The sequence below is a fragment of the Oncorhynchus mykiss genome, chromosome 26 (genome assembly GCF_013265735.2).
Source record: "Oncorhynchus mykiss isolate Arlee chromosome 26, USDA_OmykA_1.1, whole genome shotgun sequence".
Classification (NCBI taxonomy): Eukaryota; Metazoa; Chordata; class Actinopteri; order Salmoniformes; family Salmonidae; genus Oncorhynchus; species Oncorhynchus mykiss.
Window position 1 is genome coordinate 39,112,347 of NC_048590.1, and position 123,550 is coordinate 39,235,896.

Sequence of the window (123,550 nt, forward strand, 5' to 3'; positions counted from 1 at the left end):
CAGCAAAGACCTAGGATTAGCACATTTTTTTATATATATATTTTTATACCTCAAGGGGTCTTAAAATTAAAAATCAAATAGCAAAATTATCCATGGTATGACCATCTTAAAACAATTCCATATAGCTTAGTAACCCCCCCAGCTTAGACAGGGCTCACTCCTTGATCACACCGACAGCTGTCCTTGCATTTTGGTACACCAGAAGTACATTCATTTCCAATGGAACGCTGTGTTTGCCTTGCAGCACTGCCCAGCAGAGGTAGTTGCAGTGCATTCTGTGTGGTGCATTTGTTGGATTTATCGAACATATGCATTAAACTGTATGTGTAGACGGCTTGACAGAAATGGTAGCAGAAGGTGAATATTGAAATGTTGTGGCACACATATCCAGATGATGCTGCGTACTCTTTTTTTACGCTGTCGGTGTGATCGAGGCGTTAGACTGTTAAGTGCCAAAAATAAGGGGTCAAATATATGTCAACAAAAATAACAAATGTTTCCTGAGCTTTCTTATATCTCTCAGAAATAGGACAGACACTTCAGAACAAACTTCCTTTTGATTTTTTGGGGGGGACTATGTGTTGTTCCATGTCGTGAATCTGTTATTCAATGATTTTGTATGGGCTAATAGCAGTAAGTTCAAATAAAATGTTTCATCAAATAATGTGTATATATATATTTTTTATACTTCAAGGGGTCTTAAAATTCAAAACCACATAGCAAAATGATCCTTGGTATGACCTTCTTAAAACAATTCCATATAGCTTAGTAGAACATAGACAGGGTTCAGACACTTACGGGTTAAACAAAACTTGGTTGAAACATGAGTCTTTCATTAATGATAGGCCTAATTGATAAGTTATATCATTGAGAGGGCTTCCCAATACTCAGGGGGCTGTTGTTTAGCCTAATATATTCATCTCCTACAGCTACATGCATTCCACATGTGTTGATAGCCTATTCTGTCTTAATCCCAATAATCAATTGATTAAAAAGAATCTGCGATCCCATCCACCCCTCTACTTATTATAAGCGCACACTGAGATAACGGTTAAGCAGGTAGGGCAGGTACATACTGTTATGTCAACCATTTCCAGCGGCTTCTCCTAGTGGTCTAGTGGCCCACCTGCTCAAGACTACCAAGAGCAGACTGCACTAGAAATTACACACCACCTGAGGGAGCCAACAGCCTATTGTCTGGTTATGCAATCTTAATAGTAGGCCTAGTCTATGCAATAAATTAGACTCCCCGGATGAGATCAATTATAGGCATATTAGTCTATAATAAGTTACATGATCATTGTTTTCCCTTACCTCAGTGGTTACTGTTGGCAATTATGGACATTGCATATTCCCTAGGTTTTTCAAAGGTTGAATCTAGAAAAATATGACTATTACATTCTCTCTATTATGAAACAGTCTACGATTAACACCTCTCGCTCGCCAACCTCCTTTCCAGCCGCTCTCCTCGAGCGCGTCATGCACTCATTTGCATACGGTGCGATTTGAAATACAATGTAAACAGCTCTTGAACTGAGCAGCTCATCGAAACAGGTCGAGCAGTCCTTGCTGGCTATTCGTATCATTGGTGGTGTAGTCTGACTGGCATTATTTCAGCTGATGGGCATGGCCCTCCATTCTGATGGAAACGTGGGAGATTCGAAATGACTATTCGTCACATTGCTCCCGCGGAGAACCAACCTGTGGTTTCACACAGAAATGTAGCCAATTTCCTCGGCTTTGACTGTCGCGCAGACACGTCATTCAGAGACTAGTCCGTGACCCGCCCAGCAGCATTTGACTGAAGAGAGCAATGAAGAGATTGGAGGTATGATAACAGTTTAACTGGACCTCAGCAGCAGGCTAACATTTTATCACACTGAGTGAGTGATACAGTATACATTCTTTGATTGCCCAGCCGTTGAGCATTCAGTGCGATATCACATCTGGGCTACCGGAAATACAATGCTCAACCACCGCTGTAGATTGACATTGCTGCTATCCAGGTGTTGGACCAAAGAGGAGGGACGTTTTTGATGTGACATTACATCTATGCTGTGTGCAGTTTTTTGTGGTCCCATTCACAGACATAGAGCAAGAAGATGCTGAGCCGTTTCATGAGTGGCAGCATCAGGAATCTGGAACGAGAATACAACTGTACCGTGAGGCTGCTGGATGACTCGGAGTACACCTGCACGATCCAGGTCAGTTCCTGTTTAGCAAGCAGGGAACCTATTATATTTATACTGTTGCTGTCACCGTTGGTTGCCCCACTGTGGGTCATGTCTCTTTCGCCTGAGTATCTGCTACTTGTGCGCATCACATGACAGCTTGATGAAAATAGAGAAAACCGTAATCTGCATTGCGTATTAAATGTGTAAAGATCTAATGTATCTCATCGGATATTTGATCTCATTCTGCTGGCTGGATTTTGGAAGCATGGCTTCAGTGCACTGCAACTGTCCTGAATCGTTCATCATACAATATTGATCATCTATGGATCATCTATTGATCAATGACACTTTTCATATGTTCTATGTTTGTCTTGGTCTTAGACTGGCATTGGCCAAGGTAAAGAGTGATAATCAGCATCAATAACAGTGTCTCCTAACCTGGACGCTTAGAGATGTGACAGTTCTCCTCACCATCATATTAGTAATGACAATATGTAGAGACCTTCACCATCCACAACATCTCTGGGATCTGACAACAAAGGAAAACTATAGCCTACTTTCCAATGTGACTGAAACACTGAATTGAAAGGAAATGGCAGGATTTAACACCAACCATGTAAAGTCTGTAAACAAATGCTGATACCTTATCAGAGAAGAGGTCAGAAGAGGTCAGTCAATCAATCAGCCATCTGCAATCAATCTGCAATCAATCAACATGACCATTTTGTATCAGAACCTCTGACTTTCTGAGTATTGTAATGACCCTGGCTTTCCTTTTGCTGATCCATACCTGATCAGGCCCTTGCATCTGCTCTAAGAGAGAGACAAAGTATTGAAACACAACACATCTCCAGGACACACATTTTAAGGCTTGTCACAAGTCACATTTGAATCACTCTCAGACTGTTGTTGATGATCTGCAATTCTCTCACAGAGAGAGGGAAGGGGAGGTAGATGGATAGATGGATAGCTAGAAAGACGGACGGACAGACAGACAGACAGACACATTGGAAGAGAACATGTGAGAGAGTGTATGGGAGAAAGAGAGCTTCAGTTCTTTATATACTGCATTTGGGCATTATTAGTCTGTGTACCTCAACGCTTTAGGGCTGCACTGCTCACAGCCGTACTCAGCTTATAATGTGCTCTCTGGTTCTATTCTGAATGCATCTCTGGATCTTCTGCTCTCTATTGTTACAGGGTGGTTTGCAACAGGACATTTTCAAACCCTTTATGATACTGATTACAGTCAAATGGCCAAAGTGCCATCTAGTGGCCTCATGGGTGGAATGTTATTAATTTGTCATAATTTCATTAATCAACATTGTTAAAAAAAATCTGAAAATCCTGTTTTATATGTTAAACAGTTTTGTTATAGTTCTGCCTTCTGTGATGTATACAATGTGTAACATTTGGAGGCAAACTCAAAATAATCTGAAATGGTACAGGTATCTTCTTTTTTGTAAGCCTGTGTGTGTTTCAAAATAGATTTGTTTTAGACTACCAAGAAACACTCTGTTTGCCACTGCAGTAATTAAATAAATGTTTTAAAAAAGGAGGGAACTCAAGATTTTGAGATGCACTGACTTTGTGGTAAGATGAACATTTTAACTTCTGATGGTGTTTGGTCTTGCTCACCCTGAAGGAAACTGGAATCACTCCTAGCCAAGTCTTGAAATGTACTGTATTTTCCCCAAAGCTCTTCTAGTCTTAACGGCACATTGGTATTCCTTACTTTTACCCTCTTCAATTCACCTGGAATTCATACAAGTTTAAAACAAAAACAAGTACATTTATTAGTGACTTTAGACAGGAGCTTGAATTAAATATGTCTCTGTCTTTCATAGAACGTTATTGATCCAGAGAAGTCCTCTCCTCCTCATCAGTATGGGTGACTGAGGCACTGGCACAGAGTTGGTGCTTGTGTCCCAAATGGTACCCTATGTAGTGGGGATGTGGGGACTATATTGGACCAGGGTTCATAGGAGTCTTGTTACGGTTTTCTTCCGTCAAAGGAGAGGAGGACCAAAATGCAGCGTGGTTATTTCGATTCATGTTTAATAAAAAAAGATAAACACGAACAATACAAACAATAAACGTGAAACCATAAACAGCCTATTCTGGTGCAAACTAACACAGAGACAGGAACAATCACCCACGAAACACTCAAAGAATATGGCTGCCAAAATATGGTTCCCAATCAGAGACAACGATAAACACCTGCCTCTGATTGAGAACCACACCAGGCAGCCATAGACTATTCTAGACAACCCCACTAACCACTATCCCATTACCTACAACAAACCCTTAGACAAAACACACCACATAAAACAACCCATGTCACACCCTGGCCTGATCAAAATAATAAAGAAAACACAAAATACTAAGACCAGGGCGTGACAAGTCTGGTCAAAAGTAGGGTTCCATTTGGGACGTCCACAGTCTACAGGTCTCAGTCAAGATGCTGCATTCTGTGGTGCACTAATGAAATCACCACCGTTCCCTGGAAGTCTAATGCAGGACTTGGATGGAGTTCTGATTTTATCTTGTAAATGCATTATTGAAATAGACTTCCGCTGCTTTCGTCTAAGTGGGCGTTGTTAAGTTATGATGTTTACTGCCTGGCGTGTTGCCTGGTAATGTTGGGGTTTGTTAAACTTTTACTGCAGTGGGCTAAATCAGGCTCACACAGAGAGATTCTTGGTAAGTCTTAAACACATCTACTTTGAAACAATAGTATACACTTCACACACATGGTTATGGGCTTAAAAAAATAAGACACCTGTGCCATGTCAGATATAGAGTTGAAATGTATTACATTTTGAGTTTTCTACCCAATATTACACTTTATATACATTACAAAAGATGAAAATATAATAAAACAGTTTGAGTTAGAAACACCAGATTTCGGGTCAGGTTTTTAAAAATAATCTTTAATGATTAAATTAGGAAAAATATGAGTAACATTTCACCCATGAGGCCAAAGAGGGTGCTTTTGGTCATAGACTGCAGGAAAGGGCTTGGCAGCTTTGTTTTTGTTTTTGGAGCCGACATTCAGATAGAAAAGCCTATTGTAGATGTCAAGTTCGCTTTTCTTTCTTCTCATGCCTATACCATACATATATGTCCTTATTGTCAAAATACAAGCAGACCGTTGAAATTTAACAGAGATTATCTAAACAAAGATGATCTAAAATTATCGAAGCATTTTCTTCATTATTATACAATACTCGTCTTTGATCATATCAGCACATTTAATTGTTGAGTCCCACTTTAAATGAAGTACGACTTTAAGGTTTTTAATAGCATACATAAAGGCTTTGTAAGCACTGCAAAAATGCTTCACAAATAATCTATAAGCGTATATCATGCTTTATGAAGGTTGACACTGACATTCCCATTCCCACTGTAAGGTCAATTGCCAAATGTGGCACAACGCACTGTATGTTTATCCACCATTTATAGAGTATGACATACACTTATAGATTCTTCGTGAAGCATTTATGTTGTGCTTATGAAGTATGCTATATAAAGCCTTTATTAATTGTACTTTGGTTAAAGTTGGAGTGTCATAAGTGCATTTGTTACTGTACATGAACATGTTATTACCAAAAGGACTTCTTAAAACTGCATGTGGGTTAATCCCCAATCATTCCCAGTCAAAATAATCTCTCCTAGATGCAATACCAAATAAATCCTGAAACTGAAATTCCACCTAGAGTGAACATTACAGGAGAGAGAGAGGGTTCCAAGTGGGATCATTTCACCCCATGATAATCCTGAGACTGGGATTGCTGTTCCCCTATTTATATGTATTTCTAACTGCTGGCTCAGGCTTAATAGAAGCTAGAATAGCAGGACGATGTGATTTAGACAGCCACAGCTCTGTTTATCAGTCCCTCTAGCTACAGGCCTACTCTACGCCACCAGGCCTGAGTTCAAATAGTATTTGTTGTCTTTCAAATACTTCAGCTGTGCTTAGTTGAATATGCCTGCTGCAGTAGAACTAATCATACAATAAAGGCAAACAGACTCAAGCAAACGCTCACAAATACTATTTGAACCAGTCCTGACGCCACAGAGCTGAATCTACACAACGCATGTCACTTTGATTCGAAGGCACCCTGCAACAACATGGTTAATCCAGAATGTAGAGGAATAGTGAGATAAATCCTCCAAGGCTTTGGTGCTCTCTCAGATTAGGATGCTTTGCAGTCATGACAGTAATAACCATGATACTAATGATGTCACTGGATACATCCAAATGTCACCATATTCCCTATTTAGTGCCCTACTTTTGATCAAGGCTCTATGGGGCTATGGTCAAAAGCAGTGCACTTCATAGGGAATAGGGTGCCGTTTAGGATGCAGACACTGACTGCTTCAGCTTGTCCCTTTGATTGCTGCTCTTTCAGCAATTAAAAAAAAATCACTGACAGCTTGAAATGGTGCTGATTTTTACTTCTACGACGTGGACAGACCGGTAGGATTGTCGAGCGTCTGCCGGCGAGACTACTTACCACCTCTGAACAGAGTGGTGGATGTAATTTGCAAACCAAGTGCAAAGCGATTCTACATGTAGAAACGGGTGAAAATGATGGTCATTATGGTCAGTCGCAACAGTGGGTGGTCCCTATATCTCACCGCTCTGACAGCAAGCGAACGGTGGAGGAGCAGCCCTGTACTGTGCACACCGACAATTGGTCTGGTGAGTTTTCTCCTTTACTTTTACTAACTACTCACCATGACAACTGATAAACCCAACATGCATCTCTCTAATACTTGGTTAAGCTGCATGCATGTGAGCTGCTGTGTCCTAACCCATTCCTGGAGGCAGTGCTGTACAGCTGTTAAGATACGGTATACTCCATAGCAGTTTGGAAGAACAAAACAACTCTGGTTGAGTGCCAACTTCAGGCAGGCATTGCATGAAACCTTACACCTCCATATTTAGCCAGCAGCACCAGAAGTGGACCTTTAACCACACCAGTCCCAGGTGACCTGTAGAGTGTCAGATAAGAAGCACAGAAATATTTTGATATGGTATTTACGTCCATGGTAGAATTGCAGTTACACACTAATAGCCTATGAATAGTTTGTTTATTTGGGTCGTTAATTAGTTACTAGTTGTTTTGAATTATACTAAGTCATTACCAGACAATACTCATTAATACCATGTCATGTCCTATTAAATATCAGGAACATACCAGAGCACACATTACTGGTTATAAAGTAGAATGCTCAGCCTTACTGGAATATAAGCACAGTTCTGTTGCTTACAAACCTTGATAGATAAACACCTTTCTCTGTAGCTTAGTGAATATGAACCTAGTCGCTGTCAGACAGACATTCGAGTCACAGAGTGCCTGCCTGCAGAGCGGACTGACAGGCAGTGAGGCAGTGATGACGGAGCTGTCTCTGACTGTCTGTTTAGGGTTTAAGCGGCTCTACTGTTGCTGTGCCGACCCACAACAATAAATAATACAAATGTGTGCCAGGAGTGAATATTTCATGGAGCGTTTCACCTCTACCTCAGACTGCTATGATTGCAGGCATCACAGCACACATGTTTTTGGGGCTGTTTATACACAAACACACACAGACGCTAACACAGATCCACACACCACGATAGCAACAGACATGTTGCTGCTAGTAGTGATTTTTCATTTCATTGTGGTGCAGGCAGGAAGCAAAAATATAATATTTTAGCTCACTTTGCAACCGCTGCATGCTCCCTCTCTCCTCACCCAGTGATGATGTCACTGGGATAGCTCAGGACTCTGCAGCAGTGCCTGTAGGATCCACAGTCAGCACAGGAGCAATGAAGATTCCCACTGTAGTCACTCTCAGTATAGAGTATATTCTCTGTGTACATATTCATCCTATATGGAGGAGTATTAGGATGCCCTAATCTGTCCAGAGAAATTAAGAGATACAGATGGATTTATCATGAATTACTTTAAATTAATAACGTCCCTCAAGAAAGATTAGATAGAGAATAATGTAAACAAGATACGTAAAATGTAATATCTTGGCATAGGATAATTAAGCAATAAGGCACGAGGGGGTGTGGTATATGTCCAATATACCACGGGTAAGGACTGTTCTTATGCACAACGCAATGTGGAGTTCTAGGACACAGCCCTTAGCCGTGGTATATTGGCCATATATCACAAACCCCCGAGGTGACTTATTGCTATTATCTACTGGTTACCAACTTAATTAGAGCAGTAAAAATACATGTTTTGTCATACCCGTAGTATACGGTCTGATATTTGAAAATTAAAGAGAGCTGTACACTCTAGGAGCTCAGATGCAAAAATTAAATTACCAACGTTTCGACAGCCAAGCTGTCTTCATCAGGGTATAATCACAAACACTGCGGGATGACTCGTTTATGTAGTGTCAAAAGACACAGTGCAATCATGGCTAAGAGTGGCCTAATATCATTGGTTAATTATCAAATATTAAAATGGCATACAAAGAACAGCATACAAACAACAAATGGATAGCATACGATCATCAATTCATTTGACTACAAAAGCTTACAAACAATTACAATGGCAAAGTCACAATAATCACAAGAATGGCTTCAGATCAAAGTCTACGTTGAGTTAAAGATCCAGGCAGCCTCTCGTTTTAACAATAAATGATCAAGGTCACCCCCTCTCCTAGGGAGGGTGACACGTTCGATGCCAATATAACGCAGAGACGAAATCGAGTGGCCTGCCTCCAAGAAGTGGGCCGCAACTGGGTAAGTAAAGTGCTTTTACGCATTGTGAAGAGCTGCTGGCAAACGCAGTAAAGTGCTGTTTGAATGAATGCTTACGAGCCTGCTGCTGTCTACCACCGCTCAGTCAGACTGCTCTATCAAATCATAGACTTAATTATAATATAATAACACACAGAAATACGAGCCTTAGGTCATTAATATGGTCAAATCCGGAAACTATAATTTCGAAAAACAAAACGTTTATTCTTTCAGTGAAATACGGAACCGTTCCGTATTTTATCTAACGGGTGGCATCCATTAGTCTAAATATTCCTGTTACATTGCACAACCTTCAATGTTATGTCATAATTACGTAAAATTCTGGCAAATCATGCGGCCCAAACTGTTGCATATACACTGACTCTGCGTGCAATGAGTGCAAGAGAAGTGACACAATTTCCCCTGGTTAATATTGCCTGCTAACCTGGGTTTATTTTAGCTAAATATGCAGGTTTAAAAATATATACTTCTGTGTATTGATTTTAAGAAAGGCATTGATGTTTATGGTTCGGTACACATTGGAGCAACAATACGCACCGCATCGATTATATATAGCAGGACATGCTAGATAAACTAGTAATATCATCAACCATGTGTAGTTAACTAGTGATTATGATTGATTTTTTATTTATTTTACCTTTATTTAACTAGGCAAGTCAGTTAAGAACACATTCTTATTTTCAATGACGGCCTAGGAACAGTGGGTTAACTGCCTTGTTCAGGGGCAGATTGATTGTTTTTTATAAGATACGTTTAATGCTAGCTAGCAACTTATATTGGCTTACTGCATTCGCGTAACAGGCAGCCTCCTCGTGGAGTGCAATGAGGCAGGTGGTTAGAGCGTTGGACTAGTTAACTGTAAGGTTGCAAGATTGAATTCCCCGAGCTGACAAGGTAAAAATCTGTCGTTCTGCCCCTGAACGAGGCAGTTAACCCACTGTTCCTAGGCCGTCATTGAAAATAGAATGTGTTCTTAACTGACTTGCCTAGTTAAATAAAGGTGTAAAAAATAAAAAATAAGAAAATTGGCCAAATCGGTGTCCAAAAATACAGATTTTCGATTTTTATGAAAACTTGAAATCGGCCCTAATTAATCGGCCATTCCGAGTAATCGGTCGACCTCTAACGCACACCACACACACATACACACCACACACAGGTGGTCGAGTTGTGCCAAGCCAAAAAGTTCACACGTGAACCAAAGCAAACTGAACTGAGCAGTAGTAATGAATCTGACTGAGGAGTGCATGCAGAGTTGAGCGGAGGTCTATCAGTGTAATCAATACAGTTTAATGATCCAATATCCCAGCTTTTATGCACCGCCTCGTGTGTATCCTGCTCCCTGCACATTACATTAACCCGTTTAAATGTTATTGCTGAAAAGTAATTCTCAGCCTTTGTCGTACTGGGAATCAAGCAGGAGATTATGAAGTTTGTTTTGTCTCCTGGATTACAGAACCAATGCATGTCTGTCTGTGAAACTGTGAAACTGAGAAATGAATGTGGCCTAATGTTGTTATGAATTTCTTCTAGATGTCTCTCTCTCTCCTTCAGACATCTATCACTTTCATCTGTCCCTTCTCGTCTTCATTTGGCAATGAGCAACAGCTAGGCAGCTCTTCATTGATTTGTCTGGACAGTTCAGATCATCTACCTAGACAGATGTAGGATCTTCATTTGAGCCAGTTTGCTACAGCTGGGAAATAATCCTGCAGCAACAGGAAATGTGAATTATTATGTGGATTAGAATGAATTGAGATTTTTTTGTAGGGGTTGATACATTTTTCATTAAGTCTGACATTTTAAGTGGAAATTCCAAACTTTAGATTCCATTTTTAACCTCGAATACACCACAAGTTAGCATTTCCTGCTGTTTCTAAGTCAGTTATTTTGTCAGAATTTCCCATATTCCAAAGAGATGACTGCCTGAGTCATAGTTTTTTGTATGAAGGAAGAGCAACCACTGACTATAAACCTACACCATGTGATCAAGGCATTGAAGAGGCAGATCAAACCAGACAGAATTCCACAAGTGTTAATCCACCGTGTGTAGCAGTGCACCTCTAGAGAATACATCAGTACAGCCTCTCAAGATGGGTTTATAGCTGGAGGAGAAGATGCTTTCGTTGTGCAGGCTAGCTGCTTGTCTATGCATTGGGGAACCTAAACAAGTTTTCTGAATATGATAGAGGCACCATATTCCCTATATAGTGTATAACTTTTGACCAGAACCCTATGGTAGTGCACTATAAAGGGAATAGGGTGCCATTTGAGGCGCAGACCAGAGCCTGTGAGCGGAGTTGAGCGGTTGGTAATCCCCCTCATTGCTCATGGAGCATCCAGGGCTCATCATCCTTTCCCACAGCTCCGCTAAAAAACGCTCTGCACTCATAGGAAAAAAACTGCCGCTCCAAATTCGCTCCATTCATTAAAATCACAATTTAACCAACACCAATCTATTTTGTAACTATCTGGACCTACCAATTGGTTCTGAAGTATTGAAACCAAACCATATGGATTTAAATTAAATGTATGAAAGGTGAATGTAAGAAGCGCTCATAATTTCAAATAGGCTACATGTCATAGTAAATAGCATATAAACACTCTAAATAGGTCAGGAGCCAGACAGGGAGCCAGGGAAGGAATGCAAATTAATTATTTAGGCTATAGTATTTCAATTATTTTAAGGCTATAGCCTACAAAGAAATACATTGTGAAACATTTGCGAGTGCTCAGCATTTAAACAACATTTTTTGTTATTAAGTCTGTGTAGTCTATAAATTGTGCATATAGGCTATGACTTACTTAGAATTATATACAAATTAAATGAAATATGACTTATTAGCGCCTTTTGAATTCCTTTTTAGAATTCATTTTTCAGAAACACGAGTTTGGCCAGTCTGTGCCTTCAGGCTCACACGATGGTGCCTGGAGAGCAGGCCAGCATCGCAAAATATCCTCTCCACACTTGCAGAGCCACTGGAGATGCTAAACACCCTTTTGGCCACTGATGCCAGGCTGGGCAAAGATGCAGAGTTGTTTTTTAAAATGATTCTATAGGTAGACCTAAACGTTTTTAGGCAAAATAACCCAATCAAAACGGAAAGCTCCTTGAACGTGGGAATATGCCAGGTCTATTGGGCCAAATTCTATAGATAATAGAACAAACATGAATGAAACGTTTAAGAGATCAGATTTTTTGTTTATAAATACTTTGCCACAATGACACACGTAGTTATCTATCCACCTCGTTGCCTTTTTTAGCATGTGCAATGTAGTTAGTAAAGTACACCATCATGCTTTTCAGATTCCACAATGATTCTTTAGTTATGGACACTACTATGGACACTACTATGGACACTCTCTTGCTCTTGGTCCTCATCTTTGTAAGTCACCTTGACACCTTGAAAATATTTAGCGAACTCCATGACAGTAGCTAAATCAAGGGGCTATAGCAGCACACATGTACACTACAAATGCATGCTGGGCCGGGCATGTCCTGAGATCGAAGTGAGCGCTACTGGAGAAAAATTGGAGCATTTGGGAATCTCGCTCCACGCTCCAGTCAAATTGGGCACGCTCCGCGCCAGCTCCGCTCCTCGCGCCAGCTCCGCTCCTCACGCCAGCTCCGCTCCTCGCGCCAGCTCCGCTCCTCGCGCCAGCTCCGCTCCAGCTCCGCTCCTCGCTCCAGCTCCGCTCCTCGCTCCAGCTCCGCTCCTCGCTCCAGCTCCGCTCCTCGCTCCAGCTCCGCTCCATCTCTGCTCCAGCTCCGCTCCATCTCTGCTCCAGCTCCGCTCCTCACGCCAGCTCCGCTCCTCGTGCCAGCTCCGCTCCAGCTCCGCTCCTCGTGCCAGCTCCGCTCCACTCACTACTCTGGCTCAGACATAGAGTATGCTATTCTTCTTCTTTCATGATGAACTTGAAAGGAGTGACAACGCTTATTTAAGAGTGCTGCAGTTCTCCTGCTGTAGAGGACATCATCTTTGAAATGGGAGGGAGGGAGGGGGATTCTGTTCAGACAGATGATTGTGTCAAAAGCAGTGAACTTGAACATTGTTTTGTTGCAGTTTGCTGCAATTCATGGAATCCCATTAAGTCTTCTCTTCCTTTTGATATTCAATCTGCATATTAATGATGTTGTTACTGAGGTGCTCATACTTGTTATGGTGTGTATTTGTGCGTACTTGTGTGTGTGCAGCACCGTACCTGTATATGTGTGGTGTGTGTGTGTGTGGTTATTTGTGTATCTGTGTGTTTCTCTGGATGTTTGTGTGTGTGTGTGTGGTTATTTGTGTATCTGTGTGTTTCTCTGGATGTTTGTGTGTGTGTGTCCAAGGGTGTTTGCGTGTGTTCAGTCACTCTGAATGATAATAAATATATAATAATAGATGCCATTTATAAAACACTTTTATCCAAAGTGACTTAGTCATGCATGCATACATTTTAAATATGGGTGGTCCCGGGAATCACTCCCACTACCCTGGCGTTACAAGCGTAATGCTCCACCAACTGAGCTACAACGGAATTATGTGTTTCGTCCTGTAAAGGAAAGAGAGAGAGGATCAGTATGATTGCTGTGATGCCCTATAGAGGTGCACGCTCTGCACATTAGCTCTGCACATTACTATCATCTTACTATCATCTCATCCTCTCAGTGGGCTTGGTGCTATAGGAAGTTGAATACAGCATAAGGAGGGAGAGAGAGAGGAAAGATACAGATTGAGGGATGGAGAGGGGGCTATAATAGAGAGAGAGAGGGGGGAGAATGAGAGAGAGAAGACGGCCTGTACATGTTAGCTGTACTGATTATGCCAATGTTGACTGGCACTGGCCCCTTCCTCTTGGCATCCCTGTATAGGATGCATGTCTGTGTCCTGTAGTCAGTGTGGAAGGCTGGCCAGGTTAGTCTGGTGTGAATCCCAAATAGCACTCTATTCCCTACGGGCCCAGGTCAAAACATAGGGAATAGAGAGGTATTTGGGATGCAGCCCAGGACTCTGGAGGATACCCAACAACCCAATATCCCACGGGTCTCTCCTCTGACTGTCCTCTCCACAGCCTATCAGGGCTTAGGGCCTAAGCTACTGGTGGGGGAGGTGAAAAACACACAGGCTGCATGTAGACTAAGGCATGGGGGATAGTGCGGCGTGATAGAGGCCAGGGGTACTCAAGTACTATTTGAGAAGGCCCGGTTACACACATTTCCTAGGTGGCAGTCCCAGGTCCAGTTGGATAATGTAATTTTTCAGCGTAGAAACAAACCCCCACCTCGCAACCCATGCGACCTCAAACTGTTCACACCCCTCTTGTTGGCGGATAGACAATTTGCAGTTTTAAAGCTAATTTCCTGCAAATCTATGTATCATCCATGTCTTGTGTGTTTATGGTACCAAGGGTCGAAGCCCGACGAGTAAAAAATAAGTCTAATTATTCTATTTTTGGGGGAGGGGGGCTATGGTCCATGTTGACCCCGTTCTGGGTCCGAATCCGGTCCGCGATCCGCCAGTTGAATATGTAGGATATAGGCTAATGTACTGAGGGTGTTTCCACACAATCACGCTAATTACATGTGGTACAGTGCCTCTGCTATTGATGATGGGAGATAGTGTTACTATAAGCACAGACGTGTGATATAGTTATGTTAATGTTATGGGAAATAAGGGAACCACATTCTCCTTTTCCTCACCAATTAATGTTGTGTGCCTAAGAGCGTATCTGTGTGTGTATTTGTGTTGATATTGTTGTTGTCCTCTCTTGTCTCTTGGGGATCTTGTGCCTGCCTGGCTGGCTGCCTGGCTGGCTGCCTGGCTGACTGCCTGGCTGCATTGTAATGGGGACTAGGGCTGTGCTGAGATTCAGACACTCTGCTAGGGCCAACATCTGCTCAGCAGCCAATAGCATAGCCTCCCTGCCTGACAAATACCCTCAGCAATATATACAGTTGAAGTAGTATTTGGTAGCATTGCCTATAAATTGTTTAACTTGGGTCAAATGTTTCGGGTAGCTTTCCACAAGCTTCCCACAATAAGTTGAATTTTGGCCCAATCCTCCTGACAGAGCTTTGTAGGCCTCCTTGCACGCACACACTTTTTCACTTCTGCCCACAAATTTATTATAGGATTGAGGTCAGGGCTTTGTGATGGCCACTCCAATACCTTGGTTTTGTTGTCCTTAAGCCATTTTGCCACAACTTTGGAAGTATGCTTGGGGTCATTGTTCATTTGGAAGACCCATTTGCGACCAAGCTTTAACTTCCTGACTGATGTCTTGACATGTTGCTTCAATATATCCATAATTTTCCATCCACATAATTTTCCATCCTCATGATGCCATCTATTTTGTGAAGTGCACCAGTCCCTCCTGCAGCAAAGCACCCCCACAACATGATGCTGACACCCCGTGCTTCACGATTGGGATGGTGTTCTTCGGTTTGCAAGCCTCCCCCTTTTTCCTCCAAATATAACGATGGTCATTATGGCCAAACAGTTCTATTTTTGTTTCATCAGACCAGAGACAGACCAGAGACATTTCTCCAAAAAGTATGATCTTTGTCCCCATGTGCAGTTGCAAACCGTAGTCTGGCTTTTTTATGGCGGTTTTGGAGCAGTGGCTTGTTCCTTGCTGAGAGGCCTTTCAGTTTATGTCGATATAGGACTCGTTTTACTGTGGATACTTTTGTACCTGTTTCCTCCAGCATCTTCACAAGGTCCTTTGCTGTTGTTCTGGGATTGATTTGCACTTTTCGCACCAAAGTACGTTCATCTCTAGGAGACAGATGGCGTCTCCTTCCTGAGTGGTATGATGGCTGCGTGGTCCCATGGTGTTTATACTTGCATACTATTGTTTGTACAGATGAACGTGGTACCTTCAGGCATTTGGAAATTGCTCCCAAGGTTGAGCCAGACTTTTGGAGGTCTTCAATTTATTTTCTGAGGGCTTGGCTGATTCTTTTTTATTTTCCCATGATGTCAAGCAAAGAGGCACTGAGTTTGAAGGTAGGCCTTGAAATACATCCACAGGTACACCTCCAATTGACTCAAATTATCATTTAGCTTATCAGAATCTTCGAAAGCTATGACATCGTTTTCGGGAATTTTCCAAGCTATTTAAAGGCATGACCCACTGGAATTGTGAAACAGTGAATTATAGGTGAAATAATCTGTCTGTAAACAATTGTTGGAATAATTACTTGTGTCTTGCACAAAGTAGATGTCCTAACCGATTTGCCAAAACTATAGTTTGTTAACAAGTAATTTGAGGAGTGGCTGAAACTAGTTTTAATGACTCCAACCTTGGTGTATGTAAACTTCCGACTTCAACTATATATATATATATATATAAATGTCCTCCCAGAATGTTGATGTTTGGTTACTACTAGTTTGACTTTTGTTACAAAGCCTACTACTGTTATATTCCCCTCAAGGAATAACTGAATGTTGTGAAATCTTGATGTAAATGCTACGTGTATGTAATGTCACAGAGATAGAGGCTGTTCTTTAAAATGGACTGGCTTCATGTCCTTTTAGATCTGGCCTAGAGGATGTATCTCCAAAGTCTCCCCCATCTTCAAGGTACACCAGCGTTGCCGACTGAGGTCTCTAAAGAAAGTACAGGCTTAAAGAGATACTTCGGATTTAAAGCCGACTGAGGTCTCTAAAGACAGTATAGGCTTAAAGAGATACTTCAGATTTAAAGCCGACTGAGGTCTCTAAAGAAAGTATAGGCTTAAAGAGATACTTCGGATTTAAAGCCGACTGAGGTCTCTAAAGAAAGTATAGGCTTAAAGAGATACTTCGGATTTAAAGCCGACTGAGGTCTCTAAAGAAAGTATAGGCTTAAAGAGATACTTCGGATTTAAAGCCGACTGAGGTCTCTAAAGAAAGTATAGGCTTAAAGAGATACTTCGGATTTAAAGCCGACTGAGGTCTCTAAAGAAAGTATAGGCTTAAAGAGATACTTCGCATTTTGGCAATGAAGTCCTTTATCTACTCCCCCAGAGTCAGATGAACTCGTGGATATCTTTTGTATCTCTACGTGCAGTTTGAAGTATGTTGCTAAGTACTGTAGCATTAGCGCAATTGCTAACTAGCGTTAGCACAATTAATGGACATCTATGGCATGCTAGCTGTTACCATAGACGTCCAGTCATTGTGCTAACCCTAGTAAGCTTTGACTTGCGAATCTACCTCTAACTTCCTTCATACTGGACGCAGAGACATACAAATATAAACTACAAGTTCATCTGACTCCGGGGAAGTAGATAAAGGGCATTTCCCTGAAGTATCCCTTTAAAGCATTGTTAGAAGCCACTGTCAATCATTTTAGTTTCCACACTGTTGTTGTTATATAAAATAATGAGTGGTAGACTTCAGGAAAAACGTCTCATCTGGTCTGTAGCGTCATCATGCTGTATTTTCACATCCTTCTTTTATATTGTGTTTCTACCTTGTCAGCTGGAGCGCCTCCTGCTAGCTCAATCTAGACTGAAGTGACGAGAGAGTGCCATAGGGAAGCAAAGGCACAATAACCACCTGGGAGTTTCCTGAAAAGAAGCTAAAACTCTGCTCTGCATTCTGTTCAGCTCGCTATGGAGAGAGAGAGAGAGAGAGAGGGAGAGAGAAGCTCGCTGTTGAAAGGGGGAAAAGGGAGATAGAGAAAGTGCTAAATAGAAGCTAAAAGGCTGCTCTTCAACTGTTCAGCTCTCTGTGTGGGGATTTAACAGAGCTCTGCTGGAAATAGCTGAAAGTCAGTTTGCCATCTGGATTCAAATAAATTGCACACTGAATCAAAGTTTTTACACAGCGCTGTAGCTAGGGAAAACGTGTTGAACTGCTTGAGTGCTTTTGTTGAATCATGGACAATAGTATTTGACCCAGGTGGGTGGAAATGCATGAGTTTGAAATGAAGAAAAGCACTGCAGGCATAGAAAGTTGTAATGCTTTGTTTTGGGTAGTCTTAATGTTACAAATTCTGTCTTTGGCTTTTATACCTCAACAGTAAGTGACAAAATGTATGTGATCATCACATTACTACACTCAGTACACATCACAAAGTACTATAGATATACTGTGCATTCGTTCTTGACTCCAAAACTGCTCTATTCTCCCACAAATGGGATTCATTAGTAAGCCAGCAATGTCTGTTCTGACATTTAACACATATACAGTGGGGAGAACAAGTATTTGATACACTGCCGATTTTGCAGATTTTCCTACTTACAAAGCATGTAGAGGTCTGTAATTTTTATCATAGGTACACTTCAACTGTGAGAGACGAAATCTAAAACAAAAATCCAGAAAATCACATTGTATGATTTTTAAGTAATTAATTGGCATTTTATTGCATGACATAAGTATTTGATACATCAGAAAAGCAGAACTTAATATTTGGTACAGAATCCTTTGTTTGCAATTAGAGATCATACGTTTCCTGTAGTTCTTGACCAGGTTTGCACACACTGCAGCAGGGATTTTGGCCCACTCCTCCATACAGACCTTCTCCATAGCCTTCAGGTTTCAGGGCTGTCGCTGGGCAATACAGACTTTCAGCTCCCTCCAAGATTTTCTATTGGGTTCAGGTCTGGAGACTGGCTAGGCTACTCCAGGACCTTGAGATGCTTCTTACGGAGCCACTTCTTAGTTGCCCTGGCTGTGTGTTTCAGGTCGTTGTCATGCTGGAAGACCCAGCCACGACCAATCTTCAATGTTCTTACTGAGGGAAGGAGGCTATTGGCCATGATCTCGAGATACATGGCCACATCCAACCTCCCCTCAATACGGTGCAGTCGTCCTGTCCCCTTTGTAGAAAAGCATCCCCAAAGAATGATGTTTCCACCTCCGTGCTTCACGGTTGGGATGGTGTTCTTGGGGTTGTACTCATCATTCTTCTTCCTCCAAACACGGCGAGTGGAGTTTAGACCAAAAAGCTCTATTTTTGTCTCATCAGACCACATGACCTTCTCCCATTCCTCCTCTGGATCATCAGATGGTCAGTGGCAAACTTCAGATGGGCCTAAACATGTGCTGGCTTGAGCAGGGGGACCTTGCGTGTGCTGCAGGATTTTAATCCATGACGACGTAGTGTTACTAATGGTTTTCTTTGAGACTGTAGTTCTGGGCTGATCCCTCACCTTCCTCATGATCATTGATGCCCCACGAAGTGAGATCTTGCATGGAGCCCCAGACCGAGGGTGATTGACCGTCATCTTGAACTTCTTCCATTTTCGAATAATTGCGCCAACAGTTGTTGCCTTCTCACCAAGCTGCTTGCCTATTGTCCTGTAACCCATCTCAGCCTTGTGCGGGTCTACAATTTTATCCCTGATGTCCATACACAGCTCTCTGGTCTTGGCCATTGTGGAGAGGTTGGAGTCTGTTTGATTGAGTGTGTGGACAGGTGTCTTTTATACAGGTAACGAGTTCAAACATGTGCAGTTAATACAGGTAATGAGTGGAGAACAGGAGGGCAGATCTGTGAGAGCCGGAATTCTTACTGGTTGGTAGGTGATCAAATACTTTTGTCATGCAATAAAATGCAAATTAATTACTTAAAAATCATACAATGTGATTTTCTGGATTTTTAGATTCCGTCTCTCACAGTTGAAGTGTACCTATGATAAAAATGACAGACCTCTACATACTTTGTAAGTAGGAAAACCTGCAAAATCGGCAGTGTATCAAATACTTGTTCTCCCCACTGTAGGTATTTGTATTTGTCTTTCGGCTGGCCATTTTGCACCCTTCCGGTACTCTCCATACATTTTTTTCTGTTATCTTGTTTTTTCTCTCAGGCCTCGCGTTTTGTTTGGCTGCCTGGTTCAGTTCTATTTTGACCTTTTCTTTTTTATCTCAGCCAGTGTGTGTCGCATATTAAACCTCTCCTCTGCCTCTCTCTCTCTCTGTGTCTTTTTCCTCTCCCTTCTCCTCTCCTCTCACCAGCCATAACTTCCCCCATCATCAGATCACTTCCATACACACATCACGATACACTTCCGTCAAGTGCTAACCAAAGTTCCCATTCCTCTTCCTGTTTAATCTCTTGTGGACAGACTACACAAACAGAGAGAGAGAGGGAGATCCTTTGTAATCCTAAAGTGTCTTGTTGAGAGGGAGTTTACCAACACAGAACACGCTCAGACTCTTGTCTCGTGGGCTGTATTTGAGATGAAAGAGACAGTGTTAGTCTGCCTTCGCTTGAGGGAGCTCTCCTCTCCTTTCCTCGTCTCTTTTCTACACCCCCTCTCTGTCTCTCTCTTCTCTCTTCTCTCAGCTCAGAGACAGGTGATTGGACAGCAGCAGAATGACTCAGTCAGAGAGAAAGTTATCTGGGCTATATTCATCCATATTGGCGTTTTTTCAGTTGTATGTATAAATGTACAGTATATGGATTAAACTATAGTAGTTCTAACAAAATTGTGTTTCTTTAAAGAGCTGTCCCCTAACTTTAGAAACACACTTTGTACCTCATGGATTGATGTCAGTGGAAGATTCACACAAAGGTTTGAGATACTTCAAATACTATCAAATCAAATCACATGTTATTTGTCAAATGTGCCAAATACAACAGGTATTACAATGAACACCTTACAGTGAAATGCTTAGTAACAAGCCCTTTAACCAACAATGAACACCTTACAGTGAAATGCTTAGTAACAAGCCCTTTAACCAACAATGAACACCTTACAGTGAAATGCTTAGTAACAAGCCCTTTAACCAACAATGAACACCTTACAGTGAAATGCTTAGTAACAAGCCCTTTAACCAACAATGAACACCTTACAGTGAAATGCTTAGTAACAAGCCCTTTAACCAACAATGAACACCTTACAGTGAAATGCTTACTAACAAGCCCTTTAACCAACAATGAACACCTTACAGTGAAATGCTTAGTAACAAGCCCTTTAACCAACAATGAACACCTTACAGTGAAATGCTTAGTAACAAGCCCTTTAACCAACAATGAACACCTTACAGTGAAATGCTTAGTAACAAGCCCTTTAACCAACAATGAACACCTTACAGTGAAATGCTTAGTAACAAGCCCTTTAACCAACAATGAACACCTCACAGTGAAATGCTTAGTAACAAGCCCTTTAACCAACAATGAACACCTTACAGTGAAATGCTTAGTAACAAGCCCTTTAACCAACAATGAACACCTTACAGTGAAATGCTTAGTAACAAGCCCTTTAACCAACAATGAACACCTTACAGTGAAATGCTTAGTAACAAGCCCTTTAACCAACAATGAACACCTTACAGTGAAATGCTTACTAACAAGCCCTTTAACCAACAATGAACACCTTACAGTGAAATGCTTACTAACAAGCCCTTTAACCAACAATGAACACCTTACAGTGAAATGCTTAGTAACAAGCCCTTTAACCAACAATGAACACCTTACAGTGAAATGCTTAGTAACAAGCCCTTTAACCAACAATGAACACCTTACAGTGAAATGCTTAGTAACAAGCCCTTTAACCAACAATGAACACCTTACAGTGAAATGCTTAGTAACAAGCCCTTTAACCAACAATGAACACCTTACAGTGAAATGCTTAGTAACAAGCCCTTTAACCAACAATGAACACCTCACAGTGAAATGCTTAGTAACAAGCCCTTTAACCAACAATGAACACCTTACAGTGAAATGCTTAGTAACAAGCCCTTTAACCAACAATGAACACCTTACAGTGAAATGCTTAGTAACAAGCCCTTTAACCAACAATGAACACCTTACAGTGAAATGCTTAGTAACAAGCCCTTTAACCAACAATGAACACCTTACAGTGAAATGCTTAGTAACAAGCCCTTTAACCAACAATGAACACCTTACAGTGAAATGCTTAGTAACAAGCCCTTTAACCAACAATGAACACCTTACAGTGAAATGCTTAGTAACAAGCCCTTTAACCAACAATGAACACCTCACAGTGAAATGCTTAGTAACAAGCCCTTTAACCAACAATGAACACCTTACAGTGAAATGCTTAGTAACAAGCCCTTTAACCAACAATGAACACCTTACAGTGAAATGCTTAGTAACAAGCCCTTTAACCAACAATGAACACCTCACAGTGAAATGCTTAGTAACAAGCCCTTTAACCAACAATGAACACCTTACAGTGAAATGCTTAGTAACAAGCCCTTTAACCAACAATGTAGTTCAAGAAATGGAGTTAAGAAAATATTTACTAAATAAACGGTGCGGGGGTACAGGTTAATTATGGTCATTTGTAAAGTGACTATGCATAGATAATAACAACTAGTAGCAAAGGGGGGTCAATGTAAATAGTCCGGGTGGCCATTTGATTTTGGGTAGAAGCTGTTAAGGAGCCTTGTGACTTTACCGTCAGGTTCGGTCCTATGTTAGTTCATGGCAGAGCAGAATTTTGCATGCTAACTAAATGAGCACAACTTTCAGAACATTTATTGGTCACTCCTGTTAGAAAAGCAAACCTGTGTTGTTTAACTATGTAATGTTGACCTCTGCTAGCAAACATATTTCATACTACTGAGACTTCGTTTAGGGATGCCAGTGGTATGGGAATTTCAGGAATGATTTGTTTAAAGGAATTGTCACATTTTGATGGAATATTTAAATAAAACAGTATAAACTTCTTGAAGTTTCATGATTTGTTTGTGTGTGTGCGAGCGTGTATGTGTGTGTGTGCACGCGCACGCACGCATGTATGTATGTATGTGCGTGTCTGTGTGCCCACTGCCCATTTCCAGTGGCACGTTTCCGCATCACTCCTGCCTGTCTCGTCCTCATGCAGACAGACGGACGGACGGACGGGCGGACAGACAGACAGACAGACAGACACAGCATAGCTCTCCTATCTTTATCCCAGTAGACAGACAGACAGAGACACAGCATAGCTCTCCTATCTTTATCCCAGTAGACAGACAGACAGACAGAGACACAGCATAGCTCTCCTATCTTTATCCCAGTAGACAGACAGAGACACAGCATAGCTCTCCTATCTTTATCCCAGTAGACAGACAGACAGACAGCATAGCTCTCCTATCTTTATCCCAGTAGACAGACAGACAGCATAGCTCTCCTATCTTTATCCCAGTAGACAGACAGACAGCATAGATCTCCTATCTTTATCCCAGTAGACAGACAGACAGCATAGCTCTCCTATCTTTATCCCAGTAGACAGGCAGAGACACAGCATAGCTCTCCTATCTTTATCCCAGTAGACAGACAGACAGACAGACAGCATAGCTCTCCTATCTTTATCCCAGTAGACAGACAGACAGCATAGCTCTCCTATCTTTATCCCAGTAGACGGACAGACAGACAGAGACACAGCATAGCTCTCCTATCTTTATCCCAGTAGACAGACAGACAGAGACACAGCATAGCTCTCCTATCTTTATCCCAGTAGACAGACAGACAGACAGCATAGCTCTCCTATCTTTATCCCAGAAGACAGACAGACAGAGACACAGCATAGCTCTCCTATCTTTATCCCAGTAGACAGACAGACAGAGACACAGCATAGCTCTCCTATCTTTATCCCAGTAGACAGACAGACAGACAGCATAGCTCTCCTATCTTTATCCCAGAAGACAGACAGACAGAGAGACACAGCATAGCTCTCCTATCTTTATCCCAGTAGACAGACAGACAGACAGACAGCATAGCTCTCCTATCTTTATCCCAGTAGACAGACAGACAGAGACACAGCATAGCTCTCCTATCTTTATCCCAGTAGACAGACAGACAACATAGCTCTCCTATCTTTATCCCAGTAGACAGACAGCATAGCTCTCCTATCTTTATCCCAGTAGACAGACAGAGACACAGCATAGCTCTCCTATCTTTATCCCAGTAGACAGACAGAGACACAGCATAGCTCTCCTATCTTTATCCCAGTAGACAGACAGACAGCATAGCTCTCCTATCTTTATCCCAGTAGACAGACAGACAGCATAGCTCTCCTATCTTTATCCCAGTAGGCAGACAGACAGACAGAGACACAGCATAGCTCTCCTATCTTTATCCCAGTAGACAGACAGACAGACAGAGACACAGCATAGCTCTCCTATCTTTATCCCAGTAGCTGCTTGCCAGTGAATACATTCCAGACACGTTTTCCATCATTCTGTTCATTTACTGCAGCTCCTAGCCACCTACGGCCGGTCGGCCACACAAATCTAATTGGTGAACATTAGATTGGCACTGAGCAGTTACCGTTCTGCAGTAATAATGTGTGTTTCTCTTTATAGATCATCCATCTTAGTAGTTAAGGAAGGGAGGGTCATCTGTAAAACACAAGGTAGAGTTGATGATTAAACAATGAGTAAACATAGTTGGAAAAGCAAACTGAAAAACAATGTAGATTGTGAGTCATCATCCGCATTCATCTATTCCTGCAAGTAATTTACAATGACTCTCTTCTTCAGGGACAATAACATAATCAACAGCCATGTTTAAGCATAAAGCACTGAAATGACAATAATTGAACCTATTTCAACTAGTGATGCACCGATATGACATTTTTGGCAGATAGCGATATCCGATATTTTGCTTGCCAAAAAAACGATACCGATAACCAATATTACATTTTTTTGCGGCCAGTTAAATAGTTAACACACACACATGGACGCAGCAGTCTAAGGCACTGCATCTCAGTGCAAGAGGCATAACTACAGTCCCTGGTTCGAATCCAGGCTCTACCACATCCGGCCGTGATTGGTCCCATAGGGCGGTGCACAATTGGCCCAGCGTCGTCCGGGTTTTGTAAATAAGAATTTGTTATTAACTGACTTGCCTAGTTAAAAACAGGTTACACACACACACACACACACACACACACACACACACTAACCCAAAAATGATTTTGTTGGCATTTACGTTCGTCCCCATTACCAGTAAAACAAAATCAAAACCTATTTCTATTTGACGTGTCAAATAATCTGACCAATCAGGATCTGAATATGACTGCATGTCACATAATAATTGAACACGTTCATACATTTTTTATGTAGATATTACACATTGATTACACTATCACTGGTCATAAAAAAAGCTAGCTAGCTCATGGATGCAAACAATGTTCTTCCACCAAAAACATAGCAAATCAACATTATCTGTTTCAGTAGCTATAGTTAGCTAGCTAACTATACAGCTAGGTGTCATCTAAAATAACCCTAATTTATAAGACCGTTCTTATTTGATTAATGGTGGTCGGACCCATCTATGTGAAGCTACAATAAGGATTAGCCACAATAGTGGACTTTGTGGTTAGCCTTCAAAATAAAAGTATGGCATAATTCTACTATTTGTATTCATTTGCATCACTATCAATTATATACTTTTATTTTGAAGGCAAACTGCAAATTCCACTATTGTGCCTAATCCTTATTGTGGCTAACCCGATCCGGTCGAGCCTCAATAGCCAGATAAAGCAAGCTGGCGGCTTATAACATTAGCTTTGGGCAACAGGGTTAAGTAGCTGGCTAGCTATTTATTTTCATGAACTGTAGTTCAATAACGCACTTGGTGCCCGGTGCCCGGTGCTTTTGACCAGTTGGCAAAAGCCAACATCACCCACAACAGAGAACAATTGATTGTCAAAGGCAATGAATTCCATTATCTTGGCTTTATTGGATTTCACCTTTGAATTGTCTCGCTGAAATGTTCTTACTCTTTCAAATGCCTGCTCAACTTCTTGACTGCTGGATCCACACAGCAGACATTGTAGGCTAGGTTAGGAATATTGTGTTGAACGTGTAGCGCAACATTTCTATGTGTTGTCATTACGTCCTGTACCTACGTTATATAGGTATGCACGGCAGCTTTGACATCAGTTTATAACATCGGTGTTAAACTAGACATCGGGCCGATACCAATGTTGGCATTTTTAGCTAATATCGGCCGATTCCAATATGTTCACCAATATATTGAGCATCCCTAATTTCAACCAATGTGTTTCAACTGTTTATTAACGATTAACCTCTTTCATCGGTTGTTATTTTGTGTTGCATATTAGTGGAGCTGCCTCTCTCCTACCATTTTGTATTCAATATAAACATACAGGATCTAATTGGCCCTCTCAGGTCTGTTTCCAGGGCATGTGAGGGCACCACTTAATTTTCTTGCATTCAAACAGTCCCATTCAGTGGCTATCTGGTTATGAGTTGCAGTGCATCACTCATGTTTCTATGGTTCTCTCTCTCTCTCTCTCTCTCGCTCTCTCTCTCTCTCTGTGTGTGTCTCTCTCTCTGTGTCTCTCTCTCTCTCTCTGTGTCTCTCTCTCTCTCTCTGTCTCTGTCTCTCTGTCTCTCTCTCTCTCTGTGTCTCTCTCTCTCTGTGTCTCTCTCTCTCTGTGTCTCTCTCTCTCTCTGTCTCTGTCTCTCTCTCTCTCTCTCTCTCTCTCTCTCTCTCTGTGTCTCTCTCTCTCTCCCTGTGTCTCTCTCTCCCTGTGTCTCTCTCTCCCTGTGTCTCTCTCTCCCTGTGTCTCTCTCTCTCTCTCTCTCTCTCTCTCTGTCTCTCTCTCTGTCTCTGTCTCTCTGTCTCTCTGTCTCTCTGTCTCTCTGTCTCTCTGTCTCTCTGTCTCTCTGTCTCTCTGTCTCTCTGTCTCTCTGTCTCTCTGTCTCTCTGTCTCTCTGTCTCTCTGTCTCTCTGTCTCTCTGTCTCTATTGAGCCTCATCTGTCTCAAATCGGCTCTATCAAAAGATTCAAAAGGTACTTTACCTCAATTAGGGATAAATACCAGCTCAGGGAGCACATAATGGGTTGTCTGCTCCTCTCTCACCGATCTGGCTTCTGTGAGGAAGGGAAGGTCACAGATGTACATTATAATGTTGTTCTGCATAGCGGGCCTCATAAAGACGGGAGGGACTGTGGCGGGTGGATAGGACGCTCATTTGAATTGCAGAGAGAAGGCTTGTTCTCTCAGCGAAGGGACTTTTATCTAAGCAGACATTTGACTGGATGTGTTCACTCGTCTGGGACGTGGACTAATCCCCAGTAGTAACACTATTTGTTTATTTATTCATGTTAGTAATGCTGTTTAGAGGAACACAACAATAACAAGGTCATTCGGATGCTCTGTAGCTGGCTGTGGCTAACAACAAAACATGTAAATATGGACTGTGGAAATAGCTAATGTAGTCGAATGCACAGCAGTGTGTCCCAAAGCAGTGTCTCAGTGTGTCCCATGGTGGTGTTTTTTATTTTATTTCACCTTTATTTAACCAGGTAGGCAAGTTGAGAACAAGTTCTCATTTACAATTGCGACCTGGCCAAGATAAAGCAAAGCAGGTCGACACATATAACAACACAGAGTTACACATGGAGTAAAACAAACATACAGTCAATAATACAATAGAAAAATAAGTCTATATACAATGTGAGCGAATTAGTTGAGATAAGGGAGGTAAAGCCCAAAAAAATGCCATGGTGGCAAAGTAAATACAATATAGCAAGTAAAACAGTGGAATGGTAGATTTGCAGTGGAAGAATGTGCAAAGTAGAAATAAAAATAATGGGGTGCAAAGGAGCAAAATAAATAAATAAATATAGTAGGGAAAGAGGTAGTTGTTTGGGTCGCAGTGGTATGTAGTATATGGGGCTTTGGTGACAAAACGGATGGCACTGTGATAGACTGCATCTAATTTATTGAGTAGGGTATTGGAGGCTATTTTGTAAATGACGTCGCCGAAGTCGAGGATCAGTAGGATGGTCAGTTTTACGAGTGTATGTTTGGCAGCATGAGTGAAGGATGCTTTGTTGCGAAATAGGAAGCCAATTCTAGATTTAACTTTGGATTGGAGATGTTTGATGTGGGTCTGGAAGGAGAGTTTACAGTCTAACCAGACACCTAAGTATTTGTAGTTGTCCACATATTCTAAGTCAGAACCGTCCAGAGTAGTGATGTTGGACAGGCGGGCAGGTGCAGGCAGCGATCGGTTGGAGAGCATGCATTTAGTTTTACTTGTATTCAAGAGCAGTTGGAGATCACGGAAGGAGAGTTGTGTGGCATTGAAGCTCGTCTGGAGGATTGTTAACAGAGTCCAAAGAAGGGCCAGAAGTATACAGAATGGTGTCGTCTGCGTAGAGGTGGATCAGAGACTCACCAGCAGCAAGAACGAGATCATTGATGTTTGCAGCAATATCAGTTAGATTCCAAATATCCATTTAAGAGCTAATTTGACTGAGGTGATAATCAGTAATTGTATAAATGTCATGATCCAGGCAATGTCAGCTTTCATATAGGTTGTGGTCCCACTCCCAGCCAGGCTTAGAACGTATAGTACTGTAGGTGAGCTGAGGACATTGGAGGATTGCCTATGCCAGGGCTACTCAACTCTGACCCTACAAGGTCCGGGGCCTGCTGGTTTTCTGCACACACCGGGTGTCCCAGGTCTAAATCAGTCCCTGATTAGAAGGGAACAATGAAAAGATGCAGTGGAACTGGCTTGGAGGTCCAGAGTTGAGTTTGAGGGTGCTATGCAGTTCATTCAGTATCAGGTTTCACATTGAACAGGTTGATTACTAGTTGACTATTTTTCAACCACAGAATGTCAGATTGTTTATTGTTTGATGAAACATACAGGGCATTTTCATTGAACACATGAGCTCATAATAATATCCCACTTCATAATGATCTGGCCTTAATGGCCATACTCGTATGATCTCTTATAGGGGGTTTTCCCACACCACTGTGCTTCTACATCTGCATTGCTTGCTCTTTGGGCTCTTTGGGGATTGCGTCGGGCCAAAGGTTCCTGAATGAACAGCTCTCTTTCTCATCTTTTTTTATAAATATGCTTTTCTTTGTTAATTTCAATCTTTAGTTTTTCAAGTGGAATTATGGAATCTTGAATGATGATCATGCTCTTGTTTGAATAACCTGTGTAGTTGCTAATACTACTGACAGTATTGACATGTTTGAATGACATAACGCGGTAAATAGGGGCCTCCCATTGTTTTCCTACTCAAGGCTTGGATGAAGGCGATTTATGCTGAAACGTAAGCCTATTGTTTGTCCCGTCAATAAATCTATCAGATTTACACAGCAACAGAGGGCTGCTTTTTCTTTCTTCTCCCGGATAGTCACTAGTTCAGGAAATGGTTTTTAGGACTGGCCACCCCTCAGAGCCTGGTTCCTCTCTAGGTTTCTACCTGGGTTCCTGCCTTTCTAGGGTGTTTTTCTTAGCCACTGTGCTTCATTCATACATCTGCATTCCTTGCCCTCTGGGGTTCTAGGCTGGGTTTCTGTATAAGCACTTAGTGACAACTGCTGATGTAAAAAGTCTTTGTAAATAAATGTGATTGATTATTTGATACAACTGAGTAGACTCACTGTATTAGGCCTTGGTACAGTATATTTTGTTTGAGGGAATGTTTATCATTTAGTAATAGTTATGCCTTGCAGGATGATGCCAGGCTGTTTTAATGTAAACAGTCAGACCAGCTCCTTCAGCAGCCTAACACACACACACACACACACACACACACACACACACACACACGCTCACAGGATGATGCCAGCCTAGCCTGTGACGATGACTTTCTCCCGTCCTTGGATTTGTTGTGACGTTGGGGTAGGCTATGATACCAATGCCGGTCTCCATAGCAACAGGCTTATTACATCACCGCCCGCCATCCTGCTGCTCTCGTCAGACTGGTGTTGTAGCCCACACACACACACACACACACACACACACCACTCACTGCATGCCAAATCACACACCACACAGACTGCACGCCAAACTCTTAAATCAAATGGGCCAAAAATTGCATTTTAACAACAACACAAATGTCAGCCTACATTGGCCATAACACTACCTGAAACCTGTCTGCTTGCTTACACATATGTACTTACACATACACATTATACTGCCACACAATACTTGCATGCTGTTCACAAGTTGCTCAAAAATACTAAAAGTTGTAATTTCCTCTGCCTCTATAAGCCCCCTCTATATATGGCCCTGTCTTTACTCCAGTTTCACTGTAGCTTGCGGGAAGGTTAGCTCCTACATGATCTGTGTCATTAATGGGGTTAACGTTCCGTCTTGGCCTGATTTCCACAGCTGCCTCCCTGCAGATTGCCAAGATGGATGTTTGGGTGAGATGTTTGGAAATGGAGGCTAAATTCTCCATTGGTAGACAGACAGAAATACTTGTAGCCAGGTACCTGAGGTTTGAGGATGCATACAGGACACAGGAAAGGGCTTGCAGAAGGTTGCCCAGAAGATTATCAGATGTCAAACCCTCTCTTTTCTTCCTTACTCAAACTGTACAGTACCTCTCATTGGCCAGTTTGTACTTCCTGTCCCCAGTGAAGGTCAAAGTGACCTTGCAGCCTAGTCGCTCACATTAGCCTGCCTGGGGATGGGGTTAGTTTCTGCCTGACTGGACTCTCCTCTCCTCACCACGTCACCTCTATCCTCACCACGTCATCACTATCCTCACCACGTCACCTCTATCCTCACCACGTCACCTCTATCCTCACCACGTCACCTCTATCCTCACCACGTCACCTCTATCCTCACCACGTCACCTCTATCCTCACCACGTCACCTCTATCCTCACCACGTCACCTCTATCCTCACCACGTCACCTCTATCCTCCTTGGTCATTAATCATTAATGTGCACAGAGACAGAGTGTCCTGTTCTGTCCTGTTCTGTTCTGTGTGCTTCAGGGCCACTCCGGAAGGAGACGAGGGGCCAGGTGAGCTGTCATGGCGTGCCTCATTCCCACTTCTACTGTTACCCTAACTGTCTAAGTAGGGAAGGATGTGTGGCGTGCATGCATATGTGTGTGTGTGTGTGTGTGTGTGTGTGAAGGTGAGGTGCTGACGGGGGCCATCTCTCTAACGCCCACCCCCTTACCTTACATAACTCCAGGTTCTGATGTTTAGCAGAAAGTTCTAAAATAGGAGCTGTGGTGTCAGCACGCAGGGCTGCAGTGGTGCATTATGGTGTGTGTGTGGGGGGGATTAAACATGTATAAATTGTCTGAAGGAGGATGATAATGCAGCACAATGAGAGGTGAGGGAGAGGTGCTGGCTGCTGTCTCATTCTCATCTCATACATGGCCCTGCACTGGCAGCTCTTGCTCCTAGGGTGTACTGTGGATGGGCTGACTAGAGTGAGGCACACCACTTGAATGCTGAGATGGGAAGGAGGGAGGGAGGGAGGGAGGGAGGAAGACGCAGGTTATCGTAACCCAATCTTTCCAATCTCTTTTTAAATCCAATTTATTTCAAATCGTTCCACGAGTCCCAAATAGCAAAGCAATTTATGAACTCAAATACTAATGTTATTTTATAACAATTACCGATACAGGGAGCTGATTGCTCCCATAAATACTGTAGCTTTCAGTACAAACAGCAGAGAGAGATTAATGAGAGATCATAGACATCTCACAGATGTGTCAGAGATATCAGCAATATCACGAATATGTTTGTCAGGCATCCTGTAATAGTGTCAATCACCAGCAGTCATTTATCTTGATAAAGCAAGTCACCCTCCACCTGCCAGTCCAGAGCAGACATGACTGCTTCATTCTGAACAGAGAGAGATACCTCTGTGTCAAACCAGTAAAATATTCATCCTGGTACAGTGCCTTGCGAAAGTATTCAGCCCCCTTGAACTTTGCGACCTTTTGCCACATTTCAGGCTTCAAACATAAAGATATAAAACTGTATTTTTTTGTGAAGAATCAACAACAAGTGGGACACAATCATGAAGTGGAACGACATTTATTGGATATTTCAAACTTTTTTAACATACTAAACTGAAAAATTGGGCGTGCAAAATTATTCAGCCCCTTTACTTTCAGTGCAGCAAACTCTCTCCAGAAGTTCAGTGAGGATCTCTGAATGATCCAATGTTGACCTAAATGACTAATGATGATAAATACAATCCACCTGTGTGTAATCAAGTCTCCGTATAAATGCACCTGCACTGTGATAGTCTCAGAGGTCCGTTAAAAGCGCAGAGAGCATCATGAAGAACAAGGAACACACCAGGCAGGTCCGAGATACTGTTGTGAAGAAGTTTAAAGCCGGATTTGGATACAAAAAGATTTCCCAAGCTTTAAACATCCCAAGGAGCACTGTGCAAGCGATAATATTGAAATGGAAGGAGTATCAGACCACTGCAAATCTACCAAGACCTGGCCGTCCCTCTAAGTCCCTTCAGCTCATACAAGGAGAAGACTGATCAGAGATGCAGCCAAGAGGCCCATGATCACTCTGGATGAACTGCAGAGATCTACAGCTGAGTTGGGAGACTCTGTCCATAGGACAACAATCAGTCGTGTATTGCACAAATCTGGCCTTTATGGAAGAGTGGCAAGAAGAAAGCCATTTCTTAAAGATATCCATAAAAAGTGTCGTTTAAAGTTTGCCACAAGCCACCTGGGAGACACACCAAACATGTGGAAGAAGGTGCTCTGGTCAGATGAAACCAAAATTGAACTTTTTGGCAACAATGCAAAACGTTATGTTTGGCGTAAAAGCAACACAGCGCATCACCCTGAACACACCATCCCCACTGTCAAACATGGTGGTGGCAGCATCATGGTTTGGGCCTGCTTTTCTTCAGCAGGGACAGGGAAGATTGATGGGAAGATGGATGGAGCCAAATACAGGACCATTCTGGAAGAAAACCTGCAAAAGACCTGAGACTGGGACGGAGATTTGTCTTCCAACAAGACAATGATCCAAAACATAAAGCAAAATCTACAATGGAATGGTTCAAAAATAAACATATCCAGGTGTTAGAATGGCCAAGTCAAAGTCCAGACCTGAATCCAATCGAGAGTCTGTGGAAAGAACTGAAAACTGCTGTTCACAAATGCTCTCCATCCAACCTCACTGAGCTCGAGCTGTTTTGCAAGGAGGAATGGGAAAAAATGTCAGTCTCTCGATGTGCAAAACTGATAGAGACATATCCCAAGCGACTTACAGCTGTAATCGCAGCAAAAGGTGGCGCTACAAAGTATTAACTTAAGGGGGCTGAATAATTTAGTTGTTAAAAAAGTTTGAAATATCCAATAAATGTTGTTCCACTTCATGATTGTGTTCCACTTGTTGTTGATTCTTCACAAAAAAAATACAGTTTTATATCTTTATGTTTGAAGCCTGAAATGTGGCAAAAGGTCGCAAAGTTCAAGTGGGCCGAATACTTTCGCAAGGCACTGTATGTGTGCCTCAGCTGGTAAACATGGTATTAGCAACTCCAATATCGTGGGTTCAATTCCCACAGGGATCACACAAAAATGTATGTACACTCAATGTCTGGTGCAAGTCACTGATGAATAAAAGCATCTGCTTAGTGGTATCGGGGTATTGGGGTATCGGGGTTAGTATGGGGGGATTTCATGTTCATGTATCATGTTGATGTAGGGAATAGCGGAGGGCCATCATGATACAGCCTGCAGGTGAACTTATCTGTTACAGTCATCTCTAATGAGGAGGTATGTTAACCTGATTAGACAGGATCTGTCCTAATGAACCATAACCCAGACATATTAATTAACTCTCCTTACTATCTCCTCATCTACCTCCAGTTCTATTCAGTTTGCTGGTAGTAGTGTTGGGGTTAGGTTAGACTCGGTCTCCTCTTCATCCACCTCCATTCATTTTTCTGGTAGTAGTGTTGGGATTAGGTTAGACTCTGTCTCCTCTTCATCCACCTCCATTCAGTTTGCTGGCAGTAGTGTTGGGGTTAGGTTAGACAACTTTCCTCTCTCTTCATCTATTTCCATTCAGTCTTCTAGTAACAAGGCTGTGGTTATTCTCCTGTCTCTTCATCTATTTCCATTCAGTCTTCTAGTAACAAGGCTGTGGTTATTCTCCTGTCTCTTCATCTATTTCCATCCAGTCTTCTAGTAACAAGGCTGTGGTTATTCTCCTGTCTCTTCATCTATTTCCATTCAGTCTTCTAGTAACAAGGCTGTGGTTATTCTCCTGTCTCTTCATCTATTTCCATTCAGTCTTCTAGTAACAAGGCTGTGGTTATTCTCCTGTCTCTTCATCTATTTCCATTCAGTCTTCTAGTAACAAGGCTGTGGTTATTCTCCTGTCTCTTCATCTATTTCCATTCAGTCTTCTAGTAACAAGGCTGTGGTTATTCTCCTGTCTCTTCATCCACTTCCGTTCAGTCTTCTAGTAACAAGGCTGTGGTTATTCTCCTGTCTCTTCATCCACTTCCGTTCAGTCTGCTTGTACTGTAGCAATGTTGCGGTTAGGTTCCCGTTTGACTGCGTGGGCTCTATTTGAATAAACCTAACACAATGGTACATCTTAGTGCCGGCGGGAGCGCTATGGGTTTTTTAGGACAAATAATAAAATAATAATAATGTCCAAATCACCTGAAATCAGTTCCATATTTGGTTTGATGATACCTAAAGGTGATTCGGCTATACAAAACAACAACATGCTCACATGTCCCCATCACTCCCATTGATTTTTAGCTAGTGGTGGCTAAAGTCAGCTAAAGTTTGTAATGGCTGTGTAAAGAAAACTGAACCATGGATTACAGTTTCTCCTGGCCCATAGACTACTTTCAGGGTGAACCATCTAACCGTAACGTCAAGTTGTAAAATAGTGAACTATTCCTTTAACGCTGCATAAAATTATTACTTTTGCACTTGTTTTTAAGTACACACCTCAAATATTGCCACCCCTCCCACCTCGGTGCCAGCGATCTGAAGTTAGACAGGTAAATTGCTGAACCTGGCGTAAGGGGTGGAAAATACCGGTGGCCCAGTTTTAACATGACTAAATTATAAACTAATGTGCACTTGACACTTATGCCTCCTTAAAGCCAGCCGAAAATAGAGCCCAGTGTGTTAGAGATGAGGTGATATGGATGAAACAAACCTCTTGAGGGTATTATATTGGATCGATTTGGAGAGTTAGGTGGCATTGGTAGATTGCCAGGCGTGTTAGGCTTGGCAGGGCATCATTGGTATGAGAGAGAGCTGTGTGTACCAGGGCCAGACTGGCAGCTCATCCCTTCTCTCATCTGTCTCTCATCCCTTCTAGAGTTTCAATGTCCACTCTTTCATCCACAGTATCAGCAACAGTAAAGCATCTGCTGATATGTTGGGCTTTTTAGTCTGAATGAGAGATGTTCGAGACACAGAGAAAGCAGCCTACATTGTCAGTTAATAGGCTGTTGGATAGGCCTATTTTCTCCACTATGATAATCTGACGTTAACATGAGTTTCCTACCTCATGCTTATCTTTTTTTTAAAATTTTATCAGAGTGTATAGGAGATGTGCCTACATAGGAGAGGGGGCTAGCCATAACCTTAATATCAGAAGCTGTGGAATTGCTTTTTTAACATCTCTAGCTATTTAGTTTTGTCAAAATTGAGTTGTTCCTGCAGACAACGATTTTGTTGGAGAGTTTGTGCTCGTTCATCGTCATGAGTATTTGCAATTACTTTTAATTGTTCAGATTTCAAACACAGTTCCTCGACTAGCAGAATGTTTTCATTTCCTGCTTTTGTCAATAGTTGCTCAGTTCTCTCCACCTGTCCCCTGATGTTAGCCATGTCTTGCACGTGCTTCAGCTGTGCACTGTGGTATTGGACCGATGCCAACCTTTGATGACGATACATAAGTGCTAAAGTGGAGAGAACCGTCACAGACTGTGTTTGATGGTTGATTTTGGAGAGCGTTCGCAATTTCGGCTGTTTTTTCAGTAATGGCATAATTAGGGTTGGTATCGCTGCTGAGTTCAGAGATCAATCCTTTTATGGGTGAAGGTTCACTAATTAGCGGAGGAGTGGTGACCACCTCCTTTGATAGCTTGCACATTATTAGAAAAATTTACGGGAAAAATTGTTCTATTTATTTTTCAAAGTTTGGGTTTGGAATTCATTGGAAGCTGCAAAGACAAGTTTAATCTATTTATAGATGTTGACGAACCATCAGTACTGTACCAGTAATGTGGAAGTTGGACGTGAATGAATTTGCAAAAGCAAATGGAATTAATTAATCAATGCCAAATTAATTAATCCTACCTGGGTAGGCTATCTGGGTATTAAACTTTAATTAACCTGAGAGGTTGCTTCATCCAGGTTAATATGATAAGTTTAAAAGTGTCTCATTTGATTGGAAGAACGTTAAGGTATGTTCAACAATTTAACTTGTTAAATTGAATGAGACGATAATCCATGAGATCTCCATTGATTGGATATCATAAGTGTAAACAGTAGATCAAATGTTGGGAACATTCACCACTATGGTACACTTCTCCCTAAGGCCGAAGCCACATGGGATTCCCGCTGGGGGCGGACTTCTGTCAGTACTGGATTACTGAATGGTTTTGCAAAAACAAATTTTACTGATTGATCAATTTAATGATAAATCAAACCTGTATAGGCTATTTGGGAATTAAACTTTAATTAACCTGAGAAGTTGCTTCATCTAGGTTAGTTTTGAAAAAGTTTACAATGTCTTATTTAGAAAACTCATCAATTTGGATATTATATAAAAGATCCATTTGAGAATGTAAATCTGGCAATTTCACTTATTAGTTCAATTGAATAAGACATTGATATCCATCTGGATATCATAAATAATGACTTGAGTGTGACCTGAATAATTCTTGAAGGAAAGTACTGGCACACACTTCAGCCGTCAGCACACGCTGAAATCAAACGGAAGTACCCGGGGCGGGACTTCCGTTCCGCAAGGCGGAGGAATTACAATGTGGCACAAGAAAACAAAATGGCTTTTTTTCCCTTTGTTAGCTTAGCATCTGGTGCAAGCTAATCCTACTTTTGCATGAAAAATGCACAACATAGGATTCCCTTTGCAAGGGAAAGGTTTTTACTCATAACATATTATGTTTAAACCCTTTTCGGCGTTATTTTGACTATGTTTTAACCGGAACACGCGGCAAACAATGAACTGCACCATGGTCTACTCCTGTGGAAAACACAAGAGAGACAGAGAAAATTATTGCTGGTCAAGCTAATATCTCCTGAATTTCAATCGGCTGGCTCTTTGCCCTCGCTTGAGAAATGAATAATGACTGAGCCTACACACGTCTGAAACGCGCGAGGCAGAAATAGCCCTGTGTTTGGCCAAACGCTCTATTTCTCAGATTTCTATAATTAGCTTTATCAGCCCTCATATTGGTGCGGCTGGCTTTGGGGTTGGATGCGCGCTGTGTTAAAGAAGCAGTGCGGCTTGGTTGGGTTGTGTATCGGAGAACGCATGACTTTCAACCATCGTCTCTCTCGAGCCCGTACGGGAGTTGTAGCAATGAGACAAGCTAGTAGCTACTAAAAACAATTGGATACCACGAAATTGGGGAGAAAACGGGGTGAAAAAAAAATATATATATATTTTGTTTTTACTAGAGATCCAGTTTGGATTTAAGTATAGCTTTTGTATGACTGATGCCTTTAGTGAGAGGTCTAATGCTTTAATATTTAATCATTTCTGCCCTCCGAATTCATATTCATTATATAAATAGGCCCTTTTAATTTAATATTTTTTGTTTAAAAATCAGGTCACTAGGTGTAGGCAAACCATAAGCAAATAGGTAAACTTTGATATGACTAAGGAGTTAATCAGGGTGATTTTTATCCACAAATAGAGAGGTATTTTCCTTTCCATGGTAGCAAGTTCTTATCTATTTTTGCTAAATTTCTATAAAAATGTATTGGAGTGAGAGAATTTCTTTCTTTGGGGATTTGTATACCGAGTATGTCCACATCTCTGTCAGACCATTTAATTGGTAAACTACACGGTAATGTAAAATTAGCATTTTTTTTGTGATCCAATACGTAATATAGTACACTTATAATAATTTGGTTTTAATCGAGAGAGGATACCAAAAGTGATCATGATCCTCTATGAGGCTGAGGAGAGATTCTAATTGTGGTTTTGAAAGAAAACATGAATCATCAGTGTACAATGACACTTTAGTTTTTAAGCCACAGATTTCTAATCACTTAATATTATTGTTTGATCTAATTTTAACAGCTAACATTTCAATGGCAATAATAAATAGATATGCCGATAGTGGACAACCTTGTTTTACTCCTCTAGCTAGTTTAAAACTTCCTGAGAAGTAGCCATTATTTACTATTTTACACCTAAGGTTACTATACATAACTTTAACAATTTTTATAAGAGATTCCCCAAAATTAAAATATTCTAGGCATTCTTCAGTCGTACTTTATCAAAAGCCTTTTCAAAATCAGCTATGAAAATGAGGCCTGGTGTCCCCAATATTTCATAGTATTCTATTGTTTCCAGTCTTATATTATCTCCAATGTATCATCCATGTAAAAAACCTGTATGATTAGGATGAATAACATCCTATATATAATAACAACATGAATAACAATTCTATGCTTCAAGCATTTTTGCTAGGATTTTTGCTTCACAACACTGAAGTGTAAGAGGTCTCCAATTTTTTTAATGGACTGGATCTTTATACATACCACTTGGGTCCTGTTTCAGTAATAATGATATCAGACCTTCTTGTTGCGTGTCTGATAATCTACCATTTATATAGGAGTGGTTAAAATATGCTAATAATGGTCCTCTGAGTATATATGCCATCCAGCCCTGGAGTTTTCCCAGCCTTAAAGGCTTTAATTGCATCAAGAAGTTACTCCTCTCTGGCCTTCATATGAGTCTTTCTGTACAGATGATAATTTTACATTATTATTAGGAAAAACAATCCATACAATTAGCTTCAGTTAGTGGAGATGGAGGAGACTAAAACAAAAACATATTCTTAAATGATTCTTGGTGAATCATGTGTGACTCCATCATTTGTAACAAATTTCAATACATTTTTTTTGGTAGCATTTCTATATTGAAGATTGAAAAAGAATAAGTTCCTCCATTTCTTTTTGGTTTGTCTCTAACTTATTATGTGCCTCTATGGTACAGCATTTATTATTATTTATCTAATTGTACTGTTAGTCCTTCAATTTCCTTTGTTCATTTTGACTCTTTTGATCTAAATTGCTTTTGTTTTATAGATGAGTACTGAATTGCATGGCCTCTAATGGCACATTTAAAAGTGTCCCATACAATAAGGGGAACTGTTATGTCTGAAAAAGTCAGTTATATATTCTTCTGTCCTAGTTCTAAACAATTTATCATCTAGTAGGCTTTGATTAAATTTCCAATTTCCTCACCATGTGGAAATTCTGTAAGAGTAAAATATATGCCAATTATGTGATGATCCGACCGCATTCTGTCCTCTATCAACACTTTTTAAACTTTAGGTACCAGAGAGAATGGCATAAGAAAGTAGTCAGGACGACTAGCTTGATTAAACCTCTGCAATGTATATCTCACTAGGTCAGGGTATTTAAGCCTCCATATATCCACTAATTCCAATATATCCATGACATTCATGATTTCCTTAAGTGCCTAAGGGTGACAGTTTGTAGTGTGATTGGTATTTAAGACCGTATTAAAATCTCCCACCATAATAATATAGTCTAGTGTTGCTTGTAGAGTTGATAAATTCGTATATATATTTTCAAAGAATCTTGGATCATCATTATTTAGACCGTATAGGTTAAAACCTCTCTAGGGTATGTGGGACGTTTTACATTGGTTTAAAGATGAACTACTTGTGAATCCAACCACGGTGTCAGATTTTAAAAATGCTTTACGGCGAAAGCATACCTTACGATTTTTTGAGAACATAGCCCAGTTGACAAATTATTACAAACAGTAACCAGCCCAGCAGAAGCGTTAAAAACACAGAAATAGACCTTACCTTTGATGATCTTCATATGGTTGCACTAAGAAGACATTCATTTACTCAATAAATGTTCCTTTTGTCTCTTTATATCCAAAAACCTCAGTTTTGTTCGTGCGTTTTCTTCAGTAATCCACAGGCTCAAACGCAGTCAAAACAGGCAGACAAAAAAAATCTAAATTGTATCCGTAAAGTTCATAGAAATGTCAAACAATGTTTATATTCAATCCTCAGGTTGTTTTTAGCCCAAATGATCTAGAATATTTAAATCAGACAATAATGTTGTCAATATAAAAGGTAAACAAGAAATGCACTCGCTCAGGATTGCGCATGAAAAAGCTCTGTGACACGGCAGGGTCCACTCATTCAGACTGGTCTTACTCCCTAATTTCTAAGAATACAAGCCTGAAACAATTTCTAAAGACTGTTGACATCTAGTGGAAGGCATTGGAACTGCAAATTGAGTCCTAAGTCAATGGATACTGTAATGGCATTGAATAGAAAACTACAACCCCCCCCCAAAAAAATTTTGTTTTCGCCTGCCAAATCAGTCCTGTTATACTCACAGACAATATTTTAACAGTTTTGGAAACTTTAGCGTGTTTATGCATATCATATCTTGTGGGCCGAGTAGCAGGCTGTTTAATTTGGGCATGCTTGTCATCCAAAATTCCGAATGCTGCCCCCTACCCTAGAGAAGTTAAAAAGCCATATCTGTTTATTGTCCAATAACATATTTAAAATAATCCATTTACCTTGATGATCTGTTTGGACAATTTGCACATTTGGATTAAAATTACTGTTAATTAATTAAACCATCACCCCTTTTGAATTTCTTTGCCCATGGGTGTCATGTTCTGACCATAGTTCTTTTGTGTTTTCCTTGTTTTAGTGTTGGTCAGGATGTGAGCTGGGTGGGCATTCTATGTTGTGTGTCTAGTTTGTCCGTTTCTATGTATGGGCTGATATGGTTCTCAATCAGAGGAAGGTGTTAGTCATTGTTTCTGATTAGGAACCATATTTAGGTAGCTTGTTTTGTGTTGGGGTTTGTGGGTGGTTGTTTCCTGTCTTTGTGTTCTCTGCACCAGATAGGACTGTTTCGGGTTTTACCAGGTTTGTTATTTTGTATTTGTGTAGTGTTCACGTTATCATCTTTTATTAAACATGTTGAACACGAACTACGCTGCATTTTGGTCCTCCTCTCCTTCGACGGAAGAATACCGTTACAGAACCACCCACCAAAACAGGACCAAGCAGCGTGGTGACAGGCAGCGGCAGGAGGAGCAGCGCAATCAGGACTATTGGACTTGGGAGGAGGTCCTAGACGGGGGAGGGGGGGGGGGGGTACACAGGAAGTGTGGCAAAGCCAGGTAGGAGACCTGCGCCAACTTCCTGTGCTTACCGGAGGGCGAGAGAGACCGGGCAGGCACCATGTTATGCTGTGGAGCGCACGGTGTCCCCAGTGTGGGAGCATAGCCCGGTGCGGTACATACCAGCTCCTCATATCTGCCGGGCTAGAGTGGGCATCGAGCCAGGTGCCATGAAGCCGGCTCTATGCATCTGGGCTCCAGTGCGTCTCCTTGGGCCGGCATACATGGCACCAGCCTTACGCATGTGGTCCCCGGTTCGCCAGCACAGCCCAGTGCGGGCTATTCCACCTCGCCGCACTGGCAGGGCGACCGGGAGCATTCAACCAGGTAAGGTTGGGCAGGCTCGGTGCTCAAGAGCTCCAGTGCGCCTGCACGGTCCAGTCTATACAGTGCCACCTACATGCACCAGCCCTCCGGTGGCAGCCCCCCGCACCAGGCTTCCTGTGCGTGTCCAGAGCCCAGTACTCCCTGTTTCTCCTCCCCGCACTCGCCCTGAGGTGCGTGTCCTCGGCCCTGTACCACCAGTGCCGGCACCACGCACCAGGCCTACAGTGCGCCTCGCCTGTCCAGAGCTGCTAGAGTCTCCTCCCTGTCCAGAGCTGCTAGATTCTCCCGCCTGTCCAGAGCTGCTAGAGTCTCCTGTCTGTCCTGAGCCGCCAGAGCCGCCAGTCTGCAAGGAGCCGCCAGAGCCGCCAGTCAGCCAGGATCTTCCAGAGCCGCCAGTCAGCCAGGATCTTCCAGAGCCGCCAGTCAGCCAGGATATTCCAGAGCCGCCAGTCAGCCAGGATATTCCAGAGCCGCCAGTCAGCCAGGATATTCCAGAGCCGCCAGGATCTGCCAGAGCCGCCATTCAGCCAGGATCTGCCAGAGCCGCCATTCAGCCAGGATCTGCCAGAGCCGCCATTCAGCCAGGATCTGCCAGTGCCGCCATTCAGCCAGGATCTGCCAGAGCCGCCATTCAGCCAGGATCTGCCAGAGCCGCCATTCAGCCAGGATCTGCCAGAGCCGCCATTCAGCCAGGAGCTGCCAGAGCCGTAAGTCAGCCAGAAGCTGCCAGAGCCGTCAACCAGCCTGAGCTACCTCTCAGTCCTGAGCTACCTCTCAGTCCTGAGCTACCTCTCAGTCCTGAGCTACCTCTCAGTCCTGAGCTACCCCTCAGTCCTGGGCTGCCCCTCAGTCCTGGGCTGCCCCTCAGTCCTGAGCTGCCCCTTAGTCCTGAGCTACCCCTCAGTCCGGAGCTGCCCCTCAGTCCGGAGGAGTTTGTTTAGTGGAGTGGGGCCCTTTAGTAGGGTTACCAATCCTAGGTCGGCGGCGAGGGTCGCCGTTCCTAGGAAGAGACTAAAGCGGACAAAGACTATGGTGGGGGGAGGGGTACTGTCACGCCCTGGCCTTAGTTATCTTTGTTTTCTTTATTATTTTGGTTAGGTCAGGGTGTGACATGGGGGATTTATGTGTTTTCCTGGTCTAGGGTTTTTTGTATGTTTATGGGGCTGTTTCCTTTCTAGGTAATTTATCGGTCTATGGTTGCCTAGATTGGTTTTCAATTAGAGGCAGCTATCTATCGTTGTCTCTGATTTGGAACCATATTTAGGCAGCCATGTTCTGTGGGTACTTTGTGGGTGGTTGTCTTCTGTCTTTGTGTCATTGCACCAGATAGGACTGTTTCGGTTTTCACATTTATTGTTTTGTATTTTGTAGTGTTCTCGTTGATCGTCTATATTAAAGATGTTAAACATTAACCACGCTGCATTTTGGTCCTCCTCTCCTTCAGCGGAAGAAAACCGTTACAATGGGAGAAATATATTTCGCCCCCCCCAGTCCTTTTTCCACAAACTTCATCTAAAATTTTTGAATGAATTTCCTGTAAACAATAGATATTATATTCCTTCTCTTTTAGCCAGGTAAATACTGATCGTCTTTTCTTATTATCTGCTAAGCCATTACAATTGTAACTAGCTATACTTATTTCACCACTTACCATAATGAGACACAACTTTCAATTCTATTCATCAAAATATGTGTTTGTAAACGTACCATTAAAAAGTAACACGATGATTGAGTGTCTATATGAAAATCATGGCAACGTGGTTGTAAAGCCTAGTAGTTCCTCTCTCTCTCTCCCTCGCTCTCGCTCTCTCTCTCTCTCTCTCTCTCTCTCTCTCTCTCTCTCACACACTGTCTCTGTCTCCCTTCCTCCTTCCCTTTCTCTCCTCGTCTCCATTGACTGAAGTCTCAGAGGTATTGTAGGTGTTAATAGAAAGACTGTATAAGTGACATTCTCTAATAGCGTGTCTGCTCTGCTCTGCATCACTTCCTCCTGGGTTAGTGAAGTAATTTGCCACAGGGAATCAGGCACCTGGAATCAATTGAGTTCCAAGTTCTAGTTTCTGACTGTAATGATAATGAAGTAGCCTATATCAGTGCACATTTTACCTCGTTATATGATGTAAATTATTGAAGGAAAGTGTGTTACCATCTCTACTATCTCTGAAATGAGAGAGAACTGTTCACCTCCAATGGATGGACTCCATCTCCATGCCCCAATAATTGCAACTGTGCCTTCCTATTACCCTGTTATAATGGGAAATAGTGTTTTAGCTCTGTGGAAGATCCATCACAGTGTCATTGTTCTATCGTCCTGATTCTGCCCAGCTATTTAAATGAATGCCTTCCGGTTCTTTTCTATGGCTATGGAGTTACTGTTTGTGTTTCTATTGACACAGTTTAGCTGGTGCTATTTAGGGTTAGGGATCCAGAGTTAATTGTAGCCTTCCAGTTATTTTCTATAGCTGTGGTTTCTGATGTGTTTGTTTATTGTGTCTGGACTGGCACAGATTAGACGTGTTTTTGAGTCTCCCTCTTTTTTTAGCACATTCTAATACAACCAGAAGGGGAAGCTGCATGTGGTCCTACATGGGTCATGTGATCAGGCCTTGCCTTTGGGGCTGGCTGTGGCTGTGCCTGTAGAGAAAGATCCCATTCACATTGGCATAGCTGTGGAACAGCTGGGCAGTGCATCAGACCTGCGTTAAAATACTATTCAAAACCATTTCACATACTTTATCTGTGCTTGATTGAGTTTGCCTGGCTTAATTGAGCTATAGAATATTCCCATAGCGGCAAACCCTGCCAATTGGACACTCCAGGCAGAGAAACGCTCAAAGTCAAATCAAATCAAATGTGTTTTGTTATATGCTCCGAATACAACAGGTGTAGACCTTACTGTGAAATGCTTAACCAACAATGCAGTTCAAGAAATATATGAATATGTGATCCAATTGGAGACCTCAGTTTACCTGAGGTGAAAGTATGCTATATAAAAATGTCCAGTATAAACTTTAATATTATTACATAAACTTTTCTTGGGACATAATGATATAATGTGTTGTAAAGTTTCCTTTTCAACCCAATTTCACTTTCACTGGAAACATATGAACTGTAGTAATAGCTCAGGAGAAGCCTTTCAATTTCTGACAATGACAGAATAGCTATATAGCTCTTCAATAGCTCTATTGTCATCGATGTGAAGGCATGCTCATTTGGTGCAACTAATCTAAGAGAATGTCTTCCTCCGATGTGTCACTTAACATTAGCAGTAGCAGCAGCAGCAACGTACTGTGTTTCAAATAGATCCCCGTAGGCCTGCCAGCGAGGCTCTCATTATTCAATGTCTCAGGCATAAAGCCCTGTCCATTCCCCCTGTCCTGGTAGACTTTCACAGAGATAGGTCCATTCCCATATTCCCCTTGTCCTCCATTGAACACCAGAGCTGGAGAGACCTTGTTGAAGAGTGTGATAATGGAGGTGAGATGTGATCTCATCAGAGGTAGGTCCATTCCCCTTGTCCTTCCTTGTACACCTTCAGAGAATCAGCTTTCATTCCCCTTGTTACACCTTCAGAGTTGGAGAGGCCTGCTTGAGGAGTGTTATAATGGGGGTGGGATGTGATGCCAGGATGCCATTCTCCTGAGCCCACGTCTCCTTCTCCTTCAGCCAGTTAACTGAAGCTGGTGTGGCTGATTGATTGCTACTCAATAACAGTTCTCAGTGGCTGCAGCTCACGTTAAGGAGACATGTATCAGAGCATGCCAAATCATTCATCAATTATGTATGGTACTTATCAGCGCTTATCATGTTAATGTTGAATTAATGAAATACAGATAAGTAAACAATCCTAAGATATTCAGTTGCAGTGTCAAAGCTGTCTATATACAGTGGGGCAAAAAAGTATTTAGTCAGCCACCAATTGTGCAAGTTCTCCCTCTTAAAAAGATGAGAGAGGCCTGTAATTTTCATCATAGGTACACTTCAACTATGACAGACAAAATGAGAAAAAAAAATCTCCAGAAAATCACATTGCAGGATTTTGGAAAATAAGTATTTGGTCACCTACAAACAAGCAAGATTTCTGGCTCTCACAGACTTGTAACTTCTTCTTTAAGAGGCTCCTCTGTCCTCCACTCGTTACCTGTATTAATGGCACCTGTTTGAACTTGTTATCAGTATAAAAGACACCTGTCCACAACCTCAAACAGTCACACTCCAAACTCCACTATGGCCAAGACCAAAGAGCTGTCAAAGGACACCAGAAACAAAATTGTAGACCTGCACCAGGCTGGGAAGACTTAATCTGCAATAGGTAAGCTGCTTGGTTTGAAGAAATCAACTGTGGGAGCAATTATTAGGAAATGGAAGACATACAAGACCACTGATAATCTCCCTCGATCTGGGGCTCCATGCAAGATTTCACCCCGTGGGGTCAAAATTATCACAAGAACGGTGAGCAAAAATCCCAGAACCACACGGGGGGACCTAGTGAATGACCTGCAGAGAGCTGGGACCAAAGTAACAAAGCCTACCATCAGTAACACACTACGCCGCCAGGGACTCAAATCCTGCAGTGCCAGACGTATCCCCCTGCTTAAGCCAGTACATGTCCAGGCCTGTCTGAAGTTTGCTAGAAAGCATTTGAATGATCCAGAAGAAGATTGGGAGAATGTCATATGATCAGATGAAACCAAAATATAACTTTTTGGTAAAAACTCAACTCGTCGTGTTTGGAGGACAAAGAATGCTGAGTTGCATCCAAAGAACACCATACCTACTGTGAAGCATGGGGGTGGAAACATCATGCTTTGGGGCTGGTTTTCTGCAAAGGGACCAGGACGACTGATCCGTGTAAAGGAAATAATGAATGGGGCCATGTATCATGAGATTTTGAGTGAAAACCTCCTTCCATCAGCAAGGGCATTGAAGATGAAACGTGGCTGGGTCTTTTAACATGACAATGATCCCAAACACACCGCCCGGGCAACGAAGGAGAGGCTTCGTAAGAAGCATTTCAAGGTCCTGGAGTGGCCTAGCCAGTCTCCAGATCTCAACCCCATAGAAAATCTTTGGAGGGAGTTGAAAGTCCGTGTTGCCCAGCAACAGCCCCAAAACATCACTGCTCTAGAGGAGATCGGCATGGAGGAATGGGTCAAAATACCAGCAACAGTGTGTGAAAACCTTGTGAAGACTTACAGAAAATTTTTGACCTCTGTCATTGCCAACAAAGGGTATATAACAAAATATTGAGATAAACTTTTGTAATTGACCAAATACTTATTTTCCACCATCATTTGCAAATAAATTCATAAAAAATCCGACAATGTGATTTTCTGGATTTTTTTTCTCATTTTGTCTGTCATAGTTGACGTGTACCTATGATGAAAATTACAGGCCTCTCTCATTTTTTTAAGTGGGAGAACTTACACAATTGGTGGCTGACTAAATACTTTTTTGCCCCACTGTATATAGACAATGCAATCCATTGTACAATGTGTATAGTGCAGGGATGTGAATGAAATCAAAATGTATTTGAAGTTGTTTGTTTACAGGTTCTCCAGCAGTGTTCCCAGCAGTCTCACCAGATGATGCCGCAGAGAGCTGCTGTGATTGAGATTAATTTATTAATCAGAGGTTTTCAGGGGCATTGATGGCATGGAGATCACAGCAGGAACAACAGTCTGCAGTCCCCATGACTGACAGGCAGAAGCTAATCAAGCCTGTTCTGGCCACCAAATAATAATATTATTATCTATGAGATATCAGAGATGATTTCAAATGTATGAGATACCAAGTTATAAATATTAGATATTAGGTCAGCGATGAACTTATGACTGCAGTAGTCTTTGGTTATTGGGATGATTCTAGTTGAGCTGTAGTGTTTTCTCATTTTGAGTGTCAAAGCATTGATTGTTGCTGAGTAAAGCAATTCTAAGATTCACAGTTTATCTGAGGTATCTAAAGTTCATCTAAGGTAGCTTCTCTACAAAATGGTCCTTGACAAAGGTTTTGGTGGTTCCTGCTTCTCTGACTGCTACTTTTTGAGAGCATTGTGAAATCCCATCCTAGAACATTTCTCCAATGTAATTTAACAAGCTCAATGTATTGAGATAATTCAACTAGACTTTCATGTAGTTAATGGTTTGTAGGAAGCCTTGTCATTGCTCTGTGCTGGTCTTGAAGCTAGGAATGAGATGTGACAGTGTAAGATATATCCTGGAGCAGTGCAGGGCTACAGCAGTAAAAGACTATCCTTTTCTCTGTGTAATAACAAATTGACCCACTTGTTGTAAACTAAACTACTAAGCACATCCAGTTGGTGTGTCAGTGTACATGGCCACGTAAAATGTAGCAGTGATGTTACCAGCTCCCCTTAGGCATACCATTACCAAGTAGGCTATCTACCACACTGCTAGACAGTTCTAATGGCTCTGGACTTCATTTCCCCCCAAACTTCTGAACAAAAGAGGGTAGCCTGTGTCCCTAATTGTCTCCTTTCCCAATATTTTTTTAATGAGCCCTCCTCTTCCTCTATCCCCCTTTCTCCCAAAAGTAAATAGAACACTCTTTCAAGCTGGTTCCTCTGTAGAGCATGCCAATCATGGCAAGCAGAAGCGATACTCCTCTTCGGGCTGCTCATCTTCTCTGTGTTCAGCGACTCAGTGACCCAGGCTACTTTTGTACTGTACATCCGCTGCTGTGATCCCCTATAGAAACAACAAGGCTGTGATCCCCTATAGACACAACAAGGCTGTGATCCCATATAGACACAACAAGGCTGTGATCCCATATAGACACAACATGGCTGTGATCCCCTATAGACACAACATGGCTGTGATCCCCTATAGACACAACATGGCTCTGGTCCCCTATAGACACAACAAGGCTGTGATCCCCTACAGACACAACTTGACTGTGATCCCCTATAGACACAACTTGGCTGTGATCCCCTATAGACACAACATGGCTGTGATCCCCTATAGACACAACATGGCTGTGATCCCCTATAGACACAACATGGCTGTGATCCCCTATAGACACAACAAGGCTGTGATCCCCTATAGACACAACAAGGCTTTGATCCTCTATAGCCACAACAAGGCTGTGATCCCCTATAGACACAACAAGGCTGTGATCCCCTATAGACACAGCAAGGCTTTGATCCCCTATAGACGATCCCCTATAGACACAAAAGGCTGTGATCCCCTGTAGACACAACAAGGCTGTGATCCCCTAAAGACACAACAAGAATGTGATCCCCTATAGACACAACAAGGCTGTGATCCCCTATAGACACAACACGGCTGTGATCCCCTAAAGACACAACAAGGCTGTTGTTAATGTCCTGCAGTGATCCCCAATAGACACAACAAGGCTGCTGTTAGTGTCCTGCTGTGATCCCATGTTGGCACAACAAGGCTGTTAGCCCATCAGTCTCATCCTCCTCTGTGTCCTGCTGTACTTTCCCTTGTAGGAACTTTAGAGGTCTAATAATTGGTGACTTAATTAATGAATTAATCAGCCTACTATTTCAAGTTAAAAGTTGTGTAAGGTCACAAGTAATTGTTTTTATTAGTTTATTAGTTTAGCCTTCATTCATCAAGTCTCATGTCAACAATCTTAAAGTATACGTAAGGTCTTTAATTGTCTTAGAGACAGCATTTGTCAAAGCAAGAGAAAACCACACTTATTTATAAAGAGAGGATGTATTATTATGCTAAGAAACACACAGTGGAAAGAAACAGAAAGATTATGATTGATCTATTAAGATTATAATTTTGCGATGCTGAATAGTTCAGAGGCCATTTTGTACTGTTTCAGTCCAAGACTGACAACTCTTTGTTATGTCTACTCTCCTCTCTCCCTCCTGCTCTCCCTCCTTTTTCTCTTCCAAGTTGATCCAATTCTCCATTCGTCTGTCTTTTGTGCTGAGTTTTCAGCTCAGTTCCCAGGAGATGGGATCATTTGCCCAACAGGTGTCCTCGCCTTACAGAACTTGACGTGATAAGATTACATTTTCTGTTTAGTAAGTCCATCGATATTAGCATGCCATTAGACATAGATTAGCCATGTTTTTCCATTTCTTTTCCCATTCCTATGTTTTTCCACCAGTTGTCTGGTAAATGTTCTACTATATAGGGAGAATCCAGGAGGTGGGCTTTAATGTCCAAACAGTGTAACATTGGGAATGCCCCGTTGATTCAGAGAACTCAACCCGTTTCATGTTCAATTTGAGATTGGGATTTTCTCATAAGTGTTCACATAATGTTTTTTCCTGTTCAGAGGACAATTTCACAATTTAAAAACATATTATACATTTAATAACGTAGGAAAAAACAGGAAAAATATCACAATGTATATTGGGCTCATACCAAAAGTTTGTCAGTTTATGTAATTTATAAGAAACACAAAAATGGAAGAGGCAAGTGAAAGGGGAAGAAAGTAAGGAACTTGTCTGTCAACCCTGAATTAAAGATCAAAATTGGTTAAAGAAAATTGTGATAAATAAATAAGTATACCAGTTTAATTTAAGGACTAAAGAATTGACAGCTGGGCCATATTGATTGCAAAATAGTTGGGAAGTGATTTTTTATCTACCAATTCCATGGCACATGGTGTATAAACTGATACACAAAACGACGCCAGATTCAAAACTTAAGAGTTTTTCTATTTAAATGATTATATAAATTTATTGCAACCAAAAGAATGTTAAAAAACTCAGCAAAAAAAGAAAGGTCCCTGTCTTTCAAAGATAATTCTTAATCATCCAAATAACTTCACAGATCTTCATTGTAAATGGTTGAAACACTATTTCCCATGCTTGTTCAATGAACCATAAACAATTAATGAACATGCACCTGTGGAATGGTCATTAAGACACTAAAAGCTTACAGACAGTAGGCAATTAAGGTCACAGTTATGAAAACTTAGGACACTAAAGAGGCCTTTCTACTGACTCTGAAAAACACCTAAAGAAAGATTCCCCGGGTCCCTGCTCATCTGCGTGAATGTGCCTTCGCCATGCTGCAAGGAGGCATGAGGACTTCAGATGTGGCCAGGGCAATAAATTGCAATGTCCGTACTGAGACGCCTAAAACAGAGCTACAGGGAGACAGGACAGACAACTGATCGTCCTTGCAGTGGCAGACCATGTGTAACAACACCAGCACAGGATCGGTACATCCGAACATCACCCCTGCGGCACAGGTACAGGATTGCAACAACAACTGCCCGAGTTACACCAGGAATGCACAATCCCTCCATCAGTGCTCAGACTGTCCGCAATAGGCTGAGAGAGGCAGGACTGAGGGCTTGTAGGCCTGTTGTCAGGCAGGTCCTCACCAGACATCACCGGTAACAACGTCACCTATGGGCACAAACCCACCGTTGCTGGACCAGACAGGACTGGCAAAAAGTGCCCTTCACTGACGAGTCGTGGTTTTGTCTCACTAGGGGTGATGGTCGGATTGGCGATTATCGTCGAAGGAATGAGCGTTACACCAAGGCCTGTACTCTGGAGCGGGCTCGGTGGTCCGTCATGGTCTGGGGCGGTGTGTCACAGCATCATCGGACTGAGCTTGTTGTCATTGCAGGCAATCTCAACTCTGTGTGTTACAGGGAAAACATCCTCCCTTTAACACACAGCGTTGTGTGGTACCTCATGTGGTACCCTTTCTGCAGGGTCATCCTGCCATGACCCTTCAGCATGACAATGCCACCAGCCATACTGCTCGTTCTGTGCGTGATTTCCTGCAAGACAGGAATGTCAGTGTTCTGCCATCGCCAGCAAAGAGCCTGGATCTCAATCCCATTGAGCATGTCTGGGACCTGTTGGGGCTAGGGCCATTCCCCCCAGAAATGTCCGGGAACTTGCAGGTGCCTTAGTGGAAGAGTGGGGTAACATCTCACAGCAAGAACTGCAGTACTTAATGCAGCTGGTGGCCACACCAGATACTGACTGTTACTTTTGATTTTGCCCCCCTCCCCCCCCTTTATTCAGGGACACATTATTCAATTTCTGTTAGTCATGTGTCTGTGGAACTTGTTCAGTTTAAATCTCAGTTGCTGAATCTTGTTATGTTCATACAAATATTTTCACATGTTAAGTTTGCTGAAAATAAACGCAGTTCACAGTGAGAGGACGTTCTGGGGCTCTTGGCACCATTTTCTCTCAGGGATCTTTTTGTCTCTGAATTTTGTCTCGTGCTCTTCCCAGGGGGCACTCAGGTTCCAAGAAATTAGCTATAATAGTCCCAGGTGGCCTTTATGGCTCTGTCATATCATGAAGCACATTCCAGTGGCTCTGATAATCCACTTAAGGGCAGAAAGGGTGACCCTGGTTCTTGTGTTAATGTGCCCAAAGTCGCAACACCCTTCACCCTATGCCCAACCTCGGTGATATTAGCCATTGTGACGACCCTCCCACTCTGTCTGCCGTATTCTGTCTTTGTTCTTGTTTCCTTATTAGGATGCCGGTGGGCGGAGTTGGGAGGGTCGTCAGCTTCATGGGAAACACCAGGGCCAGGTGTGTCCCAGGATAAATAGACCTCTTCATGGAGGAGACTCTCTCCATGCAGACACCTTTGTAGATTGTGTTATGGTTGTTGGTGGCCTTTTGTTTGTTTGCTTTGGCACCTTTCAACACCCTGCATGATCACATTCATGCATGCAAAACACTCACTTACACTACTGATTACTGATTACACACATCATTGTATATTTTCCTTAGTTGCTTTAGTTAATAAATATATATTTTGTTACTCCTTATCTCCCTTTGTTACGGGCTTTGAGCCGGTTCGTGACACCATTCAATCTCTTCCTTCTCTCTGGTTGTCCTTTAGCCATTCACTCTCATCCTCATCGTTCTCCCAGTGCTCTTTACCTTCACCCTCTCTTTGCATGAGCCAAATGAGACAAATGGTAGAGTTTGCTGGGGTGTTAAATGGAGTGATGTTTCTTTATGTAAGAAGTCAGACACACCACCAAGGATACTGTTAAAGGAGGAATATAGTACACAATATAGCTTAAAATAAACCAGTCCTAGCTGACACAACTCCAGAAGCCTAGTTGGAAAGGGTTTTGTGTTTTATGCCCCTCGGCACACTACTGAAATGAGGCCTGGAATATTTGGATACTCTACTCACAAACGGCACAAGAGGAGGAGAGGGGGGAGGGATGGAAGGAGGGAGGGAGTGGGAGAATGAGAGCGAGAGCAAGAGATAGAGGGGGAGGGATGGAGAAAGAGAGAGAGAACGAGAGCAAAGGTAGTAATGTGCTTTGATAGTGTTTTGTCCTACGGGCACCATGAGTAGGGTGACTGCTCAGACCTACTCTGGAGTTCTGTACAGAGGTAGCAGGTTTTTAGGGCCACGTATTCTGCAGACACATATAGTTGAAGTCAGAAGTTTACATACACTTAGGTTAGAATCATTAAAACTAGTTTTTCAACCACTCCACAAATTTCTTGTGAACAAACTATAATTTTGGCAAGTCAGTTAGGATATCTACTTTGTGCATGACACAAGTAATTTTTCCAACAATTGTTTACAAGCAGATTATTTCACTTATAATTCACAATTCCAGTGGGTCAGAAGTTTCCATACACTAAGTTGATTGTGCCTTTAAACAGCTTGGAAAACTCCAGAAAATGATGTCATGGCTTTAGAAGCTTCTGATGGGCTAATTGACATAATTTGAGTCAGTTGGCGGTGTACCTGTGGATGTATTTCATGGCATCATGGGAAAATAAAAAGAAATCAGCCAAGACTTCAGAAGAAAAATAGTAGACCTCCACAAGTCTGGTTCATCCTTGGGTGCAATTTCCAAATGCCTGAAGGTACCATGTTCATCTGTACAAACAATAGTACACAAGTATAAACACCATTAAACCATGCAGCCATTTTACCTTTATTTAACCAGGTAGGCAAGTTGAGAACAAGTTCTCATTTACAATTGCGACCTGGCCAAGATAAAGCAAAGCAGTTCGACAGATACAACGACACAGAGTTACACATGGAGTAAAACAAACATACAGTCAATAATACAGTATAAACAAGTCTATATACAATGTGAGCAAATGAGGTGAGAAGGGAGGTAAAGGCAAAAAAGGCCATGGTGGCAAGGTAAATACAATATAGCAAGTAAAACACTGGAATGGTAGTTTTGCAATGGAAGAATGTGCAAAGTAGAAATAAAAATAATGGGGTGCAAAGGAGCAAAATAAATAAATAAATTAAATACAGTTGGGAGAGGTAGTTGTTTGGGCTAAATTATAGGTGGGCTATGTACAGATGCAGTAATCTGTGAGCTGCTCTGACAGTTGGTGCTTAAAGCTAGTGAGGGAGATAAGTGTTTCCAGTTTCAGAGATTTTTGTAGTTCGTTCCAGTCATTGGCAGCAGAGAACTGGAAAGAGAGGCGGCCAAAGAAAGAATTGGTTTTGGGGGTGACTAGAGAGATATACCTGCTGGAGCGTGTGCTACAGGTGGGAGATGCTATGGTGACCAGCGAGCTGAGATAAGGGGGGACTTTACCTAGCAGGGTCTTGTAGATGACATGGGGCTTTGGTGACAAAACGGATTGCACTGTGATAGACTGCATCCAATTTGTTGAGTAGGGTATTGGAGGCTATTTTGTAAATGACATCGCCAAAGTCGAGGATTGGTAGGATGGTCAGTTTTACAAGGGTATGTTTGGCAGCATGAGTGAAGGATGCTTTGTTGCGAAATAGGAAGCCAATTCTAGATTTAACTTTGGATTGGAGATGTTTGATATGGGTCTGGAAGGAGAGTTTACAGTCTAACCAGACACCTAAGTATTTGTAGTTGTCCACGTATTCTAAGTCAGAGCCGTCCAGAGTAGTGATGTTGGACAGACGGGTAGGTGCAGGTAGCAATCGGTTGGAGAGCATGCATTTAGTTTTACTAGTATTTAAGAGCAATTGGAGGCCACGGAAGGAGAGTTGTATGGCATTGAAGCTTGCCTGGAGGGTTGTTAACACAGTGTCCAAAGAAGGGCAGGAAGTATACAGAATGGTGTCGTCTGTGTAGAGGTGGATCAGAGACTCACCAGCAGCAAGAGCGACCTCATTGATGTATACAGAGAAGAGAGTCGGTCCAAGAATTGAACCCTGTGGCACCCCCATAGAGACTTCCAGAGGTCCGGACAACAGACCCTTTCGATTTGAGACACTGAACTCTATCAGAGAAGTAGTTGGTGAACCAGGCGAGGCAATCATTTGAGAAACCAAGGCTGTTGAGTCTGCCGATGAGGATGTGGTGATTGACAGAGTCGAAAGCCTTGGCCAGATCAATGAATACGGCTGCACAGTAATGTTTCTTATCGATGGCGGTTAAGATATCGTTTAGGACCTTGAGCGTGGCTGAGGTGCACCCATGACCAGCTCTGAAACCAGATTGCATAGCAGAGAAGGTATGGTGAGATTCGAAATGGTTGGTAATCTGGTTGTTGACTTGGCTTTCGAAGACCTTAGAAAGGCATGGTAGGATAGATATAGGTCTGTAGCAGTTTGGGTCAAGAGTGTCCCCCCCTTTGAAGAGGGGGATGACCTCAGCTGCTTTCCAATCTTTGGGAATCTCAGACGACACGAAAGAGAGGTTGAACAGGCTAGTAATAGGGGTGGCAACAATTTCGAAAGATAATTTTAGAAAGAAAGGGTCCAGATTGTCTAACCCGGCTGATTTGTAGGGGTCCAGATTTTGCAGCTCTTTCAGAACATCAGCTGAATGGATTTGGGAGAAGGAGAAATGGGGAAGGCTTGGGCGAGTTGCTGTTGGGGGTGCAGTGCTGTTGACAGGGGTAGGAGTAGCCAGGTGGAAAGCATGGCCAGCAGTAGAAAAATGCTTATAGACATTTTCAATTGTGGTGGATTTATCAGTGGTGACAGTGTTTCCTATCTTCAGTGCAGTGGTTAGCTGGGAGGAGGTGTTCTTATTTTCCATGGACTTTACAGTGTCCCAGAACTTTTTTGAGTTAGTGTTGCAAGAGGAAAATTTCTGCTTGAAAAAGCTAGCCTTGGCTTTTCTAACTGCCTGTGTATAATGGTTTCTAGCTTCCCTGAACAGCTGCATATCACGGGGGCTGTTCGATGCTAATGCAGAATGCCATAGGATGTTTTTGTGTTGGTTAAGGGCAGTCAGGTCTGGGGAGAACCAAGGGCTATATCTGTTCCTGGTTCTAAATTTCTTGAATGGGGCATTTTTATTTAAGATGGTTAGGAAGGCATCTTTAAAAAATATCCAGGCATCCTCTACTGACGGGATGAGGTCAATATCCTTCCAGGATACCCCGGCCAGATCGATTAGAAAGGCCTGCTCGCTGAAGTGTTTCAGGGAGCGTTTTACAGTGATGAGAGGAGGTCGTTTGACCGCTGACCCATTACGGATGCAAGCAATGAGGCAGTGATCGCTGAGATCTTGGTTGAAGACAGCAGAGGTGTATTTAGAGGGGAAGTTGGTTAGGATGATATCTATGAGGGTGCCCGTGTTTAAGGCTTTGGGGAGGTACCTGGTAGGTTCATTGATCCTTTGTGTGAGATTGAGGGCATCAAGTTTAGATTGTAGGATGGCTGGGGTGTTAAGCATGTTCCAGTTTAGGTCGCCTAGCAGCACGAGCTCTGAAGATAGATCGGGGGCAATCAGTTCACATATGGTGTCCAGAGCACAGCTGGGGGCAGAGGGTGGTCTATAGCAGGCGGCAACGGTGAGAGACTTGTTTTTAGAGAGGTGGATTTTTAAAAGTAGAAGTTCAAATTGTTTGGGTACAGACCTGGATAGTAGGACAAAACTCTGCATGCTATCTTTGCAGTAGATTGCAACACCGCCCCCTTTGGCAGTTCTATCTTGTCTGAAAATGTTGTAGTTTGGAATTAAAATGTCTGAATTTTTGGTGGTCTTCCTAAGCCAGGATTCAGACACAGCTAGAACATCCGGGTTGGCAGAGTGTGCTAAAGCAGTGAATAGAACAAACTTAGGGAGGAGGCTTCTAATGTTAACATGCATGAAACCAAGGCTATTACGGTTACAGAAGTCGTCAAAAGAGAGCGCCTGGGGAATAGGAGTGGAGCTAGGCACTGCAGGGCCTGGATTCACCTCTACATCGCCAGAGGAACATAGGAGGAGTAGAATAAGGGTGCGGCTAAAAGCAATAAGAATTGGTCGTCTAGAACGTCTGGAACAGAGATAAAAGGAGGTTTCTGGGGGCGATAAAATAGCATCAAGGTATAATGTACAGACAAAGGTAAGGTAGGATGTGAATACAGTGGAGGTAAACCTAGGTATTGAGTGATGAAGAGAGAGATATTGTCTCTAGAAACATCATTGAAACCAGGAGATGTCATTGCATGTGTGGGTGTTGGAACTAATAGGTTGGATAAGGTATAGTGAGCAGGACTAGAGGCTCTACAGTGAAATAAGCCAATAAACACTAACCAGAACAGCAATGGACAAGACATATTGACATTAAGGAGAGGCATGCTTAGTCGAGTGATCAAAAGGGTCCAGTGAGTGGAGAGGTTGGTTGGGGGTCACGGCGATTTAGACAGCTAGCCAGGCCATCGGTAGCAAGCTAGCATAGGATGGAGGTCTGTTGTTAGCCACCTCTTGTAGATTAGTGGGGTTCCGTGTGGTAGAGGGGATTAATCCAAATCACACAACAACAACAAAAATAAGAACAATAGATATAGTTATAGAGGCCCGAGAAGAAAACATAATAATAATAAAAATAAATAAATTGTCCGATTATCTATTCAGATAGCAGCCGGTAAGACAGCTAACGGTTAGCGGGCCGCAGATGGGCGTTCGGGTAACGTCGCGACGGAGGAGCCAGCCGGATCTCCTTCAGGTAGATAACGTCGGCAGTCCAGTTGTGAAGGCCCGATGGGGCTCCGCGTAGGCAGTAAAACGGGTCCGGATAGGTGACTGCAGCCCAGGAGTGAATGATGGAACTCAGGAGTGATTGACGGAGCTGGCTAGCACCGGAACAATCGATGTTTGCTCCGGAATCGACGAAAGCCGACTGTCACACGGATAGCAGCTAGCTAGCTGTGAGATCCGGGTATGAATGTCCAGAGAGCAGTTGAAATCCAGGGACATGGAGAGAAAAATTGGTCCGGTATGTTCCGTTCCGAGCCGCGCTGCGCCGTACAAAACTGGCAATAGATTTTCGATAGATTTTCGAGCTAAAGGATAGCTGATGACCACAAACCGTGGTTAGCTGAATACTAACGACTTGCCAGTAAAGAAGCTAACTAGCTTCTGATTAGCTTCTGGATTAGCTTCTGGGCTAGCTCCTGGCTAGCTTCTGGCTCGTTTCTGGCTAGCTTCTTGGAGTTTCTGGCTAGCTTCTTGGAGGATTACAGATCTGAGGTAAATAATACTTTTTTATAAATATAAATTGGTGAGGCTGGTTGCAGGAGAGTGTTTAGAAGATGAGTTGATGGAAAATAAAAATAAAATGTATGTGAAAAAAGTTGTGTATATATATATATATACAGGACACGACAAGACGAGGACAAAAGACGTCTGAACTGCTATGCGATCTTGGAGTGAAAAGATGAACGTACTATGTGCGAAAAGTGCAAATCAATCCCAGAACAACAGCAAAGGACTTTGTGAAGATGCTGGAGGAAACGGGTAAAAAAGTATCTACTGTATCTATCCACAGTAAAATGAGTCCTATATCAACATAACCGCTCGGCAAGGAAGAAGCCACTGCTCCAAATCCGTCATAAAAAAGCCTGCCTACGGTTTGCAACTGCACATGGGGACAATGATTGTACTTTTTGGAGATATGTCCTCTGGTCTGATGAAACAAAAATAGAACTGTTTGGCCATAATGTCCATCGTTATGTTTGGAGGAAAAAGGGGGAGGCTTGCAAGCCGAAGAACACCATTCAATCTGTGAAGCACTGCGGTGGCAGCATCATGTTGTGGCGGTGATTTGCTGCAGGAGAGACTGGTGCAGTTCACAAAATAGATGGCATCGTGAGGAAGGAAAATTATGTGGATATATTGAAGCAACATCTCAAGACATCAGTAAGGAAGTTACAGCTTGGTCGCAAATGGGTCTTCCAAGTGGACAATGACCCCAAGCATACTTCCAAAGTTGTGGCAAAATGGCTTAAGGACAACAAAGTCAAGGTATTGGAGTGGCCATCACAAAGCCCTGACCTCAATCCTATAGAAAATGTGTGGGCAGAACTGAAAAAGTTTGTGCAAGCAAGGAAGCCTACAAACCTGACTCAGTTACACCAGCTCTGTCAGGAGGAATGGGCCAAAATTCACCCAACTTATTGTGGAAAGCTTGTGGAAGGCTACCTGAAATGTTTGACCCAAGTTAAACAATTTAAAGGCAATGCGACCAAATACTAATTGAGTGTATGTAAACTTCTGACCCACTGGGAATGTGATGAAAGAAACACAAGCTGAAATAAATCATTCTCTCTACTATTATTCTGACATTTCACATTCTTAAAATAAAGTGGTGGTCCTAACTGACCTAAGACAGGGAATTTTTACTAGGATTCAATGTCAGGAATTGTAAAAAACTGAGTTTAAATATATTTGGCTAAGGTGTATGTAAACTTCTGACTTCAGCTGTATATATTACACTTCTCCTTTCCTACCAACTAAAGCCAATCGCCATTTGATCTGTCATCTCAATTACTACAAATGTTCAGCCTATTGTCTATTATTATCATAGAACTATTACTGATTACTGCCAAGGATCTTATAGTGTACAATATTTTCAGATATTTGTTTCAAAGACTAGGGCTTTGCATGCTTTGGGATGTGTATTGCCATACACAGTGTTAAAGGTCCAGTGTGGGTAGTTATTATTATTCCAGTGCTGAAGTCACATGGGTGAATGGAAGACAGAGAACTCAACTGTTGTTGGCAGGCAGATTCAACTACAGAATATAGTGTATGTTCACTTGGTGCTTTTGAAGCCCACGGGGTCAGTAGCTAGTGGAAGGTAACAGTTCAGAGGTGTGGAATTATCATACTGGGATGTACACGAACACACACACCCAAAAAAACACACACACACACACACACACACACACACACACACCCCTATGATGACAATAGGTGTAATAACTATATAATGATCACGTCACAGCTCTGAGCAGACTATTTTAATTATTTAAGCCAAAAGGTTTTACTGAGCTTTTATTCTGACTTTATCAAAACATAGATATCAATCTGAGAGAATCGATAAAAAAAAAAAATCCACAGTGCATTACATTCATTTGGTTGAATGTATTTGAAAGATTGTTTCTTGAAATTGGTGTTCAATCCAAACATAAAAAGCAAGGGTGGTTGCCTAGTACAACAAATCCTTACCTTTTAGTGAACTTATATGAGAAAGAAATTGTTCATAATGTGAATTGTAAGCACTCGATCTGAGGAAAAGCCTTATAGAGGTTATTGAAGGTATTGTGTAGTCCTCATAGACAAATGTGCCATTTCTGAGCATTCTCTGTGTGTGTGTGTGTGTGTGTGTGTGTGTGTGTGTGGAGAGCAGATTCCATGGATACTGTATATTCCTTCTGTATCTATGCCAAGGCATTATAATCAGCTCCAACCTATGTGAGACCCAGGTCATTATTGGAGGCGTATGCAGTAACAGAAACACAACAGGCCCTGTCTGAACACCCTCTGTGTGTGTGTGTGTCATTATTGGAGGCGTATGCAGTAACAGAAACACAACAGGCCCTGTCTGAACACCCTCTGTGTGTGTGTGTGTGTGTCATTATTGGAGGCGTATGCAGTAACAGAAACACAACAGGCCCTGTCTGAACACCCTCTGGGTGTGTGTCTGTGTGTCATTATTGGAGGCGTATGCAGTAACAGAAACACAACAGGCCCTGTCTGAACACCCTCTGGGTGTGTGTCTGTGTGTCATTATTGGAGGCTTATGCAGTAACAGAAACACAACAGGCCCTGTCTGAACACCCTATGGGTTTGTAGTAGATCACATGACTGCTGGGGTGAGACTTGAGATGTTACAAATGCACTCATGTAACAGTTTCATTATATTTGTTTATTTATTTATTTATTTCACCTTTATTTAACCAGGTAGGCAAGTTGAGAACAAGTTCTCATTTACAATTGCAACCTGGCCAAGATAAAGCAAAGCAGTTTGACAGGTACAACAACACAGAGTTACACATGGAGTAAAACAAACATACAGTCAATAATACAGTATAAACAAGTCTATATACGATGTGAGCGAATGAGGTGAGATAAGGGAGGTAAAGGCAAAAAAGGCCATGGTGATGAAGTAAATACAATATAGCAAGTAAAAAAATAAAAAATAAATAAACACTGGAATGGTAGATTTGCAGTGGAAGAATGGCGGTGCAAAGGAGCAAAATAAATAAATAAACACTGGAATGGTAGATTTGCAGTGGAAGAATGGCGGTGCAAAGGAGCAAAATAAATAAATAAATATAGTAGGGGCAGAGGTAGTTGTTTGGGCTAAATTATAGATGGGCTATGTACAGGTGCAGTAATCTGTGAGCTGCTCTGACAGCTGGTGCTTAAAGCTAGTGAGGGGGGTAAGTTTTTCCAGTTTCAGAGATTTTTGCAGTTCGTTCCAGTCATTGGCAGCAGAGAACTGGAAGGAGAGGCGGCCAAAGGAAGAATTGGCTTTGGGGGTGACCAGAGAGACATACCTGCTGGAGCGCGTGCTACAGGTGGGTGCTGCTATGGTGACCAGCGAGGTGAGATAAGGGGGGACTTTACCTAGCAGGGTCTTGTAGGTAACCTGGAGCCAGTGGATTTGGCGACGAGTATGAAGCGAGGGCCAGCCAACGAGAGCGTACAGGTTGCAGTGGTGGGTAGTATATGGGGCTTTGGTGACAAAACGGATGGCACTGTGATGGACTGCATCAAATTTATTGAGTAGGGTATTGGAGGCTATTTTGTAAATGACGTCGCCGAAGTCGAGGATCGGTAGGATGGTCAGTTTTATGTATGTTTGGTATGTTTGGCAGCATGAGTGAAGGATGCTTTGTTGTGAAATAGGAAGCCAATTCTAGATTTAACTTTGGATTGGAGATGTTTGATGTGAGTCTGGAAGGAGAGTTTACAGTCTAACCAGACACCTAGGTATTTGTAGTTGTCCACATATTCTAAGTCAGAACCGTCCAAAGTCGTGATGTTGGACGGGCAGGCAGGTGCAGGCAGCGATCGGTTGAAGAGCATGCATTTAGTTTTACTTGTATTTAAGAGCAATTGGAGGCCACAGAAGGAGAGTTGTATGGCATTGAAGCTCGTCTGGAGGGTTGTTAACACAGAGTCCAAAGAAGGGCCAGAAGTATACAGAATGGCGTCATCTGCGTAGAGGTGGATCAGAGACTCACCAGCAGCAAGAGTGACATCATTGATGTATACAGAGAAGAGAGTCGGTCCAAGAATTGAACCTTGTGGCACCCCCATAGAAACTGCCAGAGGCCGGACAACAGGCCCTCCGATTTGACACACTGAACTCTATCAGAGAAATAGTTGGTGAACCAGGCGAGGCAATCATTTGAGAAACCAAGGCTATCGAGTCTGCCGATGAGGATGTGGTGATTGACAGAGTCGAAAGCCTTGGCCAGGTCAATGAATACGGCTGCACAGTAATGTTTCTTATCGATGGCGGTTAAGATATCGTTTAGGAACTTGAGCGTGGCTGAGCTGCACCCATGACCAGCTCTGAAACCAGATTGCATAGCGGAGAAGGAATGGTGGGATTCGAAATGGTCGGTAATCTGTTTGTTAACTTGGCTTTCGAAGACCTTAGAAAGGCAGGGTAGGATAGATATAGGTCTGTAGCAGTTTGGGTCAAGAGTGTCACCCCCTTTGAAGAGGGAGATGACCGCAGCTGCTTTCCAATCTTTGTTAATCTCAGACGACACGAAAGAGAGGTTGAACAGGCTAGTAATAGGGGTTGCAACAATTTCGGCAGATCATTTTAGAAAGAGAGGGTCCAGATTGGCTAGCCCTGCTGATTTATAGGGGTCCAGATTTTGCAGCTCTTTCAGAACATCAGCTGACTGGATTTGGGAGAAGGAGAAATGGGGAAGGCTTGGGCGAGTTGCTGTGGGGGGTGCAGTGCTGTTGACCGGGGTAGGGGTAGCCAGGTGGAAAGCATGGCCAGCCGTAGAAAAATGCTTATTGAAATTCTCAATTATAGTGGATTTATCGGTGGTGACAGTGTTTCCTATCCTCAGTGCAGTGGTTAGCTGGGAGGAGGTGTTCTTATTCTCCATGGACTTTACAGTGTCCCAGAACTTTTTTGAGTTAGTGTTACAGGAAGCAAATTTCTGCTTGAAAAAGCTAGCCTTGGCTTTTCTAACTGCCTGTGTGTATTGGATTCTAGCTTCCCTGAAAAGTTGCATATCACGGGGGCTGTTCGATGCTAATGCAGAACGCCATAGGATGTTTTTGTGTTGGTTAAGGGCAGTCAGGTCTGGAGAGAACCAGGGTCTATATCTGTTCCTGGTTCTAAATTTCTTGAAAGGGGCATGCTTATTTAAGATGGTGAGGAAGGCATTTAAAAAAATAACCAGGCATCCTCTACTGACGGGATGAGGTCAATGTCCTTCCAGGATACCGCGGCCAGGTCGATTAGAAAGGCCTGCTCGCTGAAGTGTTTCAGGGAGATTTTGACAGTGACGAGTGGAGGTCGTTTGACCGCTGAGATCTTGGTTGAAAACAGCAGAGGTGGGCCTCCCGGGTGGTGCAGTGGTTAAGGGCGCTGTACTGCAGCGCCAGCTGTGCCTCCAGAGACTCTGGGTTCGCGTCCAGGCTTTGTCGTAACTGGCCGCGACCGGGAGGTCCGGGGGCGACGCACAATTGGCCTAGCGTCATCCGGGTTAGGGTGGGTTTGGCCGGTAGGGATATCCTTGTCTCATCGCGCACCAGCAACTCCTGTGCGTGCCGGGCGCAGTGCGCGCTAACCAAGGTTGCCAGGTACACAATGTTTCCTCCGACACATTGGTGTGGTTGGCTTCCGGGTTGGATGCGCGCTGTGTTAAGAAGCAGTGCGGCTTGGTTGAGTTGTGTATCGGAGGACGCATGACTTTCAACCTTCGTCTCTCCCGAGCCCGTACGGGATGTGTAGCGATGAGACAAGATAGTAGCTACTAATTGGATACCACGAAATTGGGGAGAAAAAGGGGTAGAAAAAAAAAGAAAAAAAAACAGCAGAAGTGTATTGAGAGGGCAAGTTGGTTAGGATGATATCTTTGAGGGTGCCCGTGTTTACGGCTTTGGGGTGGTACCTGGTAGGTTCTTTCTATCACTGGGTGGAATGTTCCCCTCTTAAATATGTTTATATTGTATAGTATACCCATAACTACTCTAGATACAAACTCAAAGACACCTCTCAAAATCAAATGCCAAAATGTATGATGATATCTGTTGTTTGGTTGAGTCTTAACTAATGATCCATGCAAAATGAGCTGAACGTTTTTAGAATGTGAATAGCAGGCAAGGGGTCACATCCAGTTGTGCGTGGGCTTAGATTTAACTCTAGTTGTGTTTTTCTCTCGACCTCAGTGTTGAACGTACACACACACAGCCGTGCTCAGTCAAATCACACTCTCTACTGCCAGGCACCTGGGGTCACTATGAGGTCATTTACCACAACGTCACTGCTCCGTTTCCTCAACGTCTGTCAGTTATGTTATTATGATGACACGTGCATTCTACCGCTGTGCATTTCAATGCCGTTTTACACCCATTTTCACATAGAGGTACTGTATATGGGTTATCATAAGGAGAAATCTGAGGATAACATTTTCAAGCTGAGGAGAACAAAAACATGAGCTGAACATGGAGCAGAAGTGGGTGGGACATCTCCTTCCTGATATCTGTACCTTTGGGAGGGAAACAACAGCTGGAAGAGAGGGCAACTCTATGTTTGAGATACTGTACAGTGTAGAATACCTCAATTCTCTCCAGCTGTTGTTGTCTTCCCAGAGGTCCAGACATCAGGAAGGAGGCTCCTTCCCCACATACCACTTCAGTTTCATGTTCAGCTCTAGTATCAACAGATCGGTACAAGAGGGCAATTGTTTTACTCCTGTTATAGCTCAGTTTCCCCCTCCACTCTGAGGACTCTTGGCAACGTTCCGGGATATTGTGACAGTAGTGCTTTGACTTTCACCTTGTTGTCCCGACTCCCCAGACACACAGCACAGTACAGGGACAGATTTATCAAGCACTTGCACCAGTCCAGTGGAAAGTTTTCACCAGTTATTTCTAAGGGGAAATGAAACTAATTGATGTGTCTGGTTAGAAAGTTTAGAAACTTTATAAAAACAAAAATGTTATTTTTGATGCCATAATGCCAAGCAAAAAGCTTGGTGTGTTTTTCTGTATGGTGTGTGATACTGAGTCTAAGGTGGTGGCAGCCCAGCCCATACCTCAACCCTCAGCCTGTCCTTCTGCTTCCTTGTCTGGTGCTTAGCACAGCAGAAGCCGGGCGCCCATTGCCCTCTCCATCCACCCTCTACCCCTCCTCCATACCCAGTGATCAGTAACACGTTTGGCCTGCTGACTGCTCTGTCAGGGCTTCATTATGGGCTGTCTGCACTTTTTACAGAGGAAAGGAGAGAGAGAAGCTCTTCAGTGTCAGTGAGCTGGATGCTCACTTTAGCCCGGCAAGTGCGAGGCGCTGGCACAGGACGCACTGGGCTGTGAAGGCGCATAACATGGTACCTGAACGGTGACACACACCCCAGGGCAAGTGTGCAGAGGAGACACAGGACGCACCGGACTGGGGAGACGCACCGGAGGCCAGATGCGTGAAACCGGTGCACATGACACCGGACTGGTGCCACGCTCCTTCGCATGTCCGCTCTGCAGCGCTCTCAACGCCAGCACCTCTCTCCGGAATCTTGCGTCGAGCTCCTCACTCGACTCCCTGACGGGCTCTGGTTCACATCTCGGCTCTGCCGCCCACTCCGTGTGCCCCCCAATTTTTTGGGGGGGCTGCCTCTCATGCTTGAATCGTGTCCTTGATTCCCGGTCTCGTCGCCGTTCCCCTCTCGCTGCCTCCGCCTGCTTCCATGGCAGGGTCTTGTCAACTGCCATTTCCTCCTCCCAGTTCCAGAATGTCCTCCACTCCTGGGCACGCTGCATGGTCACTTGGTGGTGGGATCTTCTGTCACGTCCGTCGTTGAATGAGTGAGACCACAGCACAGCATGGAAAGTGTTCATGATATTTAATGCTGAAGCTCCAACAGGATTCCACATCACTCAAAAGTTTTCTCCTTGACTTGAACAAAACTGGAAAAACGAGGACAGCCTAATACTTCCCTTCATCTGACTACCGACACGTTATAGTCTCTCATTGTGTCACAATAAGTTAAGGTTTAATTTAATAAATGTTTCTTTAGAGATAGAACATCTACGTTTATGGACCTATTTGAGACTCATGTAATGGTGACTTTCAGTAGGCCATCATTTAAATTCTTTGGCAAACCTTGGGCTTTAGATGTTAAAGGGAGTAGACTTTTGAGTGGAGGGAACCTTGATAGTATGAAACAGATGACAAATCATCTTACATTCTGACATGGCTCCACTGTCCCTTAGAATTACCATCTCAGTCCAAACCACCCTTGGTTATAATCTATGAAAACAACATTGGAAATGGAAATGGATTTCACCAATTTCTCATATAGTAAATTTAAAGCTGATCCATGTGCTGTTGATCATGTTATGTCTTTCCATTAGATATTCATTTTGGGAAGCTATAAATGTCAATTAATGGTCTAAATTACATTTAGTTTTCAGCTCACTAGAGGTGGCAGCAAAAGGTTTACCTCTAGGAATGTTTAGGAGACTCCAGAGGCTTGCAATGGTAAACAGTGTTCCCAGTAGTTTGGCTGTATCTATTTAAATTGTTTATCAGGGCAGGTAATTCTACCTTGGGATTGGCTGGCTTTGCTGTTTGTCAAAGCAATAATGCCTTAAACATTATGGAGAGAGTGAGGGAGAGATGCTGAAGAGAGAGAGATAGATATGCTGAAAAGAGAGAGAGATATATGCTGAAGAGAGAGAGTTACTGAATTTAATCCACAAAATCCTCTGTTTATTTGGTTAAAAGTGATTTAACAAAGTTGTTTCACAAGAGCTTGTTTACAATTTTCTACTTTTTCTTAGTGGTCTTTTCGTTGCTCATATCTGATGCAGTGCTACCCCCATTACTGAGTCTCTTTTCCTTTGGATCAGCCAAGCGTCCACACTGTTGCTTTGAATAAAACATACAGTAGGAGATAGCATCCTGTGGCTGTGTGTTTTTGTGTGTGTTGTGGCTGTACCTACTGTCTAGGCTTTGCTGTGTCTGACTCATTAATAAAAGACTGGTGGGTTTTGCCATGTCATATGGTCACTGGATGTACTCAGCTTGACTTCGTCAACCATTCACCAACCACCCATTCATCATTGATTCATGTAAAGGAAAGGTTGGTAGTACCCAGAGTAATCATTCATCTACACTTAGATTTGATGCTTTTTCTCTGACTTGGATTAAGGTTGGCTAACCCCTTCATGTGTGTCAGACCTTTACAGAAGAAATCCCCCAGATTTGCCTCTTGTTTTTGCAATTTTGCATACATAAACACTTTTCAGTTGACAACTGAACGAAGTGTAAATCAAAACTAGACATTGAATTTACATCTATGCCCAGTGGGTAATGTTCTCTCGTTCAGGTAGTATTTAATGTAGTCTGTCTGTCTGTCTGGCTGTCTCAGGGACATCTGTGAGTTTGACTAGAGTATACACACACAGAGTATGTCGTCTCACACACTATTCTGGCACCCATGGTCAAATCTCTTGTGGGCGCTGTTCAATCTGTCACAAGAGACTACTTCCACTCTGACAGATGCCAGATGGCACAGGTATAATTTACCCTGTTAGTTTTCCATAAATGTTTAACCACATTGAAATAGACAGGGAGGACAAGGGAGACAAGATAATCAAGCTACCTCAAGACAGCCACGTACAAGCATTTTCAATATGGCTAAATTCAATATGGCTAAACTGTTGTTTGAATGTCAGATATTATGGTCAAAGCTATGCTGTTTGTAGCTTGCCAGTAATTTAAATTTCCATGTTGCCCCATGATGCAAAAGAAAAATCCCATTGTTGGCCGTGGAGATCCTTCAGTTAGCACAGCTTGATTCAGAAAACTCTATCTCAAAGGCAGCATAAATACTATGTTGACCTGTTAGAAACTTTAAATGATAGATAAGTGGAGCTTGGTAGACGACATGACATCACACATTCCCATTTTCAATGTGTCTCTTATGATTAGGGACTTTGCTCCAGATCGTCAACGCAGTTTAATGCCTGCGAGTGGATTCCATTTAGAATGACCTTTCTTCCTTAAATAGCACCAGTCAGATCTGCCAGGCTCAGACGTGAGGCTGGTAGTTATGTCACTGTTGAGTGTTGACTTGTCATCAGCTATTATGGAGATGATGATGATGATGATATTGCATGGTGTATAGAATTATTGGTTTTTACACAACAACATCACTCCTGAGTAGTCAATAAAATCAGCAAAAGTATGTTGACATGAATCATATTTGAACAAAGCTTGAATCCACCCAACTTGAATCTCAATATATTGATCCTGACAATGTCCACCATTGGAGGTCTAGTATTGTGATACAATGCCTCTTTATTTGCCCTTTGACTCTGAACTTTGACATTCAGAGTCCTTTCAAAGTGACTTCTGATGATGAAACCATATGCTGCTCTTGTGTCTGATGAGAGCGATGTCAGCACTGTCTGATCACCAATGGTGTCACAGCCAAAAGGATTAAACCCCAGTATAAAGTAGCTGACTCTGCCTTTGATGCGGGTCAGTGAGTGAAAGGGAAATATGATGGACCAGGTTTTCCTCTGACAGATATACCCTCATGTCTCTTTCTCTGTTACAGTGCCGTCTATTTTTGCATTATTTGGTGATCACAGGGTTAATTCCACGTGGTTACAGGGTTAATTCCGCTTGGTCACGGGGTTAAGACAGAACTCAAAAGGTTAAGGTTAGTGCTATGGTTTGGGGAAGGCTATCATCAGTATTGTCACAGCTTGCTAGAGAATTGTGAACTGCGGTGGATCAGTGGTCTAAACAGCGAGCTCCAGCTCCGAGCATCACCAGTTTTCCCTCTGTGCTGGGAAATTGTTTTTATTTTCTTTGTGAGCGCTAAGGACGGCATATATCAACGTTCTCAGGATCTTTTCAAAAGTCTGAAATCGGCACCTATTTCTAATGATCAGGCTGGCCTTCTCGTTCTTTCTTAGAATGCCCAGTCAGTTAGTTATTCTTGTTCTTTCTTAGAATGCCCAGTCATTTAGTTATTCTCGTTCTTTCTTAGAATGCCCAGTCAGTTAGTTATTCTTGTTCTTTCTTAGAATGCCCAGTCAGTTAGTTATTCTTGTTCTTTCTTAGAATGCCCAGTCAGTTAGTTATTCTTGTTCTTTCTTAGAATGCCCAGTCAGTTCGTTATTCTTGTTCTTTCTTAGAATGCCCAGTCATTTAGTTATTCTCGTTCTTTCTTAGAATGCCCAGTCAGTTAGTCCTTCTCGTTCTTTCTTAGAATGCCCAGTCAGTTAGTTATTCTTGTTCTTTCTTAGAATGCCCAGTCAGTTAGTTATTCTTGTTCTTTCTTAGAATGCCCAGTCAGTTAGTTCTCCCCTTTCTTTCTTAGAATGCCCAGTCAGTTAGTTATTCTTGTTCTTTCTTAGAATGCCCAGTCAGTTAGTTATTCTTGTTCTTTCTTAGAATGCCCAGTCAGTTAGTTCTTCTTGTTCTTTCTTAGAATGCCCAGTCAGTTAGTTCTCCCCGTTCTTTCTTAGAATGCCCAGTCATTTAGTTATTCTTGTTCTTTCTTAGAATGCCCAGTCAGTTAGTTATTATTGTTCTTTCTTAGAATGCCCAGTCAGTTAGTTTCTTGTGTTGCTTTTCAGGGTCACTGTGTATTGAAATGACTAAGAGACTGGTGCTCACTATTTTATATGGCTGGGTGTCTTTCTTTTTGCCTGGCTGGTCTTCATGAGATTTCCACATAGTTACCTCAGTAACACACACACAAACATGCACACACATACACACACACCCCCACACACACACACACACACACACACACACACACACACACACACACACACACACACACACACACACACCCATACACACACACACACACACACACCCATACACACACACACACACCCACCCATACACACACACATACACACCCATACACACACACAAACACACACAAGCGCAGACACATACACACATAGTAGTCTCTCCACTGTCCCATGAGGACATCACTTGTGGTAGCTTGACAGTGAGTTGTTCTGTCACTGTGCTGTCTACCTTCATGCAGGCCAGGTGATGGGACTCATTCACTGGAGAGACCTTTCCCTAGCCAAGAGAACTTCAGGTGTGTGTGTGTGTGTGTGTGTGTGTGTGTGTGTGTGTGTGTGTGTGTGCGTGTGTGTGCGTGTGGGTGCGTGCGTGCGTGCGTGCGTGTGGGTGCGTGCGTGCGTGTGGGTGCGTGCGTGCGTGCATGTGCGGGCACGCATGTGAGTCCGTGTCTGTCTGTGCATATTATTTTTCATTATAGCAGAGAAGTTCAGGAGAGGTGTGTCTTTTGATTACCTGATTTTAAAACATTTAAAAAACATATTTAAAGCAATTTCCATTAATGTGATGAGATAAAATTGAACCCTACTGCAGGATCTGTGCAGCAATTTTTTTCCCCAAGTATAATGAAAAATTGTTACACTATCAACAGAAATCCTACTTGTATTCTTCCTTTGGTACAATGCCAGGCAGGGGAAGCCATTAGCATGGTTGAATCTGTTGGGGGAAGAATAGGCAGAGATGAAGTAGACTAGACAAGGATGTGCTACAATAAACTGATGTCTGAACTAGAGGTCGACCGATTAATCGGAATGGCCGATTAATTAGGGCCAATTTCAAGTTTTCATAACAATCGGTAATCGTTTTTTTTGGACACCGATTTGCCTATTTTTTTTTTAAATATATTTTTTTACACCTTTATTTAATCTTTATTTAACTAGGCAAGTCAGTTAAGAACACATTCTTATTTTCAATGACGGCCTAGGAACGGTGGGTTAACTGCCTTGTTCAGGGGCAGAACGACAGATTTTTTACCTTGTCTGCTTGGGGATTCGTTTTTGCAACCTTCCGGTTACTAGTCCAACGCTCTAACCACCTGCCTTACATTGCACTCCACGAGGAGCCTGCGTGGCAGGCTGACTTCCTGTTACGCGAGGGCAGCAAGAAGCCAAGGTAAGTTCCTAGCTAGCATTAAACTTATCTTATAAAAAACAATCAATCTTAACATAATCACTAGTTAACCACACATGGTTGATGATATTACTAGTTTATCTAGCGTGTCCTGCGTTGCATATAATCGATGCGGTGCCTGTTAATTTCTCATTGAATCACAGCCTACTTTGACAAACGGGTGAGGATTTAACAAGCGCAGGACACTGACGTTGCTCCAATGTACCTAACCATAAACATCAATGCCTTTCTTTAAAATCAATACACAAGTGTATATTTTTAAACCTGCATATTTAGTTAATATTGCCTGCTAACATGAATTTCTTATAACTAGGGAAATTGTCACTTCTCTTGCGTTCCGTGCAAGTAGTCAGGGTATATGCAGCAGTTTGAGCCGCCTGGCTCATTGCGAACTGTGTGAAGTCCATTTTTTCCTAACAAAGGCAGTAATTAATTTGTTAATGTGTTATGATAAAATACGGAATGGTTCCGTATTTTACTGAAAGAATAAACGTTTTGTTTTCGAAATGATCGTTTCCGGATTCGACCATTTTAATGACCAAAGGCTCATATTTCTGTGTGTTATTATGTTATAACTAAGTCTATGATTTGATAGAGCAGCCTGACTGAGCGATGGTAGGCACCAGCAGGCTTGTAAGCATTCATTCAAACAGCTCTTTTGTGCGTTTGCCAACAGCTCTTCGCAATGCGCTGTTTATGACTTAGGGTTAGCAGGGTGCGCGCTAATAGCGTTTCAAATGTCACTCGCTCTGAGACTTGGAGTAGTTGTTCCCCTTGCTCTGCATGGGTAACCCTGCTTCGAGGGTGGCTGTTGTCAATGTGTTCCTGGTTCGAGCCTAGGTAGGAGCGAGGAGAGGGACAGAAGCTATACTGTTACACTGGCAATACTAAAGTGCCTATAAGAACATTGAATAGTCAAAGGTACAGTGCCTTGCGAAAGTATTCGGCCCCCTTGAACTTTGCGACCTTTTGCCACATTTCAGGCTTCAAACATAAAGATATAAAACTGTATTTTTTTGTGAAGAATCAACAACAAGTGGGACACAATCACGAAGTGGAACGACATTTATTGGATATTTCAAACTTTTTTAACAAATCAAAAACTGAAAAATTGGGCGTGCAAAATTATTCAGCCCCTTTACTTTCAGTGCAGCAAACTCTCTCCAGAAGTTCAGTGAGGATCTCTGAATGATCCAATGTTGAGCTAAATGACTAATGATGATAAATACAATCCACCTGTGTGTAATCAAGTCTCCGTATAAATGCACCTGCACTGTGATAGTCTCAGAGGTCCGTTAAAAGCGCAGAGAGCATCATGAAGAACAAGGAACACACCAGGCAGGTCCGAGATACTGTTGTGAAGAAGTTTAAAGCCGGATTTGGATACAAAAAGATTTCCCAAGCTTTAAACATCCCAAGGAGCACTGTGCAAGCGATAATATTGAAATGGAAGGAGTATCAGACCACTGCAAATCTACCAAGACCTGGCCGTCCCTCTAAACTTTCAGCTCATACAAGGAGAAGACTGATCAGAGATGCAGCCAAGAGGCCCATGATCACTCTGGATGAACTGCAGAGATCTACAGCTGAGGTGGGAGACTCTGTCCATAGGACAACAATCAGTCGTGTATTGCACAAATCTGGCCTTTATGGAAGAGTGGCAAGAAGAAAGCCATTTCTTAAAGATATCCATAAAAAGTGTTGTTTAAAGTTTGCCACAAGCCACCTGGGAGACACACCAAACATGTGGGAGAAGGTGCTCTGGTCAGATGAAACCAAAATTGAACTTTTTGGCAACAATGCAAAACGTTATGTTTGGCGTAAAAGCAACACACCACACACTGAACACACCATCCCCATTGTCAAACATGGTGGTGGCAGCATCATGGTTTGGGCCTGCTTTTCTTCAGCAGGGACAGGGAAGATGGTTAAAATTGATGGGAAGATGGATGGAGCCAAATACAGGACCATTCTGGAAGAAAACCTGATGGAGTCTGCAAAAGACCTAAGACTGGGACGGAGATTTGTCTTCCAACAAGACAATGATCCAAAACATAAAGCAAAATCTACAATGGAATGGTTCAAAAATAAACATATCCAGGTGTTAGAATTGCCAAGTCAAAGTCCAGACCTGAATCCAATCGAGAATCTGTGGAAAGAACTGAAAACTGCTGTTCACAAATGCTCTCCATCCAACCTCACTGAGCTCGAGCTGTTTTGCAAGGAAGAATGGGAAAAAATGTCAGTCTCTCGATGTGCAAAACTGATAGAGACATACCCCAAGCGACTCACAGCTGTAATCGCAGCAAAAGGTGGCGCTACAAAGTATTAACTTAAGGGGGCTGAATAATTTTGCACGCCCAATTTTTCAGTTTTTTATTTGTTAAAAAAGTTTGAAATATCCAAAAAGTTTGAAATATCCAATAAATGTTGTTCCACTTCATGATTGTGTCCCACTTGTTGTTGATTCTTCACAAAAAAATACAGTTTTATATCTTTATGTTTGAAGCCTGAAATGTGGCAAAAGGTCGCAAAGTTCAAGGGGGCCGAATACTTTCGCAAGGCACTGTATTTGAAATACAAATGGTATAGATGGAAATAGTCCTATAATTCCTATAATTACTACAACCTAAAACTTCTTACCTGGGAATATTGAAGACTCATGTTAAAAGGAACCACCATCTTTCATATGTTCTCATGTTCTGAGCAAGGAACTTAAACGTTAGCTTTCTTACATGGCACATGTTGCACTTTTACTTTCTTCTCCAACACGTTGTTTTTGCATTATTGAAGCCAAATTGAACACGTTTCATTATTTATTTGAGGCAAAATTGATTTTATTGATGTATTACACTAAGTTTAAATAAGTGTTCATTCAGTATTGTTGTAATTGTCATTATTACAAATACATTTTAAAAATCGGCCGATTAATCGGTATCAGCTTTTTTTTGGTCATCCAATAATCGGTATCGGCATTGAAAAATCAGAATTGGTTGACCTCTAGTCTGAACTTAGAAACAAATAGACCTCAACATGATACTGGGCTAGGAATATGAGATTTTTCACTCAAGAATGCTAATTTGTTATCAACAGTAAAGATGATAACAGTCCTATGTAACCAGCTGTTTCTAAGATGGGTTCAACTGTTCTAACTTCAGTGGGCTGTAAGTCCCCTCAGCCTCCTGAGGTAGAGGGGGAGAGGAAGGGCACAGAGAGCAGATGATCAGTAGATGGGTTCAACTGTTCTAACTTCAGTGGGCTGTAAGTCCCCTCAGCCTGCTGAGGTAGAGGGGGAGAGGAAGGGCACAGAGAGCAGATGCTCAGTAGATGGGTTTGACTGTTCTAACTTCAGTGGGCTGTAAGTCCCCTCAGTCTCCCGAGCTAGAGGGGGAGAGGAAGGGCACAGAGAGCAGATGCTCAGTAGGGTTCCATTAAAGAGATGCACCTCACTACCCTTTTCCTTTCACTGACTCAGCCCCTGGATACTGTAAACTGGGTTCTAAAGAGTCAGAGAGACGCAATGTCTCTCCTCTTTCCCTTCCTCCCCTCTTCTCATCTTCTCATCCCACCCACACACACACTCTCCTCGAGATCACTTACCAGTCCGAGACATCCAGCCATGAGGGTTGGAGAGCAGTTTGGCCACTGCCGGCTCCTGTGTGTTCATGCAGGCGTGAGTAGTAGTGCTGGTCAGCCCCCAGACCCCCACCATGTCATCACTCTAATGGGGCCCCCAGGGAGGGCCATTTTCTCGCTCTCTCTCTCCCTCTCTCGCTCTTACTCTCACTCCCTCTCTCTCCACTGGAGGAATGATTTAGAGAGGCCCCCCACCCAGGCTCCCTCGGAACACAGCCCAGCACGAAGCACTCCCACTGGGCCACTTCAAGGGAATATCCAGTCTCTACCAGACGGCTCCAGACCCAGCCTAGTTATTAAGGAGGATTTATCATGTTTTTTTCTCCATCAGTTGAGAGGCTTTTTAGGGACAGTGGATATTAATGTTAGAAGATGTGTATTGCATTCAAAATGTACATCAGTTACCTTGAGCCCTCTGTAGTCTAGGGGTTAGTAGTACTGAGATGGCTTGGCGTCTCGACATGTCTACTGAAGACCTGTTAACTGGGATATTCTCTGAAGGATATCTTTATCTTTAAAAACACAATATAGGGCAGGTATGGATCATCAACAGCAGCAGCATAAATGACTAAACCAAATTCCATAGCTGCTCTGCTTAGTATAAATTCATAGGAGGAATCAGTCCTTAGGAATTATGTACAGATGAAGGACTTCAATCCAAGAGCAGCACTGGGTTGAAACACTCATTCACTACTCTCCTCACCCAGGGAATGACCAATGACAAATATGCATACATACATATTTCCACCACAGTCGGCATTTTGACAGCTATGGAACACTGCACCAAACAGTGTCGTTATGTGTCTATCATAAGTTGTATTGAATGTGTCACTCTAAAGAACAATGGTTTTCCAGTGTCCATCACCAGGCTCTTGGTCTGATTGTATATCTGTAGCACTGACTAGACTGATCAACTTGACTTAATGTTTCTGGGGCAAATCTATACTGTGTGTGTGTGTGTGTGTGTGTGTGTGTGTGTGTGTGTGTGTGTGTGTGTGTGTGTGTGTGTGTGTGTGTGCATGTGTTTCTCTATTCTCGCCTGCCTGGCGTAGAGGATGACCCAGTTAGTGGTCTATCTCTGTCTGCTATGTGTGATGCTCTGTGTGATGCTCTTTATAGGATTCTCTCTTCCTTTCTGGGATATTAACACCTACAGTTAAAAGAAGGAGTCTTGTGCTGCTTATCTTTTCATGGTACAGTTGACAGTTTATTACAATATGACACGGTATATCTGACCATTAAGAACATTGGTGAATAGTGACCTCCTGCCTTAAGTCCGGTGTAGATAAATGGAGTGTGGCACCACAAGCCAGTCTTAAAGTCTGCACTGTAAATACAGTATCCAAATCACTTTATTACATTATAAAAATACATGATACAGTATAAATCCCCACTAGAAACCAAACTAATAGACACACCTTATACACTCACCTGACCTTCAACTTGTCAGGGTTGGGGTCAATTCCATTTCAATTCCAGTCAATTCAGAAAGTAAACTCCAATTCCAATTCAAAGTGTTCCTCATTGAAAAGCATTGAAGAGAATTGGAATTGGAATGTGTACTTCCGTGTACTTCCTGAATTGACTGGAATTGAAATGGAATTGACCCTAACCCTTCAACATGTCCTCTAGTCTCCAACAGGACTCATCAGCTTTACACACAACCACTATCTCTCAGTAAACATAACATTACATAACATACCATATCATATGATTATCCCCCCTAGTAAGCCGTTTAAATACTGAACTGTACATATCTCTGAGATACACCACCTTTTAGCTCTGAAAGCCTCATAGAGATTATCCAAGTGGCTGATATAGTGTGCATCCCTAATGGCACCCTATTCCCTACTTAGTACACTATCTGGGACACGCTGCTTACTGAGTGGCAATGCTGAGGTTGAGCCTCACAGCAGCACAGCAGGACAGGAGTGGAGCGTGAGGTTGTAAAGTAGCAGCCGCCACATTAACCACTCACTGACTTAATCACACAAAACACAACCCCAGAGGAGAGCTATGTGGGAGAGAGAGAGAGACTGAGTAATAAATAATTTTTATATTGTTTATTTCCCTTTAGTTTATTATCTATTTCACTTGCTTTGCCAATGTAAACATATGTTTCTCATGCCAATGAAGCCCTTAAATTGATATTGAAAGAGAGGGAGAGAGAGGCAGAGGGGAGAGGCAGAGAGAGAGAGAGAGAGGCAGAGGGAGAGAGGCAGAGGCAGAGACAGAGACACAGAGAGAGAGAGAGAGAGAGGCAGAGAGAGAGGCAGAGAGAGAGAGGCAGAGGGAGAGAGAGGCAGAGAGAGAGAGAGAGAGAAGCAGAGGGAGAGAGGCAGAGGGAGAGAGAGGCAGAGGGAGAGAGAGGCAGAGAGAGAGAGAGAGGCAGAGGGAGAGGCAGAGAGAGAGGCAGAGGGTGAGAGAGGCAGAGGGTGAGAGAGGCAGAGGGTGAGAGAGAGGCAGAGGGAGAGAGAGGCAGAGGGTGAGAGAGGCAGAGGCAGACGAGAAAGAGTCATCTGCCAATGTGACCAGACATTACCACCACCACAAACCAGCCTCTGTTTTCTCCTGAGCCCTAATCAAGATCGCTGACTAGGTTTGCACATTTTGGGGAATATTCAGAGGTGGAAATTTTCTGTGGGAATTAACGGGAATATGTGAGAATTAATGGGAATATTTGGGAATTAATGGAAACATATGCAAATTCATATTAATACAATTTAAATGTAGATGTTTTTTGCATTGGATATATTTACCATATGGTATGGAGACAGAAACATAAACCTTTTACCTTGTCATAAGTAGACATAATTGCAAATTATTAAATCTTTCCAATAGAAATACAAAAATAAAAATGTGTTACGAATTGATCATTAATTAAATAAGTTGACTGTTCACGTGGAATGATTTCACTGAACAACAAAAGAAAGGGAATATTGAATGATCCCCAATGATCCATCGCATCTCCCAGAAACGTTTTCAACATACATCTGTAAAATGAGTCTAGAAACTAAAGCTTTGGTTGTCTTCCTCTCAGGTTTCCATGTCTTCTCCCTGGTAGAGGTCAACCGATTATGATTTTTCAAAGCCGATACCGATTATTGGAGGACGAAAAAAGTTGATACTGATTAATCAGCCAATTTAATAATGACAATTATAACAATACTGAATGAACACTTTTATTTTGACTTAATATAATACATAAATAAAATCTATTTAGTCTCAAGTAAATAATAAAACATGTTCAATTTTGTTTAAATAATGCAAAAACAAAGTGTTGGAGAAGAAAGTAAAAGTGCAAAATGTGCTATGTAAAAAAGCTAAGTTCCTTGCTCAGAACATGAGAACATATGAAAGCTGGTGGTTCCTTTTAACATGAGTCTTCAATATTCCCAGTTAAGAAGTTTTAGGTTGTCATTATTATAGGAATTATGACGCGTCGACTATTTCTCTCTATACGATTTGTATTTCACATACCTTTGACTATTGGATGTTCTTATAGGCACTTTAGTATTTAGTACTCTACTCATCAAATTGGATGCAGTCTATCACAATGCCATCTGTTTTGTCACCAAAGCCCTATATACTACCCACCACTGCGACCTGTACGCTCTCGTTGGTTGGCCCTCGCTTCATACTCATCTCCAAACCCACTGGCTACAGGTTATCTACAAGTCTCTGCTAGGTAAAGCCCCGCCTTATCTCAGCTCACTGGTCACCATAGCAGCAACCACTCGTAGCACACACGCCAGCAGGTATATCTCACTGGTCACCCCCAAAGCCAATTCCTGCCTTGGCCACCTTTCCTTCCAGTTCTATGCTGCCAATGACTGGAACGAACTGCAAAAATCCCTGAAGCTGGAGTCTCATATCTCCCTCACTAGCTTTAAGCACCAGCTGTCAGAGCAGCTCACAGATCACTGCACCTGTACATAGCCCATCTGTAAAAAGCCAATCTATCTACCTCATCCCCATACTGTATTTATTTATTTATCTTGCTCCTTTGCACTCCAGTATTTCTACTTGCACATTCATCTTCTGCACATCTACCATTCCATTGTTTAATTGCCATATTGTGATTACTTCGCCACCATGGCCTATTTATTGCCTTAACTCCTTATCATACCTCGTTTGCACTCACTGTATATAGACTTTTTGTTTTCTTTTTTTCTACTGTATTATTGATTGTATGTTTGTTTATTCCATGTGTAACACTGTGTTGTTGTATGCGTCGAATTGCTATGCTTCATCTTTGCCAGGTCGCAGTTTCAAATGATAACTTGTTCTCAACTAGCTCACCTGGTTAAATGGTGAAATAAAACATTTAAAAAAATTGCCAGCCTAATCTCGGGAGTTGGTAGATCAAATAACTATTTTGTAAGATAAATGTTTTAAAATGAAACATGTATGGAAACAGGTGAATTAACACTCCTCAGTTAGCAGGGTCAAGCAAGCTAAAACCCACATGGTAGCAAAAACTAACTTGCAGAAATTGTTAACAAGTTAGAAATGATTTTAACACACTCTGCTGTAGATACTATTTACTACTTAACAAAAAATTATTTATGTCAGATAAAATATATTCACCCCACCCAGTATTGTAATCAAAACCAGAAAGCAAGTTGTCCTTGGCTCAGACAGTGTAATAGTGTGGGCTCAATTGCATCTCATTAGTGTGCAAGATCTTGAGAATCAGCTGTACATGTGATGAAAGAATGCACTGTGCATGCGGAGGGTTGCAATTCCATTGAATCGGGAATAGTTTAACCAAAATATGCACAAGACCTAGACCCACAAAAAAGGTTCCCTGTTATAAGCCAATTTATTTTGATGAATTTAAGCTAAATTCCCGGGCTTAACTTCCCATGGAAAATGTCCCGACCCTTTGCAACCCCGTCGCTGACTGTCTAGTGCCTGGTGCACAACAACCATTTAGACTCCATTCCTCGGTTGTTGCAATCTTCCATCCACCTGCAGCTTAATATGACACCATCACATATTAATGCTGTGTTTCCCTGGGTGATATGGAACCCATTTCAATAATTAATCTAAAGTGAGGCCTGGGTTGGCCGTGGAGGACCAAGAGAGGAGTCTGCTGCTGAGCGGCGTGCCGCCTGACGACCGGCTCTAAAATTACGGACTCAAGATCATTTGGCCCCAGTCTTTTTCCTCTCTCTGTGTGTGTCACTTTTATTACTTATATGATGGAGCATCAATATCAGCATCAGCTTGGTTAAACAAATTACTAATGTCCCCCTCCCTCCCTTGCTCCCTCCCTGCCTCCCCTCCTTCTCTCCCTCTCTCCTTCACTCCCTTCTTCACGTTTAAACATTCCTTCCCTTTGCTAATCCCATTACCCATGAGTCATGGTGGCTGATATCACAAGGCTGCCCACCCTCACCCGCCACCCCTGGGATGAGGGCAGACCACACACCCCCTTCTGCCCACCCTCTCCTGCCCACCCTCACCCGCCACCCCTGGGATGAGGGCAGACCACACACCCCCTTCTGCCCACCCTCTCCAGCCCACCCTCACCCGCCACCCCTGGGATGAGGGCAGACCACACACCCCCTTCTGCCCACCCTCTCCAGCCCACCCCCTATTGATCTCAAACACTGCCTCAAGGCCTTGGGCCGAGGCACCACACACACCATTTGTCCACGCCACAGAGCGACTCAGGGTGCGTCCCAAAAGGCACTCTATTTCCTATATAGTTCACTACTTTTGACCATGGCCCATAGACCCCTGCCCAAAAGTACTGCACTATGTAGGGAAGACGTTTCCATTTAGGATGCAGCCACAGAGACGGCCCAGGGAGCTGAATCAAATTGCCCAGCATTAATAATGTCCCCAGTAACATCCCGGTTTGGAGAAGGGGACATGACAATACAATCATAATCTCTCTCCCTCGCTCGCTCTCTCTCTCTCAATTTCAATTTAAGTGGCTTTATTTGCATGTGAAACATGTCTACATCGCCAAAGCGAGTGAAATAGATAGTAAACAAAGTGAAATAAACAATAAAAAATGAACAGTAAACATTACACTCACAAAAGTTAAAAAAGAATAAAGACATTTCAAATGTCATATTATGTCTATTTACAGTGTTGTCAAATCAAATCTTATCACATTTTATTGATCACATACACATGGGTAGCAGATGTTAATGTGAGTGTAGTGAAATGCTTATGCTTCTAGTTCAGACAGTGCAGTAATGTCTAACAAGTAATCTAACAAATTCACAACGACTACCTTATACACACAAATGTAAAGGGATGGAATAAGAATATGTACATATAAATATATGGATGCGATGGCCATGTGGCATAGGCAAGATGCAGTAGTTGGTATAGAATACAGTATATACATATGAGATGAGTAATGTAGGCTATGTAAACATGATTAAAATGGTGTTATTTAAAGTGACTAGTTATACCTTTATTAAATCCATTTATTAAAGTGGCCAGAGATTTGAGTCTGTATGTTGGCAGCAGCCTCTATGTTAATGATGGCTGTTTAACAGTCTGATGGCCTTGAGATAGAAGCTGTTTTTCAGTCTCTCGGTCCAAACTTTGATGCACCTGTACTGACCTTGCCTTCTGCATAATAGTGGGGTGAACAGGCAGTGGCTCAGGTGGTTGTTGTCCTTGATGATATTGTAGGCCTTCCTGTGACATCGGGTGCTGTAGGTGTCCTGGAGGGCAGGTAGTTTGCCCCCAGTGATGTGTTGTGCAGACCGCACTACCCTCTGGAGAGCCTTGCGGTTGAGGGTGGTGCAGTTGCCGTACCAGGCGGTGATACAGCCCGACAGGATGCTCTCTATTGTGCATCTGTAAAAGTTTGTGAGTGTTTTAGGTGACAAGACAAATTTCTCCAGCCTCCTGAGGCTGTTGCGCCATCTTCACCACGCTGTCTTTTTGGGTGGACCATTTCAGTTTGTCCGTGATGTGTATGCCAAGGAATTTATAATATTCCACTACTGTCGATGTGGATTGGGGGGGGGTGCTACCTCTGCTGCCCCCTGCTGCCCCCGCTGTTTCCTGAAGTCCACAATCATCTCCTTCATTTTGTTGGCATTGAATGAGCAGTTATTTTCCTTACACCACACTCCGAGGGCCCTCAACTCCTCCCTGTAGGCTGTCCCGTCGTTGTTGATAATCAAGCCTCCCACTGTAGAGTCTTGATGGTTGAGTTGGAGGCGTGCATGGCCATGCAGTCTTGGGTGAACAGGAAGTACAGGAGAGGGCTGAAAACGCACCCTTGTTGGGCCCCAGTGTTGAGGATCAGTGGGGTGGAGATGTTGTTTCCTACCTTCATCACCTTGGGGAGGCCCGTCAAAGTCCAGGACCCATGTGCACAGGGCGGGGTCGAGACCCAGGGTCTCAAGCTTAATGACGAGTTTGGAGGGTACTATGGTGTTAAATACTGAGCTGTAGTCAATGAACAGCATTCTTAAATAGGTATACTTCTTGTCCAGATGGGATAGGGCATTGTGCAGCATGATGGCAATTGGGTTGTCTGAGGACCTATTGGGGTGGTAAGCAAATTGGAGTGGGTCTAGGGTGTCAGGTAGGGTGATCCTTGACTAGTCTCTCAAAGCACTTCATGATGAGTGCTACGGGGCGATAGTCATTTTATTCAGTTACATTAGCTGTCTTGGGAACAGGAACAATGGTGGCCATCTTGAAGCATGTGTGGACAGCAGACTGGGTTAAGGATTGATTGAATATGTCTGTAGCCAGCTGGTCAGCGTATGCTCTGAGGACGTGGCTAGGGATGCCATCTGGGCCGGCAACCTTGCGAGGGTTAACATGTTTAAAAGTTTTACTTTGAAGTGCTTTGAGATACCATGCTATACTAAGGCAGAGATTGTCGAGTGTAGGTCTTTCGGAGCATGCAGTTGCATGGTTTGCTAACTATCTGTCTGATAGAGCTCAGTGCACTCAATTTGATGGGCTTATGTCTGTTAAATTGTCTGTCTTGAATGGTGTGCCCCAAGGCTCTGTACTTGGTCCTCTCTTATTCACTATTTATATAAATGATTTAGACAAAGATGTCCAAAATGCACAACTTCATTTTTATGCTGATGACAGCTCAGGACAGACGGGAGACTCTGACAGCTCAGGACAGACGGGAGACTCTGACAGCTCAGGACAGACTGGCGGTTCTGACAGCTTAGGACAGACTGGCGGCTCTGACAGCTCAGGACAGACGGGAGACTCTAGCAGCTCAGGACAGACGGGAGACTCTAGCAGCTCAGGACAGACGGGAGACTCTAGCAGCTCAGGACATACGGGAGACTCTAGCAGCTCAGGACAGACGGGAGACTCTAGCAGCTCAGGACAGACGGGAGACTCTAGCAGCTCTGGACAGGAGGAAGGCTCTGGCAGCGCTGGATAGGTGGGAGCACCTGTAGGCAGAAGACGGAGAGACAGTCTGGTGCGGGGGGCTGCCACCGGAGGGCTGGTGCGTGGAGGTGGCACTGGATAGACCGGACCGTGCAGGCGCACTGGAGCTCTTGAGCACCAAGCCTGCCCAACCTTACCTGGTTGAATGCTCCCGGTAGCCAGGCCAGTGCGACGAGGTGGAATAGCCCGCACTGTGCTGGCGAACCGGGGACACCATGCGTAAGGCTGGTGCCATGCTGGCCCGAGGAGACGCACTGGAGACCAGATGCGTAAAGCCGGCTTCATGGCACCTGGCTCGATGCCCACTCTAGCCGGGCTGATACGAGGAGCTGGAATGTACCGCACCGGGCTATGCACACACACTGGGGAGACTGTGCGCTCCACCGCATAACAAGGTGCCTGCCCGGTCCCTCTCTCTCTCCGGTAAGCACGGGAAGATGGGGCAGGTCTCCTACCTGGCTTCACCACACTCCCCGTGTGCCCCCCCAATAATTTTTGGGGGCTGCCTCTCAGGCTTCCAGCCGCGCTGCCGTGCTGCCTCCTCATACCAGCGCCTCTCTGCCTTTGCTGCCTCCAGCTCTGCCTTGGGACGGCGATATTCCCCTGGCTGTGCCCAGGTTCCTTTACCTTCCATAATCTTCTCCCAGGTCCAGGAGTCTTGTGTTCGCTGCTGCTGCTGCTGCCCGTTACCACGCCACTTGGTCCTTTTGTGGTGGGTGTTTCTGTAACGGCAGATCTCCTCTTCGTCTGAAGAGGAGTAAGGATCGGACCAAGATGCAGCGTGGTAAGTGTTCATGACGATATTTTAATAAAGACAAAATGAACAGTCAAACAAAAACAATAAACAATAACGTGAAATCTACAAAAACCGAAACAGTACCGTGTGGCGACAAACACACACACGGAAACAAACACCCACAAACCAACAGTGAAACCCAGGCTACCTAAGTATGATTCTCAATCAGAGACAACTAATGACACCTGCCACTGATTGAGAACCATACTAGGCCGAAACAGAAACCAAACATAGAAAAACAAACATAGACTGCCCACCCCAACTCACGCCCTGACCATAGTAAATAAAGACAAAACCAAGGAAATAAAGGTCAGAACGTGACAACTAGACTATGGGGATATTTTATATATGAATGCTTCCGCTCAGTGTTTGAGATCAATTGACACTCTTTACCATGATTTATTTTAAACTGCAAAACCCTTACGCACCACTGCACTTTGTATACCAGTGTTGGCTGGCCTTCTCTAGTCACTCATAGGCTCAGTCGCTGGTATACTTTTATTTACCAAGCCATTTTGGGTTTACTACCTTTTTATTTGTGCATTTTTATTGTTCAGAAATGTGGTGGGAACTCTCTTCGTTCGCTGGACTTTATCCTGCTAACTGTTCCAAATGTCCGAATTTGGTAAAAGGGCTTTTATCGTCTTGGAACACCTTACAAAATACTTTTTAACTGGAAGAACTTGTCCCGATTGGTGTTTTTAAATCACTGATGAAGGATTTTAAGGCTGATTCCCTGACCTGTCAATGTTTTTAATTTGCTGTTTTATACTCTTGTGAATTCAATGGTTTTTACTAGATTACTTGTAGTTTTTCATGTTGTCTGTATGTAATTTTTTTGTAATGACTTGGTGCTGCCTATCTGGCCAGGGCACTCTTGAAAAAATAGATTTTAATCTCAATGAGCCCTTCCTGGTTAAATAAAGGTTAAATAAAAATGTTTAAATACTCTTGTCGGCCACGGTGAAGGAGAGCCCACAGGCTTTGATAGCGGGCCGTGTCAGTGGCACTGTATTGTTCTCAAAGTGAGCAAATAAATTGTTTAATTTGTCTGGGCACAAGACGTCGATGTCTGCGACGGGACTGGTTTTCTTTTTGTACTCCGTGATTGACTGTAGACCCTGCCTGATTTGGTTGGGTCTAACTGTGTTGCTGTCCTGGAGCTCTGTGGGGTCTGTTTGTGTTTTTGAACAGAGCCCCAGGACCAGCTGAGTTAGGGGACTTTCTCTCTTTCTCCCCCAGTAAGTCAAGGCCTCTGCGTGGAGACACAGTACTGTAGCTTAAACGGGGGTTCAAATAGTATTTGAAACCTTTCAGATACTTTTAGCGTTTCATGTAGCCTGCCTGGAGTTCCAGATGTGTGGTGTTTGATGGTTTGGGGCTCTTGCATTGTTGCATTACTCCAGTCAAGCTCAATCAAACACAGATTAAGTATTTGAAATTATTTCTAATAGTATTAGAACCCAAGTCTGCAGCAGTTTAATTCCTAAAGCGAAAGCCTCTTATTCTTGGTTGGTAATTAGTGTGATGGATATTAGGAAAACTTTCTAACAGTGCTAAGAGGGCCAGCCAGTATGATTAAAAAGTAGATGATGAATTTACTGGAGTGAAGCTCAATTACTCCTAGAAAGTGGGTGGCCGTATTCACTGACAGTAATGGTGTTCTGTAGATTAGAAAGTGGGTGGTCGTATTCACTGACAGTAATGGTGTTCTGTAGATTAGAAAGTGGGTGGTCGTATTCACTTTCAGTAATGGTGTTCTGTAGATTAGAAAGTGGGTGGTGTTTTTCACTGACAGTAATGGTGTTCTGTAGATTAGAAAGTGGGTGGTGTTATTCACTGACAGTAATGGTGTTCTGTAGATTATAAAGTGGGTGGTCGTATTCACTGGCAGTAATGGTGTTCTGTAGATTAGAAAGTGGGTGGTGATATTCACTGGCAGTAATGGTGTTCTGTAGATTAGAAAGTGGGTGGTCGTATTCACTGGCAGTAATGGTGTTCTGTAGATTAGAAAGTGGGTGGTCGTATTCACTGGCAGTAATGGTGTTCTGTAGATTAGAAAGTGGGTGGGGATATTCACTGGCAGTAATGGTGTTCTGTAGATTAGAAAGTGGGTGGTCGTATTCACTGGCAGTAATGGTGTTCTGTAGATTAGAAAGTGGGTGGTGATATTCACTGGCAGTAATGGTGTTCTGTAGATTAGAAAGTGGGTGGTCGTATTCACTGGCAGTAATGGTGTTCTGTAGATTAGAAAGTGGGTGGTGTTATTCACTGGCAGTAATGGTGTTCTGTAGATTAGAAAGTGGGTGGTGATATTCACTGGCAGTAATGGTGTTCTGTAGATTAGAAAGTGGGTGGTGTTTTTCACTGGCAGTAATGGTGTTCTGTAGATTAGAAAGTGGGTGATCGTATTCACTGACAGTAATGGTGTTCTGTAGATTAGAAAGTGCGTGGTGATATTCACTGGCAGTAATAGTGTTCTGTAGATTAGAAAGTGGGTGGTGTTTTTCACTGACAGTAATGGTGTTCTGTAGATTAGAAAGTGGGTGGTGTTTTTCACTGGCAGTAATGGTGTTCTGTAGATTAGAAAGTGGGTGGTGATATTCACTGGCAGTAATGGTGTTCTGTAGATTAGAAAGTGGGTGGTGTTTTTCACTGGCAGTAATGGTGTTCTGTAGATTAGAAAGTGGGTGGTCGTATTCACTGGCAGTAATGGTGTTCTGTAGATTAGAAAGTGGGTGGTCATATTCACTGGCAGTAATGGTGTTCTGTAGATTAGAAAGTGGGTGGTGTTATTCACTGGCAGTAATGGTGTTCTGTAGATTAGAAAGTGGGTGGTGTTATTCACTGGCAGTAATGGTGTTCTGTAGATTAGAAAGTGTGTTAGAGAAGAAATAAGAAATACTGTTTCTTTACTTGCCCTACACACACACACACACACACACACACACACACACACACACACATACATACATACATACATACATACATACATACATACATACATACATACATACATACATACATACATACATACATACAAATGCATGCAGGAATGCACAAACACACACACACACTGAATGAAGCTCATAATAAATCCATACTATACAATGAAGATGCCACACTGAAAGTCATCAGTAGCTTTCCTTTGTTCATTCTGAGATGAGATGCAACCATTATCTCTGATTGAACCTCACTCATGAAACCTTCTATAACCCCATCCTCTCTGTATTAACTTGTCTGCTATGCTCAACAGTAAAGTGGAGATGATGATGTAGGTAGATGGTCGATGGTAGGTAGTAGATGGTAGGTGGTAGGTGGTAGATGGTAGGTAGTAGGTGGTAGATGGTAGGTAGTAGATGGTAGGTGGTAGGTGGTAGGTGGTAGATGGTAGGTAGTAAATGGTAGATGGTAGATGGTAGGTAGTAGGTGGTAGATGGTAGGTGGTAGAGCAAAGCAGTGGAATACTGTACCAAAACATGGCACTCTGCATTAACATAACATCCACACTCCCCACAAATCTATATTGTACAATGCAGCGTTTTTCGACATAGTTTTTGTTCCTCCAGAGTAGCTCGTCTCTGGGCTTATTCCCATAGGGACATCAGAGACCGCTTTGCTTTGCATTGGATCAATTTAGCTTCAGTCTTCTAGTATATACAGTCATTGTCTTCAGCCCTGCTTCAGTCCTCTAATATATACAGTCATTGTCTTCAGCCCTGCTTCAGTCCTCTAATATATACAGTCATTGTCTTCAGCCCTGCTTCAGTCCTCTAATATATACAGTCATTGTCTTCAGCCCTGCTTCAGTCCTCTAATATATACAGTCATTGTCTTCAGCCCTGCTTCAGTCCTCTAATATATACAGTCATTGTCTTCAGCCCTGCTTCAGTCCTCTAATATATACAGTCATTGTCTTCAGCCCTGCTTCAGTCCTCTAATATATACAGTCATTGTCTTCAGCCCTGCTTCAGTCCTCTAATATATACAGTCATTGTCTTCAGCCCTGCTTCAGTCCTTTAATATATACAGTCATTGTCTTCAGCCCTGCTTCAGTCCTCTAATATATACAGTCATTGTCTTCAGCCCTGCTTCAGTCCTCTAATATAAATACAGTCATTGTCTTCAGCCCTGCTTCAGTCCTCTAATATATACAGTCATTGTCTTCAGCCCTGCTTCAGTCCTCTAATACATACAGTCATTGTCTTCAGCCCTGCTTCAGTCCTCTAATATATACAGTCATTGTCTTCAGCCCTGCTTCAGTCCTCTAATATATACAGTCATTGTCTTCAGCCCTGCTTCAGTCCTCTAATATATACAGTCATTGTCTTCAGCCCTGCTTCAGTCCTCTAATATATACAGCCATTGTCTTCAGCCCTGCTTCAGTCCTCTAATATATACAGTCATTGTCTTCAGCCCTGCTTCAGTCCTCTAATATATATACAGTCATTGTCTTCAGCCCTGCTTCAGTCCTCTAATATATACAGTCATTGTCTTCAGCCCTGCTTCAGTCCTCTAATACATACAGTCATTGTCTTCAGCCCTGCTTCAGTCCTCTAATATATACAGTCATTGTCTTCAGCCCTGCTTCAGTCCTCTAATATATACAGTCATTGTCTTCAGCCCTGCTTCAGTCCTCTAATATATACAGTCATTGTCTTCAGCCCTGCTTCAGTCCTCTAATATATACAGCCATTGTCTTCAGCCCTGCTTCAGTCCTCTAATATATACAGTCATTGTCTTCAGCCCTGCTTCAGTCCTCTAATATATACAGTCATTGTCTTCAGCCCTGCTTCAGTCCTCTAATATATACAGTCATTGTCTTCAGCCCTGCTTCAGTACTGCTGTTTCTGTTCCAGGGGTGCTGCTCTCAACTTTTTAAAGTTTAATTTATCTCGTCAATATGCAAAGTATACATTCAGTACAAGTTGAGGTCAGCTGTATGCACGTGCAATGTGCAGTGTTGCTTATGTAGCCATAATACAGTATGTAAAGCTGCTTAGTGACTACTAAGTGCTATTGTCAAGAATCCCGCCGAAGATGGTGCCTCTTCCTGTTCGGGCGGCGCTCGGTGGTCGTCGTCGCCGGCTTACTAGCTGCCACCGATCCCCTTTTCTGTTTCATTTAGTTGTGTCTGATTAGTTGCACCTGTTTTGTGTTTAGGTTGTGATTATGGGCTATTTAAACTCAGTAAGCCCGCCGGCTTTTGTGCGGCCTTGTTTCTCTGTTAGTTTTGTGGATGTGTTATTTTCTGTATTTCTCCGGACTGTTTGTGTCCTGTTTTTGGGCCGGTCATTGTATGCGCCTGGTGTTTTGGCGTGACCTACTTTTCTCCGGAATAAATACAGTTGTCCTTTACCCTCTGCTTTCTGCGCCTGACTCCGCACCAACTATGGAGAAGTCCTAGAAGTCATAACAGAAGCCCGCACCAACTATGGCGTCAGCAGGAGCAGCGGCCACCACTCTCCCATCAATGGAAGAGCGCGTCCATCATCACACAGCCGTCCTCCATCGGATCGGTTCAGCGATGGACCAGATGACGGAGAGGATGGAGCGATGGGAGAGGAGTGGTCTCCCAACATCTACCCCAGCTCCCCCACAGACGACGCAACCCACTCCTCCCATGTCATCGTTTGGTCCCAGCGCGTTGCGTCTCACGCCCCCGAGGGAGTACGATGGAGCGGCGGCTGGGTGTCAGGGTTTTTTGCTCCAGCTCGATCTCTACCTGGCTATCGTGTGTCCGACTCCCTCGGGTGAGGAGAGTGTGAGCCCCCTCATCTCCTGTTTAACGGGTAGGGCCCTGGAATGGGCCAACGCTGTCTGGAACAGCCCAGACTCGGCTCCGGACCACTACCCGGAGTTCACCCGCCGTTTTCGGGCCGTGTTCGACCACCCATCGGAGGGCCGAGCGGTGGGTGAGCGACTGTTCCACCTCAGACAGGAGACGAGGAGTGCGCAGGACTTCGCTTTGGAGTTCCGGACCTTGGCTGCTGGTGCGGGGTGGAATGACAGGGCCCTGATGGACCATTACCGATGCAGCCTCCGGGAGGACGTCCGCAGGGAGCTAGCTTGTCTGGACACCACACTCTCCCTCGACGAGCTTATAGACATGTCGATCCGACTGGACACCCTGCTAGCTGCCCGCGGGCGTTCAGAGGGGGTCCTGTCAATTCCACCCTCCAGCCTTCCCGCTCGAACTCCGATGGAGTTGGGAGGAGCTGCATCTAGGGGGACCGGAGGAGGAGTCTCCTCCTGCACCTACTGCGGCCGTAGAGGACACACTTCGGACCGGTGCTGGAGGAGTCCGTCTGGAAGTAGAGATGGCAGGCGGAACACTTCTCGGCCACCCCAGGAGAGTAGGCACCAAACTCACCCACCAAGCTCCCTGTTGGTCACATGTTTTTATTTATTTTTTTCCCTGCGTTTTTTCCCTCTCTCCAGCATAAGGCGCTAGTCGATTCAGGCGCAGCTGGGAGTTTTATGGGTCGCGGACTCGCCTGTAAATTGGGTATTCCGTTGGTGCAGATAAACCCACCTTTCCCCGTGCACTCCTTAGATAGCCGACCGTTAGGGTCAGGGCTGGTCAGGGAGGCCACGATTCCGCTGGACATGGTAGCGATTCACCTGCGTTTCCAGTGGTGTTGAGGATTCCCTGGCTAGCTATTCACAATACCCTAATTTCCTGGAGACAGGGGGCTCTTCAGGGGTGGTCAGAGGAGTGTTCAGGTAGGTGTATAGGCGTTTCCATCGGTGCCACGTCGGTGGAGAGTCCAGACCAGGTTTCCACGGTGCGCACTCCCCCAGAATATGCCGATTTGGCTATCGCTTTTTGTAAAAAGAAGGCGACCAAATTACCACCCCATCGACGGTGGGATTGCGTGATAAACCTCCAGGAGAACGCTGCACTTCCCAGGAGTCACATGTACCCATTGTCACAGGAGGAGACGTTGGCTATGGAGACATACAGTATGTCACGGAATCTCTGAGACAGGGGTACATTCGGCCCTCCATGTCACCCGTCTCCTCGAGTTTCTTTTTTGTGGGAGGACTGCGTCCGTGCATTGATTATCAAGGTCTAAATTCGATCACAGTGGGATTTAGTTATCCGCTACCTCTCATCGCTACGGCGGTGGAATCATTCCACAGAGCGTGTTTTTTCACAAAACTGGACCTCAGGAGCGCGTATAATCTGGTGTGTATTCGGGGAGGAGACGGGTGGAAAACAGCGTTTAGTACCACATCAGGCCACTATGAGTACCTCGTCATGCCATATGGGTTAAAGAATGTTCCAGCCGTCTTTCAATCCTTTGTAGATGAGATTCTCAGGGACTTACACGGGCAGGGTGTGGTGGTATACATTGATGACATCTTGATCTATTCTGCCACACGCGCCGCGCATGTCTCCCTGGTACGCAAGGTCCTTGGGCGACTGCTGGAGCATGACCTATACGTCAAGGCTGAGAAATGTGTGTTCACCAAACAAGCCGTTTCCTTCCTGGGTTATCGCATTTCCACCTCGGGGGTGGTGATGGAGTGTGACCTCGTTAACGCTGTGCGTAATTGGCTGACTTCGACCATGGTAAAGGAGGTGCAGCGGTTTTTAGGGTTTGCCAATTACTACTGGAGGTTTATCCGGGGTTTTGGCCAAGTGGCGGCGCCTATTACCTCACTGCTGAAAGGGGGGGCGGTGCGTCAACGGTGGTCGGCCGAGGCAGATGGAGCTTTCAACCAGTTGAAGGCGCTGTTTACTGACGCACCCGTGTTGGCGCATCCGGACCCTTCGTTAGCATTCATAGTGGAGGTGGATGCGTCCGAGGCTGGGGTTGGAGCCGTGCTGTCACAGCGCTCGGGCACGCCACCGAAGCTCCGCCCCTGCGCTTTCTTTTCTTAGAAGCTGGGTCTGGCGGAGAGGAACTAGGATGTGGGGGACCGAGAGTTGCTAGCTATGATAAAAGCCCTGAAGGTGTGGAGACACTGGCTTGAGGGGGCTAAGCACACCTTTCCTCATCTGGACTGACCACCGCAATCTGGAGTATATCTGGGCGGCGAGGAGACTGAATCCGCGTCAGGATAGGTGGCCATGTTCTTTACACGATTTAGATTTACGATCTCTTATAGACCTTAACACTAAGGCCAACGCGCTGTCCCGTTTCTATGACACTGAGGACCGGTCCATCGATCCTACTCCCATCCTTCCAGCCTCTAGGCTGGTGGCTCCGGTGGTATGGGAGGTGGACGCGGACATCGAGCGGGCGTTAAAGTTGGAACCTGCGCCTTCACAGTGTCTGACCGGTCTCAGGTACGTGCCTCTTGGTGTCCGTGATCAATTGATTCGGTGGGCTCACACACTACCTTCTTCAGGTCATCCGGGGATTGCGAGGACAGTGCGGGGTCTTAGGGGGAAATACTGCTGGCCCACTTTAGCCAAGGATGTGAGGCTCTATGTCTCCTCCTGTTCGGTATGCGCCCATAGTAAGGCTCCTAGGCACCTGCCTAGAGGGAAGTTACAGCCCCTCCCGGTTCCACAATGGCCCTGGTCTCATCTATCGGTGGACTTTCCCCATCTCAGGGGAACACTACCATTCTGGTCGTTGTGGATCGGTTCTCTAAGTCCCGCCGTCTCCTCCCATTGCCTGGTCTCCCTACGGCCCTACAGACTGCGGAGGCTCTATTTACCCACGTCTTCCGGCACTACGGGGTGCCGGAGGACATCGTATCTGATCGAGGTCCCCAGTTCACGTCCCGTGTTTGGAGGGCGTTTATGGAGCGTCTGGGGGTCTCGGAGCCTGACCTCTGGTTATCATCCCGAGAGTAATGGGCAGGGGGAGAGAGTGAATCAGGAAGTGGGTAGGTTTCTGAGGTCGAATTGCCAGGACCGGCCAGGAGAATGGGCGAGGTACTTCCCATGGGCGGAGTTGGCCCTTAACTCACTCCGACACTCCTCCACGAACATGTCGCCATTTCAATGCGAATGGACTACCAGCCGGTCCTGGCTCCGTGGCATCATAGTCAGACCGAAGCTCCTTCGGTGGAGGAGTGGGTACAGCGCTCTAGGGAGACCTGGCGGGCAGTCCAGGACTCTCTCAAGCAGGCCAGTAGACGGCAGAAGAAGAGCGCTGACCGCCACCGCAGTGAGGCCCCTGTGTTCACACCAGGGGACAGGGTCTGGCTCTCGACCCGAAACCTACCCCTTCACCTGCCCTGCCGGAAGTTGGGGCCGCAGTGTGTGGGGCCATTTAAAGTCCTGAGGAGGATAAACGAGGTGTGTTATAGATTGCAACTTCCCTCTTACTATCGCATTAACCCCTCGTTTCATGTGTCTCTCCTCAGGCCGGTGGTAGCTGGTCCCCTTCAAGAAGGTGCCCTCTGGACATCGAGAGGTCCCCGGCGTACACAGTACGAGCTATTCTGGACTCGAGACGCTGGGTGAGGGGCCTGCAGTACTTCGTGGACTGGGAGGGGTACAGTCCGGAGGAGAGGTGCTGGGTACCGGGGGGGGACATTCTAGATCCTTCCCTCTTGAGGGACTTCCACCGCCTCCACCCGGAACGCCCTGCTCCTCGCCCTCCGTGTCCTCGAGGCCGGGGAGGCCGGGGATGGCGCGCGACAAGGGGGGGTACTGTCACGAATCCCCGCCGAAGATGGTGCCTCTTCCTGTTCGGGCGGTGCTCGGTGGTCGTCGTCGCCGGCTTACTAGCTGCCACCGATCCCCTTTTCTGTTTCATTTAGTTGTGTCTGATTAGTTGCACCTGTTTTGTGTTTAGGTTGTGATTATGGGCTATTTAAACTCAGTAAGCCCGCCGGCTTTTGTGCGGCCTTGTTTCTCTGTTAGTTTTGTGGATGTGTTATTTTCTGTATTTCTCCGGACTGTTTGTGTCCTGTTTTTGGGCCGGTCATTGCATGCGCCTGGTGTTTTGGTGTGACCTACTTTTCTCCGGAATAAATACAGTTGTCCTTTACCCTCTGCTTTCTGAGCCTGACTCCGCACCCACAACTCCTAGAAGTCGTAACAGCTATAGGTGGCTGGTAGTCTAGTGGTTAAGATTGTAGGCATTACACCGAAAGGTTGCTGGTTTGAATCCCCTAGGTGAAAAATATGAAAATTTTCCCTTGAACAAGGCACTTAACCCTAATTGCTCTTGATAAGAGTGTCTGCTAAATATGTAAAGTGTTGTTGTTCCTGGTGAGGGACAGAGATTGTTGAGTGCATCCAAAATGGCACCATCTTCTCTGTATAGTAGTAGTGCACAATAAAGGGAATAGGGAGCCATTTGGGACAAAACCTAGGATTAGTCTAATGAATGAAAGCCTGTGTTTGGGTTCCAGTTCATTCCATTCCTAAATGTTCAGACCTGTCGTGGTAAATGGCTCTGTGTTTTGTTGTCTTTCAGTAAACACAGTTGCCATAAATTACATCACACACACTGTGATTCATTAGAGAGGCTGTCTGCCTCATTTTGGCTGTAGATAAGTTATGTAACTCAAATCAAATCAAATTTTATTTGTCACATACACATGGTTAGCAGATGTTAATGCGAGTGTAGCGAAATGCTTAGTATAGGAAGCAGGTACTATATGCGTGTATATGTTGGTGCAGTGTCTCTGTATGTGCTTCTGTGGAGCGGTGTTTGTGTCTGCCTGCCACTCAGACCGGCAGGATGATTGCATTTTAAGGGAGTGCGAGTCAGCGCTTCGTGTCGTGGAGGATAGTCCTCAGTGTGTGTTGTATAGCTGCTGTGATGGTGACATACTGGACAGAGACAGTAGCCAGTGGATGTGCGATCCCATAGAGAGACTGGAAAAGGTCAGGCTTCTGTGGTGCTAGCCAGCGTTAACATTCAGAACATTCTGTCTGTGTACCAAATAGCACACTATTCCCTATATGGTTCTGGCAAAAGTAGTGCACTATATAGTGAATATGGCGTCATTTGGGATGCACCCTCAGCGCTAACACTGAGCCATACAGTCACCTAGGGCTTTGCCAGATGCCAGCCTCAGCCCTGCTGATGTGTTTTATGGTGGTAAACTGGGCCATTCATATTACTGGGCCATTCATATTACTGGGCCATTCATATTACGGGGCCTGGGTCAACCATATTACTGTGCCTGGGCTATTCATATTACTGTACCTGGGCCATTCATATTACTTGGCCTGGGCCATTCATATTACTGGGCCTGGGCCATTCATATTACAGGGCCTGGGCCATTCATATTCCTGGACCTGGGTCATTCATATTACTGGACCTGGGTGATTCATATTACTGGACCTGGGTCATTCATATTACTGGACCTGGGTCATTCATATTACTTTGCCTGGGCCATTCATATTACTGTACCTTGGCCATTCATATTACTCGACCTGGGTCATTCATATTACTGGACCTGGGTCATTCCTATTACTGTACCTGGGCCATTCATATTCCTTGGCCTGGGTCATTCATATTACTGGGTCTGGGTCATTCATATTACTGTACCTGGGCCATTCATATTACTTGGCCTGGGTCATTCATATTACTGGGTCTGGGTAATTCATATTACTGGGCCTGGGTCATTCATATTACTGGACCTTGGCAATTCATATTACTGGGCCTGGGTAATTCATATTACTGGGCCTGGGTCATTCATATTACTGGACCTGGGTCATTCATATTACTGGACCTGGGCAATTCAAATTACTGGGCCTGGGAAATTCATGTTAATGGGCCTGGGTCATTCATATTACTGGACCTTGGTCATTCATACTACTGGGCCTGGGTAATTCATATTACTGGGCCTAGGCCATTCATGTTAATGGGCCTGGGTCATTCATATTACTAGACCTGGGTCTGGGTAATTCATATTACTGGACCTGGGTCATTCATATTACTGGACCTGGGTCATTCATGTTACTGTACCTGGGCCATTCATATTACTTGGCCTGGGTCATTCATATTACTGGGTCTGGGTCATTCATATTACTGGACCTGGGTCATTCATATTACTGGGCCTGGGTAAGTCATATTACTGGGCCTGGGCCATTCATGTTAATGGGCCTGGGTCATTCATATTACTAGACCTGGGTCTGGGTAATTCATATTACTGGGCCTGGGTCATTCTGTCAACAGACAGGCTGGGGCTGAGTTGGATTCTCATTACATCATCAGACAGGCTGGGCTGAGATGGATACTGATTACATCATCAGACAGGCTGCAGCTGAGGTGGATACTGATTACACCAACAGACAGGCTGGGCTGAGGTGGATACTGATTACATCATCAGACAGGCTGCGGCTGAGGTGGATACTGATTACACCAACAGACAGGCTGGGCTGAGGTGGATACTGATTACATCATCAGACAGGCTGCGGCTGAGGTGGATACTGATTACACCAACAGACAGGCTGGGCTGAGGTGGATACTGATTACATCATCAGACAGGCTGCGGCTGAGGTGGATACTGATTACACCAACAGACAGGCTAGGCTGAGGTGGATACTGATTACATCAACAGACAGGCTGGGGCTGAGGTGGATACTGATTACATCAACAGACAGGCTGGGGCTGAGGTGGATACTGATTAATTCAACAGACAGGCTGGGGCTGAGGTGGATACTGATTACACCAACAGACAGGCTGGGGCTGAGGTGGATACTGATTACATCAACAGACAGGCTGGGGCTGAGGTGGATACTGATTACATCAACAGACAGGCTGGGGCTGAGGTGGATACTGATTACACCAACAGACAGGCTGGGGCTGAGGTGGATACTGATTACATCAACAGACAGGCTGGGGCTGAGGTGGATACTGATTAATTCAACAGACAGGCTGGGGCTGAGGTGGATACTGATTACATCAACAGACAGGCTGGGGCTGAGGTGGATACTGATTACATCAACAGACAGGCTGGGCTGAGGTGGATACTGGTTACATCAACAGACAGGCTGGGCTGAGGTGGATACTGATTACATCAACAGACAGGCTGGGCTGAGGTGGATACTGGTTACATCAACAGACAGGCTGGGCTGAGGTGGATACTGATTACATCAACAGACAGGCTGGGCTGAGGTGGATACTGATTACATCAACAGACAGGCTGGGCTGAGGTGGATACTGATTACATCAACAGACAGGCTGGGCTGAGCCCAGTCACCCAGTGACCACCTATGCCTGAGCAGGCAGCAAGCAGCAGAGCATATTCCATTTCTCGCTCTTTGAAAAGTCTACAGAAGTGGGACCATTCCATTTGTCATGCACTGCACTACAGGTTCCATTCCATTTCTCATTTACTGTACTGCACAGCAGGGCGTATTCCATTTCCCACTCACAGCTCTACACTGAAGGACCAATTGAATTTCTCACTCTCTACATTTCCTTCTCATCATTGTCTGCACCAGGTGTACATTGCTCCACTTCCACTCCATTTTCCACCTTGTCTACCTCTCCGTACTGCTTCTCTCCATCATGTCTTTTCCTCTGCAGTAGAGGTTTCAGCGAGACATCACAGATGGCTGTTTCTGCATATTAATATTTGATTCTCCTCAGATATGTCCCCAGGGTTGGTGAAATATTAACCATGTTCTGGTGTTATTGAAATCTAGTTTCTTTTGAGCCCCAAATCTTTGTACATGGTGTCTGTTCATGTCTTCACCCCTCTCCTCCTTAGCTCTTTGTCAGTCACTGTCTGTGGCGTTGCCTGGCTACCAACCACTGTCACCCCTACACTACTAACTAGTGTTGTTTTTCACGGTTGTACAGCGAGATGCATTACCTGGTATCTCCTCTACCTGGTTGTCACCTCTGTCACCCCTACATTGGTGACAGTATTTGTCTCTCCTCAGTTATTCATGTAGTGTTTTCTTATGTGTTACAGCGCGATGCAAAGGGACAGTACCTGTTTGATCTCATCTGTCACCACCTTAACCTGCTGGAGAAGGACTACTTTGGCATCAGATATGTGGACCCAGACAAACAGAGGGTGGGTGGTGTCAACCGACAGGGAGGAGGGGTAACTCCCTCTCTCTCTGTTTATGTTTGTCTATCTCTCTCTCTCTTTCTGACTGTTTCTCTCTTAACTACCTCTCCCTTGCTGCCACTTTCACACTCTCTCTCCCTTCCTCCCTCTCCACTCTCTTTTTCTCTTTCTTTCTTTCTTTCTTTCTCTCACTCTCTTTCCCATGACATCACACACATACCACTGAGCAGGCCATTTCTACAGTTTATCCCTCTCTTCTATCTCCTCCTTTCATGTGTGCCTGCAGCAGAGCCCAACCCTGTACTCTACTGCGTCACAGCCTGAGGTTATTACTGTGTGTTAACTCTCTTGTCTGCACAGCCTGATACACACACGCACACCCACACGTGACACCCACGCGCGCTCACACACACAGATCCTATTCCCATAGGAACAATGGTTCTGTGCCATTCAGAGATGCGAGTGTTGTTGTTGTTGTTGTTGTTGTGAGGAAAAAACATTTGATGGGAGGGAGGGGGATTTACAGAGTGATGGAGAAAGTGGTAGCACATCTTTCTGCCCATAAACTAACCAGAAGAAGACAGCCATCTGCTGTCAGACAGACAGATTGGACAGGAACTCTGATTGGAGCTGCTGGGTGTTTCTTACAGTGAGTATTGAACTGGACCTTACTTGGAAACATATTTCCTCACCCTGATCTGTGGGAAATGCTTTTGTCAGGTGTACTTTATGTGTAATAAAGCATCATTCTACCTTGACAGAATAATTAGTTACAAGTAAACATATAATTATATCAGTCTAAACATTATTATCTATTCTAAACACGAGTGTCCATATCACGTTGTTGAGGAGCTGATGCAATAATGTGAAATATATATACACTGCTCATAAAAAATAAAGGGAACACTACAATAACACATCCTAGATCTGAATGAATGAAATATTCTTATTAAATACTTTTTTCTTTACATAGTTGAATGTGCTGACAACAAAATCACACAAAAATGATCAATGGAAATCAAATTTATCAACCCATGGAGGTCTGGATTTGGAGTTACACTCCAAATGAAAGTGGAAAACCACACTACAGGCTGATCCAACTTTGATGTAATGTCCTTAAAACAAGTCAAAATGAGGCTCAGTAGTGTGTGTGGCCTCCACGTGCCTGTATGACCTCCCTACAACGCCTGGGCATGCTCCTGATGAGGTGGCGGATGGTCTCCTGAGGGATCTCCTCCCAGACCTGGACTAAAGCATCCGAGCGAGACATGATGTCCCAGATGTGCTCAATTGGATTCAGGTCTGGGGAACGGGCGGGTCAGTCCATAGCATCAATACCTTCCTCTTGCAGGAACTGCTGACACTCCAGCCACATGAGGTCTAGCATTGTCTTGCATTAGGTGGAACCCAGGGCCAACCGCACCAGCATATGGTCTCACAAGTGGTCTGAGGATCTCATCTCGGTACCTAATGGCAGTCAGGCTACCTCTGGCGAGCACATGGAGGGCTGTGCGGCCCCCAAAGAAATGGCATCCCACATCATGACTGACCCACCGCCAAACCGGTCATGCTGGAGGATGTTGCAGGCAGCAGAACGTTCTCCATGGCGTCTCCAGACTCTGTCACGTCTGTCACATGTGCTCAGTGTGAACCTGCTTTCATCTGTGAAGAGCACAGGGCGCCAGTGGCGAATTTGCCAATCTTGGTGTTCTCTGGCAAATGCCAAACGTCCTGCACGGTGTTGGGCTGTAAGAACAACCCCCACCTGTTGATGTCGGGCCCTCATAAAACCCTCATGGAGTCTGTTTGTGACCGTTTGAGCAGACACATGCACATTTGTGGCCTGCTGGAGGTCATTTTGCAGGGCTCTGGCAGTGCTTCTCCTGCTCCTCCTTGCACAAAGGCGGAGGTAGCGGTCCTGCTGCTGGGTTGTTGCCCTCCTACGGCCTCCTCCACGTCTCCGGATGTACTGGCCTGTCTCCTGGTAGTGCCTCCATGCTCTGGACACTACGCTGACAGACACAGCAAACCTTCTTGCCACAGCTCGCATTGATGTGCCATCCTGGATGAGCTGCACTACCTGAGCTACTTGTGTGGGTTGTAGACTCCATCTCATGCTACCACTAGAGTGAAAGCACCGCCAGCATTCAAAAGTGACCAAAACATCAGCCAGGAAGCATAGGAACTGAGAAGTGGTCTGTGGTCCCCACCTGCAGAACCACTCCTTTTTTGGGGGTGTCTTGCTAATTGACTATAATTTCCACCTGTTGTCTATTCCAATTGCACAACAGCATGTGAAATGTATTGTCAATCAGTGTTGCTTCCTAAGTGGACAGTTTGATTTCACAGAAGTGTGATTGACTTGGAGTTACATTGTGTTGTTTAAGTGTTCCCTTTATTTTTTTGAGCAGTGTATTTATATACAGTGCCTTGCGAAAGTATTCGGCCCCCTTGAACTTTGCGACCTTTGTCCACATTTCAGGCTTCAAACATAAAGATATAAAACTGTATTTTTTTGTGAAGAATCAACAACAAGTGGGACACAATCATGAAGTGGAACGACATTTATTGGATATTTCAAACTTTTTTAACAAATCAAAAACTGAAAAATTGGGCGTGCAAAATTATTCAGCCCCTTTACTTTCAGTGCAGCAAACTCTCTCCAGAAGTTCAGTGAGGATCTCTGAATGATCCAATGTTGAGCTAAATGACTAATGATGATAAATACAATCCACCTGTGTGTAATCAAGTCTCCGTATAAATGCACCTGCACTGTGATAGTCTCAGAGGTCCGTTAAAAGCGCAGAGAGCATCATGAAGAACAAGGAACACACCAGGCAGGTCCGAGATACTGTTGTGAAGAAGTTTAAAGCCGGATTTGGATACAAAAATATTTCCCAAGCTTTAAACATCCCAAGGAGCACTGTGCAAGCAATAATATTGAAATGGAAGGAGTATCAGACCACTGCAAATCTACCAAGACCTGGCCGTCCCTCTAAACTTTCAGCTCATACAAGGAGAAGACTGATTAGAGATGCAGCCAAGAGGCCCATGATCACTCTGGATGAACTGCAGAGATCTACAGCTGAGGTGGGAGACTCTGTCCATAGGACAACAATCAGTCGTGTATTGCACAAATCTGGCCTTTATGGAAGAGTGGCAAGAAGAAAGCCATTTCTTAAAGATATCCATAAAAAGTGTTGTTTAAAGTTTGCCACAAGCCACCTGGGAGACACACCAAACATGTGGAAGAAGGTGCTCTGGTCAGATGAAACCAAAATTGAACTTTTTGGCAACAATGCAAAACATTATGTTTGGCGTAAAAGCAACACAGCTGAACACACCATCCCCACTGTCAAACATGGTGGTGGCAGCATCATGGTTTGGGCCTGCTTTTCTTCAGCAGGGACAGGGAAGATGGTTAAAATTGATGGGAAGATGGATGGAGCCAAATACAGGACCATTCTGGGCTGTTTCGCTCACTCGGATGCTTTCTCCGGTGAGATACATTCAGCCTTGCAAATTGAAGGAAATTTATGAAACACAGGGAGAAGAATAGTCCATTTAAAAATATATATATATATTTATCAATATTTTGGGGAAGCCTGGCTTCTCTTTGCGTCCATGAATACACACCACTGCTGCCTTCCTCAGTCAGAGTCAGAGTACTTAACCCAGTCTGTATTCACTGTCAGTCTCTTCTATACACCTTTCAGATTGGCAGGTAGTTAGAGCAGTGTTTCAGGATTTGATAGAAGGACTGTAGTGAGGGTATATGAGGCTTTGACAGACACAACTCTGTCACAGTCTATCAGTGAAGCACTCAACCAAGCCCTCCTCTCCAGAGCAGAACCTCGAGGCCAGGGGAGAGACAGGTGAAGTCTGGGAGATATGATTAACATCAACAAACTAGGCCAGTATCACCGGTGTAGTGTCTTACCCTCCCCACTCATTTAATGTATTCCATTTTTCATTCAACCTTTATTCATACAGATTAATTGAGACAACATCTGTTCAACTCACCAGAGATATTTTGTTCTCCTCCGAATGGTTATGAGCTGACAGACAACAAGCGTTTCTCTGAGTGTCCTTCCTCTAAAGCACTTTCCTTGCTTTCATCTCTATAAGAGTCACTGGGTAAGAGAGAGAGGGGGGATGTGAAGGAGAGAGAGAGAGAGAGAGAGAGAGAGAGAGAGAGAGAGAGAGAGAGAGAGAGAGAGAGAGAGAGAGAGAGAGAGAGAGAGAGAGAGAGAGAGAGAGAGAGAGAGAGAGAGAGAGAGAGAGAGAGAGAGAGAGAGAGAGAGAGAGAGAGAGAGAGAGAGAGAGAGAGAGAGAGAGAGAGAGAGAGAGAGAGAGAGAGAGAGAGAGAGAGAGAGAGAGAGAGAGAGAGAGAGAGAGAGAGAGAGAGAGAGAGAGAGAGAGAGGAGGATGAGTAGAGAGAGAGAATATAAACATCAGTGAGGTAGAGAGAACACAGCGTTAGGATGCTCAGTGGAGTTCTGTTCTAAAATGCCCTCCAGCTCTAGACAACAAGTCAGAATGCACAACTACAGAGCAATCAGACCACGTAGTCTGTCACTAATGTCTAGAGTAGAGGCAGAGGGATAGCAGTCAGGTATTTAGCGCCTAGAAAACACAGTTTTTGACTGATTTGTTTTTGTTTATGTCTTTCAGCACTGGTTGGGGTTTACAAAATGTATTGCCAAACAAATGAAATGTAAGTACATGAATGCATGACCATGTATAACTATTGAACTATGCATGATGATATTCAGTTCCAAATTTGATTGGGTGATTAAATCGTTGGCAGTTACTACTAGTTAGGTCACAGTAACTACTAGAAAAAGCCTCTGTTCTAACATGTGACCTCTCCCCCCAGCCCAGCCTCCATTCACCATGTGTTTACGTGTCAAGTTTTACCCTCCTGACCCGGCTGCCCTGAAAGAGGAAATCACAAGGTAAGAGACTAGAGACAGTCTGACAGGCAGAATGGAGTGGGCTTATAATAGAGGAGACTAGGGTGCCAGCCATGCACTGCTGTCAACCCAACTCGGAGGGAGGGAGGGAGGGAGGGAGGGTGGGAGGGAGGGAGGGAGGGAGGGAGGGAGGGATGGTAGGAAAAGAGAGTGTGGATTTTGCCTACAGTGGGTGCAATAGATTTAAATAATTGGTTTGGTCCAAATGGTCCAAATTACGTTAGATTCTTCCAACTGTGGGCAATCACTCTCTTTCATCTGATTGAAACTTCTCATGTTGATGCTGAATTTTACACACATCTAGAATATCAGTGGTAGACTACAGGCATGAAGGAGTGAGCACAAGCTGATTTTAGGGGTATCAAAACCCTACAGTGAATCCGTTTGTAGGAGGAATTAGACCAGATAACTCTTTCTTTAAGCTGCATTGTCAGGTCACCCTGCCTGCACAATGTGGTACTCTATCTCTGACAGTCAAACTACGGTGTAGAGGAGGAAAGAGGGAGGAGGAAGGAAGAGGAAGGCAGAACAACTGCCTTCCTCACACCTCACCTAGTTAGTCTGTGTCCAAATGGCATCCTATTCCCTATGTAGTGCACTAAGACCAGAGCCTGGTCAAACGTAGTGCACTATATAGGGAATAGGGTGTGTCATGACTGTCCTGACCTGGTCAGGTTACAGGAGACCACAACCCTACAGATTATCTCTCAACCCCAACAGAGGAGGAGAGATCTAGGGATCTGAAGATGTGGGGGGTTTTATGACCCCTCACGCCCCTGGTAAATCTCAGGCCACAGACAAATTCCTTTGTCCTGTTACTATGGAGAACCAGCCTCAGAACATTAAACATGAGATAAAGGGACTTTGGAACCTTTCACTTTCCACTGCTTCCCATTGTCTCATAACCCCAGTCAGAGCTAGGAAGGGAGAGAACCACTTCCCAATCCTCCACCATCTGGTGACGCTGCCAGCAGCACCTTCTGTAAAGACTAGACACACACACACTCACTCACATAGACACACACACACACACACACACACACACACACACACACACACACACACGCACACACACACACAAACACACACTTATGACATGTTGCTGTATGATTAATAAAGGTATTTATTGCGTTACTGCTCAAATCAAATCAAATCTGCTTTTAGAGAAGATAAGCCACTGGTGTGTGAAATTAACGCTGGGTAAGATATTCTGAAATGTGCGTTTTCTTGGGCTGCAGTCTGAGGCAACTTGATCTCACATGAAACTTTCACATAAATTGCAAGAGCCTGTATAACAATCACATTCTCAACCAGAGGACTGAAGGAGGACTCTCCATGGATCACAGCTAAACTGATCTGTAAACCCAAAACCACATCTCTTGTGTGCTGGCCAAGTAACAGTCTGTCACAGAAGACTACAATTAAACCAGTAGATCACAAGGAGTTCATTATAACTCAAATCATAAATAAATCACAGATGATATGTGAAATCATAAAGGACAGATCCAGGGTGAAAGATAATCATCACATATCCACTCAGATCCATTCAGATCATAAGTCATCCTCCTCTTCTGTTTGAATAGGAGGATGTTACTGCAGTGTAGGAGGTAAGGATGTGGTTAACAGAACAAGTTCTGAATGAGACTAGACAGGGTTATTTATTAATGATGTGGAGATGGGAACTAAAAGCCTGGCGTGAATCCAAAATGGCCCCCTATTCTCTATAAAGTGCACTACTTTTGGTCAGAGCCTTGGTCAAAAGTAGTCCACTAGTTAGGGGATACGGTGCCATTTGGGACACAGACTGATTTTCCATATATTTATAAGCTAAAGGGTATAGTATGTTGCACCAGGCGAAGTCAGCAGCACTCTGCAGGGAGGAGAAGATGTGAAGGCAGAGTATAGAGTTGTGACTTATCTGACTTTACGTGTTCAGGTCTCAGGCAAGGTTAGGCTACTCATCACGCAAACAAGCTTGGGTCACAGAATTAAACCTCTATTGCATTACTTATTCCTTTCTTCTCCTAGTGGGGCAAAGGGCCTATGTTGCATAGAGACACTATATTGCTTATGCTGCTAACCTGGTAAACCTGCTGAATGCTGATATTCCTGCACCAAAACATCCCTGACAATGGCTCTTTTCCTCTCATGTCTTAACACACCTGGACACATGGAGTTGCCTGTCCACAGTTTTATCTATTTACTTTCCAGCAGGATTCTAACCTATTGGACATTGAATTGGAGAGGAAGCCTTCTCTGCGTGAAGTTGTTTTGTCATCCTGTGTAGAACGACCCAGTAGCAACCAGGGGACTGTTTGTTTGAAGTGGCAAAGTTATTTCATCATCCTGCTTTCTAGAAGCAGTGAAAGTGAGATAATTCTTCACTATCTCCTCAACCTGAGAGGTAAAAGGTTCCAATTAAGAGAAGGGCCAGATAAGGTGAAGGGCCAGATAAGGTGAAGGGCCAGATAAGGTGAAGGGCCAGATAAGGTGAAGGGCCAGATAAGGTGAAGGGCCAGATAAGGTGAAGGGCCAGATAAGGTAAAGGGCCAGATAAGGTAAAGGGCCAGATAAGGTGAAGGGCCAGATAAGGTGAAGGGCCAGATAAGGTGAAGGGCCAGATAAGGTGAAGGGCCAGATAAGGTGAAGGGCCAGATAAGGTGAAGGGCCAGATAAGGTGAAGGGCCAGATAAGGTGAAGAGCCAGATAAGGTAAAGGGCCAGATAAGGTAAAGGGCCAGATAAGGTAAAGGGCCAGATAAGGTGAAGGGCCAGATAAGGTGAAGGGCCAGATAAGGTGAAGGGCCAGATAAGGTGAAGGGCCAGATAAGGTGAAGGGCCAGATAAGGTGAAGGGCCAGATAAGGTGAAGGGCCAGATAAGGTGAAGTCCCCTCTGTGTTGGGCGATGGAAGTGGCTGTGCTTTAGCTGGGTATGGAATGGTCTCCTGGGCCCTGTAGGCTAGAGGCAGGAAGGAGCAGAGACAGACTCAGAGAGACATGCCATTATTCGCCTCAGGCCTTCCTTTACCAAACACTGTCTATCTCAAACACTCTCCTCTACAAACCCTTTCCAAACAACCAACAAACGAACAAAGAGTTAAGTGAAGAACATCGTCTGGGAATTTAAGATCAGGGCTCTCTTGGGCCGTCTGTATGACCCACTCATCCCTTTAAATGGAGCTACAAATGAAATGAAAGAAATGAGAAACAAATCATTTAGGTTCAGTACATCTCTTTGCTTGTTTGGAGTGGACCAAAAAACACACTGTTTCTGATGTTCCTTTGCAGATATCTAGTCTTCCTACAGATCAAGAGAGATCTGTACCATGGTCGTCTCCTGTGTAAGACGTCGGATGCTGCCATGTTGGCTGCCTACATACTACAAGGTAAATGGACCACAGCAGTCCCATGTATTTCTTGCCTATTTTTTTTATTGAACCTTTATTTAACTAGGCAAGTCAGTTAAGAACAAATTCTTATTTACATTGACGGCCTACAAAAAGGCAAAAGGCCTCTTGCGGGGACGGGGGCCTGGGATATTTTTTAAATGTTTAAATACAATATAAATATAGGACAAAACACACATCACAACACTGCATAAAGAGAAACCTAAGACAACAACATAGCAAGGCAGCAACTCATATGACAACACAGCATGGTAGCAACACAACATAACAACATGGTAACAACACAACATGGTAGCAGCACAGTACAAACATTATTGGGCACGGTCAACGGCACAAAGGTCAAGAAGTTAGAGACAACAATACATCACACAAAGCAGCCACAACTGTCAGTAAGAGTGTCCATGATTGAGTCTGTGAATGAAGAGATTGAGATAAAACTGCCCAGTTTGAGTGTTTGTTGCAACTCGTTCCAGTCGCTAGCTGCAGTGAACTGAAAAGAAGAGCGACCCAGGGATGTGTGTGCTTTGGGGACCTTTAACAGAATGTGACTGGCAGAACGGGTGTTGTATGTGGAGGATGAGGGCTGCAGTAGATATTTCAGATAGGGGGGAGTGAGGCCTAAAAGGGTTTTATAAAGGTGTTTGTTATAAGACTCCATGGAAAAATCCCACTGTCACCTACTGTTTTCATTGTGATGTGAGTGTGTGAGTTGAGGTAGTGTGGTGGAGGTATAGGTCTAGAGCTCAGGCTGTAGCCTCCAGCACTGTGGCAGCATCCTCATTGGCATTCAGGCAGCTGATTTAAGGCTTAGCTCTCCCGCTCCCCTGCCACACAGAGACAAGGCCGCCATTGTCTGATTGTCTGGGCCTGGAAGAATCTCAGGGCTGCATGAAAGAACAGCAGTAGAACAGCCTGGTTAACCTATAGCAGAGATATAGAAGATAAGCTCTGACGGCATGTACCATGACAACAATACATGTGGTTTATAACAGCCAGGTTAACCTATAGCAGAGATATAGAAGATAAGCTCTGACGGCATGTACCATGACAACAATAGATGTGGTGTATAACAGCCAGGTTAACCTATAGCAGAGATATAGAAGATAAGCTCTGACGGCATGTACCATGACAACAATAGATGTGGTTTATAACAGCCAGGTTAACCTATAGCAGAGATATAGAAGATAAGCTCTGACGGCATGTACCATGACAACAATAGATGTGGTTTATAACAGCCAGGTTAACCTATAGCAGAGATATAGAAGATAAGCTCTGACGGCATGTACCATGACAACAATAGATGTGGTTTATAACAGCCAGGTTAACCTATAGCAGAGATATAGAAGAGAAGCTCTGACGGCATGTACCATGACTACAATAGATGTGGTTTATGTCATATGGGTTACATAGGTCTTCCCAGTAATGTATTTGTGTGTGTTGCAGACATCACAGGTAAAGTTGTTTCTGTTGTCTCCTGTGTTCTCCATCCTCCCCCAGCTGAGGTTGGTGACTATGATCCTGGAAAGCATCCTGAGGGCTACAGCTCTAAGTTCCAGTTCTTCCCTAAACACTCAGAGAAGCTGGAGAGACGCATCTCTGACATCCACAAGACAGAACTAATGTAAGGTGACACCTGTCAAACACCTCATTGTGATTTTATTTGACACATAGTTCACTCAGTCTCTGTCTGTAGTCTCCATGCACACCTGATTCTGAACATCATCCATCCCACTAGCCTCCTCCTCTCTCTCTCTCTCTCTCTCTCTCTCTCTCTCTCTCTCTCTCTCTCTCTCTCTCTCTCTCTCTCTCTCTCTCTCTCTCTCTCTCTCTCTCTCTCTCTCTCTCTCTCTCTCTCTCTCTCTCTCTCTCTCTCTCTCTCTCTCTCTCTCTCTCTCTCTCTCTCTCTACCAGGTGATTATGATATTTGACATAGCGCTTGTAATTGAATATAGTGTCATCATCAGCATGATGATTGTGGACCTAACTTGATACAAGATCATCATATCTCTCCTAGATAGAATGTTACAGCCATGATGAAAATAGATATATTTATGAGATACATTAACTCTTCCTGCTTATGGATAGTGGATGAAGGGACCGCAGTGACATTAAGAGTGTGCGTGTGTGTGTGTGTGTGCGCGCGTGCGCGTGTATTTCTCAGTACTGTACTGCTGTGTCATTAGTTTGTGGCAACCTGGGACAACTCTGCCAGTCAGCTGAACATCACATCACCCGCAAGAGGCTCTCTCTCTCTCTCTCCCTTCCCCCTTCACAGTATATGCAGTATCCATATATACAGACTCTACTACTGTAGATCACCTATGGGATCTTACCTCTGCTGCCCTCTAGTGTTGGTCTCTCTCATCTTTCACTCACTGAAATGAATGAAAGGAAATTCACTTTACAAATCATTAGCTTACCGCTGGAAGCTTTTCCATCCATCATCACACAGCCCACAGTAATCTGTCTGTTGTGTCCTCATCTCCCAGAGGACAGACTCCAGAAGAGTCCGAGCTGAACTTCCTGCAGAAGGCCCAGGAGCTGGAGACGTATGGTGTGGACCCTCACCCCTGCAAGGTACAAACACCTTGATAAGAGAAGGGTCCATTATAGCTCTGCACTGGCAGAGTCCTTTTAGCTCTCTATTGATTCCAGTACAGCCTGAACCTCATTTAATACAATATGGTTTTTTGATATTCTGTTTGTGAGGCCAGTTGTACATTACATACAGATGTTGGATCTTAATTTGACACCTTTTGTCGCAGGAGGAAAATAATCCTGCAGCAGGAGGATTTGAATAATGAATAAATATTTCAAATCTCCGCCAGGGGACAGCTGGAAGCGGTGTTTGTATACAACACAGTACCTTACCTACAGGGTACCTTATGTAGGCTACGTGCCGGCTACAGCGTGTCTTGTGTGGATTATAATAAATGGACACAGCCTGCGATTGAACTAAATTTTGACAGTTCATTCATAAGCTTAGGATATAGTTGACCATTGTACTGTATGTCGTAGCCTAGTGGAGACCAATATCTATATTGTGTTGTTAAGCTATATAAAATGGTGGTTGTTGATGTGTATGGTTGCATTTCAAATACATTTTGGTACATTTGAATGTTGCAGTAATAGGACCTAGACCTAGCGTTTGAGCGAGTGAGAAAATAATTTTTATAGCATGCCCTGATCCCATTGACTCAACTGCTATTTTTCAGGGACTCACAAGGCTCATTTGAATTTCCTGATGTAGCAGGAAAATTCTCTGCGACAAAAGAGTGATCAAGTTAAGATCCGACATCTGTACATCAACATACACCGTGTATTCAATACTTGTGTTGTGTCTGTGTCAGGATGTGTCAGGGAACCCTGCCTTCCTGGCCTTCACTCCGTTTGGCTTCACTGTCCTGCAGGGGAACAGGAGAGTCCATTTCCTCAAGTGGTGAGTAATAATATGGTTAGCATAGTCATAACTTTTACAGACAGAAATAGTTGCATAAAATGTAAGAGATGTAAGTGTGTAGTTGTTGCATAAAATGTGCGACATTTGGCTTGCCTGTCGTTTGCAATTGTTCTATTTAACCTGGCAGTCCAGAATCCCACAGTCTCAGACCTAAACCTATTTGTCCCTCCCCCTGACGAGAAAACAGAGCTGTTCTAATCTGCCAGTTGGTCACAATGAATATTTCAACACTTCTCACTGTTCTGTTCGGTTTTGACTGGTCTTGTCTTGTCTTGGTGGGTAGGGACGAGGTGACAAAGCTGAAGTTTGAGGCAAAGACATTCCATATATATGCAAATCAGAAAGAGGTGGGTTCCATGACATGCATTATTAAAATGGTTTCCTTTCTGCTCTGGAATTACACAGTGAAATTCATGTAGATAAACCTGTTTTATGCATTGGAAATGGCCTTTGGGGAGAAGGTGTAATTTAGCCGTAATAGAGAAGTTAATGACTTAACTGGAAATAAGATGTGGGTCCATTGTTGATAGATAAATGTGTACTCATTGTTGTCTCGTTCATAGAAATAGAATGAATAGAAGTGGTGTCTCCATTCAAGTCAATGATTGCTTAATTGGTGGACTGGCAGCCATTTTGTGTGTACCCATGCCAGAAAGTAAAAGCAGGAAGTGTACCCTTCAATCTGTGCTGTGATTTGAGTCAACACAAGTGGCATTACAAAAAATGTATTCCATTGCATGAGCCACATCAGTTAGCATAATTTGAATGAACATTCTGTATTACCATGGCAATCCAGCCTCAGTTTATAGAACATTCCAAAATACCATTGTAAATTATTGCATCACAATACCAGGAAGCCATTGCAAGTGTACCCATGAGTTTACCAGTCAAATGCCAGGGTAAGAGCTTCCAAACCTGTTTTATTCATTCTATTTCTATGGTTTTGGCAGCCAAGTCAGAAGATATGAAATACAAGATGTGCATACTCTGTCATACTCAGATGTGCATACGCATACCTACATGTGTATACTCACTGCAGGACAAGAAGATCATCTTGACATATTTTGCACCTACACCTGAGGCCTGTAAACACCTGTGGAAGTGTGGAGTTGAGAATCAGGCTTTCTACAAGTGAGTTACACTGACTATCAGTAATTTAATCCATCAATCAATCAATATATGATACAATGTACACTACCGGTCAAAAGTGTTAGAACTCCTACTCATTCAATGTTTTTTTATTTTTTTAACCTATTTTCTACACTGTAGAATAATAGTGAAAACACCAAAACTATGAAATAACACATCATGTAGTAACCAAAAAAGTTTTCAACAAATCAAAATATATTTTATATTTGAGATTCTTCAAAATGACAGCTTTGCACACTCTTGGCATTCTCTCAACCAGCTTCATGAGGTAGTCGCCTGGAATGCATTTCAATTAACAGGTGTGCCTTCATAAAAGTTCATTTGTAGAATATCTTTCCTTCTTAATGTGTTTGAGCCAATCAGTTGTGTTGTGACAAGGTAGGGGGGTATACAGAAGATAGCCCTATTTGGTAAAAGACCAAGTCCATATTATGGCAAGAACAGCTCAAATAAGCAAAGAGAAACAACAGTCCATCATTACTTTAAGACATGAATGTCAGTCAATACGGAACATTTCAAGAACTTTGAACGTTTCTTCAAGTGCAGTCGCAAAAACCATCAAGCGCTATGATGAAACTGGCTCTCATGAGGACTGACACAGGAATGGAAGACCCTGAGTTACCTCTGCTGCAGAGGATAAGTTCATTAGAGTTACCAGCCTCAGAAATTGCAGCCCAAATAAATGCTTCACAGAGTTCAAGTAACAGACACATCTCAACATCAACTGTTCAGAGGAGACTGTGTGAATCAGGCCTTCATGGTCAAATTGCTGCAAAGAATCCAATAATAAGAAGAGACTTGCTTGGGCAAAGAAACACGAGCAATGGACATTAGCGCGGTGGAAATGTGTCTTTTGGAGTCCAAATTGGATATTTTTGGTTCCAACTGCCGTGTCTGTGGGTGAACGGATGATCTCCGCATGTGTATTTGCCACCGTAAAGCATGGAGGAGGAGGCGTTATTGTGTGCGGGTGCTTTGCTGGGGACACTGTCAGTGATTTATTTAGAATTCAAGGCACACTTAACCAGCATGGCTACCACAGCATTCTGCAGCGACACACCATCCCATCTGGTTTGTGCTTAGTGGGACTATCATTTGTTTTTCAACAGGACAATGACCCAACACACCTCCAGGCTGTGTAAGGGCTATTTTACAAAGGAGAGTGATGAAGTGCTGCATCGGGTGACCTGGCCTTCACAATCCCCCAACCTCAAACAAATTGAGATAGTTTGGGATGAGTCGGACCGTAGAGTGAAGGAAAAGCAGCCAGCAAGTGCCCATCATATGTGGGAACTCCTTCAAGACTGTTGGAAAAGCATTCCAGGTGAAGCTGGTTCAGAGAATGCCAAGAGTGTGCAAAGCTGCCATCAAGGCAAAGAGTGGCTACTTTGAAGAATCTCAAATATAAAATATAGTTAGATTTGTTTAACACTTTTTTGGTTACTACATGATTCCATATGTGTTATTTCATAGTTTTGATGTCATCGCTATAATGTAGAAAATAGTAAAAAAATAAAGTAAACCCTTGAATGAATAGGTGTTCTAAAACTTTTGACCGGTAGTGTATGTGCTATTATTACAATGTTATTACATTGCTAAATCTCTTTGTCTCTGTTCAATCACAGGTTGGACAAGTCCAGCCAGGTCAGAACGGTGTCCAGCAGTAATCTGTTCTTCAAAGGAAGTAGATTCAGATACAGGTAAATACATGTACTGGCTATAAGTAACGTTTTGAGGATCCTTCAGTTCATTTTTTGGTGATAATGCACGGTTGAGTGTTATGTTTTGCCTCTGTGTTGGCTCTCAGTGGCAGGGTTGCTAAGGAAGTGATGGAGCAAAGTGCCAAAATAAAACGGGAACCTCCAGAGATTCACAGGTGAGCCTTGGTGCTTTTGATGTCTGAGTTACACAATGGCAGTTAGTTTGATGTCTGAGTTACACCATGGCTGTGTTTAGACAGGTAGCCCAATTCTGATCTTTTTTCCACTCATTGGTCTTTTGACCAATCACATTAGATCTTTTTTCAGATCTGATCTGAACGGTCAAAAGACCAATTATTGAAAACAATATCAGATTTGGGCTACCCATGGCACTTAATTTGAGCATGTTGCTTACAATTCTAGATGGTGTAATTCCCACATGGCCCACATACTGAATATACACTATATGTTACTGGACTGTGAGTCCCTTTGGATAAAACTGTCAGCTGAATTACCTCCACTATATATCATCCTATCTAGAACCTTAAAGGGTTCTTCAGCTGTCCCCATAGGAGAACTCTTTGAATAACTATTTGTTTCCAGATAGAACCCTTTTCGGTTTCATGTAGAACCCTTTCCACAGAGGGTTCTACCTTTAACCAAAAATGGTTCTACCTGGAATCAATAAGGGTTCTCCTATGGGGACAGCAGAAGAACCCTTTTGTAGCCCTTTTTTCTAAGAGCATATGCCTGTAACCCCAACATGTAACACGTTTCCACAGGGCTGGTCTGGTACCCAGTAGGAGCTGTCCTTCCATCACCCACGGCCCAAGGCTGACCAGTGTCCCCCGACAAAGACGGAGAGCTGTACACATCTCCATCATGGAGGGTAAAACACACACTGGCCCCTCTCCACACACATCAGTTACAATCATTTACAGTAGACATAGATAGGGCTGGATTAAGTCTACTCATGTGTGTAACAAAACATAATAGCACACAGATGGCTGGTTTGCCAGACCCAGATAAAGCCTACTCCTGGACTGAAAAGTATGCTCAATGAATAATCTCCATTGAAAGTACATTTTAGTCCATTAGTAAACTGGTCCCAGATTGCATCTGCACCGCTAGCCGAGCTACTTTAAACCCTACATTTTCTTTAGAAGTGCCTTACAAAGCAGCTGCCATAAGATTTAAATGTGTCTGAGGTCTATGCTGCTATGGTACTTCACTGCTTTAGTGTCTGAATGGTGCCTCTTACAGTGCCTCTATTCTGGGGGCTTTTAACACAGGCACACACACACACACACAGGCACACACACACACACACACACACACACACACACACACACACACACCAAAGACTGCACCAATGATCTATTCTCCTTTGTCATTCTTGCAATTCTCTCAAGAGTTGCTGTGACTAAGATATTATTGTGTCAGGAGAAAGTCACCTTGCTGGTTTGTAAAGAACATTCACAGTCCCTTTTACAGTATAAACAGGAACGTGAAGTAGCAACTTACCTACATGATGTCGGTTGCATTGTATTGTACAATGACAGGTCCTGATATTGAACCCTGTCCAAACCTTTCCTGTTCTTCATTGGAATCTACAGTGGTAATAATACCCAGCCTAAAAATAGCCCTCCTGTCAGGGCCTCTCCATGTATGTCACTATGGAGCATATGGTTAGAAGGGTATCCGTTTTAGGGGGTGGGGGGGTAAGATAACCAAACTGCAATTGGGCCACATTCCTGTTCTCAGGATGCTGCCAGTAAATCTCCCAGCCTGCCTCACTGACAGAGACAGTGGTGTAGTGTAGCCAGCCATCGCCAATCACAAGGACAAAGGGAAAGGGGACAACAGGGGACAAGGGACGAAAGTAGAGAGGACAGACACAGGGGAAGAGTAGGATGGTAGGATGGTGGTAGGGCAGTTGTAGGACAGTGGTAGGACGTTAGTAGGGCAGTTGTAGGACAGTGGTAGGACGTTAGTAGGGCAGTTGTAGGACAGTGGTAACTTGGACGCCGGTAGAGTGCGCTTATTCACTCCTTCAACAGCCACCATGGTGAAATGCCTGATCCGGATCGAGACCAAGGTGAATGTGCATCTGTGCATGATCAACCACTGCTACCGTGATATGAAGGTCCGCGTCCTCCAGCTGGGGCCCAGACTCATGGGCAAGGTTCTGGGGGCCCTACCCATCTTCCCTGCCCTCCCTAGGGCAGCCTCTGGGTTTGGGTCCGCAGAGGCCTCCAGGGCTTCGTCCAGGCTGAGCGTAACACCTCCTGGTTATGGCTCCAACAGGCCAGGTAGCTCCTCCGAAGGTAAAGGACCTCATCATCATGGCACAGGATCCAGAATCCCTTACTAAACCATCCAGGGTTACACTTACACATCTTAAAGAGCAAGTACATCATCATGGCACAGATTCCTCCATCTAGTGTTACAGATCTTAGTAACATTGCTTTGAAACAGCTTTGGAAGCCATGACCCTGGAGTCTGGGGTAACACAAGAATCCTTCGAGGAACCTCTTCCTTCTCAGATTACCTGTTTCCATTAGAGATGGAACGATGGCATGCGGCTAGACGGAAGTATTTGTTTTGGGTCTGGTGTTGTGCGAAATGTTGTCTTGAGTAAATGTTATGGCCGACGGCTTTGATTCTGAGTTGATTTGTTTTAAGGTCATGTTAGTAGTGTTGTAGAGTGACATCAGTGGCTGCATTGCATGTCTGTTGTGTAGCAGTGTAGTGGGGCATTTGGAGAGGATTGGTTGGGGTATTCCAGGTATTCATGGGTTGCATGTTTCATCACAATATTTTAATTAATAATAATATTACTTTTCACAAAGTCTGCTGCCTCAGTGACTTTAGATATTTTTGTCAGATGTTACTATAGAATACGGAAGAATAATTACAAGCATTTCATAAGTGTCAAAGGCTTTAATTGACAATTACATGAAGTTGATGCAAAGAGTCAATATTTGCAGTGTTGACCCTTCTTTTTCAAGACCTCTGTAATCCGCCCTGAAATGCTGTCAATTAACTTCTGGGCCACATCCTGACTGATGGCAGCCCATTCTTGCATAATCAATGCTTGGAGTTTGTCAGAATTTGTGGATTTTTGTTTGTCCACCCGCCTCTTGAGGATTGACCACAAGTTCTCAATGGGATCAAGGTCTGGGGAGTTTCCTGGCCATGGACCCAAAATATTGATGTTTTGATCCCCAAGCCACTTAGTTATCACTTTTGCCTTATGGCAAGGTGCTCCATCATGCTGGAAAAGGCATTGTTCGTCACCAAACTGTTCCTGGATGGTTGGGAGAAGTTGCTCTCAGAGGATGTGTTGGTACCATTCTTTATTCATGGCTGTGTTCTAGGCAGAATTGTGAGTGAGCCCACTCCCTTGGCTGAGAAGCAACCCCACACATGAATGGTCTCATGATGATGAATGGTCTCATGATGCTTTACTGTTGGCATGACACAGGACTGATGGTAGCACTCACCTTGTCTTCTCCGGACAAGCTTTTTTCCGGATGCCCCACACAATCGGAAAGGGGATTAATCAGAGAAAATGACTTTACCCCAGTCCTCAGCAGTCCAATCCCTGTACCTTTTGTAGAATATCAGTCTGTCCCTGATGTTTTTCCTGGAGAGAAGTGGCTTCTTTGCTGCCCTTCTTGACACCAGGCCATCCTCCAAAAGTCTTCGCCTCACTGTGTGTACAGATGCACTCACACCTGCCTGCTGCCATTCCTGAGCAAGCTGAATCAACTTTAGGAGACGTTCTTGGTGCTTGCTGGACTTTCTTGGGCGCCCTGAAGCCTTCTTCACAACAATTGAACTGCTCTCCTTGAAGTTCTTGATGATCCGATAAATGGTTGATTTAGATGCAATCTTACTGGCAGCAATATCCTTGCCTGTGAAGCCCTTTTTGTGCAAAGCAATGACGACGGCATGTGTTTCCTTGCAGGTGTGAATGGCAAAGAGGGACTTTACAATTAATTGCAATTCATCTGATCACTCTTCATAACATTCTGGAGTATATGCAAATTGCCATCATACAAACTGAGGCAGCAGACTTTGTGAAAATGAATGTGTCATTCTCAAAACCTTTGGCCACGACTGTAGAATAGTGTTAGCTAGCTAGCTAAGATTGAGTGGACACCAGATTTTAGCTAGCTACCGTTAGCATTGCTAGCTATTTTTGACGAACTTAGCTAGCTAATGACAACATTGCCATGTCTAAAGTGATAATGATAATGCTAGAAAAGTTGTTTCCTACTAAACATTTGACTACTTTAGCAACATCATCGTATTTCCAGGCAGTATATTGTAATTTAGACTAAACAGTCGTTAGCCTCCGTCCAGAATGACTGGGTTTATCAGGATTTTAGGGCACCAATGTGTAGTTTTGTTTCATGATACACTGATATGTGTTATGTGGGTTCACTAGTTGTGTAATAGGAGTTGTTGCTCATTGTTTTTATGATGGGATACTTTTTCACAGCTCTGAGTTTGATGTTTCTTCTACTATCTCTATCTCTTTCAGGCCTGGAGTCCCTACGAGACTCCGCCCACTCCACACCCGTGCGTTCCGTCTCCCACGGCGACTCCTTCATGCCGCGACACCGTCACCACACAACAGATGCCGGCGAGGGTGGGTCATCCCAGCGGGTCATCTCTGACGAGGCCTACTGCCCCTCAGACAGTGTGCTGCCCACCCCCACGGCTGAACACAGCCTAGAGCTAGCTGTGGCACGCCACCCTAATGGAGCCCCCTGCAGCATCGAAGAGGAGGAGTCGGAGGCCGGGACTCCTGAGGGACAGGTGGCTGAGTTTGGCCCCGACGGCAGAGTGCTTCGGCTGGGTCGGACCAGGAAGTCTCTCCCTAACAAGGAGGTGCAGGAGCTACATAAGTTCATCCTGAGTGTGTTGCGTATGTTCCTGGTGACCATGGGACTGCTGTTTGCCCTGCTCTCCCTCCTCATCATGCTGACTGAGTCTGACCTGGACATCGCCTTCCTCCGGGACATACGCAAGACGCCTGAGTTCCAGCAGTTCCACTTTGAGTATTTCTGCCCTCTCAGACGGTGGGTTGCCTGCAAGTTCCGCTGGATGGGAGGCTTCCTTATAGACAAGTGAGAAAGACTGAGCGATGGAGTGAATGAAAAAGAGGCCTCCTCTGAGAGGACATACGTGGAGGGAGGATAGGAGGAAGTAAAGGAAGGCTGTAGACAGGAATGGAGGGCTGCTCCATCTGAATGGGAATTAACCTTCAATCTTCTCCCACAAGTCACTTCCTGTTACAAGCCAAGGACCGCCCCCTTCGCTGACCCTCTTCCTTTTTCTCCGTTCAGACTGAACGGAGGACATTTTCTGAGCTCATGTTTTACTTTGGAAATTCAGGTCATTTCAAGGTACTTTATTTTTACTAAGAGACAAGGCAACAGAGTTATAAAACGACATAAAATGAGACATCTGAGGTCTGTTATAGGCCTGGGAGGAAACACATATTATTCAACCAACAGAACAGTTGCCTTTATTTTCTATTACTTCATATGAACATCAATTGTAAGAGAGAAAAAAACTGTATAATAATAAGATGGATACAAATATATTAGATGGACATTGATATAAAAACAGAGGTGTGAAGTGTTGAGTTGTGTACTGTCCAATGAGTTTGAGCTGAGAAAGGATGAGAGAGAGAGATGAAAAACCATGCCTTTTACTAATTTGGGGTCAACATCTAAAACATCCATGATAATCATTCTAATGCTGCTGAAACTTTCATTTGGGCTGCTATTGGAGGAGAAACATTTCTACTGGCAGGAGTACTGAAGTCTGGAGTCTGACAAAGAAACAAAGATATGATATTCAATAGAAGATGTAAAAAGGTACGTTTTTGAATGTACAGTACCATTCAAAAGTTTGGACACATCTACTCATTCCAGTGTTTTTCTTTATTTTTACTATTTTCTATATTGTAGAATAATAGTGAAGAATAGCACAACTATGAAATAACACATATGGAATCATGTAGTAACGAAAACAGTGTTAAACAAATAAAAATATATTTTACATTCTTCAAAGTAGCCACCCTTTGCAGAATGAAGAAAAAGCAGCCAACAAGTGCTCAGCATATGTAGGAACTCCTGTTGGAAAAGCATTCCAGGTGAAGCTGGTTGAGAGAATGCCAAGAGTGTGCAAAGCTGTCATCAATGCAAAGGGTGGCTACTTTGAAGAATCTAAAATATATTTTTATTTGTAAAACACTTTTTTGGTTACTACATGTGTTATTTCATAGTTTTGATGTCTTCACTATTATTCTACAATGTAGACAATAGTAAAAATAAAGAAAAACCCTTGAATGAGTACGTATGCCCAAACTTTTGACTGGTACTGTACATATACACTGAGTATAACAAACATTAGGAACAGTCTCAATTCGCCGGGGCATGAACTCAACAATGTGTTGAAAGCGTTCCACAAGGATGCTGGCCCATGTTGACTCCAATGCTTCCCACAGTCAAGTTAGCTGGATGTCCTTTGGGTGGTGGACCCTTCTTGATACACACGGGGAACTGTTGAGCATGAAAAACCCAGCAGCGTTGCAGTTCTAGACACAAACTGGTGTGCCTGGCACCTTCTACCATACCCCATTCAAAGGCACTTAAATCTTTTGTCTTGTCCATTCATCCTCTGAATGGCACACATACACAATCCATGCCTCAATTGTCTCAAGGCTTAAAAATCCTTCAATAACCTGTCTCCTCCCCTTCATCTACACTGATTGAAGTGAATTTAACAAGTGACATCAATAAGGGAGGCATTCACCTGATGAGTCTATGTCATTGAAAGAGTAGGTGTTCTTAATGTTTTGTACACTCAGTGTACTATACTGTCTTATAAGAAAGTTGAAGAATATCTGTGTCCTAAACTTGGATTATAGTTTGTTTGTTAGTTAAACATCATTACAAAATGGCATGGAACAATCAAGAGACAGTCATACAGTACATCAAAACTATAAACCAAATGAATGGAATTGTTGTATTTTCTGATTTCAAATGGCATCAGATAGAATACTGTTACCAATTATTTTAATCAATGTATAAAAACTAGCAAACGTTTTTTAAAGAAACTTTCAAAAAAGATCAATCAAACTAGATGCAATGGTGTTCTTTGTTATTATCATGTGACCTGGAAAGTACAGTAGGGGGTAGAACACAGTGGTCAACCTCTTGAAAACACTGACTAGATGTGCAATACTATAATGATAAAAACTATGAGTATTTTAAGGTTGGATATGGTACATTTTAGTTTATTAAATGTGCACTTTGAAATGAATAATTCTGGTTATTTTCCAAAGGTATAAGAAAATGAAAATGCCTGCTGTGAACATGCCTAGGTGAAAAATACATTTCAACTTGTAGTTGTGCTAATGCAATGGGTTATTTTAAAATGTTGAATATATTGAAGTCCTGCTGAATTATTTTGTACAAAGTAGAGTCTCCTTATATTTAGAGTTTTCCTTGTATAACCTATTTTAACTGAACTAATGTTATTTTGTATCATTGACAATGATACTGTTTTAGTGCAGTGATTCAGATGAGGACTAGAATTAAAAGAAAAGTAGGTAGAGATTCAGGGACGGTTTCCCAGACCCATATTAAGCCTACACCTGAGCTATGGCATCCTTACTGGTGCATCTCCATTCAAAGTGCTTTGTAGTCTAGGAATCGGTTTAATCTGGGCCAGGGAACGTTTTTGTCAGGTTTACCTCCAAATCCACCTAAGGGAGCATTATACCCTCTCATTTTCACACTGTCTTTACATGTCTACCAAAGATACCTCTCTGCAGCCTCAGTGGTACTTCACATGAGAGCTAGAGTTCCTGAGGAGGGTTTGGGAGAGGGTTGACTAGTGAAGAGCTGCAGAACAGGACAATGATAATCACTGCAAGCTTCTATTGTATTGTTCTTAGCCGGCACTCTGTCTGTTGGCTTAGAATAAATAAGTTGAGAGGGAGAATAGCATCAACTTAGGGTTGAAAAATTCTGGAAAATGTCCCCAAATTACCATGCTTTCCAGGAATCCCAATTGGAAGATTACTGGAAACCGGAGGGAATAAGCAGAAAATCTGGAATCCTCGTACCAGGAATTCTGGAATTTTGGGAAAGTGACCAGAAATTTTGCAACCCTCCATAGACTCAAGATAAAAGTATCTTTCTACATCATCATTTGGTTTTGCATCAGTACAATCCTATCAGACATATGTATATTGTTTTAATGTTATAATCCCTCAGTAGACTAGTGTATGGTGGGTTTAATAAATAATATAGATTTATGAATTAATGTGGTCTGCTATGCAGCAATATTAAGATAATGATAAGTGGTTGGTCCCTGATTGGTGTATTAGATTAAATTGATTGATTTTGTTTGAAGTTGTGGAAGGCCAGTCAAGGCAGAATATTTCGATTTTTATACCTCAGATCGCAACTTTGAATTTCAGTTCAATGTGTATGACAAACAATACAACCTTATTTGAGCAATAATGAAAACATTTGAAAATAATTCAATGTTGAAATCAATGTGGGCAGCTACAGACAGAAAAAGTGAGTGATGTTTTTCGGTTTGTTTTGATGTGTTCTCCTGTCTTTCCATATAGGATCACTGGATATTCAAGTGACATGTTTTTCATGATTAGCCTACCTACCGTTATACTGGTGAACCTAGCTTCTTAATGCATGGGATGAGATGATGATGAGAAGATGGTGTAGCAGTAACATGCAGCTCAGTGTTGATTGCAATGGGTGCGTTCCAGGTTGTTGCAGTCATGCTGCACATCTCAAAAGATCGCTATAAATCAATAGCAATATCATATCAGTGTGGTTCCGGAGATGTGCAAACATGTCTCCAGGGGTCGCATTCACTAGAAAACAAACTGAAGAAACAAACAGGGAGGGACAACCTTAACTTAATTGTTTCGTTGCAAGACATTTTCCTACGGTGTGTGCACTAATGAATACTAGCGACCCAGGTGGTAAGATCTGACAATCTGAGCAGTGTGACTGCAATGAAGACGACCTGGATGACTCCAGTGTTAGGAACACCCAGACAGCCTCTGCAATGTCCTTCTGTTAGCTCCCTTACTGTCTCATGGCCATGCATATGGATCGGTCTCTGTAAGCATGTCTTCTACATTTCTGTTGTTACTCCCAATCAAGACTGAATATTTTTTTATCACAGAATGAAGACTGGTGTATTCGATGATTAATTTATCAATAAATATAATTTATTCTTAAATGTGTCCTTCACCTCGTGAGTCTTACTCATACCATCTCAACCATTGTAACGCTTATTTTCTAACAGTATAAAATACTACACAATATTTGTTATTTCTGATGGTTCCTTGTAAATCTTACCGTATACTTCCCACTCTAAACAGTTCGCACATACACTACCAGTCAAAAGTTTTAGAACACGTACTCATTCAAAGGGTTTTTCTTTATTTACCTATTTTCTACATTGTAGAGTAATAGTGAATACATCAAAACTATGAAATAACACATATGGAATCATGTAGTACCAAATGAAAATATAATTTAGATTCTTCAAAGTAACCATCCTTTGCCTTGGTGACAGCTTTGCACACTCTTGGTATTCTCTCAACCAGCTTCATGATGCTTTTCCAACAGTCTTGAAGGAGTTCCCACATATACTGAGAACGTGTTGGCTGCTTTCCCTTCACTCTACGGTCCAACTCATCCCAAACCATCTCAATTGGGTTTGAGGTCGGGTGATTGTGGAGTGCAGGTCATCCGATGCAGCACTCCATCACTCTCATTGGTCAAATAGCCCTTACACAGCCTGGAGGTGTTTTTTGGGTCATTGTCCTGTTGAAAAACAAATGATAGTCCCACTAAGCGCAAACCAGATGGGATGGCGTATCACTGCAGAATGCTGTGGTAGCCATGCTGGTTAAGTGTGCCTTGAATTCTAAATAAAATCGCAGACAGTGTTACCAGCAAAGCAACCCCACACCATAACACCTCCTCCTCCATGCTTCACTATGGGAACCACACATGCAGAGATCATCCGTTCGCCTACTCAGCGTCTCACAAAGACACAGCGGTTGGAACCAAAAATCTCAAATTTGGACTCATCAGACCAAAGGACAGATTTCCACCGGTCTAATGTCCATTGCTCATGTTTTTATTTTTCTTCTTATTGGTGTCCTTTAGTAGTGTTTTCTTTGCAGCAATTCAACCATGAAGGCCTGATTCACAGTCTCCTCTGAACAGTTGATGTTGAGATGTGTCTGTTACTTGAACTCTGTGAAGCATTTCTGTGGGCTGCAATCTGAGGTGCAGTTAACTCTCATTAACTAATACTCTGCAACAGAGGTAACTCTCTGTCTTCCTTTCCTGTGGCGGTCCTCATGAGAGCCAGTTTCATCATAGTGCTTGATGGTTTTGGCAACTGCACTTGAAGAAACGTTAAAAGTTCTTGACATTTTATGGATTGACTGACATTCATGTCTTAAAGAAATAATTTACTGTTGTTTCTCGTTGCTTATTTGATCTGTTCTTGACAGAATATGGACTTGGTCTTTTACCAAATAGGGCTATCTTCTGTTTATCACCACAACCTTGTCACAACACAACTGATTGGCTCAAACGCATTAAGGAAAGAAATTCTACAAATGAAATTTTTAAGAAGGCACACCTGTTAATTGAAATGCATTCATGAAGCTGGTTGAGAGAATGCCAAGAGTGTGCAAAGCTGTCATCAAGCGGCTGTCATCAAGGTGGCTACTTTAAAGAATCTCAAATCTAAAATGATTCCATGTGGTAATTCATAGTTTTGATGTCTTTACTATTATTCTACATTGTAGAAAATAGGAAAAATAAAGAAAAACCCTGGAATGAGTAGGTATGTCCAACTTTTGGCTAGTACTGTATATTGTGACAATTTTGTGAGTTTGTTTTGTTGTTTGGGCAGGTATTTTTTTCAGCTGTTTGAGAAAATAATTTTTCGAAGCAAATTCAAGTTCGGTACCCGAAGTCTATGCCCTTCGTCAATGATTTGTCAACAGTACTACTCCTAGTAGGAGTGGGAAATATGGACGGGATTCTTCAATTAAGTGTTTGTTGTCATTGAACGAGAGACGACTCGTTTTCATGCACATATTTTCACTTGAGAAATACTGCACCAAAAAGCTTAGTTAGATGTAAAATTGCGTGAATAAGACCTCGGCAAAAACGCCAATTTATGACAGATTTCTTATTTATCTTAGCTTCATTTGGACTATTTTAAA

The 123,550-nt window shown here is 43.4% G+C and overlaps 1 protein-coding gene and 1 long non-coding RNA gene across 3 annotated transcripts; one reads left to right on the plus strand and one right to left on the minus strand.

The window, feature by feature from the left end:
* Positions 1-1,469: 1,469 nt before the first annotated feature.
* Positions 1,470-118,093, plus strand: LOC110506769 (FERM domain-containing protein 5). The gene is made up of 14 exons (XM_036963835.1): positions 1,470-2,204; positions 97,437-97,541; positions 102,213-102,255; positions 102,418-102,496; positions 105,803-105,900; positions 107,419-107,542; positions 108,411-108,498; positions 109,272-109,360; positions 109,665-109,728; positions 110,421-110,512; positions 112,156-112,230; positions 112,338-112,406; positions 113,013-113,119; positions 116,783-118,093. The coding sequence occupies exons 1-14, from the start codon at positions 2,103-2,105 to the stop codon at positions 117,373-117,375; spliced, it is 1,728 nt and encodes a 575-aa protein (XP_036819730.1). The 5' UTR covers positions 1,470-2,102; the 3' UTR covers positions 117,376-118,093.
* Positions 108,301-112,208, minus strand: LOC110506770. 2 transcript variants are annotated; one of them, XR_002471033.2, is made up of 3 exons: positions 112,154-112,208; positions 110,416-110,474; positions 108,301-108,491 (listed from the first exon to the last, which is right to left on the minus strand). It is a non-coding gene; the product is annotated as an uncharacterized LOC110506770 (long non-coding RNA). The 2 variants fall into 2 exon arrangements; XR_002471032.2 differs by having other exon boundaries at positions 110,402-110,474; positions 112,154-112,204.
* Positions 118,094-123,550: the final 5,457 nt, after the last annotated feature.

Bases quoted from the DNA above. Each gene is read 5' to 3' on its own strand.
- LOC110506769 (XM_036963835.1), top strand. From the start codon at position 2,103: ATGCTGAGCCGTTTCATGAGTGGCAGCATCAGGAATCTGGAACGAGAA. The intron at 102,256-102,417 runs GTAAGTACATGA...CTCTCCCCCCAG, and splicing joins TATTGCCAAACAAATGAAAT to CCCAGCCTCCATTCACCATG. The intron at 112,407-113,012 runs GTGAGCCTTGGT...ACGTTTCCACAG, and splicing joins GAACCTCCAGAGATTCACAG to GGCTGGTCTGGTACCCAGTA.